Raw genomic sequence first — 110,594 nt, forward strand, 5'->3', positions numbered from 1 at the left:
TCCCGGTTACGGAAATACAAATAGTCGAAGGCTCAAACTTTCAAACCGTAATTTTGAGCGACGATGCGAAAAACGGAGAAATTCTTCTGAACTTGGCTCAACACTTTTCACAAATTGAAACGGAAGGTTATACAATTTTATGCTCAAATGAACTTCCTTGTTATTATTCAACATTCAATGAAAATAGTTTTTGAAGAATTTTTCAGTAATAACTCTGAAAATCTGAGTAACATGAAAAAGGAATTATCACACCATTAGATGGATTAAAACAATATAATAAGTGTTCTGCAAGTAGCAGAAATTTTATGTCTGCCTAGCGGTTTATATTGAACTGCTGGGTCACATAACAGTTCAACTTGAACTGATATGTACTGACGAGTCGAAGACGAAACATAAAGTATATGGGATTAAAACAGATTATTCATCGTTGCCACATCAATTTTAATGACGACGTGTATCTGTCAGGGCTTGCAAACTCCCAAGGAACAAATTAATTGTTTTGAAAACGGGCTCAAATGAAAAAAAAATGCTACACAATGTTTGAAATGTGATCGAATTTGATCTTAGAGTACAAACGTTATGCTCAAAAACGATTTCTGTAAACCTACACTAAAAACACCGTAAAAATTACCTGTATGGCTTTGTTCCGCATCTTGTAGCACGCCGTTCATTTCAGTGAGAGCATAGGCAATTTACCAAGCAAGGGAGCTGGTCTTCTCAGTAGCATATACTCTCACGCATCCAGTTTCTCTCTAATATAGATCTCTCTAATATAGGTCTCTCATTCAGTTATGTCAAGCAAATTGTTCACAGCGGATGTTTTTGTTGTTGCTTCGTTCGTTTGAGGATTCACATTACAAGTCCTGGTATCTGTATCGTCCGTCCAAGGCAATTAAGTAAGGACAAAGATGTCTCTACTGATAATCTTTAAGTAATGCGTTACATTCTTTGATAGACGTTGTCAGCTTTTACTACAATATACAGTAGCGTTAATCACAGCATCAGATTCTGAAAAACCGATTTGAGGAATTGCAGGAATCCTCTACATGGAAATCTAAAATCGTACTTTCTCGGTTAGATAAACCAAATTAGAATTTCAAATTGGAATTAGGCTAGGATTCTTTGAATATTTATTAACAACTAATTGCAATATATTTAGAGTGAAATGAAAGACAGTGGTGTATCTCAGCAGTAGACAAGATATTAGGGCCTGTTAAATGAAGTTTGGTATAGAATTAAGCCTTCAATCTAGCCTACTATCATTGATATTGAAAGGAAAACTCCCCTATAATGAACATCTTATAATTTCATGAATAGTATCAGGGTTTTCACCATTGAATGAAACTAAGAAATGAGTTGTATGCATTTCTAAGAGTTTATTTTCGAACAGCTCGTAGTTTTATTATTGAAATATCCAGATATACAGCATATAAGTGTGCAAATAGCTTAGGAGTTCACCCTTCAACTTATAAAATCTGAAATAACAAAGTTTAGTACACACTATTCAACAAACAACCATAACCAAAGTTATACAGTACTACAAAACTAAACAAAAGAATAAAATTACATTGTAGTATATGAAAGAATATCAATTTTAAATTTGTGCTAATTATTTCTATCACGTTTTGAATCTTGGATGATTACAATGCACTATGTTTTGCTTTTCTTGGTTTCCGGTTGTATTAATACTGAAGCACATGCTAACCAAACTATTGCAGTCTATACTGGTCCAGTGAATTTCCTGCCAATAGATAAATTTGATCCGGTGTTGAGGGGGCTCCTATTTCGATCCATTCGTTCGGTAAACCTGCATCTTTGCGGGCGGACAGTAAGGCTTGCCTTAGAGCAAATATGATCGAGATGGTCATATTCATAGCTGGTTCACCGGTCGCTTTAGATCGCAAAACACCGGTTTCGTTGGAGCTGTTCCGTAGGAATCGGATGCGGAAATCAATCGGGATGTCCTTTGCCCCCGGGGGCTTGTAGGTCCAAGTACGATTGGTTAGCAGTGCCCCGTTCTCGGGATCATACACAAGAGCCTCGGTCAGGTAGTACCCGAGTCCCATTACAAACGCACCCTCAATTTGGCCGACGTCTATTCCGGGACTCAGACTTTCTCCGACGTCTTCTAAGATATCGACACGTAATAGTTGTACATTTCCAGTTAAAACATCTACCTCAATTTCCGAACAACTTAAACCCCAGATTACGTAAGGAACCAGCTCTGATGCTTTGTACATATAAGTAGCACAGAGATCAACGCTTTGCATGTGACATTTCTCAATCAGGACATCCCACGAGTCGTCTTTGTTGGCTTCCCGAATCGGATTAATGCGTTCCAACAGCAACTGGCAAGCTCGTTTGACGGCCTGTAAATGTTTGGAGAATTAAAGTTAAAAGATCATTTTCAAAAACTAAACCTCTACTCACATAACTAACAGATTCACTTGTCATGCTTCCACCAGTACAAATAGCATTCGGAGACGTCAAGTTGTTGGTTGGTTTGATGCTTATTTTGTTCAACGGTATTCCCAACATGTGAGCGGCTACCTGAGCTACCTTAGTGTTCATACCCTGTCCCATTTCGATACCACCATGTGAAATCGAAACCGTCCCGTCATCGTGATAAATACTAACAATAGCATGCAGTGATCCGAAATAACCCATTGGATATCTCATCGGAACGATTGAGATTCCTCGCTTACGCCATCGATTTTCCTCGTTAAATTGATGGATTTTTTTCTTTCTGGCATCGAAATCCACTTCCAAACGGAATTGTGGCATCAATTCTAACATTTTTATGTCTTTTGGCATGTTCGCCATCCGTACATCCAAAGGATCTAGGCCCGTCACAAACGCGATGTGTTCCATAATATTTTCAATCATTGCAACACCTTCCGTTGTTCCTGGAGCTCTGCACCAAGTGTTACTAGCGCAATCGGTCTTCGCTCCCTTGGCGACTGTTTTGAATACGCTTTTATCGTAGCAATTGGAGAAAAACTCTCCTGCGTGGCCCATAGCTTCATTCCAGTTTGATCCGAAATCATGGATATACTCGTTGTATAGTTTAACTATTTTCCCCTTTCTATCAACATCGACTTCGTAGTCTGATCTGACCGGGAAGCGTTTACCGATGGCATCCATGTTAGCCTCCAGTGTCATCACAAGCCGAACCGGTCTTCTGATGAGATGTGCCGCCAATGCACAAGCACACGCAACCAAAGTGGCACGAGTTCCCTTACCACCATATCCGCCACCGAGTCTACGAACGTACAGATTCAAACTGTTCTGCGGAACCTTCAGCATTCGTGCGATGGCCATCTGCGTCAGATCCACCCACTGAGTCGACGAATAAACATCCATTCCATCTTCGATTGGGATACAGATACAAGTTTGCGTTTCCATATAGTAGTGGTATTGACCACCGATCTCAAAACGTCCCTTGACTTTCAGTTCACCTTCAGGGGCTTCATCGTACTTTTCCCCATGGGTGCTGTACGGCATTTCCTTGATCCGATGCTGAGCGTTGCTTTTCAGTACGGCCTGAATGGTTGGTAGAACCTGAGCGGATTGTTTCATTTGGTACGTTATTTTTACAGCTTTTGACGCACGATTCGCCAGGGCGAATGAGGTGGCCACTATCAATCCGACTGGTTGCCCATGGTATTCAACCGTTTCGCTGGCGAAAATTTGCTCTATCTCTGAACCCATGAAATCCGGAAAGTACATAAAGTTGTTCACTCCCGGTATGTCTTTGGCGGAGAAGAATGCGACCACACCGGGTATTTTCTGAGGGAGATAAAAATACTAAAGTTAGATTTCTAGGTGATTATAAAGCCCTAGCCAATAATCATTTGGACGCAAGAAACTGATTTATGGAAACAAAATGGACGCATGCATGCTGTGTGGATAACCTTTTGAGTATTATTTATGATTGCTGCATGTAGCTAAAATTGATACTGAGCTAAGAGAGATCTCTCCATGAATCCGAAAGAGAAAACGATTACATGACGAGTTTTCAAGCGCAGAACTCGTGTTCCAAAGTCCTGAAGAGCACTTCAAAGTGAAAGCTTCCATGTTTACCATGGATCTCTTCAAACTGAATTAAGAGTACTTCACTGAAGATTGTCAAAACTGCCGAAGCTCTACACACTGGTTCTTGGATTACTTAGTAGTCAAGGCTATCTACACGGCGTGTAAGTTGACCGAAGATATTCCGGAAAATGTTTCTAGCGCTGCTGTTCTTTACGTGAAAGCAACATATCCAAGCGATTTGGTCTAAACTGATTTATATATGGAAATTAGATTGCTGCGAAAAGTAAAGGGGACCATGAAAAGTAACTTCATAAATGTCGGGTATGAGAATATTTTGCCTCAAATATGTATTTCACTGAGACTTTTGCTTGTATTGCCACCGTCCGTTACGTCTGGCAAAGAACATTCAGAAAATTAGCTCTTATTAATAACAGGGCGAGTACAGGTTGGACCACTTTCTGACATTTTCTATTGTACATGAAAAAGCGAGTGAAATCAGTTCAATTTAATATTATTAAAATACTCTTTTTCCAAATTTTGGTCAAACATTTAGGTATCAATAGTTTCTAGATTGATTCAGGAAACTCAATAGAATATGCTTTTGTGGCTTGTTGGTTACGTCTTTTTTTCGTTTAAATCTTCGGAACGGAAAGTGTCCGAAATCGGTTATACTGTCTCGGAGATCACTGAGCCAATGCAAAAAAGTATAATTTGTCGGTTACGTCACTTCCACGATTATATCACCGGAACCGAAAGCGTCTACCAATTGCATTTTAAACTTGACCAAATAACTGTCTGAATGATTATTTAAATCGGTTGAGCCATCTCTTGACAAACTTTCACAGTGAAAAAAATGATTTTTTTTCAGTTACGTCACTTCTAGCTTTATATCTCCGAAACCAGATGTGTCTGCTATTTGTCCTTTGAACTTGATCAATGTCTTGAGAGAAGCTTTCAATCGAGGCTAATATTAATGAAATCGGTTGAGCTCCGAGAAACGGGTTTTGTCGGTTACGCCACTTTTATAATTATACCTCCGGAGCTAGTCAGTGTCAGTCATTTACCCTGCTCGGTTAACACGCTTATAAAAAATTCATCATAGTTTGATTACTAGTTACTCAATTTCAAATGGTGTATGGAAACATCAAAAATTGAGTAGTTACCTTCAATGATAATGAATAATTCTTACTCTAAATTTAAATTTAACGTGTGAATTCGTTTTAGACTACTTTCCGAGTATTAGTTAGTAAATGAGTTAATTTTACTTAAACATCGCAAAAAGTTGTAAGAATTGGATGAAAAATTTCGTCGTAGATTTTTTGTTTTGACTAAAGTAATGACATTTCAAATTTGTATGGAGAAATAATCATTACTGCCTTTACACGTTCATTAAAAATGACAATATTTTTAATCAATGACACTTCAATTGATAGTGTAAGTGTGCTTAACACACTTTACCGGAATCGGGAGTCGGATCCGGGTGAAATTTAGGGATTCCGTATGGGAACACAGGATCTTTCATGTGAACCTAAGTTTGTGAAAATCGGTCAAACTATCGCTGAGATTGGTCAGGTGAGTCAGATTAATTTGTGATGACCTCCGGAATTGGAAACCGGGAGCCAGGATAGCCGAAATCTGTTTGGCCGTCTACTGATAATGGCTATCGAATGGACTAGTTTTGAGGTCAGTTTAGAAAAAAAAATTACGTATTTTGTTTCCCCCTTTAAATGATGGTATGAAATTTTTAACACACTTTACCCTATAATTCCGAACCAGGAAGTCGGATCCAGATGAAATTCAAAAGTTTTGTATAGGACAATAGAACCATTCAATTGAATCTAGGATTGTAAAAATCGACGCCATTTCTGAAAAAAAATAGTAAGTAATTTGAACATGAAAGTTTTACAATAATCAGTCTGTAATTCCGGAACCGGAAGTCGGATCCAGGTGAAATTCAAAAGGTTTGTTGAGGATATATTATTATTAAAATATATAAACATATATTAATTTTTTTGGCGCATTTTACTCTATAACTCTGAAAAAGGAAGTCAGATCCAAACAAAATTCAGGAATTTTGTATGAGACTATAATGTGGAAATCGTTCAAATCATCTCCGAGAAAAATTGGAGCACTTATTTCAACATTTTTTTGCGCATTATACACCATAATTCCGGAACCAGAAGTCGGATCCAAATAATATATAGGAACTGTGTGTAGGACCACGAAACATTTCATTTGAATTTAAGTTTGTGAAAATCGGTTCAGCCATGTCCAAAAATACTGCTAAAAAAACGCTTGATCCACACAGACAGAAAGAAAGGCAAAAAGATTTAAGAAGATTAAGGCAATAATTTTTTGCCCGGGTTCCCAAAATGTTCAGTTGTGCCTCTGGCCCTGGGTTTACCCTAATAATCCTCGACAAAGCAGGGAGTCCAGAACTAATTTGCGATTTACGGCTTCCATTCTATTTTAAGCTTATTTCAAAAGAACATTAATCGTGGCGAAATTTTCAGAACCGGAAGAGGAAACATGCAAGATTGATAGAGTGATGTGTTACGTCCGACTACCTGGCACGCTGTCGAGCTTTGGAAAGGGCTACGGCAAGGTGATAGACTCTCTTGTCCTTTGTTCTATATTGCTTGGGAAGGTGTAATTAAAAGATGTTCAATACAAATGGTACGATCGTTAACGACGTTGACATTGTGACGCGTAACCTTGAGAAAATGATGGAAAATACATCGGTCTGAAAACCGACGCTAAGCGTATCGGACTGGCTATAAATGCGTCGGAAACAAAATACATGACAAGAAGAAGCACTGAAAAAGAAACACTAGTCTTCTCGCTACGGATATTGTTAGACGACGACGATATCGAGGTGTTTGGCGAATTCGTGTATTTGAGCTTAGTGGTGACCGCTGATAATGATACCAGCAGAGAAATTCAGAAACGTATTTTGACAAGAAATCGTGCATATTTTGTTCGCTATGGCCACGAGACCTGGACTATTTTGATAGTGGACCAACGCGCTCTTAGTGCTGAAAGGTGCTGCGGAGCATCTATGCCGGAGTACAGGTGAAAAACAGAATGAGGAGACGACGTATGAAGAACGAATTGCAACAGCTGCTTGGAGTATAACGTCGGAGAGCTGCGATGAGCTGGACATATCATCAAGATGCCGAACAGAAACTCATTGCTTCTTGAATTTGATTCGGTGGGCACAAGAAAATGAGGAGCACAGCGAGTAGAGTGGATCTAACAAATGGAGGAAGATTTACGAAGCCTTGAGTGGCTGGTGAAGTGCGGTCATGGATCGAGCTATATGCAGACGTTCGCTAGATACAGTAAGCTAGGACTAGACTGAAGACTAGATAAGAAAGGAAAGAAGAGGAAACATTCAAAACATTTCAAAGCGCTACTGTGAAGTAAACAGTGTGCCCAAATACTAAATGACTCAAGCTTTTGTATGTACTTACCAACGCTTCGGACGCATCCAACGCCCCAATGTTAGCGTGAGCCCTCGTTCCGAGAACAAACGCAGCATACAGCTCATTAGGAAGAGTAGGCATGTCATTCGCATATTTGGCTTCTCCGGAGGTTTGCGCCAGACCTTCAATCTTCGGAATGTTTTTCGTAAGTGGCCAGTTTTTCTCCTGAGTATCGAATCTTTGGGATGCGGTAGAAAGCGGGCGCTCGAGGACCGTTCCACCCGATTTGAACTGCGACTTGATCAACTTTCCGTGCTCTGGAGCAATGTTCAGGACGAACTTGTAGAACAGTGAGATCGCTAGGTTTTTGCGATATTCTGGGGAAGCATCCGGTAGTACCCAATCCGGGGCTAGTTCGTTGGAAAGAATTCTTACAGTCGATTGAAAGGTTTCATTTTCGAATAGGTTCTTTCCAGCGATAAATTTCTCCGTTGCTGTAGCATGCGTGAACTGGAAAAGAATCGATCATAAAAGTAACAAAAACTACTAAATGTGACATACTTTAGGATTGATTCCACCAAAGCACACAGTTGCAGATTCTATAGCTTGTTTGATCCGATTGTATTTAACCATAAAAGCACCGTTGACGTAGGCGTGAGCATTTTGAGCCCTAGGCATAATCTTGAAAGAACGGTACACACACACGCTTGGATCCAACGGAGGCAAAACTACATTCAGAATTAGTTTATTCTTCATATCCATATTCATAAACTCCTCCGGGCTGACGGTGACAGTTCTATTACGAGCTTCCGCTACAAATATGTGATAATTATCAACGTGAACTGATTTACCGTGTCAAACACCTACCGATAGTGAGTTTTGCTCCAGCTGCTTCTAATAGCAGATATAAATCAGATGGAAATTCTTTGTGTTGTTGTTTAATGCATAAATTTCCAGCGATAGTTCCAGTATTGCGCACTGGAACATTGGCAATCAAGTCGATGTGCTTTACAAGCTCTACGCAATACTTGAAGTTTTGGTTTCCGGATGCTTCTAACAAAATGGTCATCAATTCGGACAGAGAAACATTGGCTCCGACGGTTATACTGCTGCCCAAAGAATGAGTATGAAGTTCTTCGATAGAATTGACATCTATAATAACCTGCAGATTATTAGGTCTCCGGTAAACACCTGAAAAGGTTAATAAAAAACCGTCACATATTTTCGAGTTCAGATCTCTGCAACTAGCTTACCATGTGCAGTGTTGCCAGCTACCAGCATGTACGGTTTGGTTCCAATTTGTTCGAATATCGCAAATACTTCACTCACTTTGTAAACTTTGTGCCACTCTTGACCCTCATTGAAACTCAAACGAACTGCTTTTTGAGGCGCGTTCCTACCAACGGCAGAACATTTACCAGCACATGCCACTCCCGTTTTCGGGCATATTTTCGATAAATCTTCAATGTCCCGACAAGCTTCTTTCAGTCGAGGCTCCGCATCGATTGCCAACGATTTGAACGCATCCAGTATCGGTCGATAGCCCGTACAGCGGCAAATGTTACCTCCGAAGGCATTCTCTACCTCGGCCATCGTCACCCGGCCCTCTTTGGATTCCAGCAGACTGTACATGTTCATGACCATTCCTGGGGAACAGTAACCACACTGGGTTCCGTTGAAATACGCCAGAACTTTTTGCGTTGGATGGTAGCCATCTTGCTTATCGCCAATTCCTTCGACCGTCACAACGTCCAAACCGTGACAGGAGAAAACCGGGAACAGACACTAAACGGTGATATGTTCGATCAAGTTAAGGAAATGAATACGTAGATTGTTTCGTTTACCGAATTGACCGCCAATGAAAATTTTTGCTTCGTTGCCGGGTGGATTCCATTAACGTTGACAATACACGCTCCACATCCTCCCTCCAAGCACATGAATTTGGTACCGCTAAGGTGGGCATGGTTCCGAATGAACGAATTCAGCGATGTATCAATGGGAATGATATTCGGATCGACTGTTTGACATTAGGTCAATCAATATGAAAAAAAAATTAGATAGAAGTTCCAACTTAAACAAAACTGCCTCATCATGCCACAATAGATCAAAATGTGTTTGTTCAAGTCCCATTATTTAGTTCTAGCAAACACGTATCGTTATCGCTAATTATCTAACTTCTCTGTCGTCATCCACATTTTGATGATATTAAGGGGTGATAGGGCTAAAATGTATTTCATACGAAATCAATTATTCTGGGCCCGCCCGAAATTATGAAAAATAGAAGAGCGGTTTTAGTTTTTAATCAGCTGATATTTTTTGGAACTTGTTTCATTCAGTTTGAACCGGTATTTTCCATTTTATCTTGTGTGCACGTTTTGTCACCTTACTCCCAATGGAATTTGAATGCTATTTGTTCATGACAATGCTAGAACTTTGCTTCCCGTATAGGTAGGTTAAACTAATAGTTCTATTGTCGAATACTCGATAGTTTTGAAATTGTTTCGATTTTCAAAATTCATCGGAAAAGTACCCACCTTCATAAGTCTTTCCATTGATGGTAAAAATGATGTCCATTTGTGATTGTTTCTGGATCTGCTTCCTTATCGCATCAAATCAAAACTGAAACTAAACAATAAAAAAACAACGGGTAAAATTATCGCCTACTAGAATCGATCCTCTCACTACGACTGGTCGTGAGCGAGTGTCCAGCAGTAGGCTGTAGTAGCGTGATTTTAATGATCTAGGAAATTAACTGCATCACGCTTTTCACACACATGTGTGTAGGAACACAATTCTCGCGTGACACATGCTCCATATTATCAATCAACCGACTGTTGGAGCCTTTTTTGAGTGGCTGGCAAACGAAGCTGGTAACTGATGTTTTCAATATCTATTTTTCAATATTTATCATAGCAAAAATTGTGACTATTCTCCGTACAAGCTATATTGTTCTTAGGCAATGCAAAAGTTCATCAATTTAATAATCTATCCCGGTCTTAATTATTAAGCTTGCCAATATAAATGTTTGATTTTTGGTAATCCATATTGGAATTTGTTTCGAGCGGTTTCGAAGTGTTCAAGGTTTCCGGCATTTGTGACAATTACCCGGAATTATTCTGCACAGAGATCCCATCAATCACAAAGTAGCAATATGGCAATTGTTGATTCTTGTCTGGGCTGTTTCAACAAAATAGTTATTCATTCAACTATCTTTCCGTTGATTTTTACATAATCTGTAGTTCATTTTCATTTGTTTTCACTAGAAGTTAGTTCACGATTAACATATTAACAACAATTGATCATATCTAAAATTTTACAAGAAACCAAAAAAAACCCTGTAAAGACTGTACCAGAAAGTATGGACGCACTTTGTTTTCGCTGTAAATAATTCACAAGTGTTAGATATTCAAATTTTATTCAATATACTGTTAATATTAGACCACAACAACAGAATATTATTCTCAACATTCACTACTTATCCATTGTAGACTAGCTGGCGCACCTTCTTGCAAACGTTCCTCATTAAATTCCGTACAGACTTCTTGGCGACAAGTTTTGACCATTTTTCCAATCTTTTTCGAACTGTTGAATGGTTTCGGCTGCCGAGACATGTTTCCTCAGATGTGCCTTCGTTAATGCCCAAAATTCCTCAATTGGTCGAAGTTGTGGGCAATTTGGTGGATCCATGTCTTTTGGGACGAAAGTGACATTTTTGGTAGTATACCATTCTTCCGTTGATTTCGAGTAGTGGCAAGAAGCAAGATCTAGCCAGAAGACAACAGGATCCTTGTGGCTTCGAATCATGGGTAGAAGTCGTTTTTGTAAACATTCCTTGATGTATGTTTCGCAGTTCATTGAAGCAGTGGTGACGAAGGGTTTCGAAATCTTACCGCAGCTACAAATTGCTTGCCAGTCCACAGCTTTCTTACCAAATTTTTCGACCTCAATCGATGTCTCGGACTGGTTTAACACTTGCCTTTCTCGCACCTATAATATTGTGGTCCTGGCAAGGAATCGAGTTTCACGTAGGTTTCGTCGTCCATGATTATGCAGTTCAAATTTCCAGCAAGAATCGTATTGTACAGCTTTCGAACCCTCGGCCTGATCGATGCTTCTTGTTTCGGACTACGTTTTGGTTGTTTCTGTTTCTTATAGGTTCGAAGATTCAAACGTTCTTTAGCACGAATAACATTTGACTTCCCAGTGCCCACTTTGTTGGCCACATCCCGAACTGAAACCTCCTTCTTTTGCTCGAACGCTTTCAGTATACGTTTATCCAACTGAGGGTTAGACATAAAAATTGACAGATTCTGAACCATTGCGAAATGGCAGCGGTTTTTGGTTGCGTCCATACATTCTGGGTCAGTCTTTAGCAATCATTGGTGACTTTTTCAACGGAAAATTCCATTGTCCATACAAAACAACTTTATGGATTTTTCCCACTTTTCCGGCGAGTTTTTTTAATTTTTTTGATGTACGAACCCGGTGGGGGTAACACTGATCAAACAAAAAAAGAATCATTGAAATTCGTCCATCCGTTCTTACGTGATGCGATTACAAAGAATGATATATATATATATATATATATATATATATATATATATATATATATATATATATATATATATATATATATATATATATATATATATATATATATATATATATATATATATATATATATATATATATATATATATAAGCTGACCCGTCGAACTTCGTCTCACCAGAAGAATTGTCAAAAGACTAAGTGGTCAACGTTTCTCTCCATTATTTTTCTGATTACTTAACCTACAATCAACGGAGTTCGACACACACTCACTTTAGCTTCAAAAGAAGAAACATCACCAAAGATTAATGTTAAAATATGAAATACTTCTGTTAAGCGAAAATTGAACAAATGCACAGATTTCAATTCTGAACAGTCCGTTTTATGGAATTACTCATATGTGAATGTTCACCCGACAGAACAAACTTTGAAGCAGTTTCTTATACACACAAAATTTCTATTTTTGTAATGATTTTTGCGGCAACGATCTGTAAAATATTTTTTTTACTGAAATAAACGTAAAATTTATTCAACTCCTATGTAAAAGTTACGATTATTTATTATTTACTGACACGGTCTGTGGACTCTGAAATGTCATTTCTCTTGACAAACACAGTGAAAGTTTTACCAATATTCGGAAAATTAATAAAAAATAATGAAGAATTTCAGTAATCATCACTATACATTCAGCAGAAATAAAAATATGTCAAATAACATAATTTTCGGACGTAAAAATGTGAAAATTTCTAGATTTGTGGAGAACAAATAGTGGTGCGAATTGATTGCTTACGAAAAATAGATAATACTGATTCCTAGCGGTAACTTTTCATTTAGTGAATATATTCAAAAAGCCTTTTACAACTTTTTATTTCAGCACTCTTAAAATATGAAGGGTGATCTCATATTCTACTAAATTGCATCCGAAAGATATTTTATTATTTTATGTATATAAATTATTTCTGGAGAGCAAATGAAATTCAATTCATTCATCACACGCAAATGAATTAATTAATCGGATGGAAATATGTTTTGAAAACAAAATTTCTTCTTCGTTTCACAGATCTCCAGTAAAATTTACCGAAAAACAGTAATACTTTACGGGTCAAGACGTTTACATATTATTAGGATTGTTTTGTAAATTTCGCCGAACGTCGGTATTGAATGATGAAGAAGTCATTAGAATTATGACAGATTGAAGTTCAGTGGAACTGTACCGATCATTCAACAAATAAAACTTTTACTGAACGGATTACCGAATATTCAGCTGTTTGAAAGTCAGTAAAACTGTACCGACATACGTAAAAATAATTCGGTGTGTACAGCTTTTAAGCAGTGAGAAATTTGTCTCAGAATCTGTTATGTACGGGTTATCAAAAAGTACCATGCGTATTTTAGAGCTCTAATAAAGTGGATATTTTCAGGTACTGTGAAATTAATTTGATATTGATCTTACCAGTTTGAACATTCTTCAGAGAATATGCAACATGAAATGTCACAATTCATTATGGTAATCATCTTGAACAGTGATATCTAATAACCACTTATTGTATGCGCTTAGTCTAATCTAAATCATTAGAAAGAAAAATGCAAGGAAAATCTTTTAGTTTGACCTTAGCGCTTCTACAGCACAATCTTTTCATTGATTCATTAAAAAAAATTCTGATTTGCCCTCTCAATGACCAATACTATTCATCTGACTCCTTTGAACACAATTCATCAACTGGTAAATGATAGCTAAACTTCTTCTCCTGCCTACAACGGTTTTCTAGAACAGTTATTGAGTCATTTATGTCGTTTTTGCTTGATGCCAAACTTAACCCAGTTTCCACTCTAACTGCTGTCAAACCGTTTGTTTGAAGTCAGTTTCGAACCTAGTTTCAACGTTGTGGAACTGAAAATCGAGTCATTTTCAACCTGGTTTTTAAATCAGTTTTACTCAAACCCCCGTTGCTAAGTGCGAAAACAACACAGTTTCGTGCAGTGTTTGTTTGATGGAACTACCTTGGGTCAGTTTCAGTTTTCTCAAGCGAAAACGACATTAGTAAGCAATAATTTTGATACCCATTTAAGCACGTGGTTCGAAATGACGAATCACATCCATCAAGTATGCATGTGCAATCTCCACATAAAACTATTCGTTGCGCGCCAAACAATTTTTTCGACGATCTAGTATTCTTTCCTTCGACAGCCAAACACTTATGCAACTCGCTGCGCGCCAAACATCAATCGTAGATCTAGCAAGCATAGACGACTTTTTCAACGGAAAATTTCATTGTCCATACGAAATAATTTTATTGATTTTTCCCACTTTTCCGACAAGTTATCCTAATTTTTTTGATGTACGAACCCGGTGGGGGTAAAAACTGATCAAACAAAATAAGACTCATTTAAATCCGTCCATCCGTTCTTACGTGATTCGATTACAAAGAATGATCTCTGCATTTTTTTATATATATACTAGCTGACCCGTCGAACTTCGTCTCGCCTGAAATTATTTGTTTAAATTTGTGTTTTCGAACAGCAGAGTTGCCAAACGTTAATGTTTCTTTCCATTATTTTACTGATTACTTGGCTTACAATAAACGAATTACGACAAATTCATATCCAATACAATAACTTCGTCCCGAAGAAGAAATATCATCAAGAATTATTGTGGATATGTTCAATGCTTTTGTTACGCAAAAACTAAACAAATGCACCGTTTACCATCTCATCCTTCGAGTCAGTGTATTGAACAGAGATTGTAGATCTCTCTCAAACTAAAGATGTGACATGTGGGATGATGGATTGGGTTGAATCATATCTGACTGGTCGCAGTATGACCGTGAGAATTGGCGACTGCGTTACTCCATCATTCATCGTGAGCTCTGGTGTTCCTCAGGGAAGCCATCTAGGACCATTCATATTTCTGCTATATCTAAATGATCTGAATTGCGCATTGCAATGCATGAAGCTATCATTCGCCGACGATTTCAAACTGTTTCATCTCATCAAATATCTGAAAGACTCAAACTTCTTGCAGTCACAGTTGGATGTATTTTCTAACTGGTGCAACGTCAACAGAATGGTTATTAACGCCTTCAAATGCTTCGTTATCTCCTTCTCTCGTAAACGAACCACGATCATGTATGATTACACTATTTTGCAAGTTGTACTAAAACGGGAGACATCAATTAGGAATCTAGGAGTGCTATTGGATTCAAAACTTAGTTTCAAAGATCACATAGAATATACCCTCTCTAAAGCATTAAAGATGATAGGATTCATCTTTCGCATCTCAAAAAATTTCAATAACATATACTGCCTGAAATCGTTATATTGCGCTCTAGTTCGCGAGTATGCTGTTGTTGTTTGGGCACCATATTATCAAACAGATAAGCTACGCATTGAAACTGTTCAGTACAAGTTCATTCGTTTTGCTTTGCGTCGCCTGCCCTGGAGAGATCCATTTAATCTTCCAAGCTACGAAAATCGTTGTAGACATACACTTCGATTTACTATCTGTCCGCCGTGATACACAAAAAGCTGTTTTCGTCGCGGACCTCATCCAATCTCGAATTGATAGTGCAGATCTCCTACAACAGCTAAGTTTTGACATTCTTCGGCGCAATTTGCGGTTTAATCCCTTTCTCAGAATTCCTCGTGCTAGAACTAACTATGGGTTCATTGAACCGTTTTCGAGTATATGTCGCGTATTCAATACTTGCTCTGATGGATTTAATTTCAATTTATCTCGTAACGCCATTAAAACCCGTTTTCTCCAAATATTTTCCCGGTAGTTTTATTAGGATAATTAGTCAATATGAATAGTTGTTAGTTAGCTTTGTAGTTTAAATAAAGGTAATTTAAGATTTCGTTATGTATCATTTGGTCAAATGTTATTTGTTGATATAAAAGATTAGAAGGTTTTATGCCTGCTGGAGAAGGAGAACCAAAATCTCAGCTCCAGCAGGCTTTTCCCTTGCTCCTAAATAAACAAATAAATTAATTAACAGATGGATGAAAAAGAGATGACCAAGATAATTATTTTAAATTGACCCCCCAAATTTCCAAAAGCAGCCCTCGGGGATTGTTGTTTATCATTGAATATTAAGACTTATTTGTACTGAAGACGTTTAAAATTTAATAGTAAATCCTTAGGGATTATCGAAAGTAATAAACTAATTTTGGACGGTTGTCCATAACCTACTTCACCGCTAGTGATATTACTTAGTCGTGTTTGATGAATGTTCGTAGCAGGATAATGACAGGATCAATTTTCGATTAACGAATTAGCGATAAAATGAAAAATACTTGGACATTCGAAAGTTCAAATTACCCTTTTATTAAATATTGTGTCCATTAACTTTGACATGAACGCTATATTCGTTCAAGAATTGTATCAAAAGGCCTCTCATTCGTCGAGCCACCACATCGGTTTGCTTAGTATTCAGTCCTGAGAATCAATATTCTGTTCTAGCGGAGTGAACATGAGGAGTGATTATACCAGTATTCTTCTTATCGTTAAAGCCAATGTATAAAACAGCAGATCTCACAACTAATGGTTCTTACATGCCACGATTTCTCCTTCAGATATGATATTCACGATTCGCATATGGTAATTCGTCAAGTAATCCAAAGTTCGGAAAATGAAATGATTTGGCTTAAGCAGCTTACAAATGTCATGAATACCATCCGTTTTGAAGTAAACCACTCTTGAAAACTCACTCGAATCGGCTGAACAAACGTCAGCATGCTAAATGCAAGGAGAATATTTTCATCTGAACTCATTATTTCAACAGCAGAATCCTATCATTGATACGTAAAAAAATCGTTACATAATTTGATTTGTTCAACTCACGCCCACGATGGCCAACATAATTCATCTAACTACATCTACTGGTAAATGACATTAGAACTTGTGTTTCTGTTTACGGTATACAGTCATTTGGCAAGTAATGATTTTGATACCCTATTAAGCACGTGTTTCCAAATGACGAATCAATCATGCATGTAAAATCTCCACCCAAATCTACTCGTTGCGCGCCAAACGATTTTCCAAAGATCTAGTATTCTTTTCTTCAACGGCGAAATACTGAGCATCTCCTTGCGCGCCAAACATCAATTGTAGATCTAGCAATCATTTGCGACTTTTTCAGTGGAAAATTCCATTGTCCATACAAAATAACTTTATTGATTTTTCCCACTTTTCCGGTAAGTTTTCCTAATTTTTTTGATGTACGAACCCGGTGGGGGTAAAAACTGATCAAACGAAAAAAAAGCATCTCAATCCGTCCATCCGTTCTTACGTGATGCGATTACAAAGAATGATCTCTGCATTTTTATATATATAGATATATATATATATGTATATATATATATATATATATATATATATATATATATATATATATATATATATATATATATATATATATATATATATATATATATATATATATAGAAGATAGATAGATAGATAGATAGATAGATTTAGAAAATATAACAGATTCTACAAAAAAATGTTTCATTTGAAAGGATTTTCTTTCAAAAAATTACAATTACACTTATTTAAAAAAGTTTCATATTACATGAACTCTCCAGCACCATGATCAAACATTCAAAATTGTAATACTGCATACTCCTAGTTCAACAAGTACTGTTCAATTGTGTTTCCCGCATGCAAGTAAATTACTTCCGGAGTAGTTGGTGCACCTAATGGAATAAACTTATCTGGCAGACCAGCATCCTTTCTAGCAGACCGTAATGCGTTTTGTATGGCAAAAACAGTTACAATGGCCATAGTCAAAGCGGGCTCGCCCGTGGCCTTTGAACGTAGTACCCCCGCCGGATTGGCGCTTTTCTGCAGAAAGTTGATGCGGAAATCAATCGGTATATCTTTCGCTCCCGGTGGTTTGTAGTTCCAGGTACGGTCAGAAGTCAATGCACCAGTTTCGTTATTATACACTAGCGCTTCCGTAAGGTAGTATCCAATACCCATCACAAACGCTCCTTCAATTTGTCCAATATCGATTCCGGGACTGATGCTTTCACCGGTATCCTCCAGGATGTCTACCCGTTTAATCTGTACATTTCCAGTTAGTATGTCCACTTCGATTTCGGCACAGCTGAGACCATATATGAAGTAAGGCTGCAGATCTTGCGCCTTGTGTTGGGCTTCAGCACAAAGATCAATGTTTTGACTGTAGGCCAATCGTATGACCCTTTCCCAGGAAGCATTTTGGTTCTCATCGCGGATGGCTTGAATCCTGTCCCTCAACAAATCGCAGGCCTTCTTCACTGCCTAGAATTAGATTCATTATTTATTTCTATTTTATTCTTCTCATAAAGAAAGGCTATGCAATAACTGTAAAAAATTTGAGGCAGCAGGGCGGAATGTCATATGCTATTTAATATTACTTAATAAATTTCATTTGGGTCCGTTTTCGGATTTTCTAGAGATAATATTTAAAAAAAATCAAAAATAATGTCTCTCTTTTCTCGAAGAAATAAAATTTGGCAGGCAGGCAGCTTATAGTAGCTAGTCATTAGAAAACTAGTAAGCTCCAGATAAGTAAAACATTTAAAAAATACACACACACAGACATTTTGTGATCTCGACACGCTGAGTCATTTGGTACGAAAGTCCTAATTGTATAGCCTTTCTGTATAAGAAAGCCTAAAACTAGATTATAAATATTGAAAGTTTCACTTACATGACAAACAGAGTCACTGGCCATGCTGATTCCCGAAACCAAAGAATTTGGTGAAGTCAAAGTGGTAGAAGGTTTCACACTAATCTTTTCCAATGGAATTCCCAAGGCGAAGGCAGCTACTTGTGCGGCTTTGGTATTTATCCCCTGGCCCATTTCAATTCCCCCGTGTGTGACCGATACGGTTCCGTCACCTGCGTGAATCGATACGATGGCATTGAGTTGTCCGTCGTATCTCAGCCAGTACTGCATTGGGACTACAGCAATGCCGCGCTTCTTCCAACGATTGTTCGCATTGAACTCGTCGACGAAGTGTTTACGTTCGTCAAATCTTACATCCCGACGGAACTGGGGCATCAACTGTAGAATCTTATTGTCCTTTGCCATGTTTACCATTCGAACCTCAAATGGGTCACAACCCGTTTCGTGGGCGATATGTTCCATGATAATTTCAATCATTGCTAGTCCTTCGGCTGTTCCAGGTGCTCGGCACCAAGTGTTGGTTGGTGCGTTGGTTCGAACTTCCTCACCAACTATTGTCCACGCATCAGCGTCGTAGCAGTTTCTGAATGCTATAGTAGTTTGATTGTGTACCGATTCGTTTAATGCAATTCCACAACCGTGAGTGAAAAGGTGATTCATTTTAATGATTTTTCCAGTCTTTTCAATCTCGATATCATAATCGCCAATACATTCATAACGCTTCCCGATGGCTCTCATATTTTCTTCAATTTTCAAAACAAAACGGACAGGTCGTTGTGTCAGGTGTACCGCTAGAGCACAGGCACACGCTATTTGTGTAGCCCTTGACACTTTGGACCCATAACCACCGCCCAGTCGACGAACATGTAGATTGAAACTGTTCTGGGGAAGATTCAACGATTCCGCCAACGCCACATGGGTAAGATCCATCCATTGAGTGGACGAATAAACGTCCATTCCATCCTCAATCGGTATGCACAGGCAGGTTTGTGTTTCCATAGAAAAATGGTATTGTCCAGCAAGTTCTGAATGACCCTTTATGTTCTTGAAGCTGGTCGACATAGGAGTTTTTTCAGGATCTCTCTTGTCTATTGAATCATCGGTATTGCGTTCGGCGTCCATAAATGACTTCAGTGTAGGATGGACTGGTTTGTTAGAAATTTTTTCGTAAGTAATTTTCACCATACTAGAAGCTCTGTGTGCGAGGTCGAATGTTTCTGCTACGATTATACCGACGGGCTGTCCGTGGAATTTAACTTCGCCACTGCTGAAGATTTCTTCTATCTCCTGATTGTCTAAATAATCCGGCATAAAATTGTTTACTCCGGGTATGTCCTTCGCGGAGAAGAATCTTACTACACCTGGCATTTTCTGAAAGCAAAAGGTGAAATGATTAGATCAATGGGCCATGACGAGTGTATTTCAATAAAGTTATTCAAACCAAAGCATTTGATGGATGTATAGTGACGATTCTAGAGTTGACCTGAGTTGCCAATACGAACGCAGCATACAGCTCTCCGGGTAGTGACGGAAAATCGTTAAAATATTTCGCTTCACCGGCAGTCTGAACCATTGCTTCTAGTTTGGTAACGTACTGCGTCAGTGGCCAGTTCATCGGGTAGGTATCAAATGATTGTTTTCCTGATGACAATGGTCTTTCCAGAATTGTACTGCCGGATTCGTACTCCGGCCTAACATTGATCTGCCCTTCCGGTGCAATACTGAGAATGAATTTGTAGAATAATGAGATGGCCAAATTTTTACGGTACACAGGAGAAGGATCCGGCAAAACCCAATCCGGATCTAGTTCAGCGGCTAGCGTTCTGCACGCGGCTTGAAGAGTGCTGTTAGTGAATGGATTTTTTCCTACGAGTAATTTTTCGGTCATTACGGCATGGGTGAACTGGAAAAGAGGATCCAATTTATATTGGTCAACTAGCTGAGAAAATGTATCGATTTTGGTTGTATTGCTCTATATTGTATATTGGCTCTGAACCTTGATTCTGGTCCACCTGAATTCTTAACCTAATTTCTGGTTTAAGTTTAAGAATTCAGTTTCAGAATTTAGCTCCAAAGTAATTAAAACTATGACTTTGGAACTGAAACCCAATTCCGGAATCTGGAACTGGTTTCACGACTGAATTTTGGAACTGAATTGTGTTTGGAATTCCAATCCCGAGCTCTGATTTAGAACTTGAACTTGGGAATTTGGATATGATTTCTGGTTCTAGTTGGATTTGAATTTTGAAGCTAAATTTTGGAACTAAACCAGAATTTAAATCCTGATTTCAGTTTTAGAATTTAATTTCTGAATTTGGTTTCAGAGTTTAGAATCTGAATACTGGAGTTTTGCGTTTCTCTACAGAAAGGTTGGGTAAGGGCTGCCTATTTCATCTCATTTGTAAGGACGTAACTTTAAAAACCTGATTTAGCCACTAAAATCACAACGATTTTTTCATATTTCTACTTAATTCGCCTTGCTCCACATTGATAATTGATTCACATTCCTTGGAAATTAAAATATTATTAAAAATCAGCTAAAAACACTTCTGATATGTTGTTACTATGCTCCTAATTTTCATCTCAAAGGTTTTATATTCATCCTATCGTTGGTCCTTTATTCATTCCATAAATTAGCAATGGCAACAGCAATCAAAACTAAAATATTGCACTATTACACTCTCAGGTTCAAAATGTCAGAATTTTCCTTAAAAAAGGCCTAATGCCAACTATGAGACAACATACAATATTTTCAAAATGTCAGAATTTTCCTTAAAAAAGGCCTAATGCCAACTATGAGACAACACACAATATTTTTAGAAACCGTTTGGAATCACTTCGACGTTTAAATTTTTTGGATAGTTTTCGTTACCCTTTGCTTTAAATTTAAAATTTAACTGTTCAGTTAATTTGGAGAACTTAAAAAAACAAAAAAAAATGAATTGTTACTATTTAGGCATTAGCTCTTCTAAAAACAAAATGCAAAACCAGAGATGCCATTTATACAGATTTATCTGTATTGTATAGATTTTTGCGTTCGCATACTGATTCAAATCAGATTACAGATTTTATACAGATTTTCTGAATTTTATATAAATTTGTAAATTTTTATAAAAAGAAAGAAGTGAAAAGTAAAGTAAAGACTTTTCTCTCTGAGTATCTGTATGTATTTTTTTTGTTTTGTTTCAATTATAGAGGCTTTAACATCTTAGGTCATTCGCCTCTTCGGACCAGAAAATCTTTCTGACCCTATGTGCGGGGTTGGGAATCGAACCCAGGCGGGCTGCGTGAAAGGCATCGACTATCCCATCACGCTATACCCGTCCCCTGTGTTAGTATTTGATTGCAGTACTTCTTCAAAAATTTATTAATCAACGGACAAATCACATGTTAAAATGGAAATCTTTTGTGCAAATATTTGATGATGAACAATGATATACATTTATATTTAAATTTTAAACCAATTTGAACTGATTTCTTTTATTAGTGAAAATAAATAGAGCAGATACATATTTTCTGTGAAAATATCTGGCATCTCTGCGCACAGCCGATGAAACACACACACTTAACAGTGTTATGGTGACGTATAGCGGAAAGAAACCAGTGCTACTAGATTTGTCACAATGGTTATTTCATTAGTATTTTACACACTCTTTCTGGTAATATTCGAAGCCGAAACAGTTTTGTTGAAATATAAATATCAACAATATAATTAAACTAATGTCACGGATACCAAAAAAAAATACTTGTGGATGATAATTTGATGAAGGGAAACATTTTTTTTTGTAACATTATGAGAAAATTTGGCAACTTTGCGAAACCAAATGAGATGAAAACAAAGCGCAATCAAGTGAACTAAGTGAAAAACTTTCATCTTATATTCTTGAAGACTTTTATTGCTTGTCGGGTAATATTTGAAGTTTTCAATCGTTAGTTAAACAAGTGTCAAGTGAACATTACTAAATATGAGGTCATCCAGCATTCAATAGTAGTGTAATTGGGCGAAATAGTGATCATGTTTTGAGACGAATCGATTATGACAACTGTGACGAACTGTAAATCTTGAGACGAAAATGTGTCCTAAATTGAAAAGTGAGTTTATTTTAAATGAAAAAAAAAACGATCACCGAAGAATTTGAAACCATTTCTTCCAATGAGAAATTTGACAATAGCTTGAATAATCATTTTAAAACATTCTACAATTTTGTTCAGGTACATTGTAAGATATTATACATGTTCAAATTAATGAGGTGAAAGGATGAGATGGAAATAGGAGCTCAGATGAAATAGGGAGCCGTTACCCTATTAGAATTGCTGAAAAAACCGAAGCCACGGAGACCCATAGTATTATATACCAATCGGCTCAGCTTGATGAGATCGGAAAATGTATGTGTGTGTGTGTGTGTGTGTGTGTGTGTGTGAGTGTGTTTGCGCACCTTTCAACGAGTTAATTATCGCCCAATTTGCTCAGAAATGGCTAAACCGACTTTAACAAACTTAGGCTCGTTTGAAAGCTTTTATTGGGCCATTGATTAAGTCCGAAGATCAAATTGATGTCACTTTTTGTCCCGGAGATATGATGCTATAAGTGACGCAGCCGACAAAACGCGTTGCTTTTTTAACGCGCGATTTTCTCGAAGAATCAATCGAATCAATTTTAATATGCTTTTGTTCGTTTGAAAGCTACTTCTTAGCCATTGAACAAATTTGAAGATAAAATCGCTGTGAGTTTTGGTTTCGGAGATATAATTGTATAAGTAACCAACTAAACGCGTGTTTTTACTCCTCTGAATTTTCTCGAAGATGGCAGAACCAATTCCAATAAACTTAGGCCCTTTCTGAAAACTTCTGAAACAGTATTCGAAATGCAGAGGTCTTCGATTTTAGTTCGACATGCAATCACTAGATTCGACCATGAATACCTTTAAAGCTGCCTAGCTTTCGGAAAAACAATAAATTCGCTTACCACAAATTCTCTGCTAAAGTGTCGATTGTACCCCACACCGAATCGCGTAGATTTCTGCTTGAAACACAGTACAGTATCTACCGAGTGAACACGGCACTCTGATTTCACGATAGTAGACACCAGCAGCAGCACGACCATCCAACAGAGAACCGTCATGAAAGATAGTTGTTGAAAGGTAATCGTCGTTGAATGGCTGTTTTGTATTCTAAATGTCTATAGAGTTACACTTTCATGTAAATAAATGATTATGATTACGGCGGCATCTCATCGGATTCATGTAACAGTACAATACTAATCTCAAACTTAATATAAATCAGTTTTTTCCGAAAAAATTTGGAAGAATTAATTTTTTGACAAAACTAATCGTGTAGCCCGAGGCGATCGCCTCACCCGCCTCACCCTCACTACGGTACTGCGTCTAAGGGTCAACTCAGAGAGAAAGCGACACGCGACGCGAAGCGAACGGTCAGTAGTCGCTTCGCAACACGTCGAGTTCACTCTGACATACTTGTCATTTTTCTGCTGAACTTGAATGGACGGAGCTTTGCCGCGCGACTCCGTGCGATCTGTCAAGTTTCGCATCGCTTCGCTTGTCGCTTTCTCTCTGGATTCATCCTAGCTGTGTGTATTACATTATGTTTAAACGTGAAAGAGATGCAATTGAATTCACTTCAGTTAACAACGAGGTGCACAGCGTTGAGTGTGACAACATTATATACGAAATCCCTGTATACATGGAGGACAATGCCATAGAAGTACGCGTAGGTGACCTTACACCGCAGGCCAGCGATAAGTTCGTTCGGGAAAATATGTCGCGGTACGTTGCAATCCTTTCCAATGAAAGGGAAGCATGGTGGAATTTTTTCCCCGGCATCCGGAATGGCGTGCGAGTGGTATGTATGCAACTTCGTAAGGCATTTCCATCTTACATCATTTGTGGTCAAGGTGGGACACATCCGTGTAAAACGCTGATTACGTATGAAAATCAACTGGTTACATGTCAGTTTTGTGAACAACCTGCACACTACGGTAAACCTTCCGGGAAACGATACAGCAGACAGTTCTGTAACATCGTAGTGCACGCTACAAACACAAAAACACCCGTTGTGAACACTTCACTTGACATTACTGAATTAGAGAGAAACTGGATGCGTGAGAGTATATTCTCTTGCTTGGTAAATTGCCTGTGCTCTCAGTCTCAGGTAACACTTGAACTAAGCAATCCATGGCAAAGCAATGAAATGAAGGGTTCACTATCGTTAGTACTGTACGAGAATGAAGAACTTCGCTTCACGGCGTGCTACAAGATGCGAAGCAAGGTCATACAGGCAATGTTTATCGTGTTTTTTTCAGTGTAGGTTTACAGAAATCATTTTTGAACATGATATTTGTACTCCAAGATAAAATTTGATCACATTACAAAATATTTCAAACATGGTATAGCATAACTTTTGCTTTTGAGCCCATTTTAAAAACAATCAATTTGTTTGCTGCAGCGCCCTTAGCAAATTTTCCTTCGAATTTGCTAGTATTGTAGAAAAAGTAGGAAATTGTGAAGGAAACTCTCATATCAGTGTAGCCGCAACCTTCAGGTATAAACTTTGTTATAGAAGCGTGCACATTTTCGAGCATTAGTCATCGCAACGATGTTTAAGAAACTTTGTTATAAAACCATAGACAGTTCCGAGCATTAGTCACCACAGTAATGTTGTAGAAAACAAAGTTATTTTCACGGACACTGGTCACTGCCTCTTGCATAGTGACAGTAGTCTCGGCTTTCGGTAGAACTTCGGGAGAAAGTCGGATGAACTTTCTACTTAAAATCACAAGCTCGGCTTGTACTAAAATCTTGGGGCTTCACCCGAAAGTAAATGTTAGGAGCTTAGAAACCCATAGTTGAGAAGAGTTAGGGGTTAGTTCAGTTTTAAAGAGTGCGCGGTAAATAGCCGTTAGTCTCGGGCGTCGGCCCGTAGACAAATTAGTTAGTCGTTATTAAGCAGTCGGTTAGCCAGTCAGTCTAAGAGTGTCCGTTAGTCTCCGACGTCGGCCCGTGGACAAATTAGTTAGTGGTTAGTAGTGTAATACGCGATAACCGAAACAGTTCATCAATTAACTTCTGCTGTAGGTAGATTACGGCAAAAGCAGAACGAAAAGTGTAAAAGTTCCGATATTAAATTGATCCATGAGTGTATTCAGTTAAGAAGTTAAGTTAAGAGAAGAAATAAAAGTGAAGGAATACAGAAAAAAAGGTTTATTAACAAAGAGTGTTACGATTTTCCATCCAAAACAAAAAGAAACATCCCTTTTCGTTATTTTTCTCCCGCCGCCGCTCGGCCGGAAACAACGAGGTGTTTGCAACAGTGTATATATCCTAGACACACTGAAAGCAATGTTCTTTAAATTATCATATTATAATTATAATTATTATTCATCGAAAAAAAACGTTATAAATCTAGTTTTTTCATAAGCATCTTCAATATGAAAACCATTAATCAAATGCTAATCCCATTAAGCATAGTCATCAACTGGCGCACATCTTCATGAACTAACGAATGAACGAAGCAGCTCTCCTTGCTTGGGTTACGATGTGAATTCTACCTGACATACGAATGTGTGTGTGCACAGAGGGTGAAACTCATTTATTAATATTCACTGCTTTAATTTTTAAGCCCTGGCATTCACAGATTAGCAGATATTTGCTTTATCAGTACGAAAAAGTAAAACATGTAAAAATTCGATGTTTCTTCGAACAACTCGTATACAAATTTTAAGTGATACACTTTATCGATTAGACTCTTCCAATTTGAATTATGAAATGATGAGAAATCGGTCATGGGACTAGCTAATGGAGGAAGTGGTTATGCGGGGGTTGAGATTAATTCCCGAAGAAGGCTTAGTCGCGCTGGCAGCTCACCATAAACTGATAACGCGCTGATGAGTCGAAGACGAAAGGTAAAATCGAGAAAAAAGAGGTAGTATTCATACTAGTCATGTCGAAACAATAGTGCATAGAAAATGAAACAAACAAAAGCTTACTCACATTTGGATTAATCCCTCCGAAGCAAATTCGCGCAGCTTTAACACTTGTTTTCTTTTTGTTAAATTTTAAGAGAAATGCACCATTCACATGTGCATGGGCATTCTGAGCTCTGGGCATGACTTTGAACGATCGAAAGATGTATACCGATGGATCCAGAGCCGGTAAAGTTACGTGTTTTATAACTTTTTTATCCATGTTCATTTGGACAAAAGCCAACGGACTGGCGGTTGATGTTTTTCCTCCGGATTCCACTGAAACGAGAAACATGAAATTAAAGTATTACATGAAGTAGTCTGGAACGCAGTTTGGCTGCACAAACCTATGGTTATTTTGGCATCAACCGCTTCCAGAATCAAATAATTGTCGGATGGAAACTCGTTGTGTTGGTTTTTAATACTCAGATTTCCGGCAATAGTTCCTACATTACGAACCGAAACATGTGCGATCAAATCGATATGTTTGACCAATTGATTACAGTAACTAAAGTTGCTATTTTTACTAGCGGCATCTGTAAGAATTGTCATAAACTCAGTCAAGGGAACGTTCCCTCCGACTATCAGTTCACTGCCAAGTGAATGAGAGTGTAATTCTTCGATTGCGTTGACGTCGATAAAAACCTGTAGGTTTTCGCTTCGTCGGTAAACTCCTGAAAATAAAATAGTTCTAAGTTACTTCGAAACCATCGATGATTAGGTTTTCTAACCATGAGCTGTGTCTCCCGCTACTAGTATGTATGGTTTCTTTCCAATTTGATTGAATATGGCAAAAATTTCATTAATTTTGTAAACTTTGTACCATTCGGTGTCATTTGCAAACATAACTCGAAACGGTTGGTTTGTGTTTGTTCTTGCAATGGCCGAACATTGTCCGGCACAAGTTGTTCCCGTTTTGTGACAATATTTCGAAAGGTCTTCGATGTCTCCACATGCTTCTATGAGTTCATCATCAGCATCAACTGCCAGTGATTTGAAGGCATCCAGAATGGGTCGATAACCGGTACAGCGACAAATGTTCCCCCCGAAGGAATTTTCTATCTCCTCCATCGACACCTGACCTTTCTTGGATTCGAGTAAACTGTACATGTTCATGACCATACCCGGAGAACAGAACCCACACTGAGAACCATTAAAGCCAGCTAACCGTTCCTGAATTGTATGGTATCCATCCTTTTTGTTACCGATTCCTTCGATGGTGTAAATGTCCATTCCGTGACAGGCGAACACCAGAATCAAACACTAGAATGAAAGTTAGTTTACCCATGTAACTGTTCACCAACAGTGCAAACGTAACATACCGAGTTAGCGGACCAAGAAGCTTTCTGTTTGGTTACCGGATGGATGCCGTTCATATTGACGATGCATGTTCCACAGCCACCCTCAAGACACATGAACTTGGTTCCGGTGAGATGTGCATAGTTCCGAATAAAGGTGTTCAGAGAAGTGTCGATGGGTACATTTTTGGATTTTACTACCGTGATAGACATAATTTAGTATGTTTCCGGCAACAGGATAGTTTGGCTGAACTTACCAGTATAGATTTTGCCATTAATTGTGAGGGTTACAGCATCAGTGGTACTAAAACGGAAAATACAATTTATGTTAGTGAGGTCATACGTCGTTTGAGATTTAGATATTCTATATTACCGATAATTTACTCTACTGTTGTCTCTACATCCCAACTGAAACCAGTTCTGACTGTTAAAATGGAAACGAAAAAAAATCGGTTAGGTACATACTTTCAGATTTCAATAGATTCAAATCATGTTACTTAGAAGTTATTCCATTGATTGTGATCAAATATATCAATTTAAGATTGAACCTATGTAATAAAATCCTTTTTTGACGAAACAATCTATATTGAATAATAGTACATTGTATGCATGCGTATATGAAATTATCTTGTAATTACATTGATTCCATTCTCCAATAAGTATTTAATATCTATACCATTCCTGCGAAAGTCGGATGGCTAATGTCAGAATCAGTGCCGGACTAACTTGAATGCTGTTCGAACTGATAATTGAAGTACTCTAACATCAACTTTTTGTCCCGGGTTGTCGGTTCAATGCATAGGACGCTGGTCTTACAAGCCAACTGTCGTATGTTCGAGCCCCGACCTGGAAGGATACATAGTGTCAGTAGGATCCATAGTACTAGCCATGCAATGATTCTGTACACTAAGAATCGGCTGCGGAGTCTGTTGAAACAGAAAGACCAAATTCCACAAAAGGAATGTAATGCCAAGACTTTGCTAACATCAACTTTAATCAATCGTTATTGTTGGCAGAGGCGTAACACGGATGCAAGAACGTAACTCTACACTATACGCGAAATCGAGAGGAATCCGAAGGTAACTGTCCGTAAAATCTAGGAAACCCTTCGGGTTTCAGTTTCCGATCCATCTGTTTGTCATTGTCTCCTAGTTCATCAGCAAGTTAGAAAAGTCTAACGGCTTAAATTATCTAAAAATCATGATGGAGAGCTCTTACAGTTTAGAGAAACCAATCTGGTCGAAAATAACCAAGAAACTAAATGTACTTAAGTGAAGTTTTTTCAGATTTGGTAAACAATTCTTCGAGATTTGAAATTTTTGTCGGATCATAAAATGGCACAAAAACTATCAGTTTTGATGGTCGAATAAAGGTATTTACCTTATGATCCAAAAAGAACCGGAATTTTATTAAAAAACGCAAAATTTCAATTTTTAATAAATTTCTTTATTATCGCCTTCAAAGTACTCTCCTCCTGCGGCAATACATGCATGCCAACGCTTGATCCAATTTTCCATACAAGTTTTATAGGCCGCCGAAGGTATGGCCTTCAGTTCACGCAGCGAATTCTGTTTTATGGTCTCTATGGTCTCAAAACGCGTTCCCCGCAATGGCAATTTGAGTCTGGGGAAGAGGAAAAAGTCACACGGGGCCATATCTGGAGAGTACAGTGCTTGGTTGATGATATTGGTTGAGTTTTTGGCCAAAAACTGCGACACAACCAACGCTGTGTTTTTGAATGAAATTCAGCTTTTTTGGCACCAGCCGAGAAGCGACGCGTTTCAAACCCAAAACATCTGTTAAAATGTGTTCGGCTGATCCATAAGAGATGCCCAACAACACAGCAATCTCTCTAATCGGTACAGAACGATTTTCCAACACGATTTGCTTCGCCGATTCAATGTTTCCTTCAGTAATAGATGTTGTTGGGCGGCCAGGGATCTCATCATGATCCAAGCTTATACGACCACTTTTGAAGCGTTTATACCACTCGTATGCCTGTGTTTTTCCTAGACACGATTCACCAAAGGCCTTTTTTAACATTTTCAACGTTTCGGAACACTTAAATCCATTTGCAACACAAAATTTGATGCTCGCACGTTGTTCTAAATTTTCATCCATTATAAAAATCGCCACACGAAAATTTTTCAACTTCTTTGTATAGACGCCAAACAAAAACTAATCCTACGATATGCGTCAAAATTTGACAGAATGTGTATAAAAGTGTTGCCAACGTTGAGAGAATAAAAGTTTACCGATTGGACAAGCGCGGAAATTTTAAAATGAAAATTCCGGTTCTTTTTTGATCATAAGGTATGATATTTGTTGAAAATTCGAAATAACGGTTTCAAATTGGTGGACAAACATTGGATGTTTCTTTTTTTCTTACGTGGAGTTTGCCCTTCAGCACAGTATAAATTTTGGCCCAAACAAAACTAAAAATTTAGGCTCTGTAGCAAAAGTATGTATTATTCATAATAAGTTCATAACGTGTCAATTAGCTTGTTGTTGCACATAAATGGAGCGTCATATTTTACACGAATTTATATTCAAGAACATGTAAAATTGTGTGATTTGAAAATTACATGGCTTTAAAACGAATGGAATAAAAATCAAAAGATCGACTGCAGCAACGCAACTCGAACCGAAAAACATTAGATCACAAAGCACACCAGTTAATCGACTGAGCCACAGAAGCACATATATGCTTGGCTGGTAAATCGTGCATATAATTTCATACAGCCTCACTTGTTAGCCGAGTGCAAATTACACTCGGAATCAGCAAATTTCTGTACGAATGGAATATTGCGTCATTCGAGAAGTTGAGTAGTTATGAATTGTATCGTTTGTAGAATTATGTCATCTGTGAAATTAATAATTTCTTTCTGTGTCGGTTTTACAAGTATTTGACGGAATATTTGGCTTCGGTTTGTCGACATTGTTTCAAATCTCTACATACGGGCGTTTTGTAACGGGTTCGACGAGTAGGTTTCCAAAATTGATGTTACTTCGACTAATTAATCTGACATTAGGTTTAATCCAAATATTTATGCCGGTTTTTCTTGAGGTCAGTCACGTACCGAGATGGGGGGTTCGAGGGGCCCAGGCCCCTCCCGAAACCAAAAACAAATATACAACTATTTAGAAGGTCTCAGACATGTGTTACAGAAATAACAAGACAGTAAATGTAAATAAATGTAATACAATAACAGTTCCAGTGGAAAAGTTTTAAGTGCCTGTTAAAAACCCATAAAAGGCACACCGAGAATTAAGTACATAGGCAATCTTCAGTAACATTTTTTTTTATCTTTGGGCCCCTCCCGAAACGAAATCCTGGGTACGAGCCTACCTGAGGTCATCGTTATTTCTAAGAGATGAATGCAGCTTACCAAAAAGTAGATGTCGGTATCAATTACATTTTTGATTTATGACAAGGAAAACCTGGGAGAAATATTGTTCTATAATTTGGCGCTCAAAAATTATATGATTAGGAACGAAAGCGTAAGCTTTCAAAAAAGTATTTTTTTTGAATATTTGTATGCACTTAATAAACTCGCTTGACGATGACATTCTAAATTCTAACTTCCTAAAATCCAAACTGACGGTTCCCGGCTTGTTGATTTCTTTTTACCAATAATATTATTTCAAGTACGTTCGGAACGGGTTCGACAATCTATTGATGAATAAGATTGAAAACTGCATTTTTAATGTCCTCGTGATCGGGTGTGTCTCGTACACAACTCTGCAATTTTTAACGGAATTTTAAGCACATTTGATCTATTGATCCGATTAATTTCATTTCAAATTTACCTAAAAAGATATCTTTTCCTCTATGACATACATAAAATGAGCATAAGAATGTATCAAATTATAATTTTTAAACCAGGTCAAAAAATAGTTAAAAACGAATTGAAAATGATGCAAAAAATTTCTTTTTTCAAATGTCTATTGTTTAGTTCATTTCGACGTAGGACTATGTCTTTCTTTTCTACACTCACCTGGGTGCTTTTTCAAAATGCCACAACACGAAAGTGTAAAGAAATTGTTTGTTTGTTTGCTCCAGATTTTATTTCTTAATAACTTTTTCCTTGTTTGAGTATTTTCTCTAATTCTTTCTCGAAAAATCTTCAGTTTAGTGAAAATCAAGAATAATTTGATAACCTTTGTGCACTTTTCGTTGTGCAAAATTCGCAGCAAACGAGCGCAAATAAATTTTGATATTTGGCTGCATCGCATTCGAGGGAAAGTGTTTCATATAGTGTGTTTAATAGAATGTAATAGAGAGAATTACACAATTTGGTCTTTCCTGTACAGCATTTTGTTAGTTTATTTCCCTCGAATATTGAGACGTTGGAAATATTTAAACATATGAACGTTTTACGACTTGTGTCACGAATATTTATGTAATGATTTTTTCAAGGTCAAGGTCGAAAGTACTTTCCTTTCTTCTTTCTGGAATACAAATGTAATCATCCGTAACAAAATATTCCTTTCCTGAACTCCAAAGCCACTTACGGTGATTTATCACTTATCAGGACCCCAAAATTAACGTAAAGAACTCATTTAAAAACTGTCTTAAATCGCCGCCCTACTTCCTAGAATACTAACGCAATCTTTTGAAACCAAATGGTCCTTCCCAACACTACCAAATCTCAAACAGTCAAACGGTATCAAATCAATTAATATCTATATACATCTCGAATGCAGTCCTACGTCAATCTCGCAGTTATGTATCTGACATTACCTACTTCAAGTTTTTTGTCAAAATGTGTTGTAATTTGGGATAAGCCATGGAGGATTTCATAAATTTTAAGAAATAGTAATTATCGTTTACTTCAGTCGGCCACTAGAAGCTGCATACTTTATGTTCGGAGATAATGTTCTGCTTGGGGAGAACGACAGGAGACGTCTTTTCGTAGCCGCCATCTTGAATTTTTGCATGATACCAATATCGACGTATTCAGAAATAATAAACAAATTCATTGTCATTTCATTATCCCACCGAAAAATCTCAAAATTTGATGACTTTGTAACAAAGAACCTTCTCAATAGAACCCAAAGTTTTTCAATATTTTTTCGCTTCAAATCAAACAAACAATCAAGTATAGAAACATAGTGAGTTTACAATGCTTATTAAACACTGCAGTCTACAGTGAGCTGGAGATGTAGCATGAATGCCAATAGAGAGTACGGTATACAAGCTTTAGCTAAGTAGAAACTCAGGGAGATATCGCTAACGGCGGAGCACGCTTCAATCACGCGAGATGTTTGCTTCCTATAAGAACGAGCGTGCAACGGGGCTGCAGAGGAATTTCAGAATGGCGGCCCAAGATCGGTTGTCCTGGAAATTACCAATTCGTTTCAGTCGTGTTCTGCAGACGGGGTGTGCATCATCAAACGGAAGCAATTGAAAAGGAAAAATATTGTATGTAATTTTAGGGCTTCTATGTGTTCAAGTACAATCAATAATTACGTTATAACGTACTATTATTTCCAAATACGTTTGTGTGTAACTCAACGGGAGACTTGAATGAGCGAAGAAGAACATTAATTACTTGCAATAACTGGTAATTTTGAAAACCTTTACTACGCAAAGACTAGCTTGTGGTCTAATAACGACACCTTCCTACATTGAATGAAACTTTTTTTGTAAGCTGTGGATTCAAATAATGGCAGTCATTACTTTAAAACGTTTGCCAGCATTTCGACAGCAAACTCCAGGGTATGATGTTAGGATGCAGACATGTTGGATGTTCTTTATCGTCTGTTAATCAGATTTCCAAAGCTAATATAGGCGGTTATGCTGTAAAACTGGAATCCTTTTCACGTGCCACCTTTCACTTCTCACTAGCTTCAAAATTCATATTTTGAGAACAGTTTGATAACTTTTAAGAAACTGTATAAAACTTCTATTTCAATTTTCCACAAATGAACAAAACACGTTCCGCGATATGTTGTGCTGACTTGACCAAACGCAACTAAACCATCGACTGCATTGATTTACCGTTTGAAATAAACTGTTGATAATTCGTGCAAGTACCGACCACCACCCCCAATTAGCAGACTGTGAATGCAATGCCGGCTTAATGATTACTCAAGCGAAGTAAATTTTAATAACAAATCATAAATTTTGAAGACAGCATTGATCGGTATAAGGAGAAATCGAGCAAAATGAAACTTTGTACGTCATACAGGGTGCGCCATCCAAACAGGACATATTTAAATGTAGGGAAGAAAAGGATGCCTTGATTACACCCAAATTGGAGCGAATATAGTCACTGCTACACTACAACTATGCAGTGCTACAAAACAAAAACGGCATTAGTTTCAATTATACCGTGACTGGCTTTTAACTGCAACGCGTTGACCTGTCATTCTGGATATATACACAATAGTCGATATAATCTCGTAGATAAAAGCTCAATCTACAAAATCATGTAAAATATGCCTGTATTCCATGGTTGAAATTCGAGTAATCAGCATTATGTTTCGTAACTTTTGAAAGGGTCTATCGCACGATATGCCCTAATCACATGTTAGTACCGTATTGTCGAAATATGTAGAGTGCTATATTGTTCTTTCGTACGATCCCAGCTAGAATTTGGGAATGTGGTTTGGCGTCCATGCCAGGTCACATGGATTCATAGACTTGAATTCGACGAATTGAATGATGAGATTTTTATCGTTACGAGTGCTGAATTACTTATTCTCTAAAGTACTAAACTATGAAAATGGTTACTTTAAAACGTTGCCCAACATTCCGAGTTCAAATCTTCAAATCTTGCAACTATGTAGGTTGGTCGTTGCCAGTATAGATTTTATCGAAACTCTTTTAACTTTTCACTGTTGTATTTTCACTCCAATCACTAGAAAGAAACTTTTATGTTGACGTTTTCGGAAACTTCAAACAGTTAATTAAAAAAAACCTATATCGTTCCAATCAGATATGTTTAGAGAACTATAACATGTGAATTGTTTTACCTTTTGAAATAAACTGCTGGTAATCAGTGCAGTTAAGGCCCTCCTCCCCCGATCAGCAAATGCGGTGATTTGAATGCACTGGCGGCTTTACGATTACTCGAGCGAAGCAAATTATAACAACAAACCGCATCGAACTTGGAAGGCATCATTCATCGATACTAACGATGGCAGGAGAAATCGAACAATATGTATACAACACTAGACATATGCTTAATGAAATGTATGGAAGGAAAAAAATGCCAAGAGAATTTTTTGCTTATTTGTGTTTGTATGAATAGAATTATTTTGTCCGACGAAAGAGTAGCATCTAACTTATGTTGGATTTTCGGATGGGTAGGAGCCATACATGTTTGTAAATGTTTCTGTTCATAACTCCATGTGTTGAATGGCTAGTTCATTTTTCTCCATCCACAAATTGCATTCCGAACAAAAACAAAAAAAATATGAATCAACGAATTAGGACATATCTATTTTTGGAATGATCAATCTTATTTTGACAACATAAAACTCATTTGGGGGTTTGGAACCTTTGGGTTCCAGTTTGTACTAAAGTGCACATGACTAAATTGAATTATTTACGTTTCGCATTCAGCTCAGCAGTGCATTAGCAGATTATGTTGATCTACTAATGCCACCTCGCGGATCAACATAATCCGCTAAGCAGACGTAAAGTTCCAAATCCCCAAATGACTACTATCTGTTGGCGGCCAGCATTGCCGTCAATTGGTTTCGTTACTTTCGGCACGTCGGAATAGATATTGCACAATTAGTGTAAAATAAGTGTGTTGTTAGTAGCAACAACTTTACGTCTGCTTAGCGGATTATGTTGATCCGCGAGGTGGCATTAGTAGATCAACATAATCTGCTAATGCACTGATGAGCTGAATGCGAAACGTAAATAATTCAACATAAAACTCTTGTCTTGGTTTCGGTTCGGAGTTTTAACGTGGAACACATTTTTGTTTTCTATATAGGGGTGCAAATTAGAAACTCAAGAAAAATACACGTAGAAATGTAGTCAGGTTTTGAATAATTACAGCTCAGTCAATTTTGTATCAATTATTAATATTATGTCACCATTTGATTGGAAATATTTCTACGTATTGATTTGAATGTTCATAGCCATTTTTTTTTTAAATTTTATATCATTGAAATGTTGATTAATAGCTAGCAGTGTCCTAGTTTGTCTGCAAAAAATCTCCGGCATACTGGATTTCCCTGCCATAGTCGATGGTTTTGAAGAAGTAAGCGATATATCAAAGGGAAAGCATTGCTCTGATTGGTCAATCGATGCTAAAGTGAAGCTGTTCGAAGCACACGAATCTATAAATATAAGCAAAATTATAGCTAACGTTTCAGTCCGTCGTGTAGCATGCTAGAGGTAGGTTGTTACTAGACAGCAAGACAAAAGGTGACATAAAACGATTTGAAGCTTTAATTGGTATGCTCTGATCTTGTGTCATGCAAGTTCGGAAGAAATTCCATGTTATGTCGTTTGGCCTGAGAAATTGACAACTACCCCAGGGTAAATTTTGAGTGCATAAGATTAATTTCCAATTTATATTAGATGAACTCTATTGATAATAAGAAAAAGTTTATCGCTTTAACCGAAATCGCAGAATGGTATTACTGGTAGAGAAACGCTATAAAAATAACTGCTTGCATACAAAACTTACCGTATCGCAAACTTAAATATCGATATCCGTATCGTGTACAAACATACATTTGGGCTATTGGTATAATTTCGTCGGCTACAAAACAAATACAAATCACGACGAATAAAGTCTATATTCTGGGTTCGCGTGTTCGGTTTTGGTTCCTAACAAAGTTCAATCTAAGCAGACTCTCGTGCATTTGCGAATGTAAAAGTGTAAAGATTGATTGAACTGTTTGATTGTAGATCATTAGAAATTTTGGTTGCCTTGTTCCACATCAATGGCTCGAACAACCCCATGATCCTTGTAGTTTTTGTTCATAAAAACGCAATGGGGTTTGCTGAGTTACCTCCTAAACAAATTTCATGTGCGGGTTTTGATGATCATGCTTTATTGCCAATAAGAAACGTCACTTTATACCATTATATCTCTGGAACTAGAAATCACAGTCACTTGATCTTCAAACCTGACCCACTATTCAATAGCGGCTTGAAAACGAGTTATAGCTTGTTGAAATTGGTTCAGCCATCTCTGCTAAAATTGAACGGAACAAAAAAAAACTTTTAAAAGTACACACACAGACATAACATATAACACTATCACACTAGGCTCCGTTCGAAAATCGGTTTTCTAGTAATTCAAATACTTTTTTATAGAAAAAGGCAAAACTTACCAACGAAAAACTCTTCTTAATCCACCTAGTGGTGCGATAATGCCTTCCTCCTGCCATTTAACAGTCTTATTAAAACATTCGTAAGATTCAATCCTCATTATTATTATGAGCTCATCAAATAGCTTCATTCAAACCAGTCTAAATCTTGCAAAATTGATTCTATCATCTCCGAGAAATTTGGTGCATTGAAAATCACTGGGATTTGTCGTTTACGTCATATTAAACCAGTGTTGGTGATTGTCGATAAATTGACAGAAGCTTATCGAGATTTATCAATATTGTATACAACATTTTCAATCCGGTAGAAGATGCTACAAGATCTCGAATCTCTCAATGCATGAACCGCGAGAGATTTTTTTTACATTTCTCCGCTCCACTTCATACTCTAAGTATTTCATGGCACGAAAAAAAAATTTCTTTCTAATAATGATTGGTGCTGTGTGGAATTTGCCAAAAGAGAATCGCAATTTGACAATTATCGATGATCGATTTGATGATTCTCATACTAGGTTGCAATATTTCAAAACACTTGTGTGGAGCATTCACATACATTTTCATAGACACAACTTATACAAAGGTTATATGCACATATAGTTAGAATAAGCGTTAGTAAAATGATTCTATCGCAATTATCCACTGCCAGTATAGAATCGGATCGCAAAACGAGAATAAGCGACCAATTGTTGCTTCAGAGAGAATCCCCACAGCAGCGAGCTAACCTTTGATTCTCAGACAGGTCATCGAGATAAATTCGCTCTCGCACTGGTATGTATTCTATGTTAAATGAACCATGCCGGTTTTTTTGTTGCTGCAATGATATCCGTCTCTTTTTGATGGCACTGGTTGAATCTTGTGAAGAGTTGCTAGTGAGCGTTCTTTGATACGAGAAAAGCCATCCTTGTATTAAACATTACATCTCTCGAAACGGAAATATTCGTCATAACCCTTCCAAATTTGATTGACATTGTTAGCTTTCAAACAACTTTATCGAAATTCGTAGTCGTAGTTGAATTTGGTTTACGAGCGTTATACGTAATTCAATAGAAGCTTTCAAACGAGCCTAGCTTTGTTAAAATCGGTTCTGTCATCTCTGAGAAACTTGAATGCAAAAAACAACACGTTTTGTCGCTTATGTCACTTATACCATCGCCGGGAGCGGAAGTGACAGCCATTTCATCTTCGATTTTTTCTAATAGTATCTTTTAAACGAAAATAAGCTTGTTAAAATCGGTTGAGCCTCCTCTGACACAATTGAGCGGTAAAAAAATTATCATTTATCGTTTTATCAGTTTAATCACTTATACCATCATATCTCCGGAACCAGAAGTGAGTTAAATGGTATTTAACACTATGGGTCTCCGAGGCTCCGGTCCAATGTCGGTTTTCCAGCAATTGTAATACCTTTCTATATAGAAAAGCAAAACGGTTCATTATTAACAATGCTGTTTGGACGAATAGCATCAATTGTGCTATCCGTGAGGATGAAATAATGGTTTGAAATTAATGTGACTGCTGCTGCTATATAAGGGCCATTCCACCAACTGCCGACAAAGTTTTGAAACCCGTGCATCTCCGAATTCGATGAAACTTTATAATATGATAATCTGAACCAAAAGAAGATGTTTGGTGTAATTTTTAATGGGCGGAGTTACACCATTGATTTTCGGCGCGCGATAAAAATTTCGATTAATTGAAAAACAACACTTTTAATTCTATTTTTTTCGACCTTTAAACTAAGTGCAAAAATTTTAAAATATACATGTTCTTATGTAAAACTGTTCCAGCTTTAGGATAAAAATATTTTGAGAACTTAAAAAATATTCTAAAGTGCAAAAAAAATCATTTTTTTTCAAAAAAATGTTTATTTTTCTTTTTCGCAAACTTTATTTTAAATTAAATATTTTCATTCGATTCCTCGTACTTTTTTACATAAGAATCAATTTTCAAAAATATGGGACTCTTTTTGCATCAACAGCAGTTGAAACGCAAAGAACGCCGCTCCACGGCACGGATTGATCATTCACGACGTTACGAATTAGCGAGGTGATTGTCAAAATCAACAAAGGTGTGGAAAAACCTTCTTATTATTTCTTATGCATTAAACCGGGGTAAAATGAATGATATATCTAACTTCTCATGCATTAAACATATTATTATTAACAACATTCATAATATATTTGAACGAAAAATTACATTTATTTAAAAATTTTAAACTGTTCAACAACTTGTGAGCTCGAGATAGTTTTAACATTTACATAGTTTTCCGATCAATTGAAGGAATGACAGTGTGAAAACGCTGTGTTCCCTTAATTGTTATTGCTTTTGAGAACCGATCTTCAAGAATTCGCTTTTTGTTTTCGTATAAATCACAACCCAAGAAGAAGAAATTGATGTTTTTAATGGAACTCCGTGCCCATTCATACAAATTCATTGCGGTTAAAATTGGCTGTTTATTTCCCCTTTGAAGACCAGCTTTCATTGCAAGGCGATTTACACTCCCAGCCACTCCATCACAAGGTCCTTTTCCATGAGCAGTCGCAAAAAAAGTGCAATTCGGCTTCAATTTGGAAATCGGAGTGATGATAATATAAATTGGCGATTTTTTTTTCTATTTTTGAACTGCCGAGAAGTAGTAGATCTTTTCAAGATTTATGAATTTTTTTTTCAAATGTTCGATCACTTTTTCCTGGAACATATACACAGAATCATGTTTCCAGCAGTCTGAAATTCCAAGCAAGCAATAGTGTTTTACTTCTTCATTTTCTCTGTAGTATATTATTGTTGGAAATAACGTGGCTTGATTATTGTTCCAGTGGAAGACTTGCGCAGTGTCTTGAGCTACGAATGCAAAATTTTCGGCGAAATCTTGCACCGCAACAATTTTTCCGGGAGCTAAATTTTCCCTTAGTTCTGTGAAGTATTTGCTTCGTTTTGAAGCCACAAAGTCATGAAGTAATAGTTTCTTGAGATCTTCCATGAGGGTGTCAAGAAACTCATCAGCCTCAGTGCACACATCGAGAATAGTACAACGTTTAGTTGTTGTCCATTTTTTATAACTAACTTCATCAATACCATTTTCATCAAAATAAGATTGAAGTTTATCATGCATCGTGTTGGTTTTTGGACACGATTATCAATTTTGGCTATAATACGATTCGTTCGATTCTAGGCAAATCAATTTAGTCAATAGGTCCTTGTTTGAAGGGTGTTCTTCATTGATCCACGAGCTGTTTTTGTTGAGGTCGAAGTGAAGCAAATTTCGAAAATACATTTTTGACGTGTGGACTTAAAAGTTGAGTTTTCCAAAATCTAAGGTTATTGTTATTGTTATTGATTGTATTAAAGAAACAAGATGTCAATTCTACCTGTTTTTCTCAAACTTGAGAGCGTTTTTGATATTTTCGATAATTGAGGAATATTCTCGAGTCAAAATATTCGTATATGTTGAGGGAACAATACCGAAATCTTTCTTGAATCGCTCAGTTTCGGCTTTTCTTCCAGCTTAATAGACGTATAAGAATTTTTATTCAATCTGTAATTTGTTATGAAGTGAAACTTATGTTCTTTTGAAATGAATTGAAACAAACAATTTATACAAAATGATTATATGGTCAATAAAATGCACATGCACATACGATTTTTCTCTCACTGGTGAAACTTCTAATGCAACATCTATCGAATCCTCGACCACAAAGTTGCTATGCGTTGAGCATTGGTTACTAGATACATCGGAAAAAGTTTGGCTGTGATATTCTTCCGGCGTTTGCGATATATTTTCAAGAGAATAAGTTATCACATCTTTACGACATTTTGTGCATAGTAAAGAGTTTTTACCAGCATCACTAAATATCCATAACTTGTCAACAGGAAAAGGACGTAAATCGCTTTAGAATCTGAAGATAAAACACGTTGCAATGTTTGGTTTTGAGATAGAGAAATATATCTAATGAAATCAACTTACGAGATGATGGCTTTTCAAACGGATTACAACAAATTGTTCTTCTTTTGTTGTTGAGTGAACTCATGTTTTAATGCAGTAAAGGAATTTCACAACACTTGAAATTATGCGCTTAAACTCGTTGACAATATTAAAAAAAAAACACTTACGTTATTATATTTTTACACGGTTAAAGTCACAGTAAACCAGAGTATTATAGAAAAACACAATATCAATTTACCAGCAGGTACAGAAATTAATGAAGTCTGTGAAAGAAAAAATCGCAACTGAATACTACTGTCGATGTGACTACAGTTTACTATTTGGCGCTTCAACTGCTGTTGATGCAAAAAGAGTCCCATATTGTTGAAAATTGATTCTTATGTAAAAAAGAACGAGAAGTCGAATGAAAATATTTAATTTAAAATAAAGTTTGCGGAAAAGCAAAAAAAAAATTAAAAATAAATGTTTTTTTTTGAAAAAAAATGTTTTTTTGTACTTTAGAATATTTTTTAAGTTCTCAAAATATGTTTATCCTAAAGCTGGAACATTTTTACATAAGAACATGTATATTTTAAATTTTTTGCACTTAATTTAAAAATCGAATTAAAAGTGTTGTTTTTCAATTAATCGAAATTTTTATCGCGCGCCAAAAATCAATGGTGTAACTCAGGCATGGCAAAAACACGGATCCGTTCTGCACGGTACTCACCATCACTCGTGAGCACACCACCAGGAGTATTGAATGCTACGCTTCGTGCCCGTGTTGAAAAACACACACCGAACGCAGTAGAAAAAGCACCCGTACCGGTGGTCGTGTAATTGCCAAGCAACGGTGTTTGGATTTTCGGGCAGCACTGAAGTCGAGTGTTCCTGACTTCGGCAAACACCGAAGCCGAGTGTTTCCAATTTGCCATATACGTTGCTTGTACTATAAGCACCTATAGCACCACGGTATGACGAAAAATGCGTTTGAATGATTAATTCTTTTTTCATCAATACGCGTCTGATTGAATTCAATTGATTGACATTATAACCAACGCATGGGTGCTCTTCGGTGCCTTCGCGAAATTGAAAACACTCGGCTCCGGTGTTTAACGAAACTGAAAACACGCAGTTTCGGTGTATGCCGAAGCTTGAAACACCAGCGCCGAAAATAAAACAGCGCCACAAGCACCGTGGCTTCGGATATTGCGTTTCGTGTTTCTCTTTGTGCACTGGCACGCAATGGCATTCTCAATACACGCGGTGGCGGTGGTTATATGAAGCACGCAGTGCAGTGCAGTGTTTGGACATGCCTGGTGTAACTCCGCCCATTAGAAAGTACACCAAACAGATTATCACATCATAAAGTTTCATCGAAATCGGAGATGTACGGGCTCAAAACTGTGTCGGCAATTGGTGGAATGGCCCAGAAACAGGTGCAGTCTCTTCAACATTGAATAAGGTCGAAGCGTTGTTGAACACACAAAGTGTAGTTCATTTTCTTATTTTCTGCATATTGAAATTTCTTGCTATTTTCGGGATTTTTAGGAATTTGGTACATTTCGGATACTGACACGAATAGGGAGTTCATATTATGTTGAATCCTTATTGTATTGATGATGTGATAAAATATTGATTATTCATTCATTTGCCATTTTTTAAATAAACACTTTGTTTATTCTGTAAGTATCAACAAAATCAATATCAAATTATCTTATGAATTAAGTCCTGCACCACTTGTTCAATTATAAGCTATTCCATCGTATACATGATATCACTTCAGTTCAACAAATACTGTTCGATTTTGTTACCAGCTAACATATAAATCTGGTCCGGAGTTGTTGGTGTGCCCATAGGAATCCATTCGTCTGGTAGACTGGCATCCTGCCTAGCTGACTTAAGAGCGTTGCGAAGTGCAAACAGTACCACGATGGACATGTTCAGAGCTGGCTCACCCGTGGCTTTCGAGCGAAGTACCCCCGCAGGATTAGCACTGTTCTGCAGAAACTTGATACGGAAATCGATTGGTATATCTTTCGCGCCCGGAGGTTTGTACGTCCAGGTACGATCAGTCAACAAGGCGCCACTGGCGTTATCATACACTAGTGCTTCCGTGAAGTAGTACCCGATCCCCATCACAAAAGCTCCCTCAATCTGTCCAACATCGATGCCAGGACTCATGCTTTCGCCGGTGTCTTCCAGGATGTCCACCCGTTTGATTTGTACATTTCCCGTCAGTATATCGGTTTCGATTTCCGCACAGCTCAGACCCCAGATGTAGTAGGGCTTTAGATCCTCGGCCTTATATTGGGCCTCTGCGCAAAGATCAATGCTTTTGTCGTTAGACAGTTTCACCACTTTTTCCCAAGATGCGCCCTCATTCGCATCGCGAATAGGTTTCATCCGGTCCAGCAGCATATCGCATGCTTTTTTCACGGCCTGAAATTGTACTTATAGTTTGTAACTCGGACTAGAAATTACACGCTCATATCTCAAATACTAAAGACTACTTACATAGCAAACAGCTTCACTAGTAATACTCCCACCCGTAACAATGGCATTTGGAGAGGTCCAAGTGGTGGACGGTTTCACATTGACCTTCTCTAGTCCGATTCCCAAAGCATAGGCAGTTACTTGTGCGACTTTGGTGTTCATGCCCTGTCCCATTTCAATTCCTCCGTGTGTAACGGATACGGTACCGTCTCCCGCAAAAATGGACACAATCGCGTTAAGTTGTCCAAAGTAATCCAACCAGTATTGCATGGGAATTATTGCGATACCGCGTTTCTTCCAACGATTGCCAGCATTGAACTCGTCGATGGCACGCTTGCGTTCATCATACTTTACATCCTGACGAAACTGGGGCATCAACTGTAGCATCTTGTTGTCCTTCGCCATGTTTGCCATTCGAACCTCGAATGGATCAAGTCCCGTTTCATGGGCGATGTGTTCCATGATATTTTCTATCATTGCCACCCCCTCGGTTGTACCGGGCGATCGGCACCAAGTGTTACTAGCCGCATCGGTTCGAACTGCTTTTCCGACAGTTTTCCATGTTTTTGTGTCGTAGCAGTTTTTGAAGAACTCAGTAGTCGCTCCCTGTACGGATTCGTTTAGCGAAACTCCATAATCTTGAGCATAACTATTGTTCATTTTAGTTATTTTGCCTGTTTTATCGACGTCAATATCATAATCATTAATGCAGCCGTAACGTTTTCCGATCGCTCGCATATTCTCTTCAATTTTCAGTACAAATCGTACAGGACGATTTGTTAGATGAGCCGCCAGTGCGCATGCACAAGCTATTTGCGTAGCTCTTGAAATTTTAGCTCCATATCCACCTCCCAATCTACGAACTTGTAAATTGAAACTATTTTGAGGAAGTTTCAGCGATTCAGCAATTGCTGTCTGAGTGAGATCCATCCATTGCGTAGACGAATAGACGTCCATCCCATCCTCGATCGGCACGCAAACACAAGTTTGCGTTTCCATGGTGTAGTGGTATTGTCCCGCAATTTCAAAGCGTCCCTTGATGTTCTTGGTGGCAGTCACTGCCGGAGCCACTCTGTAAGACTTACCCTTCTTATCAAAAGAAACATCGAAAAAGCGATCTTGAACATTGACGTCCATAATAGATTTTAAAGTGGGATAGATCGGTTTATCCGAGGTTTTTTGGTACGTTATGGTGACTTCGTTAGCTGCTCTCTGTGCCGAATTGAACGTTTCGGCCACTATGACACCGATGGGTTGTCCGTGAAATTGGACCTGGCCGCTGCAGAAGATTTCCTCGACATCTTGGTTGCCATGACTAGCTGGCATGAAGTTGTTTATTCCTGGAATGTCCTTAGCAGTAAAGAATCCGACCACGCCTGGCATTTTCTGAAAGAAAATTTAGTAAAACAAGTATTGTTACAATATCAGAACTAAACAAACCAACGCAGCTGAGGGATCTATTTGGGCTATCCTGGAGTTAGTCTGGGTTGCTAAAACGTAAGCCGCATACAACTCGCCAGGCTGTGGTGGTAGGTCATTGCAATATTTGGCTTCGCCGGCAGTCTGAGCTAACGCCTCAATTTTGGGAACATTCCTTGTCAGTGGCCAATTTTTCTTGTATGTGTCAAAAGTTTGTTTTCCCGATGATAATGGCCTTTGCATAACTGTACTACCGGATTTGTACTCTGACTTCACATTGATCTGCCCTTCCGGTGCAATGCCGAGAATGAATTTGTAGAACAACGAGACGGCCAGGTTTTTACGGTACTCAACGGATGCATCGGGCAAAACCCAATCGGGATCCAATTCGGCCGCTAGAGCATTGCAGGCCGCCTGAAGAGTGTTGTTGTCGAAGGGATTTTTACCGATCAGCAGTTTCTCGGTGTTGGTAGCGTGAGTAAACTGGAAAATAATAACAAAATCAATGGTGTTGGAAAGTTTTTCTTGTAAATCATGTTTCTATTCGATTTAGCGGTATAAATAAATCATAATAGGGTAACGGCTCCAGTAGTCATCTCATATCCGAAAACCACCGTCACCATTAGTTAGAGCGATATCTGCTGTAGGGTTGCCGGATTGCCGGACTTACATAAAATCTGCCGGGATGCAGTACGACTGACGACTTTAGAAAAATATTAGCGGTTATCCGATAAAACGTGAAGTTATTATTAACTTAGCTTAACATTCAATGTCCAGCGAGAGGAAGATTAGAAAAGCTAGATGATGAGTTGTGATAGTGAAAAATGAACAAAAAGAGATGACGCTTGACAGATAATCTACCGAAAAACTTGAAAAACTTGAAAGCAAGATGGTTTAAACAAAATTTAATTTTGATCAGTCTTCGTTCAAATGGAGAATTAGATCCCACCATTGGAAAGCTATGAGTTCATTAATAAGCACTCATCGACTGAAACACGGTTTTTAACCAAAAACATGATCACTTTGACAAAACTATGCGCATATTCCATGCATCGTCGAGTTTCCGGTAAAAGGAAGTTCACGGAACATTTTAACGTCGGGTGCGTGAGTAATAATCGGCTAAAAAATATAATAATAATAATTAATATAATAATAAAAGTATTGAACAGTTTTTGAACTATTTTTTCGGCAGTGGGGCTTCTTAGAGTCGAAGCAACAACATTGTATCCGAATTTTATCTCAATTATTTTATTGAAAGTCGAAAAATTGACAAAATGGGATGACTATTGGTACAATAGCCCTAAATGGATGATGTTGAAAGTTGAACAAACATGAACTTTATTAATCACGAGTTCATTTGTGATGTCATCTTGCAAAACCTGATTAGGTTTTACACAAAAATAACATAACCTTATGAAATGAACAAGATGATCGTCTTTTGACCAGTGAGTTATTAGATTTTTTATCGTGACGTCACAAATGAACTAAGATTCATCCTTGACAGTTCAGCGGTACTATTTACAAACAAGCGTAAACAAAAATCGGAGTACACATCTTAAACAATCGTTTATACACTTTTATTTAATTAAACTCAATATTAAACCGTATCCAATCATGAACAAATGTTTTAATACTCTTTTTAGGTGATATGCACAGTAAAAGATTTCATCCATTTTGTCAACAGACAAACAAAAAAAAGTCTGTTTACAAACAGTACCGCTGAACTGTCAAAATGTGTTCATCCGATTGACGGTAAAAAACCTAATATTAGGTCACTGCTAATCTCAATCGGATGAACACTTTTTGACAGTCCAGCAGTACTGTTTGTAAACAGAAATTTCTTTTGTTTGTTTATTGACAAATTAGATCAGACCATTTACGGTCCGTATCGCCCAAATGAAGTTTTAAAACATTTGTTCACGATTGAATACGGTTCGTTTTGGATAATTATTCAATAAAAGTGACTAGTTCCAAAGTGTAAAGATGATTGTTTTAGATGTGCTCTTCGATTTTTGTTTAAGCTTGTTTGTAAACAGTACCGCTGAGCTGTCAAGGATGAATACTTGTTCATTTGTGTCGTCACGATAATAAACCTAATTAGGTTTTGCACGAACATGCCATAACCTCACAAAAATGAACAGAATGAACTTTTTTTGACAGTCGACGTGTACTTGTTTACAGTTTAAAAGTTCATCAGAAGTTCATCGTTCGAATGTAAAAAATGCAAGTCGCCTCACACTCAACAGATTCATACATATATCGCTCCTTGATGCTGGAAACACATACAGGGCCTTTTTTTTATTTAATTTCACTGTGGAATACGTTTTTAACAAACACTATAACTAAAAATATTGCCCTGTATGTGTTTCCAGCATCAAGGAGCGATTTATGTATGAATCTGTTGAGTGTGAGGCGACTTGCAATTTTTACATTCGAACGATGAACTTTTAAACTGTAAACAAGTACACGTCGACTGTCAAAAAAAGTTCGTTCTGTTCATTTTTGTAACTTTCTCCCATCTTTCCGGCAATTTACGGATCCCGGCTCGAAAAAAGGAGTCCTCTTTTGAAGCAATCCATTTTCCAACTCTTCGAAGGATTGAAAATGTTGATCTGCCAGGCCGTGTGCCATCGAACGGAATAGGTGGAAGTCAGAAGAGGCGACATCTGGGGAGTACGGCGTGTGGGGCAAGACTTCCCATTTCAGCGTTTCCAGGTACATTTTGGCCACTTTTGCGACGTGAGGCCGAGCATTGTGGTGTTGAAGGATGACTTTGTCATGTCGCTCTTGATATTGTGGCCGCTTTTCTTTTAGCGCGCGACGAAGGCGCATCAGTTGCGTTCGGTAGTGATCTCCTGTGATGGTTTCACCCGGTTTGAAGCGCTCGTAGTAAATCACACCGAGCTGATCCCACCAAAATACAAATCAACACCTTAGCGCCGTGAATATTCGGTTTTGCCTTCGACGAAGTAGCATGCCCGGGCTTTCCCCATGATTTTCTGCGTTTAGGATTATCGTATCGAACCACCGGTTACGATTCGATGTAAAAACCCCTTACGATTTTGTCTTTGAAGCAGTTGCTCACATACAAATAGACGGCGCTCGATGTCCCTCGGTTTCAACTCGTACGGCACCCAGTTTCCTTCTTTCTGAATCATACCCAGGACCTTGAGACGTTTTGAAATGGCTTGCTGACTCACTCCCAACGATTCGGCAAGCTCTTCTTGGGTAAGCTTCATGAAGTAATGCTTCTAGTTGCAAAACCTAATATCCACCCCAATGGCTCGATTAAGTTTTGCAAGACGAAATCAGAAATGAACTCGTGACAAAAAACAAAAAATCATGTTTGACATGTGCCGGCGGTTTTTTGTTTTTATTTCGCTGTCAGATGCTGTATTCAAGCAATGTTCATATCTCTCTTAATGCGGTGGCACAAATATTAGTGAACTGCTCTGTAATAATATAATTTGATTATATAAACAAGCTCTCATTCCTTATACAATGGAACGTCAAACGACAGATTGTATAGAGGACACATAGCTAGAATAATCACCTTTATTTTGTACTTCGATCGAATCGGAATATTTCGATCAAATTCAATACAACGAAATTTTAACGGGCTTCGATTGCATTTACATTTCAAAATTAATATAAAAATTCTTCTACTTTTTGAGTTCTCTGTTCCGTATTATGAGAAATTTATGATTACTAGTAACAGGCAGAAATTCATTTACATAATAATATACTGTGTGCAATGAAATTGTATGAACGTAGCTTAACATATTGTTAACAACAACGTCACCACAACAGAAAGCGTTGACTTCAGGAACCAGCTTCATAGCAAGGACTTGGTAAAACCTAATTCGGTTTCACGTGACACAAATGAGCTGCCGCTGGAAAGGAACCCCGAAATTGTACAAAAAGTTGCTTACCAAACTGTGTTACATCGTGATGGATGACAAAATTATCTTCTAATCCGATTTCGATCAACTTTCTGAGCAAGAATAATTTGATTTTCCAGAGGATGTAAAAAAAAATTTATAGAAATTATCAAAGAATTAGGTGATCTGGCGGCGATTTGCAGATGCGGTGAAGTATTAATAGTTAATTGTAAAGCATTTGTGTCCAAGCGGCAGAAAATACACAATAAATAAAGCGGATGGGTAATGTCAGAGACATAACCGGATTGACGTGAATACGAATAACATTGGCTCACTGAAACTGAAACTGTGCACTTATAAAGCACAATATCAACTTCGACGAGGGAAAAATATAGGTTGAAATGGGGATAAATGAATATTCAATAATAATAACAATAAATCCAGCATCAAATATGATAACACACAACGAAATTATAGAAAATAATAGAAATAGTTCTTAACAATAACGCAAGCGCTATCCGAAATAATTTAAACTACAGTTGTTTCGCAAAACAGTGGAAATGTTTTGTGAAGAATATTATTCTTTGTATCTTGAATCTAGAATCGAGACTTCTACCATCAATATAATTTTGTTATTGTTTCAATTATTGCATTTATATTATCATCGCAATCGATCGTGTCTTGTGCACAACCCTGTAATTGTTTTAATAGTCTAATACGATTTGATCGATGAATGTTTGTTGAAAAGCACAATATTTTGTTATAAATGCGGCATAATTCGGGACGATACCGATGCTTGTGTAAAGATGTGTTCCACATGAATACTTTCATTTTCGCATTGCGTGTCGGCGTTGCCCGTCGTAGTTGAATGTGCTAGTGACGGCGCAAACAAACAAAAAATATGTTGATACATTAGGTACAACAAAATATTCACGATTTAAAACTCTCCCACTCTCCCAGAGGGTAAATTTAGAAAAAGATGGTCTATAGTAAACTTTTAAGAAAAATTACAATGAATAATTATATGGCTAGCCTTACGATCGTGCTCATCGTTGAAATGAAATCAGAGGGATCAGGGTGTAATAAAAAAATCAGATTACTCACATTCGGATTTATGCCACCAAAGCATATACGGGCTTCGTCCACACTATTTTTGCTGTTGTTAAGTTTAAGGAGAAACGCACCATTCACATAAGCGTGCGCATTTTGTGCTCTTGGCATGATTTTGAACGATCGAAAGAAATTGACCGATGGATCCAGCGGTGGAAGACTTAAGTTTTTGATAATTTTTTTGCTCATGTCCATCTGCACAAATTCCATAGGACTAACAGTAGATGTTTTCCCTCCAAGTTCAACTGAAATTATATATGTTAAACCCTTATCTTATACACATCAATACATCAGTGCGAACCGATTGTAAGCTGAGCCCCAACTGCTTCTAGAATCAGATAAATGTCGGACGGAAACTCGTGATGTTGGTTTTTAATGCATAAATTCCCAGCAATCGTTCCTGAATTACGAACGGGTACGCTTGCTACCAAATCTATATGCTTGGCCAACTCAGTACAGTAGCTGAGATTGTTAGTCTTGTTCGCAGCTTCCGACAGGATGGTCATGAACTCCGTCAACGAAACATTTCCACCGACCAGTAACTCATTTCCCATCGAGTGAGAGTGTAGTTCGTCGATCGAGTTGATGTCAATGAAAACCTTCAAGTTTTCGCTTCGTCGATAAACTCCTGTCATAAGAAAAAAAAATTAAGTTATTCAAATTGATGATAGTGTTAACTTCCATACCGTGTTTGGTGTTTCCGGCTACTAACATGTAGGGCTTTTCCCCGATTTTCTCGAGAACGGAAAAAATCTCATCTATGTTATAGACTTTGTGCCATTCGGTGTCATTTTCAAAGATCATCCGAATCGGTTGTTTCGCACGTATTTGCTCAATAGCAGAGCACTTTCCTGAACATGTTGTTCCCGTTTTTGGACATAGTTTGGTTAGGTCTTCAATGTCCCTACAAGCTTCCAAAAGTTGCTTATCAGCATCGATAGCTAGAGATTTGAAGGCATCCAGAATAGGCCGATAGCCAGTGCATCGACAAATGTTTCCTCCGAAGGAGTTTTCTATTTCCTCCATTGATACCTGGCCTTTTTTGGATTCGAGCAAACTGTACATGTTCATGACCATACCCGGAGAACAGTACCCGCACTGTGTTCCGTTAAAGTTGGCTAACCGTTGCTGAGCTGGATGGTATCCATCCTTTCTGTTGCCGATTCCTTCTATGGTGAGAATATCCGTTCCATGACAGGCGAACACCGGTAGAAGGCACTAAAACGTTATGATCATCATTCAAGGTTATTTTACTTAACAGGATAAACGCGACATACAGAATTCACGGCCCACGATGTTGTCTGCTTTGTTACCGGGTGTGTACCATTCATGTTGACAATACATGCCCCACAGCCCCCTTCGAGACACATGAACTTAGTTCCGGTGAGGTGCGCATGGTTCCGAATGAAGGTGTTCAGTGATGTGTCCACCGGTACCGTCTTGGAATTCACTGTTGTAGTTTGATGTTATAAAATGAAGAATTCGAATGGTGTTTCAACAATTGCAATTAATAAAAAGACTTAGTTCTATTACAGTTAACTCACCAGTATATGTTTTTCCATTAATCGTAAATGTTATTTCTTCCAGAGGACTGCAACGAAAAATTTAAAATAATTTGGCATTGAATTGTATGGAATCATTGAAAGAAAACTTTAAACGAGTTGGTCTTGGCGGATTGCACACTGATGTTATCATGATTGCGACTAATAAGAGTTGCTTAGGAATATAGGAAATTTTGATTTATGGGAGGACAACGACTCCTCCGATTGTTCCATAGGTGAACTGGAGTTGGTGATTTTGTTTGTTTATTTTTCGTCAATCAAGAGTAGACCATAGGATTGATTACACTAACCATCTTAAATTATGAACAAATGTTCTAAACAGATCGCTAAATAATGTATTTGTATGGGTCTACGGTTCGTTCTAAGCAAGCGATGAGTCTTTTGAATATGATATGTTGTTTATAATATGTTCAAGCGTCTGGTGCACGTTCATATGACCGAAGAAAAATATATCTAAATTACGGAGATGGCTAAACCGATTTTTACAATCTTAGATTCAAGGGACCACAAGATTTCGGAAAGGTCTTGTGGTCTCATACAAAATTCTGAATATTATTTAGATCCGACTTTCGGTTTCGGAATTATGGGATGAAATGTGTAAAATATATGAAAATAAGTGCATCAACTTCTCTCGAAGATGGCTAAACCGAGTTTCACAAAATTAGATTCAAATATCTTTAGATTCCATAGAAATTCCTGAATTTCTATTTGATCCGTCTTCGGGTTCCGGTAGTACTTAATGTTTAGTGTAAAAAATCTAATTTTAAATTATTTACTTTTTTTTCTTAGAGATGGCTTATGGTCCTCTGCAAGACTCTGCAAGGTCCTCTGCAAGACTTTTGAATTATACCAGTCCCCGGCTTCCGGTTCCGGAAGCACAGGAAATAGTGATCACAAACTGTAAAATGGAGTGAACTTGCTTTTCTCAGTGATGGCTTATGGCCTTATCATTCTATACATAACTCCCGAATGTCATCCGGGTCTGACTTCCGATTCCGCAATTACAAGGTGATGAGTGTCCAAAATTTCAAAAGTCTCATAAAGCGCACCGGTACGTACATGCGGTGGTACGAAATAAGAAAACACAATACCGCCTCTACGAACGAATGCGCTGTGCAAGATGTTAGATTTCGTACACACGATAAAAAACGAAATTAGCAAATAATACCTCGTGCAACACTATTAGCAAAAGAAAAGGAGAAAATTAAGCTGTTTCGCCACTTTCGATTTTTGAGGGATATTAGCGTTCAGAACACCAGATGGCAAATTTAATAAGCTATTGCGAATGTATAAATGTTCGGCTGAAAAGCTTTTACCTTGTTAGATCATCCTCTTAATAGAATTTCTCTCCATTTGTCCGGTCTACCCAAAACTAGGCGCATTGTTCTCAGTTAGATACATTTACCGAAGCCGCATTCGGTATATTCTCTTTGCGCCCGACGAACGTTTTAGTATCCAATCTTTATTTGTATTGCTTTCATTGTGGATCATAGGATGTTTCGTTTTGTTGAACTAGAGGGAACTAACCTAGCCATCCAGCGGAAAATCATTGAACCACACGTTTTCTTTTCTTGAAATCGATTTTATTTCTTTCTCGTCTTTCTCGTTCTTTTCCGAAATTCGGTGAGAAGAAAAGACTATTTTGTGAAAAGAGACAGACATTTTATTTTTTTCCAAAGATTTTTACAATTAAAAATTCAAGTATGTTGGTATGCATCCAAGTTTGTTTAAAAAAGGGTAAGTTTAGAAAAAGTGCATTCACTTCGAGTTTTCGCGTCGCTTTAACAGCAGTATTGAACAATTTTGGAACTATTTTTTCTGCGGTATTGCTTTATAGAGCTGAAGCAAATATATTGTACTCGATTTCAACACTCGACGAGAATCGTCAAAATAATATGGCAACTCGACTAATGAGATGATTATTATAGCCCTAATAGAATATTACACTCCAATAAATATCCACATTATAGATACGTGAAAAGTTATATGAATATTTTTCACCCTACTTTAAATGGATTCTAATGGACTGGCATAAAGACTGTCCCAGAAAGTATGGACGCACTTTGATTTCGCTGTAAATAATTCACAAGTGTTAGATATTCAAATTTTATTCCATATACTGATAATATTAGACTACAACAACAGAATATAATTCTCAACGTTTGCAACATTTGCCATTGTAGACTAGCTGGCGCATCTTCTTGCGAAAGTTCCTCATTAAATTCCGTACAGACTTCTTGGCGACAAGTTATGACACTTTTTTTCAATCTTTTTCGAACTGTTGAATGGTTTCGGCTGCCGAGACATGTTTCCTAAGATGTGCCTTCGTTAATGCCCAAAATTGCTCAATTGGTCGAAATTGTGGGCAATTTGGTGGATTCATGTCTTTTCGGACGACCATTCTACCGTTGATTTCGAGTAGTAGCAAGAAGCAAGATCTGGCCAGAAGACAACAGGATCCTTGTAGCTTCGAATCATGGGTAGAAATCGTTTTTGTAAACATTCCCTGATGTATATTTCGCTGTTCATGGAAGCAATGGTGATGAAGGGTTTCGAAATCTTACCGCAGCTACAAATTGCTTGCCAGACCATAGCTTTCTTACCAAATTTTTTAATTTCAATCGATGTCTCGGACTGGGTTAACACTTGCCCTTTTCGCACCGTATAATATTGTGGTCCCGGCAAGGATTTGTAATCGAGTTTCACGTAGGTTTTGTCGTCCATGATTATGAAGTTCAAATTTCCAGCAAGAATCGTATTGTACAGCTTTCGAACCCTCGGCCTGATCGATGCTTCTTGTTTCGGACTACGTTTTGGTTGTTTCTGCTTCTTATAGGTTCGAAGATTCAAACGTTCTTTAGCACGAAGAACATTTGACTTCGAAGTGCCCACTTTTTTGGGCACATCCTGAACTGAAGCCTATACGTTTATCCAACTGAGGGTGAGCAGGATTTTTTTTCGACTCGTTTTCGGTTTATCCTCAAAGGTGTTATCCTCACCGAACTTCCTGATTGCATTTCGCACGACTTTTTTACTTACTCTTTCCATTTTTGCTATCTTTCTCAGTGACAGTCCCCGTTCTGTGCACCATTTGTATACAATTTTTCGACGTTGTTCTGCTGAAAGTCCGCGCATTTCGCAACAAACTAATGAAAACGAATATACAACTGCACGAGTGTTTAGAGAAGAGTGTAAACAACAGGACGCAACCATAAAAATTGACAGATTCTGAACCATTGCGAAATGGCAGCGGTTTTTGGTTGCGTCCATACTTTCTGGAACAGTCTTTATCATACCAAGGATGGATAAAGAAGGGTTAAAGAATAATAAAGAAGGGTAGGATAAAGAAGGGTTTTTAATATAGTAGAATTCAATGGATTTTTTTTCTTCAGAGGCGGTTTAGTTCATTCCAGTAACCGCTCTAGAGAAATAAATTTTTGATTTACCATACTCTGCCAAAATATTCTCAATTTGAACTGAATAGTTGAATTCGACATTTTTTATTTATATATTGGAATTTCAATTCAACTTACTTTCAGAATATGTAGTTTCCAGTTCTTTTACAATGCTATTCATCGATTCCAATGGTTCTGTTCATTTTCATAAACAACAGTTTCTCAGAGAAGTTTATCTGCATCTAGTCAAAGCAAGAGCCATAACTAGTAACGTTTATGTATTCATTCGATGACAATAACTCAAGCGTGAGATATCAGTCGCCGTTAGAAACCGGACAATGTTAGAAAACAGCACGAAGGGGTTAATTATAAATAATCTATAGCCCGAACTACCAACATCGGGTGCTAACAAGTTAGATTGCCGGTTACCTACCGATACGATCCGTGATCTTTTTATCCGAGGAATTTTCCACAGTGTCTTGGATAAAAATTGTAATGCAATGCGAAACCGGGAAAGGCCACATTTGAATGAATGAAATGTCGAATCATGTTTTTTCCAAAATGGATTGGTACCAGTAATGGAAATAATTGGTGTAATTTCATTATTTAACATGATGTCGGTGTGAACGTTTTTGTTAAACTGGTTTAGTTACATCATGCTACATTGATAAATTTATGCTAAACTATCCAATTAATATAGTCCTGATTAAACTCATACTAACTACAATTCACCGGACAACATTGTCTTATAAATGATTATTTGAATGAAGTTAACTGTTCTGAAGGAATATTTGAGTTCTAAAAATCGATAGCATGACTACCTGATTCGAATTGATTTGAAATCGCTTGAAGCAACTATAGCTTGTTATTACCTTCCAGTCTCCGAAGTGGTCCAGATGTACGAGCTCAAGGATGAAAACATCTTCTACAGGCTAACCACTACTAAAATATCCAAAACAAAAAAAAAAGCAGTCGATATTACAATTGCAGTAAACACAAACACACACGCTTTTAGGCACGACTTCTAGATGACCAAAATCCACGGTCAAGTCGGATCACAAATAAACGGCACAACGCGAACCAAATGTGCGAGATTTTCGTTACGACGACGACGACGTTAAACACGCGGCAATTTGTTTCAGTCACCTCTCACTACGACCGATCGTGAGCGAGTGGCAAAATGTCCAGCTGTTTCATGGTGATGACCGTTTATAGCTTGCTTGAGGATGCAGAAACGCAAGAGCAAAAAATTGGCTGAATCACTTTGCAGGGTGTTTTGACTTGTTCTACATGATATTGAGCTTGCGGAAAAAACAGAAGCGACGTTCAGAGATGCCATTTTAAAATCTGTGTTTCAACTTGAGAAATCTGTGTATTGCATATTTTCGATCATAATCTGTGAAAATCTGTTAGAAACATTTTGAAAATCTGTCATTTTTATGAAATACTCATGAAAATCTGTAGAAATCTGTGAATTTTGAAAAAATCTGTGTTCTGTGACACAGAATCTGTGTGGCAAAATATGTGAAAAAATCTGTGGTTTTACAGAAAAACCTGTGAATATGGTAACTCTGGTGACGTCTCTCTCGCCTGGTCAGATATTTTCTTAGAAAATATGCACTGATGAAAATTTGCACGATCGATTCATATGTAAAAAGCGCTACAACTTAATATGCTTCTTCATTTCAATACATAACCAAAGCGATTTGTTTTAAGATTTCATGTGCAAATTCACCTTGATGCCAGATTAGATTATTTTTCACTTAGCTTAGATGTGTTTTTTTTCCTTTGGATGTGAAGTGTTTTGCTATTGAATCGAACTACATGTGTTAAACACTTCATTTTCTAGTGGGAATGAGCACAGCACAAATGTATGTTAAAAAAAGGGATGTCGGAAATTTTGAATTATTCGATTATTTAATAATCGAGTATAATTTTGAAACTAATCGATTGAAATTTATTCGTTTATCTGGGTTATTAATCGATTACTCGATTATTCATTCGATTATTACCATGGAATTTTTTTTAGTTATTCGATTAGCTCAATAATCGAATATTAATTTTAAGCTAATCGATTAAATATTACTTGATTATCTGGGTTAATAATCGATTACTCGATTAATCGATCGATATTACGACATCCCTAGTTCAAAACACTTGATTCATTCAACCGCATTTCAATCGAAATCTATCTGGAAAACAATGTGACATTCATATGAAATTTATAAAGTAACGGTATATCTTATCGTTTTCATGTGCGTTTCAGACGAATGTAGCATGGTTTCCTTTAAATATCAATAGTTTTTACACAGTTCCACTGTAACTATCGGGCAGATCGGACGTAAATTCGTGATTCTCCAATCGTGTGGTGAATTCTTTTATTCCGTTATCAAGGTCATTCCGTATTCTATTGTCTGCATCAGTGTGGTCGAATGATAATTCGAATTAATCCATTCTCAAGGCCGACTGTGAGCTTGTGTAAAGCAGCACTGCGTGTGGTACCGTTAGCCATGATGCTCTATTGTTTACAAATACATTAGAAACAGTGATAAATATACGTATATAGTATATAGTATCGCGAATCAAGATGCCTACTCCACCATATCCTTCGGGGTTCTGTTTGAGGTTAATTTGTGAGCTTTGAAGCTAAACGGTTCTTTCTCCTTGAGCCATATTTTTTGCAGCAGTGCAATGTGTATGTTGTTCGAGGTCATAGCTGCATATAATTCTTCTCTTTTTTCGGTCTGACGTATGCTTTGAATGTTGTGTTGAATAATTCTTAGGATTTTAGTGGTCATTGCAAGGTTGGATTTCTAAGTTCTGAGGTCCTGTGTGACAACCTCCTTCCGTAATTATTCTTTGAATTTCTGTGCTGACCTCGATTAAAAGTTGATCCGTTTCTATTTCGGTTCTCACTTGTTGAATTCCTTGGTTGAGGCTCCGTTGTAGAGCAATCAATTGTTGTAGCAACGATTGTGCGTGGGAAAACTGCATCAAGTCTTGCCTCAATTGTGCTAAGAACCTTTCTAGTTCAGTAGTTCTGATCGGATTTGTTCTCATCTCAGTGTATTTATCTTCTTTAAAGCCAGGTTGTGAATTGATCTTTTCTGGTTCGTTTTGTAAGTTGGATGTTCTGACCATGCGTTGATTTTTCTGACCATGCGTTGTAAGTTGGATGTTCTGACCATGCGTTTAAATGGTCTTGTTTCGATTTGAAAAAAAAAATCCGAAAACAATGGCTGCTCTGACTTGGTGGAAGAGAAAAAACCTTCAAAGATGAACAACTAGAAGCATTGCTTGATGAAGATTCGTGCCAAACGCAAAAAGAGCTTGCCGAATCGTTGGGAGTGAGTCAGCAAGCCATTTATAAACGTCTCAAGGCCCTGGGTATGATTCAGAAAGAAGGAAACTGGGTGCCGTACGAGTTGAAACCGAGGGACATCGACCGCCGTCTATTTGTATGTGAGCAACTGCTTCAAAGACAAAATCGTAAGGGGTTTTTACATCGAATCGTAACCGGTGGTTCGATACGATAACCCTAAACGCAGAAAATCATGGGGAAAGCCCGGGCATGCTACTTCGTCGAAGGCAAAACCGAATATTCACGGCGCTAAGGTGTTGATTTATGTTTAGGTGGGATCAGCTCGGTGTGATTTACTACGAGCTCTTAAAACCGGGTGAAACCATCACAGGAGATCGCTACCGAACTCAACTGATGCGCCTTAGTCGCGCGCTAAGAGAAAAGCGGCCACATGACAAAGTCATCCTCCAACACGACAATGTTCGGCCTTACGTCGCAAAAGTGGTCAAAAAGTACCTGGAAACGCTGAAATGGGAAGTCTTGCCCCACACGGCGTATTCCCCAGATGTCGCCCCTTTTGACTTCCACGGACGGACGGACAATACTTTGAATAATACATCTGTAAGCACTTTTTCGCAATGAAGCTTTTAACTTTGGAAAAAACGGCGGAAGCAAAGTTGTACACCTGATAATAAAGCGGAAATAATAAAGAATCAAGACGCGCGTGAAATCTGTTGACCTTTATTTGGTGATTTGAAATGATTTTATTACAACTGTTTAGAATATGTCAATGCAATGAATCAACTATTTTGTCTAATTACTATTCACGCGTTCATTTTGTATCACGTAATTTCATTTATAAATAATAATACCAATACTGAAATTTTTACTAACAAATATCCTTCTCCCGTGACACTTGTGGTGTGCGCAGTAGTATATACGGCCTCTAGTAACAACAAGTGTTGGACTAACCTCCCTTCCCATTCCTTAGACGATCTACGTTCGGGCCTGGCCGGCGCCGGTACTGATCAATGAATTCTGAGATTACCAGAAGATGTAAATTGAAGGATGATTTACCAGTCCCAGGTCGGATCATCTAAAAAAAACCCATGTTTGATTTTGATAAAATTTTGTCCCAAGATAGGTAATTGTGTTACCTCACAACCGTTCGTACATAGCAAGATCCAGTATCTTTTTATCGAAAACTAAGCTAAACTGAAATGATTTCATTAACTGATCATGATTTCATTAACTGAGTTTTATAGTTTACCTGGGGGAATTCATGAACACGATAGAAATAAAAATCATCCAGTAAATTTTTAACCAAGAACGAGAAGGGGTTACTAATAAGCATCGCCTGTCAGAGATGTTAACCTTTCGTGAATATTGTGACAGTACTGAACCCAACAACAGTACAATATGTTGTGTGGCTTTTTTAGTACTAGTCTTGGATCAGATCGGAAACTTTTTTTAAATAAAATTATTCAGTTGGCGTTTTACCCGTTCATCTTCATACCTGGCGAGACAATCAAAGGTAAGCTCAAAGGCTGTAAACAATTTCGCGAATGATTTTAACTTTTGTTTAAAGTTTAACACAATAACTATCGAATAATTTTTTATCTAGTAGCTAAAATTACGGTACAATTCAAAGTTTTAGGTTATTTGAATTTATTTCGCACTGAAAATGAAACGATAATAAGTGGGATCTGAGAACGTAAGAACTTACTTCGTTTGACAATGTATTTAAACTTCATATTGGAGTATTTCCTTTTACTGTGAGTATAAAAAAATTTCAAAGGAGTAATTTTTACTCAGGATCTAAACATATAATTGTTTTGCAAGATTGTTTTACAATGTAAGAAAATAATTATAGAACTGCCAGTTATAATCATGCTTTGGAGCAGGGTTATTTTCCATAACGACAAACTGCTAACTGCTCAATTTTAACTAGAAGTTATAATAATTCTCGAGATGGTTCACAGTCAAGATTATACTGAAAGCCCCAAAGCGAGCGAGGGAATGTACCATTTATGTTGAAAGTTAGTTTAATTATATCTTCAACTTTGAAAGTCGTTCACCGGGAGGTGTTATCAATTCTCAGTTATTACAGATACACAAGCGGAAATGAGATACATTGATTCTCGAACGTCTTTACCGGATGAACGATAGGAAAGAGATATTTTTCGGAAATTCGAACTTCAGCAATAGTATACATCTTCTTTATTTCGAATCTGACTGGATGAAACATAATTCTGGTTTGGTTGGCAGATTTCCGTATTTTTTTTGTGAATAAAAAAATGTGACTATGTAGACTTTGCACAAAATCTCTCCTGCCCCCTCGTAGACGTGGTTTATACTGGTTTATGGCCCCTAAGAAGATATGTTTCATGAATTTTTTACCATGGTACCGGCAATGAATTTGTATCCGTGAACGAATTTGGATAGAATTAAATTTTTTGTGTGCTAGACGACTAAGTGAAATTGAATATTAATTTTAATTTCAATTCGTTTCAAATTTTTAAAATAAACCACCAATACATTTATACTTTGCAGTATGCCATATTTTAAAACCATTCCTGACGATGAAATAGAACAAAATAATACACGAAAATTTAATGCATGTTTTAGCTAACGATGTAAGCGTTAAACTCACCCTTTGCTGTATTATTTGTTTACCACAGTTGCCGGTTCGTTCGATTGTATGTTTGTGTGACTATAATTTCAAGCCGGCAAAAGACATATTTCCAGACAAAACAACGTTTAGCATGATGAGTGTGTTCATGTTTTCAGAAAATGATAGGTCTGGGGAAGGAAACGACTAGATTCGTTAGAGATAGATTAGAAAGAGTTTTGTCGTGATTGAATATTGTTAGTCATTGTCTTAAACCTGATTGATTTAACGATTAGTTTCGGCTATAAATATGTGTCTTTGTGAATCCGATGTCATAGAGCAATCGAAAAGTTTAAATGAATGCTCATTAAAATAAGGGCAAAGAATAAAAATATAGGGCTCTGACAAGTAATCAGCTTATTATTAGCTATTAGCTATTAGCTTATTCTACTAACTACTGTGTCTCGTTTTGATATTTCCGAATTTACCATAATTGTGTCATAAAGGATGATTTTTAAGAGATAGAGATATAGAAGAGATTTGATCTTTAAAAAAAAATGATAAAATTGATAAAATCATTGTTGAAATCCATACCAAACAGTGACTTTTTTTAAATGCATTGGTAGCTCTTACAATGCCTCTGGCTGGTATTCGCTCCAAATGGGGTAATGTTGATTGTTGAAGTATCAATGCAAACAGATATGAGCTTCGTCGCTGAACACAATTTTTCGATAAAAAAGTGAACCTTCCTCTAACTTTGCCAGCGCCCATCCATGATCAAATTATAGATTCACGAATTATATTATAGATTCACGCATGATAGGCCAAAAACATTGTTGCCAGATACCATAAAAAAATTACCCTTTATATTAGTTTTTGTTGTACTTCAATTTCATTTATAGTTTATATAATTAAAATAGTTAGAATACATAATACATTTTTATTTGTCTTTTTTTATCATTTCCAATCACGAAATTAAGACTAATGAAGAATTCGGTGAAACTACCCTCTCGGCGAAATGACTTTCGGCGATATGACCCTGATCCCATAATATATGTAAAAACATAAAAGTATGCTAGTGAAATCTACACTGTGAGCCCCCGGATCACAAAATTGCAACATTGTAATTGTTGCATGTGCTGGTTATCACTACTAAAATATTATTGATCATATCAGTAGATTTTTCTATAACTGTTTAGTTCAAATAAATTGCTGTTTTTAAATGCTGTCAGTTGTAAGTAAAGACAGCAGACGGAAAAACGTTTCATGTAAGTGAAAGTATACAAATCAAGATAAGAATTAATGGTGATGTAACTAAAAAGGCTTAATTTTTAAAAACTACTACTGAAGCGAAGTGATAGTATTTGTATTTTATTGAGCCATTTTGTAGGAGGAGTAAAATCTGCGTAGAGGCCTGTGAACAGTTTGCAGATTAAATCCTCCGTGGGAATTCTAATCTATCGTTGTATTTCTCTATCATCAATGGACTTAGTGTTTTAATTATAAGCAGCTACTTTGGCAAAATTATGTAGTTCAAACAATATATTTCATTACTTTTTTTAAACAGAAACTTTTTTTGAAAAATATCGACTTTTTGGGACTTAGAAAAAAAATCCAAATTTTCGAAGTCCCAGAAAGTTGATTTTTTCAAAAAAATTTTTTTTGAGATGACGCTAAATTTAGATGTTCCATGCAGTTTTATGAGTTTCGGCATCAAAAAATTTTTTTCGATTTTGGAAATTTCATTAACTTTCCCCTATGGTGCTTTTTTAAGATCGGAAATTTTCAAACCTTAACCGCCGGGCAGCACCCCTTACGCATGTCTGATTTAGCTCAAATTTTGCATGAGGACAGTATTCGAGGTGCTTAAACTTTTTAACACTAGCGCTTTACGAGGTGATCCCAAAATATTGGCACCCTTATATATATAAGAGCGGTAAAAATCAACGTGTTTTGTCGGTTACGTCACTTATACAATCATATATCCGGAACCAAAAGTCACAGCCATTTGATCTTCGAACTTGATCAATGGCCTGACAGTAGCTTTCAAACGAGCTCAAGTTTGTTAAAATCGGATCAGCCATCTCTGAGAAAATCGAGCGCGTTCAAATATCTTCGTCAAACTGAGTCGAATTGTATATAACACTATGGGTCTCCGAGGCTCCGTTCGAAAGTCGGTTTTTCCAGCAATTCTAACACCTTTCTTTAGAGAAAGGCAAAAATAATGTTTTAGTGGATTTGCGATCGCGGTCTTTCCGTGCTACTCAATTCTACCCCAATATTTTTGTGGTTTCTTCCGCACGCAGAACAATGCGAGTCTATTATGACAGTAAAAAATTTAATTTTATTTGGTCATCCGTTTATTACTCATTATTAAAAAAACTGGTAAAGAATAATTCGAAAACATCCAGTTCGGTTTTACATCTTATCCAAGTCAGTCGATAAAACAAAACCGCTTACGTTCGGGACAGAAGAAACCAAGTACAGTATTGTGTAGTGAACAATAGAACGACCTCGAAATGAGTGAACCAAAAGAACAAAAGCTACCGCCGACACGAAAGAATACAATTGTTGACCTCAGGCAGTGCAAAATTCGACCTTCGATACGAGAGCTAGAAGGTTTGCTTAAGGAGCAAATGCATCTTGACATTAAACGTGTGCATTTACTTCAATGCAATAAGACAAATAATGTTGTTTACATCCAGTTTTATAAAGAGTTGGATGCAATTCAAATCGCAAAAGACAATAAAAATGTGCACTATGTGGAGCACGAGAACATTCAGTACAACATTCCAGTATATATGGAAGATAGTGCTATAGAAGTGCGTGTGCATGATCTTCACTCAAGCGTCACCGATTCTTATATTCGCAAAACTATGTCCCAATACGGAGAGATTCTCTCTATCGAAAAAGAAAAGTGGAAGATTTTTTTCCCCGGTATTCTAAATGGCGTACGTTTATTACACATACACTTGAAGAAACCTATACTTTCTTATGTGAATTTCGGTCAAGATACAAGAATTCCGTGCAAATCACCTGTTACCTATGACAATCAGATGGCCACATGTCATTGCCAAAAAGCTGTTCACTACGGTAAACCATGTGATAAACTGGATAAGGAGACAACTACACCAAAGGACAATGGTACTTCCTTCACACCAACCCCAAGCAACCCCAGTACACCTGTGACAGCCGTCAACAACAATGGAGCATCCCCTTCAACGAAACCATCAGTATCCTCTATAGAACAAAGTACACCGGCTGCAGTTAACAACTTACCCTTCAACCAACCAGCAATTGCAACCAATATACAACAAGGTGCATCTACAGCAACTAGCAACGAAAAGAAGACGGAAATCTACAACAATACCATCGATGCGGCAATGGATGACGAGACGAACCACGAACGAAGTGCCCCTCAATCCTCGCAGGAGGGAAATGGAAGCTGCTCTCCCCCTAGAAAAAGGGTGACAACGAGATCCAACTCAAAAAAAAATTATTTAAAAAATCGGCTCAATCGGCCACGTAATGCTTGTACGCAAATAGGCCTGAATAAAAAATATCTTTTAAATGAAAAAATTTCGAAAACATAGTCACACATATTTGTAGCAGGCAATTGAATGGAAACTTACATTACAAAATGAAGCGGTTTGTAAATATACAGTCTTGTTCAATGAAAAACTAAATGAATTTTAATGTAATTTTACATCAATCATGGTTTTAAATCAGATTTTCGTTTCAATTGATGTCTATTTCATAGTATTATCGGTTTACATGTCGTGTAAGTTTCATCTTTTCTTTCTGTGATGTTCATCAAGATAAGTAAGTTTCGTTTTGGAGATGTTTGTTCTAATTTCCGAAAATGCAGCAGTAAGCCAAAGTTTTGTTGCATACAGAATTTTAATTCCTGCAGCTGAACTTTGCTGGCGCCTACCAGGCTCAAGATACCGTGCATCGAATTTCTCTCTAGGGAAATTCGCCCATGCATACTAGATGGACAATAAAAGTATTGGCGCACCTCAATTTCGATTTGTCATCAAGCATGCTTTTTGAAGCAGAAAATAGCATGTTAGCACGGAACGAATATGAGTGCACGCAACCTCCCGCTTGGGTAGCATGGTTTATACAATCATTAGTTTAAAGTAAGGCAAAGCGCTTGAAAAAAACAATGTTGTGCCTGACAGGAGATTGCATATTTTCTGTGTTCCATTGAAATAAGTGTGAACAATGAACCACAGAATCACTCATGACGAGCAGTGAAACACAAAACGTTGTTACCTTGACTGCTATCAATGAGTAAATGATCTTCAATCTCACAAGCGATTGCTATAATGGAGACATACTTGCCATAGTATGAACTTAAATCAAGTAAACCTACACGGAATCGCAAGACTACCTAATTTTAAATGCTTTCCACCCAATTTTGGGGTTTAGTTCAATAACCAAATTTTAAGTATATTGGCTCTAAGTATTGTAGGTCAAAAAACGGGTATTTGCAAAAATATACTGCGAAATGAGTTATACGTTCTCACTAGTAAGCAATTTTTACTCAGCGGTTGAGTACTATTATTCCAATTTCAGATTGAATGCGGTCTACCTATTTCTAGCTTATTGAGCGAAAATCTCGCTGTTGGAAGGTTTAGCTCTTTGTGTTTTGACAACAGTGGAAAGAGCGAATGAAAGGGAGGATTCAATACAATTAAGGGGTGGATAGGGTCTAACACTTTTGCAAAATCGTTTATTTTTTTCTTTATATTTTCTTATAGTAAAACATTTCAAGAATATTCTGTGAAATTTTCAAGCCTTTTGGAACGAAACTCTGGAAGTTATGGACCTTTATCTATGGACATCTCATTCTGAGAAGAAGCAAGAGCTCCTCGCACAGGCCCAAAATTTCTACATTGATTGACTTCACAACTTGACGAAACATTCTTGAAATTTCTCATTATAATAAATTATAAAAGAAAAAATATGATATTTTGAAAATGTTCGACCCTACGGGCTCCCTAGAGTCATAAATTGTTTCCTTCGATTTCATATACAAAAAAACGTTAAACGCGTTTTCCTTGAAAGCAGGTTTTGAAAGTCCGTGTCCATCGTCATTCAATAACTACTGCAATTTTTTTTTCCGAATTTTGCACACACTTTCTACTTTTTTTTAATTCAATAATCTAATTTTTCAGGCACACTGCTTAAGCTCTAAGATGCCGGCTTTTTCTAATTTTAGTTAACGACTAACATAAAACTGTAATATTGTATTGTAAATTCCAAAAATTTTAAATAAATTAAACAGAAATGTTAGGGTCTAGAAAAACATCTACTCTATCTATGCTGCTTTGATTTATTGACTTCTGATTAGTCTGCGCTATGATATATTTGACTACTTTTTACTTAAGTTTGAGTTGTTTTTTTTAATCTTTACTTTAAATTGCTCTTTCCATTGTTGGCAAAACACAAGGAGCAAATCCACCCAACAGCGAGAGTTTCGTTCAATAGGATAATAATAAGTGAGCTTTATTTAACCTTGAATTGAGTCAGTATAACTAAACAGTTTAGTAAATATAACATACTAATGAGTGGGTATAACTCACCTTTCAGTGCCGTATGGAAACTACTTGGAGAAACTTTATCAAACATTCGGTTATTGAAAGGAGCCCCGAAGTTAGGTGTAATATACGAAGTGCCCTGCCAGTCGTTGCTATCCAGGGTGAGATAGGTCTCGGCGTCCATCACCACGTCGCAATCCGCTGTCATTGCGTCATTGCCAGCAGCTCCGAAACCAGTGGACGCGACTTCCGCTTCCGGATATGTATGTTCATGTTCGCCAGGAACTTTTTCACTGTTCGGCCGGTTGCACCGACCTCCTGGCCAAGCACACGCAGCGATGTAGCCACTTTTCCCTCGGTCTACCACTTCAGCTTCCTCTGGAGCTTCTGGTCGCTTAGGGTCGTCGGCCGTCCGGAACCGGGCTTTCTTTCGATGCTCTTATTGTAATCTAATAGTGCCAAGATGTTGTAGATGCCAGAACGGGCGCATCCGGCGTCCGCAAAATGCCACACGATGTCGCGGGGTACCGTTATTTGAACGCACATACTTTTGAATTAAGTTGCTTCACTGTTTTTGCCATCACGGGTAGAGTTCCTGCTGTCAAATCTTGTCTGCTGACTTATCGGTTACTATTACCGTTTTCATTTTTGAACCTACACGCGGGCGACTCTGACTCCGAGTAAAACGAACAGCTGGTACGCGCCCTAAACAACAACACATATAAAAAGGAAAAAATAAACAAACTCGCATGGATGCGTGGTGCGACCCGAGAAAATTGTCAGAACCGCCGTTTGGTAAAAATGGGTGTACAAGGTTGCCTGCGTAAAATGTATTTACAAAGTTGCCTGAGCATTTCACACAAGTACTGTAAGTATTGGAAAAAGTACAGTCAGTGTCTCCCTGCGGTGGGGAATGGGCTGACTTGTTAATTTTTGAGAACAATATCAATCAAATGGCCACCTATATTAGCAACTAGCTGAATTACCCGGCGTTGCTCGGAAATGTTTCGTGAAGGCAAGGCCGAAAAAAGTTCTTGAAGTTGTTCTGCTTAGTGAAACACTCTGATTGTAGTGAAACATAACTTAGACGGAAACTCGATTGAACAATATTCCGTTCATGTTCAAATTGCGAATGATCAGTGTCCCATCTCAGATCTACCTTCTTAGTAACCTCCGAGTTTCATATGTATATGTGCTTGTAACGTACTTCCGTACTTCCTCGTCACAATCGATCTACAATACCTTTGGCTTCCATGGATATAATCTTTTGCTACTCCCTCCTCTTTATACAAATTTTCCATCTGATAATGATTATTTTATAACGAAAGGCGGTTTAACATCATAGCTACAATCGTACTGTAGAATAACGTTTTTATATAATTTATTTTACCAAGGCTTTAACCATTTTGGTCGTTCATCGGGGAGGAAAACCTATAGAATAATGTTTCAGTTAATACAAATGTTGTTGTAAACTTATTTCCATTACCTTGAGTCGACAGTTTTCTCAATTTACATTATAAAATGTACATTGATCGTATGATTTCGTCAATTCAGATCAATGTTGCGAATACTTATTCCGCCTCCCTCCTGTGAATATTTTTGAGAACCTCACTTGGTTGCTAGAAATATACTGTACTCGTAAAGAAGTACCAAAACCCGATCCATTTTCCCTTTCACTTTCCATGTTCGGGGCACTTGCTAATTTCCCTCATCCTCAAAATAACTTTATAATCTGTTTTGATTTAACTTGATTTTGACAGTGAACTTACTACAGATCTCCTCTATAATTACCTTGAGTAGTGTAGAAAGTATCAGTGCTTTTCAAAAAATATCGATTCCCACCTTTGGTACATATATCAAACTTGGTGGCAATTCGTTTAGTTGTTTTGTAGTTATGTTGAGATTTAAATACACTCGCGTTCATAGTCCCTTAGTTCTTTAATTTTCCCGGCAAAATGGAACCAGATCCTTTGAAATTATTTAAAGAAAATTGCGTTGCACTCGAATTAACAACAGCAATACTATCTACTACAACCTTGAAATTCTTGCCACTCTCTTGTTTTACATAAAATAGGAGATGAAAATATATTTTCAAAAACCTCTCCTTCTAGTCTAAATGTCAATTCCCTTCAAACTATATGAATTTCGTCATTGACCCTCTCCCTCCATGTTAAGGACACTTGCTACACACTTTCCCCCCTAAAAATGTTATGATCATCCTGAAGAGCAAGAAGTATCTGTGCCAAATTTGATAGCAATCCGTTCCGGAGTTGTGCCGTTACAAACATTACATCCCATTTTAGAGGGACGTGTTTCATCCACCTCACACGAATACCCTTATAATCTTATCTAAGTTACGCAAAAAGTATCTATGGTCTTCAAAATGTATCGATTCTCGTCAAATTAAATAATTTTTTTCATGACCCCTGTTAAGGATACTTGCTGCGCTCCCAACCCCATAAAATACCCTTCCAACTATCTCTGAAGAGCAAAAAGCAGCTATGCCAAGTGTGATAGCAATCCGTTCAGTGGTTTCGGAGTTATGCCGTTACATCCCCTATTTTAAAGGCACCCCTCATATATATCATATCTGAAGTATGGAAAATGTTTGCATAATCTTCAAAACTTATCGATTCTTGTAAAATTTTTTTCATGGCCCCTCCTGCCGTTACAAACCTTAAACTTCTTTTTTAGATACACTTACTACACCCTCTCCCCACCGAATATTCGTATAATCATATCTAAGTTGTGCAAAATGTGTCTACGGTCTTCAAAAAGTACCGATTTTCGCAAATTAGATCATTTTGTTAATGACCACCTTTGTTAAGGACACTTGCTAGAGTAAGAAGCACATGTGCCAAGTTTGATAGCAATCCGTCGAGTAGTTTCGAAATTATGCCATTACAAACATCACACCCCCTTTTTAAAGGAACTTGCTACATCCGTCAATCATTAAATCATATCTACCATTTTTCATGACCCCTCCTTATTAATGACACTGGCTACGCTCTCTCCCACCTTAAAAATACGTTTATACCATCACTGAAGAGCAAGAAGTACATGTGCCAAGTTTGATAGCAATCCGTTCAGTAACTCCGGAGTTATGCATTTACAAACATTACGCCCCCCCTTTTTAAAGGCACTTGTTACATCCACCCACCATATAATCATATATATTAAATGCAAAATGTTTCTACGGTCTTAAAAAGTATCGATTCTCGTCAAATTTGACAATTTTTTTCATGAACCCCCATGTTAAGAACACTTACTACGCTCCCTCCTCTATTACTATACCCTTACGACCTTTTTGGAAGAGCAAGAAGTATATGTGCCATGTTTGGGGGCAATCCGGTCAGTAGTTTCGGAGTTATGCCGTTTTAAACATTACACCCCCCACTTGTTACATCCACCACTCGTATAGTTATATCTAAGGTATGCAAAATGTTTCTATGGCCTTTAAAACGTATTGATTCTCTTCAAATTATATGAATTTTTCCATGACCCCCCCCTTGTTTATGACACTTGCTACGCTCCCTCCCCTATAAAAATTCTCCTTAAACCATCTCTGAAATGCAAGAAGTACCTTTGCCAAGTTTGGTGGCAATCCGTTGAGCATTTCCGAAGTTATGGCGTTACAAACATACAAACTTATATCCATTTTTATATATAACATATATAGATAGATTACAAAATGACTCCTTTTCTCTGCATTTGTCATTCCCTTTTCGAGAATCTCGGGTGTTATAGCGTCGATTTTAGCACGAATGTTTGCCTTGAGCTTGTCAATAGTTTGAAGCTGGTTGGTGTAAACCTTACTTTTCAGAAAACCCCACCAGTCAATGTCGCCGCGATTTTTTTCCGATATGCACGTGGAGTTAACACAATGGAACGACTGTTTTTCGATGTAAAGTGTCACTATCTCAGCGCTTTGTTTCGGTGTGAGGTAATCCATGGTCAAAAATGTACTGAATTGACGATTTCAAAACATATCTGATGCAAAAGCTCGGTTGGTAAATGTGAAAGTTTTTCAGCGTTTACATACCGACATAAAAGATGGAGCACCCTGTATTTATTACAAACAACAACTTAACGAAGCTGATGTTCTCGGTAATGTATATGATGATTAAATGTCTATACCTCTATATCAAGAAGAATTTGTGTAATGATACAACTAAGTTTATTCTTTACATAAACCGCATTAGCTTTATTTTTTCAAAATCAGAGCAATATTTCTCTCGCGGATAAACCAGACCAAATTTTATCTGATTCATTCCCTATCAGTTTTTCAACAATTCAAGCATATGTATTGGTAATTAATAGTAGTATTTAAAACTGCATAGTATTATATAATACGTTTCCTTTACCAAAAAAAGTCGAATCATTGAATATTATAAGAATAATATAACAGGGGTTGATTGTGGTATGTAAATAATTCGATCGTCCCCTGACAAAAGGGTCTAACTGCAAATGAGAGCCTCTCTTTGATTACTTCCTCTTTCGGTGATTGCGGAGCCACAGTAAAATTTTTAATCGAACGCTTGATTTTGATTTCTCGTAGGTCTAAAAGGTTGATATATTTGCAGTTGCAGCTCGCAGTTGACTGAGCAGGAAGTGAAGCAAGTGCATCATTCCGGTTGGTTCAGGTCCAGAGCTCAGTTCCAGTTCCAGTATCAAGAATTCAGTTCAATATTGAATCAATTGCGGGGCGTTCGTAGAGTCAATTTTTCTTCAAAGAAGATCGATTCCGTCATCCAGCTGCTGGTCGTTTGCATTGAAGCAAAATACAACGAAAAGTGAACAATGACGGAGAACATTATACATAATCAGCCCTTTTTATGGCTCCAAATCTTATCTAAAGAACTATTCGAATTACCTATCTGTTGACGTAACCATATGCAAATCGGAAGTGAATACAATTATTAGGTTAATTCAATATTGGGCGCCTATTCTAAAATTTATCACATAGTTGAGTTATAAGTTTTTGATCGCGAATATCTCTTGTTTTATTCAACGTATCTACATAATATTTTCTCTTAGTCATCGGAGATATGATTAGTATTTTGGAATATAATTTTCAGTAGTATGACACGACTACAAATAACTCGAAAAGAAAAAATCTCTAATTTATTTGATAAGAAAAGAAGATAAAAATTTGATGCTACATTCATTGCTTAGTTGACTCATTCAGCTCAGACCAGAATCCAAGTCCTGAATTCAATTCTAGAGTTCAGTTCTAAAATTTTGTTTTAGAATCCAAGACCAGATTTTTTTTTGGTTTCCTAAATCCAGGTCTGAAATTTAATATCTCGTCCAGAATCCAGAGACAGAATCGAGTTCCAGAACTCTGGAACTGAAATCGCTTTTCAGAACTTGATTCCAAGCCAGGGTCTTGACTCTAGATCTAGGAAATTGTTCAGAATTCAGTTCAAAAATTCCTAACCGGAATTTAGATTTAGAATTCTGAAACTGAGTTCTGAACCTGAAGTTGAGGTACCTCAGACAAAAACTCAGGACCGGAATTTCGATCCAAAATTCAGTAGTAATTCCAGAATTCAGTTCTTAAATGTATTCCGGAATCCAGGTTAATATTTCAGTTCCACAATGCTGATCTAGATTTCGGTTCCAAAATTCAGTTTCACAATTCTATAAATTTAACTGAACTCAGGATTCTGAGGATTTTTTAACTAAATTCCGTTTGAGTTTCGGAACTGAATTCTAGATCCGAATTTGAAAACTAAATCCTGTACCGGAATTCTGCTGCAGACCAGCAGCCTGATCTAGAGTTCGGTGTTCAGTTCCGAACCAGAATCCTTGTCTTGAATTCAGTTCCAGAACACAGATTCATTGATCAGCTCAACAATCCGTATCTAGAATGCAGTTCTAGAATTCTGTTTCAGAGTTCAGTTCCCGAGCTCAGTTGCAGAATTCATTTTTAGAATTCAAAACCAGCTTGAGGATTTTCAGAATTCAAAACCAGCTTGAGTTTTAAAACTAGTTTTTAGAACTGAATTCCGCTCCTTAAATCAGGTACGAAATTCAGTTATAACATTAAATTTGAAAGCTGTATACTGTAAATGAGTTCAGTTCCAGAATTATAGAACTAAATGAACTGAGAACTATTTTCATGAACATGAATTCCGAACCTGAATTTCGACACTGAATTCAGAGCCAGTCCCAGATTCCGAATTTAGTACAGTTCCAGTTCCTGAATGCACAGAATTCAGGTTTTGGTGTGGATTATCTATTTTTGGAAGTATAAAAGAAGCATTTCAGTTATATTCGTATTCACGTCTTCGAGTTATGTCTCTGACATTACCAACCCGCAATTTTTTTTAAAATAATTTCTGATTCATAAATCCTACTCATAAAAAAAATTATTCTCGATTTGTCCAAAATATGGTATGCGAATTTGAGAAAATAGAGATGTTTATTTTATGTGCATCCGTATATTCACTATAGTAGCATAATATAGCGTAAAACGTAAAAGAGCAGTGTGAATCATATGACAAATAACTTTGAGCAGTGCTCTTCTATTTTATTTCTTTGGCATGCAAACTAACTTCCTTTCTTTAAAGCTCACACTAGCTCTGTTTACTCTTTTTCCGACGCTGTGATTGTCCTTTGAAAATCATGGATATCAAACAAATTATTTTTACTAACAGACCAAGAATCAATCCGCATCCGGCGGCAATGAGAACATATACGTCAAGATTGTTATACTCGATAAAGTTAAGATGCTGGGCAGAGGATTTCAAGTGTTCTGCACCATCATGGCGGAGAACATAGTTCACCCAGTATTTCGCCATGTCCATTGCAGGCAGCGGTTGATCGCGCAGTCGTTTTGAAATGGTCTGCACATTCTTCGTATATCTGTAAACATAGAAGGTGTTGATACTGTAATTATATTCGAGATTCGAATCGGTAGGTATTTACTTGACATTATTAAGCACCTCGTTTAGTGCATAATTGAACGATTGCTCGGTTAGGTTTCCCAGACTAACTCCTACGCCCCAACCGGCCAATTCGGCGCGAGCCATATTCAAAAGTTGATCTCCAAAGACTGGTATTCCAACGACGGGCTTTCCATGGTGAATCGACTCGGTGCAACTCAGTAGTCCACCGTGGGTTATAAATAGTTTTACGTTGGGGTGAGCCAAAATGTCGTCCTGTGGAAGCCACTTGCCCAGTAGATACTTGTTTTTGTCCAGCAACAGAGATTCGTCATCCCATTTCCAGATTACGGTTTGCTTAAGTTTTGATAGCGAGTTCAAAATAGCATCACGCTTCTCGGGATCCAGTTTAGATGGTTTGATATTCGAGCCCAAGGAAAAGTAGATTACACCGTGCGTAGAGTTTTCAATAAAGTTAAGAATGTTCTGAAGAAACGTAGACGTTTTTTTTTTCTAGTCTTAAAAGAATGTGATCAAATCTTACCGACGGTAATGGGTTGACCTTACGATTCACGTGGAATCCTCCGATCTCGATCATATTCGGAACATATGGACGTGGAAAACTCAGACTGAAGTGACTGTTAACCAGTATCACCGATACCGCGTGCTTCTTCATTTCTTCCAATGACCTCTTGGCATTTGGGAATGCTTCTCGATACAGCTGATCTTGGACTGGATCGATCAATATGGACATCAAAGTGTCATCCAAAACGTTGAAAAGAACGTTAGCAAACCTTTGCCAGAAGCTCATACGATCGGTAAAGCTCAGATGCACGTGTGGCACGTACGATAAAGGCTGTGGAGTTCCAACCAATATGTTGATCCAGTTCACTACACCATGGGTGGTAAGTCCGATAACCGGACAGTTGAAGTGTTCCGCAAATCCGAGCAGAGCGTGATCAAAGAAGATTTCCAATATCAACAAATCGAATTTCTGATCGGATTGTAGTAGTTTCTGCACTTCCGGCGAATGGAGAGTGGTATTGGATAAATTATTTATAACTGTGTACATTTCGATCATTTTTTGAATCGGACTTTTTGCGGTATCTTTGAATACTTTATCAAGCCAATCTGTTTAGAGAAAGTTACTTATTTTAATGAACTCAAAACTATTTTTGTACTTACCATCGAAGAATTCCTTGTCGATTTCAATTTCGATGTGATGATAATTGGTGGGCGGTTTCGATAGTTTAAACGGGCTCATGTCAGTGATCTGAAGAAGTTTATCCTAGTTCCATTATTTGTCTCACGATCATATAACTGATGTCTTACCTCATGTCCGTCCAGTGCCAGTTCCTTCAGCAACGAAGAACCGAGTATCCAATGTGACTTTGAAGGGGTAGGAAAAACTCCTAAAATTTTTGCTGTTTCGGCGGATTCCCATCCGAAAACAAACATTAACAAAATAGCACATACCAAAATATTCATTGTATCAGAACTGCTTGAGGAACACTGATCTCATCGTCCGCTAATCAAAAAATCTTAAATGAATGACTTTTATTTTTATCTCTCTCTCTACCTAAGTGAGTTGCTAACTCGCGTGATACTGATAAGTTTATGCCTGTTCATTCGGCTTCCTCGTTCAAGCATATTTGGACAGTCAGTCGACAAAAATCGTAGGTTGGTATTTGTTGTGGAGGGATGAAATTGAAATAGTAGTATCTCGTATCTAACTATCACGTTGTCTACCGTACTAAAAATTAAAACCGCAATCATTATCATTTAATCAAATGCGCTAGTATGCTGAAAACGTTCTTGGTACGATACTCGGTAATAATGTTCGTAGAATACGGAGCAATACTATTTATACAAATGGCAAAAAAAAATTATTTGGTCGATTACGTCACTTGTACGCCTATATCTCCGAAACTTTAAATGTCAGGCATATAAATTTCGAAATCGACTCACCGCCTAATTTTAGCCTCGAACGAGCCTAAAATTATTGATATCGGTCAATCCATATACAAGAAAATTGAACGGTAATGAGTTTTGAAGTTCACGTCACTTATTCCATTATATCACCGGAATAATATCTGAAAGTCACTTGCACGTCAAACCTGAACTAATAGTAGTTTCCAAACTTTTACAACAAATCTCTTAGAATTTATGACATTCACTCTGAATGCAACGGACGCTGGCAACTACGTAGAAACTCTTTACACTGACTTTAGCAAAGCTCTTCTACACTTCTACACAAACTACAAAAATATGGCATAGAACATAGCCCTCTGGAATTGCTCAAATCATACTTAACGAATCGTGTACAGGTAGTCCGCTTCCAAAACATACTATCTGAACAAATTAATGTAACTTCTGGCGTACCTCAGGGTTCTCACTTTTCATTTTACATATAAACGACATTTCCTTCATACTCAACAATCTGAAAGTGCTTATATATGCAGACGACATGAAACTCTTCATGGAAATTAAAAATATCAACGACGCTGTAAAATTCAGAACGAAATCAATCTATTCCACATTTGGTGCTGCAAAAGTCTACTCCAACTCAATGTAAAAAAATGTAACTCAATAACTTTCAGCAGGAGAATGAAACTATATCTATAAACATACATCTAGGAAACCAACTTGTAGAAAAATTCTATATTGTATTCTATAAATAAATTTCAAACGAGCCTAAGTTTGTTGAAAGCGATTCGCCATCTTCGAGAAAATGAACCGGGTAGAAATTAAGCGCGTTTTGTCGGTTACGTAACTTATACCATTTTGTTGCCGGGATCAGAAGTGACAGTCATTTGATCTTCGAACTTCATGAATGGCTTAATAGTAGATTTAAAAAAAGACTAAGTTTGTTAAAATCGCCTCAGCCATCTTCGAGAAAATCGAGTGATAAAAAAATCGTTTGAAGGTGCACACACATACATACACGCAGTGATATTTTCCTATCTCGTCGACATGTCTAAAATCTTATAGTCACCAATGAACGAAAAAACCTAGATAGCCTTTAATTTAAATCTAAGGTTGTTAAAACGGGATTTTATTGTTAAGAAATATAAGTGAGTTTCATTTTTGCCTTTCTCATAGAGAAAGGTTATTCAATCACTGTGAAAACCGACTTTTGAACCGACACATATTTTTATATATCATTCGACTCAGTTCGTCGAGTACGCAAAATGTCTGTGTTTGTGCGCGAGGGCGCGCGTGTGTGTGTATGTAACGTTTTTTTGCTTTTCTCGGAGATGGCTGAATCGATTTTCACAAACAACTTCAAATGAAAGGTCTTGTGGTCCCATACGAAATTCATGAACATTTATTGGATCCGGCTCCTGGTTCCGGAATTATGGGGTAAAATGGGCAAAAAATTGTGAAAATAAGTGCTCCAACATTTTTCGGAGATGGCTCACCGATTTTCACAAACTTAAATTCAAATGAAAGCTCATTAGGTCCCATACTAAACTCCTTAATTTCATTTTGATGTTACTTCCGGTTCTGGAGTTCTTGGGTAAAATGTGCAAAATAGTGATAATATGTTTTTTAGCTTTTTTCCTAGATGGCGCGACCGATTTTAACAAACTTAAGTTCAAATGAAAGGTCCTGTGGTCCCATATTTTGACAGGTAATACTGCTTATAAAACATGTACAAACTTTGCGTTTTATCCACGGGAAAAATAACACAAGTTGAAAATAAATGTCACTGATGCAGCTCATTTAAACAATATCGAAGTATCCACGCCATCTGGACAAACCCCTCGTAAGATCCAACTCATCAGCCTCTGCCGACCACAAGCTGGAGACTGGATCACCAGATTTGCGGTAATCAGCATATGACTATGCGAACCAAATATCGTTATAAATCAATAAATTGTTCTAGTCTTAACTACTGTTAAGCAGTGATGGAATATCACTAGAGTGATACACCGTTTTGTAAGTATCATGCCTACACTGTGTATGCAGCCAACGAAACCCGCACAAAACGGAAAGCACTCTTCCTCTCAGTGTCGAATAGACAGACTTTCAATGTGTAATTGTGATTAGAGCAGCTGATGCGAGTGAATCACATTCTCTTCGCATGAATCGCTATCACGCGCTCTCGTCAAATTCACGTAAGTGTCCACTGGCGTGTGGCGGTGAGCGAATAGTTCTTGGATTTATTTTTGAATTTATAGAAGGCAGCGCTGGCCTTGCTATGAAAATCTTTTTCGCAGCAAAGAACAACGAAACTTCAACGATAAATTGTTTTTTTTTTTTTTTGCTGAATATGCGTGCCCCACGCTTCTCTTACGCGAACCGTACACCAGAGTGTTCACCGGCATGTACACTTTGGTGAAAATATTTACGTCCACATCAGAGAATTTGAGAGCTCTGCTCTAGAATTTTTGTGTGATTCAGCGCTAGAGGCGAAAGAAAATAAACACGCGCTCGTAAGCTACGTGCACACTTTATATAACAGTGGTCAAGGATGGCTTTTATCGTATCAAAGAACGCTCACTGGCAACTCTTCAACGATTGAATCAGTGCCATCAAAGAGAGACGGATATTTCGCAACAACAAAAACCCGGCATGGCTCATTTAACATAGAATCGACACCAGTGCGAGAGCGAATTTCTCTCGATGACATTTCTGAGAAGCAAAGGTTAGCACGCTGCTGTGGGGATCCTCTCTGAAGCAACAAACGGTCGCTTATTCTCGTTTCGCGATTCGATTCTATACAGGCAGTTGATAATTGCGATAGAATCATTTCTACTATTGCCGCTTATTCTAACTATGTGCATATAACCTTTGTATAATTTGTGTCTATGAAAAAGTATGTTAATGTTCCACACAAGGGTTTTGAAATATTGCAACCTAGTACGAGAATCATCAAGTTGAATCATCGATTCGATTTTCTGCGATAATTGTCAACTTGCGATTCTCTCTTGGGAAATTCCACACAGCATCGATCATTATCAGACTGTAAATTTTTCTTAAGGGCGTGGAATACTCAGAGTATGAAGTGGAGCGAAGAAATGCAGCTAAATTCTCTCACGGTTCATGTATTGAGAGACTCGAGTTCTTGTAGCATCTTCTACCGGATTTAAAATGTTGTATACAATATAGATAGCAATATAGCAGCTTCTGTCAAATTTTCGGCAATCACCAACACTGACAGTGCACAGTGGTCCAGGAAGCAAAATTAGCAGGAAACAATTGTTTACGCTTTTATTATTGGCCTCAGAGATTTGAAGTCTTCGGCACATTAGTTCCACTTAATAAACTGGGTGTTTCGGCCATAGTGGTTTTAGGGTGGTCCTAAAACAAACTATGAATTAAAAAATTATTTCAAAATCTGGATGAGATAGAACAATGCATCCTTCCACAATAATTTAGAATAATCAATTTAAGGCAACTTTGTCGAAGATATTGGTTGTGTATCTTTAACCGTTTTTAAATTAGAACGGTTAAAATATCCTTAGTTAGGGTGCTTCTTAAAGAAACAGTTTTTATTCAATAACTTTTTCATTTGAATTTTCTCAATAAAGTAATGTTCTAAGAAATTCAGGAGCCTAAAAAGACGCAACTTTTAGTGGAAGAAAATTTTTTTTATACTACCTGGTTCAATAGTTATGTAAGATTTTAACAATAAAATACGCCATAACATAAATAACAACAATAAATAACATAATAGTTTCTAAAAATGGCGCAATCCGTAATATAACAGTTTCTAAAAATGGCGCAATCCGAAAAAAAAAATTTGCTTGCATTTGATAGCTTGTACTTTTTTATATAATATGAGAAAAAATTGGAAAACAGTTATTTTTCTATCTCATTTAAATCAAAATTATTTTTGTACGTTATCATATAGCATGATAGTGAAGAATATTTTATTTGAACAATTTTAACAAGTCATTTAGGGGTTAACCTAAGTTTGTGCTTAGGGCACATAACCGTTTTCACTTTTCCTTACGTTTCGTCTTAGACTCGTCAGTGCAGAACAGTTCAAATTGAACTGCTTAATGCAAACTTAAACAGTTAAACTTGAACCGCTATACAAACGTAAAGTTAATGCTATTTGCAAAACACTTATTAATCAGCCTCCACTTGATCGATCCACCTTGCTCGTTGCGCTCCTCTTCTTCTTGTACCAGTCGGATTAGATTCAAGAATCATTTTCACTGAGCTGTCGTCCGACATCCTTCCCAGCCCATCGTAGACGTCCGATTTTAGCTGTCCGTACGATGGGTGGTCCCCCTAGCAGCTGTTGCAATTCGTGATTCATACGCCGTCTCCACGTTCCGTCTTCCATCTGCACTCCGCCATAGATGGTCCTCAGTATCTTTCTTTCGAAAACACTGAGGGCGCGTTGGTCCTCTGCCAACATAGTCCAGTTCTCGTGGCCATAGAGAAAAACCGGTCTAATAAGCGTTTTGTAAATGGTCAATTTCGTGCGTTGGCGTACTTTTCTCGATCGAAGGGTTTTTCTGAGTCCAAAGTACGCACGATTCCCTGCCAAAATACGTCTCTGTATTTCTCTGCTGGTGTCATTTTCAGCGGTCACCAGTGAGCCCAAATACACAAACTCGATAATCACCTCGATATCGTCGCCGTCTATCAATATTCGTGGTGGGAGGCGTAGTGTTTCTTCTCTAGAGCCTCTTCCTTTCATGTATTTTGTTTTCGACGCATTTATGCCCAGTCCGATACGCATAGCTTCAGCTTTCAGTCCGATGTAGGTTTCCGTCATCTTCTCAAGGTTACGTGTCACAATATCAATATCATCAGCGAAGCCAAAAAGTTGTACGGACATTCGGAAGATCGTGCCACTCGTGTCGATCCTCGCTCTTCGAATCACACATTCCAAGGCAATATTGAACAAGATGCAAGAGAGTCCATCACCTTGCCGTAGTCCTCTCCGAGATTCGAAGGGACGGACGTAGCACATTACTCTATCCATTGTTGCTTTGACCAATCGCGTCAGTTTATCCGGGAAACCGTATTCCTGCATGATATGCCATAGCTGTTCTCGATCGATTGTGTCGTATGCCGCTTTGAAGTCAATGAATAGGTGATGCGTGGGTACGTCGTATTCACGACACTTCTGGAGTACTTGTCTTATCGCAAATATGTGATCCATAGTAGCGCGGGCTCCAGTAAATCCCGCTTGGTACTGCTCTACGAATTCCTTAGCTATTGGTGATAGACGACGGCAAAGGATTTGGGAGAGTACCTTGTAGGCGGCGTTGAGTAATGTGATTGCGCGGTAATTGCAACAATCTAGCTTATCGTCCTTTGTGTAGACGGGACATACCACTCCATCCATCCATTCCTGCGGTAGAATCTCCTCCTCCCAAATCTTAGAAATCATCCAGTGCAGCGCTCTAGCCAGTGCCTCTCCTCCATGTTTGAGCAGCTCGCCTGGTAACTGGTCATTACCCGCGGCTTTGTTGTTCCTCAGCTTGCCGATCTCCTCACTTATCTCCGTCAGATCAGGTGCTGGGAATCTGTCCGTCGGCTCTTATATTCCTCCAGCCGTCTTCAAGAGTCGCCGCGCCAAGCTGCTCTTCCGTTGGTAGCACTTGCTCCAGTTGTTGCGCATATTCCTCTGCAGTACGAACGCTACGTAACTGCTCGAGATTGAATCCCGGCGTTCCTGTGCGACGAATATTGTGCACCGTCGATAGTTTTGAGCGCATACAAACTGCAACAAGGTAGTGGTCAGAATCAATGTTGGCACTGCGGTAAGTGCGGACATTGATGACGTCGGAGAAGAACCACCCGTCGATGAGAACGTGGTCGATTTGATTTTCCGTATGTTGATCAGGTGATCTCCAGGTGGCTTTGTGGATATCTTTGCGGGGGAAGAAGGTGCTTCGAACTACCATTCCTCGGGAGGCTGCAAAGTTCACGCATCGTTGACCGTTGTCGTTTGTTACCTCGTGCAGGCTCTCCAGCCCGATCACAGGCCTGTACATTGCCTCCCGGCCTACCTGAGCATTCATGTCGCCGATGACAAGTTTTACATCCCGCCGTGGACAGCTGTCGTAGGTTCGTTCCAGCTGCGCGTAAAATGCTTCCTTCTCGTCATCGGGTCTCGTCTCATGTGGGCAGTGCACGTTGATGATGCTGTTATTGAAGAAACGGAACTTGATCTTCAATACGCACATTCTATCACTGATTGGCTGTCACCCAATCACGCGCTGGCGCATCTTGCCCAACACTACAAATCCCGTTCCTAGAACGTTGGTTGTGTCACAGCTCTGGTAGAAGGTAGCCGCTCGATGCCCACTTTTCCACACCTTCTGACCCGTCCAACAAAGTTCCTGCAGTGCTACGACATCGAAGCCGCGGATTAGAAGCTCATCATGCAGCATTCGGTCTTATTCTGGGAAACCAAGCGATTTGCAGTTCCATGTGCCAATCTTCCAATCGTAGTCCTTATTTCGTCGCGTAGGTCTTTGCCGATTATTCCGAGTCGTACTTATATCCTGATTATTCGTAACAAGTGTTTTCCGGGCGGCTTGTTAGGCCTGCACCAACCTCCTGTCTCGCCGGAGTGCCATCGTGTCAGCACTGTTTAATCCCACACTGACACAAGGACGGTAATCAGCCGCTCCTAACATGGAGAACAGACGCTGTTTCGAGCCGCCCCAACATGGGGAAAAGACGCTCGGGTAGGCTCGCTCTCTGTAAAGAGGAAGCAAGCCCCCCCTTCCCTGTCATCATACGATCAAGGTCCCACCGGGGTTGGTTACCCGATTTTTCCTATGGTTACTCGCACCCCAGCCGGCACCGCGGGGAGGTAGGGATAGGAGTTACTGGACAAGAGGCTATGAACCACATTGGGGCCTGAATTGCGCATTGTCCAGTCGTTTATCAACCATCAATTATTCAATGAACAGATTTAATGAGCTCTGCGGTCCAGTCGAGTAACCGATGTTCTTGTGATGTAATGTTTCTCAGTTCAAGTCGCCCTGCTGCTATCGATCTTTCGTTTTTTATATAATTCGAATTCAAGACATGTAATTTTCAAATCAAACCATTTTACATGTTCTTGATTAAAAATTTGTATGAAATACGACGCTCCATAAGTGTGTTGAAGTCAATGGGAAATGTTTTGAAGGAGACAATATCAATTTTGATGAATAATCTTGTATTTTTAGTTTTCTGAATAAATTCCGGGAACTTTTTGATCAAGGTAGTATTCTGGTTATTGACTGGTTATACTATTTGATTTTGACATTTGCTCTCCAGTTGCAAAAATGACATGAAAGCAACGGATCAAAACTTTACTCGCGCTTTGCGAAAATCTTCGTACTACTTGCATTGATTGTTGTTTGTTAAATGTAATTTACGCAATAGTCGCGTAAAAAAGTTTTTGCATAACGAGGGATTTTTTAATTTCTACGTATTCAACATGCCTCAGTGAATTGAATTTTTTTCTATGGTTCACCAGGAGCAACACAAAACAGACATCGGCCATCTATCGGCAAAACTAGAAATTAATTTGATGTACGCCTGGTAGAGAATGGTAGTTTCGGGATTGTTTTCAAATGAAGACCCATACTGAGATCATGTAATACTTAAATTTATTTCACAAGACAGCAATTTCGTCTTTCTTTGACATTAGATTATAAAATATGAGAATATGTCTAAGATGGATGACTTTACACTTCTATTTAAAAAAAAATCTAAACATATTATATTGATCAGCCCTAAAAATGAAATAAAACTTATATGTCCTATACTTTTACAATTTTAATGTGACGGCAGTCTATTGTTGAATAAACCTAAAATAAATATGCCAGCCTTTCATTACGGATTGAGTCTTGTAATACTTCGGTAGTAAAAATAAAAATCGTCATCCGTTTTCGATTTCATCAGAGATCATTTCTTGAAAATATCTAAACTTCTAATAAATCAACTGTCAAAAACATTTTCTGAGGCAAAATTCCGGACGAACCATCATTCACCGAACACTGCTCGTAGTTTTATGTATGAGAAAATACTTTTCTCTTTCGTTTACTGTTGTGTATTTTGACAATTTGGGAATAATTGCAACTGTTACAATGAGAAGCTCTCTATTCGTTTTCTGTTTTTTAATTGCAAAAGTTGCGTTATACAGTTCGGCAATTAACTGCCAGTACAGAGCAGAAGACTAGGTTTTAAGTGTCTAATATGAAGAGTTAAAGAACAAACTTTGGAAAATGAACAAAGAAAATTCTCATCGTTGCATGTGCCTTAAAATTGCAAATATTCCTAGTGTTCATTATTTTAGTCCTAGCACTGTTTTACTTATCTATGTAAACCTACTTTCGCTCGATTTCTTTTTCTTTCAAACTTGATAAATGCATGCAGTATTTTAATTAAAAAAAAACATAGTAAAACAAAAACCGGCACCGGATTTACCCTTCGTGGTATGAACTTTGCATTAAAGGCAAACCCACAGTGACTGACCCAGCGGAACCGTTCGCACTGTCCCCGGAGGGAGTTGCGGCCGGGTTGTTGTTGCCGTTGTTGTAGTGCATGTTTCCGAAGGAACTGTTTAACTCGCTGGCTACGCTAAGAATACTGCCGCTGCTGCTCGGTTTTCGGCTCATCATGGGTTGAGCCAGCGATTGAGTGCTATTCTTTGGTATGACTTGGTTTTGCTGATTCAGATCAGCTTCACTGGTCAGCGACGACACCGAGATGGTTCCCGCCGAGTGGTCCATTCTTCGACTTCGCCCTGAACCGTGATGGTGGTGGTGATGATGATGACGATGGGGGTCCTTCGGGGGACGCTTGGATTCACGGCTGGAATAACCGGTGCCGGGACTACTGGCGGCCGTTGTTTCACCGTCCCCGAACTCTAGGTTACTGTCAATGCTTTTTCGGGGCAGACTGAAGTTTTTGTATGACTGAGGATTGGTCGGATGTTGGAGTTGGTGTGATTGAGACTGTGGGTTTTCCTGCATGGAGTGTATGCTCTTACTGCTGCGGCTGGTACCCGAATTGTGGTAGAAGCTTCGATTGCTTTGGGTTTCAAATTGTTCACCTTCCTCCATCTTGCCGTTATTGGAACGGTCCAGCGAGTTGTGATGCTGATGGTGGGAACGCGAGTGATGATGATGGGGTGCTTGCTGGTGAGCTGGTTGTTGGGTCGTTCGTAAAATTTTCTCCCGTTCGAGAGAGTGATGGTGCTTGCGAGGTTGGTGGGACTGATGCGGTTGGGACTGCAGTTGATCTCGGGGATCCATTTGCTGGTTACGGTTAAGCGAATGATGGCTAGACGACGACGAGGGAGTTACTGCGTTCAGGTTCCCCTGAGAGGACATTCGTTGATTGTTTACGCTTAAGACGGATCCTTTTCGATTGAAACCTTGTTCGGATTGTTCGTCTGAAAAAAAAAAACACGCTTATCAATAGTCTTACAACGTTCCACCCGATCGATAGCTTACTTCTTTTTTGTGCTTGATACCAAATTTTTAGTCGATGGCCAATTTCTGGGAACGTAGGACGGCGCACGGCTTGCTCATGCCAACATTCGACCATCAGTGAGTACACTGCACTTGGACAAGCTTCGGGACATGGAAGCAACTGTCTGGCTCGGACCATATTGATAACTTCTTGATTGCTATATCCGTAGTATGGTTGCAACCCATAGCTGTAGATTTCCCAGAGGACAACTCCGTACGACCAAACATCACTTTCGGTTGTAAACTTACCATACAAAATGGACTCGGATGGCATCCAACGAACTGGCAACAAAGATTTCGATTGGACACTGGAAGATAATAAGATTAAGCTATTGTTCCTATACAAGAAGTGAACACACCTACCGATAGTAATCGGAACTGTAGATGTCACGAGACAAACCGAAATCAGATATTTTAACCGTTAAATGATCACCAACTAAACAATTTCTAGCTGCCAGATCTCGGTGAACGTAATGGTGGCTAGCCAAATATTCCATCCCATCGCAGATTTGCTGAGCAATCAACAAAAATTGCAATTGGCTCAATTGTTTGCCTTCGTTCGGAGAGTTTGCGATCAAAAACTCATGCAGATCGCCTTGAGCCATGTATTCGAAAAGCATGCAGAGAGGTTCCTCCTTGAGTACCACCCCCAGGATGCACACGATGTTGTCATGCCTTAGATCGGAGATCAGTTCTATTTCCCTCTTAAAATCAGCTTGTGTCTTGGCACTCGCATTTTCCTTCAGTGCTTTGACGGCTACGAAGATCTTTTCCCCGTCCTTCTGTGTCAGTTCACCTTTGTAAACTTTACCGAAGGCACCCTCGCCGAGCTCTTCCACAAATTGTACATCCTGCAAGGTATACTGTGGAACCCGTGCGATACCATTGTTACGAGACTGGGAAGATTGACCTTGATTTCCAGGCTGACCACTGGTCAAACCTTGAATACCACCATTCTCGGAGTTTCTGTTGACCACTCCAGCGGAATTCTGATTCGCCATCAGAGACGTCATTTCTATGGGCGAGTTGTGTCGGGAGTTTCCGTAAATATTTTTATCCGCGTTCGGTAAATTTATCTGTAATTTAAATACCATCAAATAAATTCTAACCGAATGAGCACGACCGTAAACTTACGTTTTGAATATTAGATACGCCATGCTTTCTGTACTTTTTACAGCATACGATTGAGATCACTACGATCAATGTTGTAATGAAAGCTACAAAACTCACGATGAGATAGAGCCACATGCGTTCCGAGCACTTTTGAATTTCACAAAACTCTATCGTTTTCTTGAGATCTACAAAACACCACGGCGACGCTTGCTCACCGCCAGGATTCCTGTCCGAAGGAAAATTAGTTAGCGAAATGGAAATATATCCAACACAGACTACATTTTACCTGCAATAATTATGACCAGCAAGTTCGGGGTAGTTCGAAATTTCCCTCATCAGTTTGGACCATCGCATGCAGGACTTTCCAGTGTTTGATCTATCCAATATTCCTCTGTATGAGTAACCTGTTTCCCAGTAACAATCATCGTCCGGAATAATGTCCATTTTGATACCCAGCTTCATACATTCCATATCACCGGAACTTCCGAGACCACCAATGCCGTTCAGAATCGTTCCATCGACCGAGTTCTGTAACGGTAGATCATCGCACTCTTCCAGTGGCAGTTTCTGTCCGATCGTCGGATGTCGCTTGGCAATGGCATACTCCTTTTGGCACAACTCGTTCTCCAGCAGTTCACAATCATTCCGGCAAATTCGTCTCAAGTTTTCCGTATTCCGCGTCGGAGGATAGTTCTTTTTGCTGTTCGTATTGCCCGAGTAGGAAGAGTAGTATCCGTCATCGCTTCCGAAGGTATTCTGCTGGAGAAAATGGCGAGCCTTTTCATCTGCCGATCGCCGTCTTCTGGCGTTATCGCTCAAAGAGTTCTCCGTTACGATTTCTCCACCGAACTCATTGACGCTGAAAGTAGGTGTAACACCACCACTAAAGTACACTTTCAGTCGTTCGGTGGTAGTCATTATGGTCGAACTGGTTGCCACTTTCTGGGTCGCTTTGCGATTGTTCTTTTTCTCGTGCGATTTGAACTTCGATCTACCGTAACCATTGCCACGTCGCGCGGTTTCTGCTGCTGCTTTATTGGCAAAGTACTGATGATTGGTTTTCTCCGGAGTGCGACACACCGGCAAAATACTGTAACACAAACTCGGCAAAGCATAACCCCGACAGTTGGCGTTCATATCCTTGGACTCCTTGATAACTCCATAAGCAGCTTTAAGGCGTTCTTCCAGTATGTCCATCGTAATATCCGGCGTAATAAAGACAGTCTGATTTTTTAGAAACTCTTCACAGGTAGTCCCGGTGTAAACCTGGCACACGCCCAGTTCGATCCTTTCGTCATCATCGCGGTACAGCAGCTTTTCGTTCTTTTTTCGACGGTTGAACTTTTCCGATGTAGGTGACGGGACCGTCAACCTGGAATGAATGTATGGGAAGTAAATTAGCCTCAGAGTCTCAGGTTTTATTTTTAAAAATGTGGTTTGAGGTATTTCAGAAATCAACAGCAGAAAAAGAGACAGAATCGGGATCGACTTTGTACTCGACTGCAGTCTGGCAAACCATTAATTTTAAAAAGGGCGAATGCATTTATTGCATGCATTTTCTGCTAACTCAAAAACCGTAATTTGATCATGGTGCACCATCGAGCTATTTCTTATATCAACGACGAAAACCTCCAACATTTTCCAGCCAGTTAAAAAAAACTATAAAATGTCATTTAGTGCCATTTTAGCTATGAGTCGATACACACCAAAAGAACATGTTGAAATCTTAGCGCTGTACGTGGAAAACGATCGTTCAATTGTGAAATTTGTGCGGGCCTTTCGTGAAAAGTATGAAAGTCTTTCGGCGCCTACGAACCGGGCTTTTTCAGTGGGGTTATTTAAAAAAATAAAGTTTATTCCAGCATGCTGAAGAACCTTGATGAAATCATAGCTAATATACAAACAGAATGGTAAGTTAATTAGTGATTTCAATTTCCAGGTTTTTTTCCCGGCGCGCGAGATGAAAATTTCCGGTTTTTGAACAGACCTGAATAGCCTATATTCAGTATTTTTCAAAATATTTCTCTCATTCAAGCTTTAAGTAGAAATCCCAAGTCCAAAAGAACATCGAGAATTGAGAAAGGAAGTATTTTTCGGGTATCGCCTTGGAACTAAACGTCCAAACGTTCATCTTCTGAACTAACAGTACTACCCAGCTCAATGTATTCCATATTTATTTTGTCTTTTACTTCGCCAGTGACTTTGATGTAACAGAAAAATAAAAATAACTGTTAAAATGTGTTCAACCGATTGACGCTAGCAGTGACGGTAAAAGAACTAATTAGATTTTTTATCGTGACGTCACAAATGAACAAGAATTCATCCTCGACAGTTCAGCGGTACTGTTTACAAACAAGCTTAAATTTAAATCGAGAAACACATCTCACACTTTTATTTAATAAATCTCTGAAACGAACCGTATCGAATCGTTAACAAATGTTCTGAAACTTTATTTAGGCGATATGGACCGTAAACGGTCTCATCCGTTTGTCAACAGACAAAAAAAAATCTGTTTACAAACAGTACTGCTGAACTGTCAAAATGTGTTCATTTGATTGAGGTTTGACAGCTCAGCAGTACTGTTTTTAAACATAGATGTTTTTGTGCTGCCAAGTTCATCAAGTTCATTCAAATCAATTGAAACTGAATGTGGAACACATTGACGATCACCCTACTGCAGTAAACTTCACATTCTGACACACACAATGTTCGTTGACATACCGAACCAGCAGGATTCAGTTCTTCAATAAAATATATCGAATTGGTTCAAGATAGTAGATGAAAGACAAACTAGGTGGCTGAAATATCAATTACAGAATACACATAAATTAATAGTTTCCTCCTTCAGTTTTCATACTTTACTTTACTTAATTTACAGTTCTATTCATTCGAACTTGCTCACTACCAAGAGCGAAGACAATGAAGCAGCTAGACTACTTAGCACTTGAAACTGAGCAAGCAAAACTTCAAATGACTAGGTACGATTATTCAACTGATGACGAATTCTGGGAGCTTCACTTGAAAATGGCAGCAAAAGTCATATGAGTTTGTATCGATATGCTAATGGTCAGTGACCATAAATTTCATTTTCATCTGATATCATTCGATTGAAAATAAAATTTTACCGCACTGGTCATATACCATTCCAATCAGCTCCGGTCTGTGTGAGTGTAAGTGAAAAAATTGTGTATTCAATGTGTGAATTCTATGCAATTGGTCAACATAGCAAAGCAAAGCCTTGATATTAAATTTCTTGTTGTGGAACCTTCTGTTTCAATCGATTCATTGCATGACTAATTCTACGATCGCACTCCTTCCAGTTCAACATAATTCTTTTAGCTTATAGTTCATGTTGCTTGTCAAACAAACTGATCAGTTTCCGGCTTGGAAAATCTAGACAGTGACCATCAAAAGAAAACGGAATGAAACTGTCATCAATAAGTGATGTGTTGATAATTTCATATCGTGATATGAGAAAAACGAACGAAATCTTCAGTGGCTAATGGAGCTCCGGTTAGTTCAAGACCAAATAAACTCATTTCCGTTATGTTGGTTCTTGGTTCCGCAAAAACACCGGAGATCAATAAATTGCGTAATGGAAATGTAATTATTTTTGCATATAAATGACGATGAGAAAGTTATCATTACATCAAATAAAAAAAAAAGAAAATAAAAAGCTTGAATTTTAGCAACTTATGTCTTACATTATTAAACCAGCGCATTTTTTAGGTTTAGCGTATGACGAAAACTCGCTTGCAAGGATCACATAGAAGGAATTTATAATAAATATTATAAGCAAATACCGAAATAATCGATGCAATCTATAATTAAATCAATTCGCTCTTTGTATTGATTGGTAATTTGATATATAAGTTCCTTTCCCCCATTACATATTACAAGTAGGTTTACAATTTTTCCTACAAAAACATAGTAAAATTGCGGAAGCAAATGATGCCCTAATGATAATGACAAAATCATGTACATAATAGGGATGAAAAATCACACCAAACTTCAATCTAAAACATTTAAATTGAATTCATAGTGCATTAAATAACACAAATAAAAAAACAGCACACTTGCCATGCAGTTGCATCGAATTTAACGTTTTAGCCGTCCAACTCAACAAACTTCTTACTAAAACTTCGAACTTGGGGCTCGACGAATGTTACAGTTTACCGTTTCGGAGGTTATATACGATTCCGTTTGTTTGAAAATAGGTAAAACGTAACATTGTTTCGTCTGGGATTTTCACTTCGAAAATGTTGTTGGCTTTACAATACGCTACTGAGTAATTATCGTCAACCACTCATAGCTCAGTTTCAAGTCAAAACATAAACAACCTCAAGCTGGCATAAAAAGTCTAGACGGTTGTTAATACAAGTAATTTGATTAAGCTTGCTTCCCCTACTGCTTGAGACTATCGTCAGAGCTACTACCTCTTGTTGTTTATCTTTGTCGTGATGATTCTAGTTTGGAGCATCTGGTGGTAATTTAGATTATAAACACCAGTCATTCACTTTCAAACTGATTCTTTTGCATCTGTACCTGCACTTTGTGACAAAGTGAACTTGAAACGGTCAAAATTTATACTCTTGCAGTGATGATCAAACGTTTTGGTCTTTATTAGATTTTTTATCGTGACGACACAAATGAACAAGTATTCATCCTTGACAGTTTTGACTGTTTGCAAACAAGCTTAAACAAAAATCGAAGAACACATCTTAAACAATCATTTTTACACTTTGCAACTAGTCACTTTTATTTAATAAATCTCAAAAACAAACCGTATTAAATCGTGAACAAATGTTTCAAAACTTTATTTTGGCGATATGGACCGTAAATGGTTTGATCCAATTTGTCAACAAACTAACAAAAAAATCTCTGTTTACAAACAGTACTGCTGAACTGTCAAAATGTTTTAATCCGATTGAAGTTAGCAGTGACGGTAAAAAATCTAAATTATCTAGTCTTATGGAATATGTTTGTATCTTGTTTCTGAAATCATACAATTGGATTTCACGATGTTGTATATTTTTCGATCATTTCATCAGTGCAGATTAAATAATGATAGTTTTAGTTATTCTTTTCAAATAGTTAGAGAGAAGGTTTTCTAATGTCGTTTTTGCTTGAGAAAAGTGAAACTGCCCCAGTTGCATCAAACACTTTTTACTAAACTGTGTTGATTTCGCACTTAGCAACGGGGGGTTGGAGCAAACCTGATATAAAAACCAGGTTCGAAATTGCCTCGATTTTCAGTTCAACAACGTTGAAACTAGGTTCAAAACTGGCTTCAAACAAATGGTTTGACAGCAGTTAGAGTGAAAACTGGGTTAGGTTTGGCATCAAGCGAAAACGACTTAAGAGTATGGTAATAATCGAAAGATAATGTGCAACAAAGAGAATCTGTCATTTGCACATAGAATCTAATCTATTGTTCGAAATATGGCATGCTTTTCCGTTTTATAGTTGATGTGATCTAGTAACCACATAATTTGTATCTGTTTTGATTTCATTATATTCAAAAATTGTTCTTAGTTATCTGACCGCTTTCTGTTTTTCGTTTGTTTTCCCTTCCTCTATAGAAAGGGAATAGAATTTCTGTATAAACCGACTTTTAATCGGAGCTCCAGAGACTCCTAGTGTTATATACCACATGACTCAGCTCGACGAGATCGAAAAATGTATGTGGGTTAGTGTGGTCCTTTTAAAAGATTTTCTCCGCTCAATTTTATTGAAGATGGCTGAGCCGATTTCAACAAGCTTAGACTCGTCTAAAAGTTACTATTGGGTTGTTAATCAAATTCGTAGATCATAGTGGCTGTCACTTCCGATTCCTGAGATATGATGGTATAAGTGACGTAACCGACAAAACATATTTTTTGTCTCCGCTCAATTTTCTCGAAAATGACTCAACCGATTATAACAAAATTAGGCTCGTTTGAAAGCTACTATTGGGTTGTGAATCAAGTTTGCAGATCATCGCGTGTTTAGAGTTAAAATTACAATTTCGAATTATTTCCTCACTTTTATCAGATTGTTCCAAACTTAGGTTCAAATTAAAGTTTTCATTCCTATGCAAACCTTCAAAATTTCATCCGGATGCGAATACCGGTTCCGGAATTATAGGATAAAGTGTGTTCAAAATTTGATACCGTCATTTAAAGTGGCGAATCAAAACACGTAAAAGCCTGTTTTAATCCATCTAGTGGTGTAATGATGCTTTTCTCATATCAATCATACTATCTCATACAATACTGTGGTATTCTTCGAAATAATCTTCTTCGATTCTTGAGAAAATAACCGAAATCGGTTTGTTGGGCCGTCTACTGACAAAAACTATAAATTGGAGAAGATTTGAGTTCGATTTAGAATTTTTTGTACGTTTTTTTGCCCTTTTTAGTGACGGTATAAAATGTTTAACACACTTTACCCTATATTTTCGGATATGGCGGTTGGATCCGGATGAAATTCAGTATTTTCGTATGGGACCACAGGACCTTTCATTTGGACCTAAGTTTGTGAAAATCGGTTGCGCCATTTATGAGAAAAGTAAGAACACATATTTTCATTTTTTTTTGCACATTTTACCCAATAACTCCAGATCCGGAAGTTAGATCCAAATGAAATACAGGAATTTAGTATGGAACTTAAACAGCATCCATTTGAATCTAAATCGGTTTAGACAAAAAGTTGGTGCACTTATTTTCACAATTTTTTCACATTTTACCCCATAACTCCGGAACCGGAAGTCGAATCCTAATAAAACTCAGGAATTTTGTATGGGATCACAAGACCTCTCATTTGAATATAAGTTAGAGAAAATCGGTTCGGATATCTACGCGAAAAGTTAGAGCAAAAAATCATTACATACACACACATACATTTAGCTTACTCGACGAACTGAGTCGAATGGTATATGACACTCGGCCCCCCAGGTCTCTGTTCAAAAGTCGGTTTTAACAGTGATGGCATAACCTTTCTATATCAGTCAACAACCAAAGTTTCCGATTTCGGAAGCACCGGAAATAGTTATTATAAAATCTCTCACTTTTCTCAGTGATGGCCGACCGATTTTCACAAACTTAGGTGAAATGCTACCATAATGAATTCCTGAATTTCATCCGGTTCCGGAATTACATGATGAAGATTGTTGAAATATTCATACCGTCACTAAAAGCGGCGAAGTTAAACACGTAAAATAATTTCAAAGCTTGCCTCGCAACTATTCTAATCGGTAGTCAATGTCAGTAGACGGTCAAACAAATTAATGTCGGCTTTTCTGATTTTCGGTTTACGATTAACGACCGCAGATTACGAGTATAGATTCAAAAATGAATCTCAGTCACTTTTCTCGAATTGACTTCGATTATACCGGCTCCCGGATTCCGGTTTCGGAAATACCTGCAATAGTGGAACTCCTTTCGTTTTCGCAGAGATGGCCTAACCGAACTGAGAACTGTTTCACTCTATAGGTTATATTAGTTTATGGGCAAACCTTTTTGGTTTTTAAGAATGAAAGAAAATTATTTTGCGAAAAATCACTCATTTATATATGAGAATATGAGAAAGACATCATTATAGCACTAGGTGGAAATTTGTTTTAGAAAAAAGTTAAAATTCGTATCTGAAATTATCCTAACGAAAAAATGTATGTTTTATTGAGACTTATAAGAGAAAGGCAGCATCACTCCACTAGGTGGACTATGAAGAAGAGGTTTTTTTGTTAGAATGTCATAAAGGTTTTGTATCGTGTACTGAAGAAAAGTGCTTCGAAACCAACTGAATTGTTATTTCTATGTAATGTGAATCACATTTTCTGTTACATTACATCACTTTAAACAGATAACATGATATCTGTACTGTACTGCATATTCTGATGCTTTTATCGTTGATTTCATTGCTGTATTCTTTGTGATGAATGCCGAGTTAAGTTTTCTATGAAACATTGTTTCGGAGGATTATACTGTTAATATCCCATTTCGTTTGGGATTGTGGAATAATCTATGCGCAATGGTAACTATGCTTTAGCTGTCTTTTTGAAGCTATTTTTATAGATATTTTTTTCCACCTAGCGGTAATTTAAAACTGGACAGTGTGTACACAAATCGAAACCCACGCGTATAACGCATCACGAAATCATAAATGGTTGTGATCAATCAAAATAATTTACCCATTGCTCGCAACATCCCGCACATTGGTCTCGCCTAATGTCACCGGCCGATGTAAACAAATTACTACTGCTGCTACAATCCAAGCGATCGCTAACATAATAACTCTCGCTCCGAACCGTTCAGCTCCACTTTGGCGGTCACCTTTCTACGCTAGCACTTCCACCCTCTGCGTAGGGTTCTTTCGCACCACACCGCACCGAGGAAAATTTTTTATTACTCTTTTGTTGCCATAAAACAAGAAGAATTTCCAGAAGATTTCAAGAAGTTCCTCTCACTGCTGCTTTGGTAATACTGCGACTGTTCCGCCTTTCTTCTAACTGTTTTTTATTACCCTCATTCACTTATACTAATGTACGCACTTCGATAGTGCTGCTGCCTAAACAAACCCGCACGAGATGAGACACATTGGTTGGTTGCATTCAGCAGTGTATTAAACGACCATGGGTCGTATGCACCAGTGTAATTAGTTATAATGATTGATATTACTAATGTTCAGAATGAATGAACTTCTCTACTCAAACCAGAGGTTGTTTTTTTTATGAATATTTAATCAACTAAAACAAAGCAGCACATGGTGCATACGAGCCAAAGTCAATACGGCACGAGACTCTGACGGCGGCTGTTACGTTGTACGCCACCCCCGCCAATAAACATTCGGCCAGGCATGCGAGGGCATGTATGTATGTATCTGATTTCTATGCTGCCACCAATACCACTCCACGATGGGTCGTTCCTCCTTTTGCCACTCTCGAGAATGAATGAAAATTGTACAATTTTCAATCGCGAAAACCCGTGTCGTTTCGGCAAATCCCGATACTTTACGCACAACACCGCATATCACACACGAGCAATACACTAGAGTGACACAGTTTTCAATGCGAAATTCATCTTTTACACTTCGGAAACACACTTTTTAGTAGCTGCTTTTGTTTATTGATGCAGCGAGCACGAAGGTGTAGTGAACAGAATGAGTATTGACAAACGACTCCGCAAACGGGCAAACCATGAATGGGAGAGACACTCTCGAATCGGGCTGCTCCCACACAACGACAAAAGAAAAGATTGTATTTATGCGATGGATTATGTTATGCTGCTATGATCAAGAGGGAGACAGGCTACAGAACATAGAGATGAGAGAGATATTGCCGGCATCTGAACTGTGGTAATATGATAAAGATTGCGTAAAAATATTTGATTGTGTACGTTGGTATACTGTGGTAGCGGGGTGCGTTTAGGCGATGCCGTTTTTATTCCTGCTGAAAAGAATGTTTGATTAATGTCATTTTAAGTTTAAATTTGATTTCTTTTTGTCGTTTTAAAGCAGGGATACACTTCCGGTGAAACCCTCAACGAGTGAACACGTCGTATCGTGTTAGTGCGGTGAAAATTCGAGTATTTCGCGAGAAAGAAAGGATTTTCATCCGTACTTCGGTGACTCCACGTTGTCACATAGCGAGGGTTTCACTTGTAGTCCAGTGAAAAGAAAGTCCATTGGACTATAAACGAAAGCTAACTGGCAATATAGCTAAATCGCTGTGCCATCAATCGGCGTCATCTCAAGTGAGGTGACGCCACCAGAAGTGAAGAAGAAGAAGAAGAAAGCAGGGATAGCTGAAGATAAAAAAATCAAGTCGACATCGCGTTTCTAGAGTTCAGCGTGAATATTGCTGATTTTAGGGACCAGCTTCAATATTCAAAAAGCTTTGATTTTAAATTTGAAAAATATTGTATAAAAATGGTGCATTTCTGGTCAGACCAGAATTATTCCTATTTCTACGTAATTGTAGTAAAAAACATTTTACTTTTTTATATGTGATTTCTGGTCAGTCTGTAATTTTCACTTTTTCGGTTTTCAACGATATCAAAATAACTAGAGATTGTGAGATTGCCGTTTCGGATAGTAAATGGCTACCTTTGCCTTCACTTTCTGACGTATCAGAGATTCGGATGATTCGTATTCGTATTATAACACATTATAACACACGTTTTTCTACTTAAACCTAAGTACATGAAAATCGGCCAAACTATCCTTGAGAAAAATAGTTTCAGGAGTATTTAAACACTATTTCCGATGCTTCCGGAATCGGAAATCGGGTTTAATAGGTCGTCTACTCACAAAAAATTTATCAATCAGTTGTATGGGATTTGTACTTGTGTTTCCTGTCGTTTATGAAAAAAAAAACCACATGAAATTGATTCTAGTTCCGAAACCAAACATCAGATCTGGATGAAATGTTCTAGAAATTTTTTAATAATTTTAAGACCTTTTGTTTGAATCTCAGTTTGTGAGAATCGGATCAACCATTACTGAAAAAAGTGAGTGCATATATTTTCCATATTTTCGGAGCATATCACCCTGTATCTCCGGAACCGGAAGTCAGATCAGGATGAAATTCAATAGCAGGCTATGGGACCATAGGAAGTAAAAATCGGCTCGGCATGATTGCATATCCTTTATGTATGAAAAAGGCTAAACACGCCTCTGAAAATGAACTTTTTATACCTATTAGTTTGTAATTCTGGAACCAGAACTGTGTTACAACCGATAGTACTATAAAATAGACATCAATTGAAACGAAAATCTGACTTAAAACCATGATTGATGTAAAATTACATTAAAATTCATTTAGTTTTTCATTGAACAAGACTGTATATTTACAAACCACTTCGTTTTGTAATGTAAATTTCCATTCAATTGCCTGCTCCAAATATGTGCATGAAAATAAATGTAAAATCACAAAATGTTTTTATCTGTGTAACTTCTAACTGTATGGGTAAAATTTACAGAAATTTTCGATAAAACGCAATTACATGTGGAAAATATCGTCAGAATCTGTTTCGCTTGAAAGTATCGTGTGCATGCTCGGTGAGTTTCCGGAAGAAGAACACAGAAAAAAATAATGAATTTTACAGGTGACAGAATGCTACAAACGATACAATTCACAACTACTTGATTTTTCAAATGACGCAATATTCCACTCGCACAAAATTTTACATGCTCTAAGTGTAATTTGCATTCGGCTACCAAGTGCCGCTGTATGGATTTATATTTATCAATTATTCAATGAACAGATATGAGCTCTGCGGTCCAGTCGAGTAACCGATGTGCTGGTGATCTAATGTTTCTCGGTTCAAGTCGCGCTGCTGCTATCGCTCTTTTGTTTTTTATTTCATTCGAAATCAAGACATGTAATCACACAATTTTACATGTTTTTGAATATAAATTTGTATGAAATACGATACTCTATTTATGTGCATATTATAAGATTGTGGGTCAACAAAGGAAGTACTTGGAGTGGCAGATGATCTTTGGGTGCAGTAAATTCATCAAGCCATGCCATGCTTAACGATCGACTAAACGGCTATTTAGATAAAGAAGAACGCCTCCAAAAGCGCTTGCTGCTCTTTATCCTGTCCCACGAAAATTACACTCTGTTCAGGTCGGATCTGGCATCGTGCCGTTAAACGAAACCGGTAGTGAAGTGGTACGAAGCCAACGTCGTTGTTTTTGTATCGGAGTATCTGCCAAACCCGTCAGAACTAATCCCCAAAGAATAGAATTAATCAATTTTTTTATCCAAATATAATACATGATTGAATCAACGAATACATTGAAAAAAACATCAACTCAACTTTTGTTGACATGTAATTAATGGTTAATCTATTTCATCAATAAAATCCACCAATACCAATACAAAATTTTTTTCGCTAGCCAGGATCAGAAATTTGCTTCAAATATATAACTGATATAATTTTTGGTGTAGAAGGGAGTAACTAGTTCAAAACAATCATATTCTAGCTTGATATTAACATAAATCATATTTAAAAATCAACTGAATGTTTTGTTATTTTGAACAAGCTCCATTTCTGTGCGTGTATATGTAGAATTTTTTTAACATCAACGATTGGAACGCTTCTCACACGGTTCCTAAAAGTATAAAACTCACATTTTATTCTCATGCCGATTTAATAACACATGAACAAAGAAATTTATTAGTTAAGTTATTAAACTGTGATATTAGCCTACACCAAAAACAAACAAAAAATGGCGTGATGGGAGTGTCGCACCCAAAACAGTGGCGATCGCGGCGACATCCGTAAGGGTGAAGCCAGAGTGAAATAAAGAAATTGGATTATCGTATCAATAACGAAATATATGTAATAACTTATTTTGATGCTAAACAGATATTGTATAATTTCTTGATTTCTTCAATGAAATATCAATAAAATATAAAGCATCACTATGACACCATAGAAACATCAAGACAAGATATGATGATAAAATTTGTTATTATTTTTATCTTTGTTTGTTATTTACATCTACTCGGATTGTTGTTTTCATACCGGAGAAGACAATCCGCCAAACTCGTCAGAACTTAGCCCTAAAGCACCATTCTGGGTGATTATGAACAGAAAGATTCGGAAAACGGGAAATGTTTTAACAAACGATAAGGATTTGAAGAAAGAGTAGACGAAAGTGTACACAGAAAGAAATAATGAAATTTACACGAGATGTAAATCAATAGTAACATGGAATGGACATGGGTTGAATCGAAATTTTGATTGAAAACCTTCATCGATGCAAAACTAAATTGAATTGCATTGAATTTTCAATGAATATAACTGTATCTTTCAATTAACGCTTATTTTGCGATTAAATTGTATTGAAACGTACAGAATTGTGAGGTAATTTTATGTTTAATTACCTGCTCCAAATATGTGCATGAAAATAGATGTAAATTCACAAAATATTTTTATCTGTGTATAAGAAATGTGGCGCAAGAGTGATGTAGGATTTCATGGGTGGCGTTAAGTTCAAGGTGCGGGCTTTTCGTTTAGGAGAGTTTAGAATCAACTTATATGAAGTTTCTAAAATATCCCGATTAAAAAATTAATTCCGTTAAAAGTTCGTCGATAAACATAATTGAGTTACAAGTAAATATTGTCAATGCCGTAATAATCTAGTAAAGTAACGCACAAAGAGAAACATTCATTTTTCCATTGAACCATTTATGAGGGATCAATCCGGACAAATCGCCTTAAACTTTGTCTGAATTTTGGCCAGATTTAGCTGTTTTAGAAAAGTTTATCGGGGATAGTTAATAAACTTAAAAAACAAACAATTAGACTATGCGTCTAATAATCATTGCTCGAATAGTTGAAAAATTTGAAAGATAAAATAATTTTTACCAAAATCATTTTTCACGTCACTATTTTTTACCTGGAGCTGTTAGTGGAATGTATTCAACAGTTTCACTTTTTCTGTACCATTTAATTCCACTATTTCACTGTCACGTTATTACACTTTCACAAAGTCACTATACTTTAATGAAGCATAACAAACGTTACAATACAGATACGCGTATTTCGGAATGTTACTTACATCCTTCTTCAGTGTATCGGTTATAAAACCGATTGGTTATAAAACCGATACACTGAAGAAGGATGTAAGTAACATTCCGAAATACGCGTATCTGTATTGTAACGTTTGTTATGCTTCATTAAAGTATAGTGACTTTGTGAAAGTGTAATAACGTGACAGTGAAATAGTGGAATTAAATGGTACAGAAAAAGTGAAACTGTTGATTTTTCACGTATTCGCGATCCTATTTTCTGGCTATTCCTAATGGTTTGTGGTAAACTTTACGGTTTAACAGTGATATGTTATGTTTATATTGATTTATTTATAACCTTCTTGCATTATCTTGGCGTATGTTCCAACCCCGACCTGGAAGGATTCGTAGTGTCAGTAAAATCGTAGCACCAGTCATGCAATGGTTCTGTACAGTCTGAATCGGCTGCGAAGTCTGTTGAAACAGAAGGTCAAATTCTACTATAGGAATGTAATACCAAGGCTTTTTTACATTATTTTGAGATAGGATTGCCTTACCAGCAGTAATCTGTAAGAACATAGTCTTACGTCAATTTCGCTAGAAACTTACCTGTTGTGTGTGATATTAAACAACATGAAAATCATCCAATATTAGACTTCGGAACTTATCATATGTGAAAAAATATCTAACGACAGATAATAGATATACAGGTTCGAACAAAAATGTTAACCTGGTATATGTTGAAAATAGGTTACTCAGTATTGACAACAATGTTATTTTGTACACGCAGTAAAAAATATTGTAAAAGTAAGTAAATTTTGGTTTCACCCTACGATTAAATGTGACAAAAGGAAATTTAGTTTAATATAGCAAATATTGTTGCTTGAAACTACAACACTAGATGTTTGATTTTTCGCAGCAGAATAATCTATTACATTAAATATTTTTATCAAACAAACAAATATTTTACTTGTGCGTTTCTGTCAATTTCTTGACAAACAATTTCATAGTAAATTTAATTTATAAAATCAGTTTAAAATAAACTAACTATAGATAAATGTGATATTTATATTAATCTGAACTTATAAATTTGGCAGTAAATTTATAAATGATAAGACATAAACCTAAAATGATTAGTATTTCAACATACGCTTTTGTTTGTATTAAAAAAATATTTATTTCAAACTAAATTTCAAGGTCATTTTTTAAACTAAATTATTTCGATTTTTATCTATTTTCAAATAGTTCAATGCTTTCAGCAGCAGTTGAGCCCTTTTGTCGTCGCCACAATCAAACTCCTGGAATATTAATTATTATTGTATCCAACGAATCGTGGTCCATTTGTCCGGTCAAAATAGAGATACTGCATCGATTATTTTCAGTAAGAAACCTGTTATGTAATGTTAAGGAGGTTTAGTAATATTTTAAATTATTCATACATACACTTGAATTGCTGAAAAGCTCCAAAGAAAAGAAAGAAACACATAAATTTTCCTTCTAAAACACGCGCAAACTTTTTTAATTATCCACAAGAGGAAAAAACTCTGTGGTTTATAAGGAATAAAACTGATACGGTTCATTCAAACAAAAAAACAAAACATATAACAAGATCATAGATAAAATTAATCAATTTTTTTATCCAAATTTAATACATGATTAAATCAACAAATACATTGCCACAACCATCAACTCAACTTTTGTAGACGTGTAGTTATTGGTTAATCTATTTCATCAATAAAATACACCAATAATACTAATTTTTTTTCGCTATCCAGGATCAGAAATTTGCTTCAAATATATAATTGATAATTTTGAACAAGCTCCATCGCTGTGCGTGTATATGTAGAATTTTTTTAACTTCAACGATTGGAACGCTTCTCACACGGTATAAAACTCAAAAGTATAAAACTCACATTTTATTCTCATGCCGATTTAATAACACATGAACAAAGAAATATTAAACTGTGATATTAGCCTACACCAAAAACAAACAAAAAATGGCGTGATGGGAGTGTTGCACCCAAAACAGTGGCGATCGCGACGACATCCCAAGCCAGAGCCAGAGTGGGCGCGACACGCGACGTGATGCGTAACGCGAAAGTTTTCCAATGATAGCGAGTGTCAAAGTGATAGTAGTAACAAAACAATATAATTTAATTATATTCCTATTTAATGAAAAGAAAATTCTGATCAGAATGAATCTTGACTGAATCCACTCTTATTTAAGTCATCTACCTACATGCTGTAGTGTTAATCGCCTGCAGCTCTATCCGAAGTTGTAGCTTTTTTTGCAGAATGCAAATCTTTCTCACGCAACAATGTTTTTTTCTGCAGTAGTTTCAACTTTCGAAATTCTATTTCCAGAAGTAGTGCCGATTGGAAGCCAACTTCTTAACATTTTCAATTAAAAATTTATGGAAAATGTATAAACTCTTTCCATCGACATAACTCGAAATTTTCTCAAAACTCATTTAATGCACTTTCATTGACTGTACATGTCAGTAATTTCTAATGTTTTCAAATCTCCAACACTTGCGCATTCCGTTAAAACTGCTCCGATTAGTGCTTTGATACCAATAAAATTATCTTCTTTCGTCATTCTCAGTAGGCCTCGCCAAAACTGGACGCGATAAAAATTGTTCTGTCAAGTTTTTCTGTGAAATTTCACGACAGAAAAAAAAATCAAGAACCGTGGAACAGCCTGTGTTTGGATATCGGCACAGTATCAACTTGGACGTGTTGCTGAAGCAGCAAGCAGAGCAGAGACGTCTAGCGTTGATTTTTCCGGATTCGATTGGATCGTTACCTCTTCGGAACATTGCTGTTATCGTTCCTGATCATTTGGATGAGAGTTAACAAAGCTAACTCACCGTGACTGGAAGACGTATCAAATTCAATTTAGTGTATCTTTAATTAAGTATTCTTTGTTTCCTTATTTTTGTGTTATCTTCAAGTTTAGTATTTGTTCTTTACTTTCATTTTATTAATTTCACGTGAATTACTTTCATTTTTTTTTTTTTACGTGAATCCATCTAAATCCATGCTGAAATCATTATAATGGATTTAGATTCAATGGAACCGATGGATACTATCAAAAAACCTAGACTTAAAATTTATCCCTCTATATCAACCGGACCATGGGTGGTGTATTTCCGGACCAAAGGAAAACCATTGAACATTTTGAAAATTTCACAAGATCTTACGAAACGATTTTCGGCCGTGACCAAAATTGAAAAAATCAGACCAGATAAATTGAAAGTCGTTGTTTCCAATGTACAACAGGCAAACGACATTGTTAGATGCGAGCTGTTTGTTCCACTGTACCGCGTATACGTGCCCGCTCATGAAGTGGAAATAGACGGGGTGGTTACGGATTCGACGCTGACATGCGAGGATTTGTTGAATTATGGAACTGGTGGCTTCAGAGATTCTTTACTTCAGAAAGTGAAGATACTCGATTGCAAGCAATTGAGCTCAGTATCAATCACTGAAGACGGAACCAAGTCTTATCTCCCGTCAGCGTCGTTTCGAGTAACTTTCGCCGGGTCCGCTTTACCTAACTTCGTCCTCTTGGACAGGGTTCGTCTTCCTGTTCGTCTATTTGTGCCACGTGTTATGAACTGCATAAAATGCAAACAATTAGGTCACACCGCTTCTCACTGTGGTAATAAAGATAGGTGTGGTAAATGTGGAGAAAATCATGAGGACGAATCGTGCAGTAGAAATTCTGAAAAATGTGTCTACTGTGGGAATACTCCTCATGATATCTCTTCATGTCCAACATATAAATCACGCGCAGATAAACTGAAAAAGTCTCTTAAAGAGCGTTCCAAGCGTTCATATGCTGAAATGCTAGAGAAAGCTACACCACCGACCAATACTAATCTCTTTACTTGCTTGTCAGCTGACGAATGTGAGTCTGACGATCCCCAAGAAGGTACATCTTCTACTGTGCCTAGAAGTTTTAGGAAGCGAAAAAATATTTCGTCCAACAAACTTCCTTGTAAAGGCCCGAAGATATCTTCTCAGGGACCATCAAATACAACATCTAAACTTAGTGCTCCAAAAAAATCAAAGCAAATTGCTCCAGGTCTAGGAAATCTTAGATCCGACAAGGAGTAACCAGCACTTCCTGGAACATCAAAACCCCTCAGTGTTCCACGAGATCAGTCAGAGAATCAGACCAGTGCTGGGTTTATAAAATTTTCCGACATCGTGGAGTGGATCCTATCTACTTTCAACATGCCTGATCCTTTTAAAAGCTTTGTGATAGCTATTATACCCACAGTTGAATCATTTTTGAAGCAGTTGACTGCAAAATGGCCCCTCCTTTCAGCGATCATATCCTTCAATGGCTAAATCATTGAAAGAGATTAAGGATTTGATCACTGTTCTACAGTGGAATTGCAGAAGTATCATTCCTAAAATAGATTCTTTTAAATTCTTAATAAACAACTTACAATGTGACGCATTTGCTTTATGTGAATCATGGTTAACTTCTGAAATACCCCTCAACTTCCACGATTTTAACATTATTCGCTGGGATCGAGAAACCCCGTACGGAGGAGTACTTTTAGGGATCAAAAAGTGCTATTCCTTCCATCGTATTAACCTCCCCTCGATACCAGATATTGAAGTTGTCGCATGTCAAGTCACAATGAAAGGCAAAGACCTTTGCATTGCTTCCGTCTACATTCCCCCAAGAGCCTCGATTGGGCACCGACGGTTTTGCGATCTCATAACTCTCCTTCCTGCACCAACGTTAGTTTTAGGAGACTTTAACTCTCATGGTACGGGATGGGGCTGTCTTCATGATGATAACAGATCAACTTTGATCTATGATCTTTGCGATAACTTCAATATGACCATTTTGAATACGGGAGAAATGACACGGATTCCTGCACCACCAGCGAGACCAAGTGCACTGGATCTTTCCATTTGTTCGACATCGCTAAGGTTGGATTGCAAGTGGAAGGTAATCCCTGATCCCCACGGTAGCGATCATTTGCCGATCGTAATTTCAATCACTAGCGGATTGAGATCATTGGAGACAATCAATGTTTCGTATGACCTCACACGAAATATTGATTGGAAATACTACGCAAATTCGATATCTGAGAAACTAGCTACAACACAAGAACTTCCTCCGGAGGAAGAGTACACATTTCTGGCTGACTTGATTCTCGATACCGCGATTCAATCTCAGACCAAACGTGTACCCGGCGCGAAAACTTACATCCATCCTCCCAACCCGTGGTGGGACAAAGAGTGCTCAGAGCTGAAAGTAGAAAAAACTTCAGCTTTCATCGCGTTTAGAAAAAATGGAACACCAGATAACTATCGAAAATACGCGTCGTTAGATTTTAAAATGAAAAGCATAATTAAAGCTAAGAAACGCGGTTATTGGCGTCGGTTCGTAGAGGGATTGTCGAGAGAAACATCAATGAGCACTCTTTGGAATACGGCCCGACGAATGCGCAACCATAATACCACGAACGAAAATGAGGAATATTCTCACCGCTGGATATTCGATTTCGCTAAAAAAGTATGTCCTGACTCTGTTCCGGAGCTGAAGATCACCCACGTCACGTCATCAAACAGGAACGACACATCGTTTTCAATGGTAGAGTTCTCACTTGCGCTCCTGTCATGTAACAATAAAGCACCGGGGCTAGACAGAATCAAATTCAACTTGTTGAAGAATCTGCCTGACACCGCCAAAAGACGCTTGCTGAATTTATTCAACGAGTTCATAGAGGGTAATATTGTACCACACGACTGGAGACAAGTGAGAGTGATCGCCATTCAAAAACCAGGGAAACCAGCCTCCGATCACAATTCGTATAGGCCGATTGCTATGCTTTCCTGTATCCGAAAATTGTTCGAAAAAATGATTCTATTTCGCCTAGACAATTGGGCCGAGACTAATGGTTTGCTTTCAGATACACAATTTGGCTTCCGCAAGGGGAAAGGAACGAACGATTGTCTTGCGTTGCTCTCAACAGAAATTCAAATGGCATTTACTCGTAAAGAACAAATGGCATCAGTTTTCCTAGATATCAAGGGGGCTTTCGACTCAGTTTCTATAAATATCCTGTCTGAGAAGTTGCATCAACATGGTCTTTCGCCAGTTTTGAATAACTTTTTGTATAATCTATTGTCCGAGAAACACATGTATTTCGCGCATGGTGATTTGTCGACAATACGATTCAGTTACATGGGTCTTCCTCAGGGCTCATGCTTAAGCCCCCTTTTATACAATTTTTACGTGAACAACATTGATGAATGTATCAATACATCTTGCACGCTAAGACAACTTGCCGACGACAGCGTTGTGTCTATTATAGGACCCAAAGCTGCCGATCTTCAAGGACCATTACAAGATACTCTCGACAACTTGTCATCATGGGCTCTTCAGATGGGTATCGAGTTCTCTACGGAGAAAACTGAGTTGGTTGTATTTTCAAGGAAGCGAGAACCAGCACAATTACAGCTTCAACTAAGGGGTGAAACCATAGCTCAGGTCTTCACATTTAAATATCTCGGGGTCTGGTTCGACTCCAAGGGAACCTGGGGATGTCACATTAGGTATCTGAAACAAAAATGCCAGCAGAGAATAAATTTTCTTCGTACAATAACTGGAACTTGGTGGGGAGCTCACCCAGGAGACTTAATAAGGCTGTACAAAACAACGGTACTGTCTGTAATGGAATATGGATGCTTCTGCTTCCGATCCGCCGCGAACACCCATTTCATTAAACTGGAAAGAATTCAGTATCGTTGTTTGCGTATTGCCTTAGGTTGCATGCAGTCGACTCACACGATGAGTCTCGAAGTGCTCGCGGGCGTCTTACCGTTGAAAAATCGATTCTGGGATCTCTCATATCGATTGCTAATCCGATGCGACATCTTGAATCCGATGGTGATTGAAAACTTCGAAAGGCTTATCGAGCTCAATTCTCAGACCCGTTTCATGTCCTTGTACTTTAATTTCATGGCTCAAAATATCAATCCTTCTTCATATATTCCAAACCGTGCTCATTTCTTGGATACTTCTAATTCTACTGTGTTTTTCGATACATCCATGAAAGAAGAAATTCGTGGAATCCCGGATCACGTACGCCCTCAAGTGGCCCCAAATATTTTTAATAACAAATTCAGAACAGTCAACTGTGAAAAGATGTTTTACACTGACGGATCAAACATCAACAGGTCCACTGGCTTTGGAATCTTCAATCAGAACATCACCGCTTCTTACAAACTCAGTGATCCGGCTTCAGTTTACGTCGCAGAATTAGCTGCTATTCAGTACACCCTCGAGATCATTGAAACCTTGCCCAAAGACCATTACTTCATCGTCACGGACAGTCTAAGCTCAATAGAAGCTCTCCGGGCGATGAAACCAGGAAAGTATCCCCCATATTTCCTGGGGAAAATAAGGGAACATTTAAGAGCTTTATCTGAGCGGTCTTATTTAATATCGTTAGTCTGGGTCCCTTCGCATTGCTCTATTCCGGGCAATGAAAAGGCAGACTCATTGGCTAAAGTGGGCGCATTGGAAGGTGATATTTACGAAAGACCAATCTGCTTCAACGAATTTTTCAGCATTTCTCGTCAGAAGACACTCGAAAGTTGGCAAGCTTCATGGAGCAATGGAGACCTAGGACGTTGGCTATACTCTATAATTCCAAAGGTATCGACGAAGCCTTGGTTTGAGGGGATGAAAGTGGGTCGCGATTTCATTCGTGTGATGTCCCGACTTATGTCTAATCACTCCGAGTTGGGTACGCATCTCTGGCGAATTGGCCTCGCTGAAAATGGTATCTGCGCTTGTGGCAATGGTTACCACGACATCGAGCATATTGTGTGGTCATGTGCCCTGAATCGTTTCGCAAGATTACAGTTAAGAGACTCCCTTTGGGCCCGAGGTAGGCCACCAAATGTGCCGGTGCGAGATGTACTAGCAAGTCGCGATTGCACTTATATGTACTCGATTTACATCTTTCTGAAAAATATTGGTTTATCAATCTAGTTACTGCTTTTCTTTATTTACATCCTTTACAGTTCACCTTTCCCCAAAATGCCATATGGTGACGTACTGATTGGTTTTTGGTAATCACACATCGGAAATTTTGAGCCAAAATGAAACGAAGATTACACGAAGACTTTGAAGTTATTACATTATTATTATCTGTTTTTTGTTGTTGTATATTGTTTGAGTGTGTATGTAACTATTTGTTTTTTCCATACTAACCTGGAGTAACCGCCAGTAATTCGGCTCCCTTTTTCAACACTAACCTTAAATTTTCTATAGTTTAACCATAAATGTATTCCCCACTCTTTATCTCTCCCACCAACCTTGTATGTGTATGTATATATGTTAAATAATAATTGTAATTATATTGTACGAAAAAATACAATACAGACTTTGGCACCTCTGAGCTAAAGCTATGTGCCATATCAAATAAACGATCTGAAGAAAAAAAAAATAACGAAAAATAATTTAGGGAACCTTTGGTCGCTCGTTAATCGCATGAAAAACTGTGCACGTACTGCTTCGTTGTTTGTCGCACCGATCGAAATCGCTTGTCATTACGCAACGCCTCGTGTTTACTCTGAAATATATGTTAATTTTTTGCTGTAAACAAATTAATGAAATACAGAACTTTAATTATTACATCGCGTCGCTTGTCGCTTTCTCTCTGGTTTCACCCTAAGTATTTGCCACACTGCTCTTTAAAAATTGTATACACTGTTCATTTACATCAGTAATTAAAAAAATAACGGATGAAAGCAACCAATGTTTAATAAAATAGATTTACAAATCAATAGTAAACCTTATGTTCAAAATAAAATCTTTTGATTGTGAAACTTTATAGTACTGCGTTTAAAATAATTGTTAAGTTCATAAATACCAGATACCAGTTTAAAATAAATCAACATCTACCTGGAAACAGCATATATCACATAGTAACCCCATTGAGAATAAATATCGCCTTTCGTATTTGACTAATTGCTTTCGTAGTAGCTTCAAAATACTGATGGTATTCAGAAGTAAAGGGCTGATAGTGTCCAACACTTTGAAAAATCATTTTTTTCTTCTTTGTATTTTCTTATAGTGAAATATTTCAAGATCCTTTTGTCAAATTTTCTAGCCTATAGAAACATAACTCAGGATAAATGGGCTTTTATCTTTTCTTATCTCATACTGGGGAGATGCAAGATACACGTAAATGAAATTTACGATAGACGTAAATCCATGCATGCCGTAAATCCTTCGCAATGACACAATATTAAATATGTGTGTAAACTTTAGCTAAATTGACTGGGAAGTTTGAGATATGACTGATCTTTACATACTTTGAACTGTAGATTTAAGTGAATTATGACGTAAATTTACACATCTTTTTCTAAGTGTGTATGTAAACATATCACACAAAATATTTTGTAACTTCCATTCATTTACTTCAATGCTTCGTAAGATGAGAATATAACAAATTAAATGAAATTCCTAATAATAATTCTAAAGGTACATGGTTTTCCTCCTCTTAGTTTGAATTCGAATTTAAAAAGTGATTTGTTTACGATTTTAGTCAGAAAATAGTACACTTTGAGTTAGTATGATCAACCCAGGAATGAGCTTAAAATTAGTATTATTTTGTGCTTGTTTTGTAAATTATGAAAATTTTGTATGATTGTAAAAATTCAGTTAACATGAGATAACTACTTTTACGATTTTCAACAATGTCTGTTTTCCTTAGATGACGTTGAACAGAAACGTAGAACCCGTTTGGCTGGGTTGGTCAACATAAACAATGTGTTGTTACTATTGAATACTACCATAATATTTTTGAATGTTGACACTGCTGATTCTGTTATGACGACAATAATTAAAATTGAGGAAAATTATACGGTTTGAACCTTTCGGACTGTATATGAAGTGAGGGATTCACTAGAAAAAAATAATAATTTGATCTGTATCTCTAGGGTACCTTTTTGGTGCAGGAAATGATTAATAAAACACTGAATACATTATCGAAGAAAGAAAGAACAAAAAATCGTTGAGACTGTTTGAACCGGTGGTGATCATGGCCAAACACACCATTAATCAAAACTAAGTGACCGGTCTGGATTTGGTCTACAGTCGAGCGCAAATGAGGTGAGTTTTTGCGTGTTGGTCTTTGTGACATTATTGTGTATAGATGATTTTTGGTCAGTAACGAAAAAATCGTGGCGAAATAAGATTTTTTTTTTGAATAACGACCCGGTAAGTGCAGAGAAACTTTAACTAATGCAATATAAATTTAAACTCCAAACGAAAGAGTAAACTTTCTGTCTCGTTTATTGTAATCTTAGCGAATACTGAATTCCTTTTCAAAGTGGGTGTTGACAGCTGCAATAAGCCATAATCTAAAAAACCATTCGTGAACTTTTCGAAATTGTATATTTGCGTAAATAAACTGTCTCTACCCGTCTCTACCCGACAGAAATGTTCATATCGTTAATCCGACAATAGTATTGTGGCCAAAGTTCTACAAGAAAAATTTCGTTGATTTTCAGTGAAGTTCTTTTATGTCGGTATGTGTTATTCTGTCTAGAATATTATAAATAAATATACAAATGCGTATCTGTATATAAACAAATAAATTGTTTTTGATAGAGACATGCACTAGTTATTATATGATTCCAATATATTCTCACACTCAGTTGGTTCTCATGTCCTGATGCAATCACAGTGTATGTTAGCAATCCTAAAACTTCCAGGTTCGAAACCAGTTGTGGCTGCTGTCTGACTTTATTTATTGCAAGACAAATCGCCTAAAGGTATTTTAAATTTTGTTATTACCTAGGACCAACTAAGTTATAATTTCTGTTATTTCAACTATTAACGAGGCCAAGTTTATGACTAACAACTTAGTAATAAAGAACGAAAAACATGAAATTTAATTGAAACATTTTTTTTTCTGTGAACTCCTGTCAGTGGGACTTGGGATAGTCTAAACACACACACACACACACACGAGAAATAGTTATAGTTGTATGGACTACAAAGTGGAAAATAATTTTGAACACTTTTTTTAGAATTGAAAAATTAACCGAAAAAAAAATAAATTGAAAAAGCGCGTCAA

At 37.6% G+C, this 110,594-nt stretch overlaps 5 protein-coding genes across 7 annotated transcripts; all 5 read right to left on the bottom strand.

The window, feature by feature from the left end:
- Nucleotides 1-1,352: 1,352 nt before the first annotated feature.
- On the bottom strand, nt 1,353-10,160 carry LOC131435563 (uncharacterized). Its single transcript, XM_058603581.1, has 8 exons — nt 9,995-10,160; nt 9,305-9,477; nt 8,714-9,245; nt 8,328-8,651; nt 8,022-8,272; nt 7,509-7,970; nt 2,431-3,789; nt 1,353-2,369 (listed from the first exon to the last, which is right to left on the bottom strand). Exons 1-8 carry the CDS (start codon nt 10,032-10,034, stop codon nt 1,710-1,712), a joined length of 3,801 nt encoding a protein of 1,266 aa, XP_058459564.1. The 5' UTR covers nt 10,035-10,160; the 3' UTR covers nt 1,353-1,709.
- Nucleotides 10,161-17,596: 7,436 nt separating this feature from the next.
- LOC131438756 (uncharacterized) lies at nt 17,597-35,019 on the bottom strand. Of its 2 annotated transcripts, none has more exons than XM_058608999.1 (10): nt 34,941-35,019; nt 28,333-28,383; nt 28,217-28,263; nt 27,984-28,156; nt 27,393-27,924; nt 27,009-27,335; nt 26,690-26,940; nt 20,125-20,586; nt 18,705-20,054; nt 17,597-18,292 (listed from the first exon to the last, which is right to left on the bottom strand). In XM_058608999.1, exons 4-10 carry the CDS (start codon nt 28,074-28,076, stop codon nt 17,633-17,635), a joined length of 3,675 nt encoding a protein of 1,224 aa, XP_058464982.1. In that variant the 5' UTR covers nt 28,077-28,156; nt 28,217-28,263; nt 28,333-28,383; nt 34,941-35,019; the 3' UTR covers nt 17,597-17,632. The 2 variants fall into 2 exon arrangements, with proteins under 2 accessions (XP_058464982.1, XP_058464981.1); XM_058608998.1 differs by lacking the exon at nt 34,941-35,019 and adding an exon at nt 34,699-34,828.
- Nucleotides 35,020-42,847: 7,828 nt separating this feature from the next.
- LOC131436745 (uncharacterized) lies at nt 42,848-56,209 on the bottom strand. Its single transcript, XM_058605630.1, has 9 exons — nt 55,923-56,209; nt 51,638-51,684; nt 51,371-51,543; nt 50,780-51,311; nt 50,395-50,721; nt 50,088-50,338; nt 45,124-45,585; nt 43,705-45,069; nt 42,848-43,629 (listed from the first exon to the last, which is right to left on the bottom strand). The coding sequence occupies exons 1-9, from the start codon at nt 55,970-55,972 to the stop codon at nt 42,970-42,972; spliced, it is 3,867 nt and encodes a 1,288-aa protein (XP_058461613.1). The 5' UTR covers nt 55,973-56,209; the 3' UTR covers nt 42,848-42,969.
- A 16,725-nt stretch (nt 56,210-72,934) lies between these two features.
- LOC131437499 (UDP-glycosyltransferase UGT4-like) lies at nt 72,935-75,215 on the bottom strand. The gene is made up of 5 exons (XM_058606885.1): nt 74,731-75,215; nt 74,584-74,671; nt 73,943-74,529; nt 73,442-73,884; nt 72,935-73,378 (listed from the first exon to the last, which is right to left on the bottom strand). The coding sequence occupies exons 1-5, from the start codon at nt 74,884-74,886 to the stop codon at nt 73,090-73,092; spliced, it is 1,563 nt and encodes a 520-aa protein (XP_058462868.1). The 5' UTR covers nt 74,887-75,215; the 3' UTR covers nt 72,935-73,089.
- A 7,807-nt stretch (nt 75,216-83,022) lies between these two features.
- Nucleotides 83,023-95,103, bottom strand: LOC131436318 (tyrosine-protein kinase transmembrane receptor Ror). Of its 2 annotated transcripts, none has more exons than XM_058604982.1 (7): nt 94,846-95,103; nt 94,132-94,508; nt 86,248-87,333; nt 85,983-86,187; nt 85,212-85,924; nt 84,831-85,156; nt 83,023-84,769 (listed from the first exon to the last, which is right to left on the bottom strand). In XM_058604982.1, the coding sequence occupies exons 2-7, from the start codon at nt 94,227-94,229 to the stop codon at nt 83,796-83,798; spliced, it is 3,402 nt and encodes a 1,133-aa protein (XP_058460965.1). In that variant the 5' UTR covers nt 94,230-94,508; nt 94,846-95,103; the 3' UTR covers nt 83,023-83,795. The 2 variants fall into 2 exon arrangements, with proteins under 2 accessions (XP_058460965.1, XP_058460966.1); XM_058604983.1 differs by having other exon boundaries at nt 94,747-95,103.
- Between the last annotated feature and the right edge of the window lie 15,491 nt (nt 95,104-110,594).

The sequence above is a fragment of the Malaya genurostris genome, chromosome 3, assembly GCF_030247185.1.
Source record: "Malaya genurostris strain Urasoe2022 chromosome 3, Malgen_1.1, whole genome shotgun sequence".
Lineage (NCBI taxonomy): Eukaryota > Metazoa > Arthropoda > Insecta > Diptera > Culicidae > Malaya > Malaya genurostris.

Excerpts from the sequence above, each read along its gene's own strand:
- LOC131435563 (XM_058603581.1), bottom strand. The coding sequence starts at position 10,034 with ATGGACATCATTTTTACCATCAATGGAAAGACTTATGAAG. Across the intron at positions 8,273-8,327 it reads TGGAGCAAAACTCACTATCG|CGGAAGCTCGTAATAGAACT; the intron begins GTAGGTGTTTGA and ends ACATATTTGTAG. Across the intron at positions 3,790-7,508 it reads TGGATGCGTCCGAAGCGTTG|AAAATACCCGGTGTGGTCGC; the intron begins GTAAGTACATAC and ends TATCTCCCTCAG.
- LOC131438756 (XM_058608998.1), bottom strand. The coding sequence starts at position 34,718 with ATGTTGGGCAACGTTTTAAA. Across the intron at positions 28,264-28,332 it reads AACAGTAGAGTAAATTATCG|TACCACTGATGCTGTAACCC; the intron begins GTAATATAGAAT and ends TTTCCGTTTTAG. Across the intron at positions 27,925-27,983 it reads CTTCTTGGTCCGCTAACTCG|TGTTTGATTCTGGTGTTCGC; the intron begins GTATGTTACGTT and ends CTTTCATTCTAG.
- LOC131436745 (XM_058605630.1), bottom strand. The coding sequence starts at position 55,972 with ATGTTTTCATCCTTGAGCTCGTACATCTGGACCACTTCGGAGACTGGA. Across the intron at positions 51,312-51,370 it reads CATCGTGGGCCGTGAATTCT|TGCCTTCTACCGGTGTTCGC; the intron begins GTATGTCGCGTT and ends ATAACGTTTTAG. Across the intron at positions 45,070-45,123 it reads TAGATCCCTCAGCTGCGTTG|AAAATGCCAGGCGTGGTCGG; the intron begins GTTTGTTTAGTT and ends ATTTTCTTTCAG.
- LOC131437499 (XM_058606885.1), bottom strand. The coding sequence starts at position 74,886 with ATGAATATTTTGGTATGTGCTATTTTGTTAATGTTTGTTTTCGGATGG. Across the intron at positions 74,530-74,583 it reads CGACAAGGAATTCTTCGATG|ATTGGCTTGATAAAGTATTC; the intron begins GTAAGTACAAAA and ends TTCTCTAAACAG. Across the intron at positions 73,885-73,942 it reads AGGTCAACCCATTACCGTCG|AACATTCTTAACTTTATTGA; the intron begins GTAAGATTTGAT and ends ACGTTTCTTCAG.
- LOC131436318 (XM_058604982.1), bottom strand. The coding sequence starts at position 94,229 with ATGTTAGCGATCGCTTGGATTGTAGCAGCAGTAGTAATTTGTTTACAT. Across the intron at positions 87,334-94,131 it reads CGGGATGTTGCGAGCAATGG|GTTGACGGTCCCGTCACCTA; the intron begins GTAAATTATTTT and ends CATTCATTCCAG. Across the intron at positions 85,157-85,211 it reads TACAGTTCCGATTACTATCG|TGTCCAATCGAAATCTTTGT; the intron begins GTAGGTGTGTTC and ends ATTATCTTCCAG.